The sequence below is a fragment of the Larimichthys crocea genome, chromosome IV, assembly GCF_000972845.2.
Source record: "Larimichthys crocea isolate SSNF chromosome IV, L_crocea_2.0, whole genome shotgun sequence".
NCBI classification, from domain to species: domain Eukaryota; kingdom Metazoa; phylum Chordata; class Actinopteri; family Sciaenidae; genus Larimichthys; species Larimichthys crocea.
The window spans coordinates 430,397-537,924 of NC_040014.1; the positions used below are offsets into that span (position 1 = coordinate 430,397).

Below are 107,528 nucleotides of genomic sequence, written 5' to 3' on the forward strand. Positions count from 1 at the left end.
AAAGGATGTCCATCATAGAATTTGGAGACTATCAAAGAGCACTGAAGTTGTTCTTGTATTACTAAGCACCTTATTATTTTGGTTTGTCCTATATCACCCACCTTTGAATGCTCAAATTTGTAACAAACAGTCTCTGATATTAGTTAACAAATTTTAGTGTCTGAAAATACGTTTGAATTCAGTTAAAGAGTACTCCACTTATTTATAACCGATTTTAATGTAGGGAAATGTAGGATTTTGGATTTTGATCCATACTATTCTGAAAGTCAGGATATCGCTGTCTTTGTGCATTCAGTTTTGACCATTCTTCATAAACTGTACCCCAACTTTATGGAAGTGTAATACTAAATTACCGGAGCAACTTTCAAACTGCACATACTGAATGTGAATGTGTTGGAACAACGTATTCCATGGCCAACAAAAATCTAAACAAAAATGAAAAATGTACATCATACAAAAAGTAACAGCTCCAGTGTTCATTAAAACAACCTACAAATGTGTCTTCACAACCATGAGCTGGCTGCCACATTTCCTATTTTGAGGTTTGGCTTTTGCTTACAAAATTTCCCATGAGTTCCAGCTGGTTGGAAACAGACAGTGATGCTGATTGTCTACTTACAAGTGCCATATCAACATTACTGTCAGATCATACTTGAATTACATGGTTACATCTTGGGAGTATTCATTAAAAATAAAACCAGCCTGTGAATAAAAGCCTAACAAACACAGATTCATATGCTTGTGAATTCCCTACCCCATGAGCTCAAACACACACATTTTCACATAAATCCATTCATAATAAATCTATCTGAAAATGATATGGCTTAAAACGATCTTGCTCTTTATGCAGTCTGTTTATCTGTCTGTCTCTTTCAGCTGGAGTGCCTGTTTCGCAGGCAGCCTGTTTTTGTAGGGTGTCTGCATTTTCCTCCTCTCATCTGCTGCCGTGCTGCTCTCTTTCCTCTCGTAACCATGGAAATGAGATCAACATGCAAATACCTGAGCACGCTCGCTAAGGCTGTGTGATAGAAGATGCAAATTGCGTTTCCGCTTGTAGAATTCACACCCACACACATAGTCGCACACTAAGACTTATATGCACACACAACGTTCGTGTGAGCACATACGTAAGCACACCTACCTGCCGTCCAGCACTATCTTAGACACATTACAGCACATCCAGACAATACTATTTTATAGGTTAAGTACTGGGACTGGCCTTAATTATAATAAATGAAATACAGTTAAGTTTAAGTCATTATATTTTCATTAAAATGCTAATATTTTAAGAAAATAAAAATATTCCCATTAAAACTTAAACTAATATAGTAAAAGTGATATGACCTTAAAGCTGCATTAAAAAAAAAAACATCAAAGCAAGCTGACGATGTGTTGCTAATGTTATTTTATAAAGTTTGTAAAAATGTTTTCACAGCAAAACAAAACCAACATTAGGATTCATTTGAGTTGTACTTCTGGCGAGTGGCAAATCTCCAATAAATCCAATAATCCCTGCTGTTTTAGCTAGAATCATATCTAGCAATTTGTGTTAATTCAGCTGCTATATGCTTGCTTGTTTTTCAGAAATGTGTGTGTGCCTTTTTGTCCTGGCAGGCAGTAAGCCATTGGGTTTTAAGGTGTCTATCCTGGAAATGTTTAGGTGGTGAGGCGAAATATCGTATTATTCTGACTTAATTGCAAATCGCAAACAAATTCATTCTCTCCCACGCCTCACCCTCTCCTTCCAAGCTGTTAGAAAATTTTCATAATAAATGAAATCAAGGGACCTCTAGTAGTCTCTAGAGTTTATTTTAAAGGTCCAGTGTGTAATTTTTAGGGCTTTTTTAGGAGTATTTATTGACAGGAATGAGAGCGGGTCCTCTTCCATGGAGTCTGCCATGCTGAACTGGCATTTTTGTACAGTATCCCCGAACGGACAAACTAAAGTCTAGATATGGCCTTTTGCTTTCTATGTGAATTTGCCAACCAGAGTTTTTCTAACATGCTTGGAAGGAGAGGGTGAGGCGTGGGAGAGAATAAATTTGTTTGCGATTTGCAACTTTAAGTCAGAATAATACTGTATATTTCGCCTCACCACTCTAAACATTTCCGGGATAGTACACCTTATAAACCCAATGGCTTACTGCCTGTCCAGGACAAAAATGATTCTAGCTAAAACAGCAGGGATTATTGGATTTATTGTAGATTTGCAACTTCGCCAGAAGTACAACTTCAAATGAATCCTAATGTTGGTTTGTTTTGTTGTGAAAGGAAGCAGCTGCTAACATTTTCACAACTTTATAAAATTAACATTAGCAACACATCTGTCAGCTTGCTTTGATGTTTTTTTCTAATGCAGCTTTAAGGTCATATCACTTTTACTATATTAGTTTAAGTTTTAATGGGAATATTTTTCATTTTCTTAAAATATTAGCATTTTAATGAAAATATAATGACTTAAACTTAACTGTATTTCATTTTATTATAATTTAAGGTCCCAGTCCCAGTACTTAACCTATAAAATAGTATTTGTCTGGATGTGCTGTAATGTGCTAAGATATGTGCTGGACTGCAGGTAGGTGTGCTTACGTACATGCTCACACGAACGTTTGTGTGCATATAAGTCTTAGTGTGCGACTATGTGTGTGGGTGTGTAATTCTACAAGCGGAAACGCAATTTGCATCTTCTATCACACAGCCTTAGCGAGCGTGCTCAGGTATTTGCATGTTGATCTCATTTCCATGGTTACGAGAGGAAAGAGAGCAGCACGGCAGCAGATGAGAGGAGGAAAATGCAGACACCCTGACACAAACAGGCTGCCTGCGAAACAGGCACTCCAGCTGAAAGAGACAGACAGATAAACAGACTGCATAAAGAGCAGATCGTTTTAATGCCATATCATTTTCAGATAGATTTATTATGAATGGATTTATGTGGGAAAATGTGTGTGTTTGAGCTCATGGGTAGGGAATTCACAAGCATATGAATCTGTGTTTGTTAGGCTTTTATTCACAGGCTTGGTTTATTTTTAATGAATACTCCCAAGATGTAACTCATGTAATTCAATATGATCTGACAGTAATGTTGATATGGCACTTGTAAGTAGACAATCAGCATCATCTGTCTGTTTCCAACCAGCTGGAACACATGGGAAATTTTTGTAAGCAAAAGCCAAACCTCAAAATAGGAAATGTGGCAGCCAGCTCATGGTTGTGAAGACACATTTGTAGGTTGTTTTTAATGAACACTGGAGCTATTACTTTTTGTATGTCATGTACATTTTTCATTTTTGTTTAGATTTTTGTTGGCCATGGGAATACGTTGTTCCAACACATTCACATTCAGTATGTGCAGTTTGAAAGTTGCTCCGGTAATTTAGTATTACACTTCCATAAAGTTGGGGTACAGTTTATGAAGAATGGTCAAAACTGATGCAGCAAAGACAGCGATATCCTGACTTTTTTAAGAATAGTATGGATCAAAATCCAAAATCCTACATTTCCCTACATTAAAATCGGTTTTAAATAAGTGGAGTACTCCTTTAACTGAATTCAAACGTATTTTCAGACACTAAAATTTGTTAACTAAATGATCAGGATACTGTTGTTACAAATTTGAGCATTCAAAGGTGGGTGATAAAGGACAAACCAAAACAATAAGGTGCTTAGTAATACAAGAACAACTTCAGTGCTCTTTGATAGTCTCCAAATTTCTATGATGGACATCCTTTCATCCATAATATATAAAGTACCTCCATCCAGTGTTTTTTACAATGATGGTCAAAATTCAAAAGGTGTTTTGAGCTAAAAATCCGATGACCACTCAAGGCCAATTCCTTATTTGGATTTTCCTTTTATTTGCCAATTGTCTGTAGATTCACATCCCTCTGGATAAGACTGTGTACAATACATCCATGTCAGCCGAATCATACATGGAACAAAAGTATAAAAAAATCCCAATTGCAACGCTATGAACTGTAATGTGCATGCATATATTGTTTGCTGCATGTGAACATTAAGTGCAAATAATTGACAAAAGCACTGCAGCAAAATCACGAATGAGAGGACCTTGAATGTTAAGACTGAGAGGTGAGATCGAAGATGGACGATGAGACAGTGACAGGCGCAAATGGGTAAGAGGTGCAGGGAGAGATGAAGGATGATAAAGAAGGATGGATGATTGGGTAAGAAAAAAAAGGTGATTATTTGTGCTGGATTGCAGCCTCTAGCATCCCATATTAATACACACACACACACATACACACACACCACGCCGCATTACTACCAACCCTAAACAATACCTCGCACAGGCGGGATGGTGCTGCTGCCGTAGCAACAAGGGAGAGGTGTGAGGGGGCGGAGACAGCAGGCAGGGGGCTGCGAGGGGATTGGCCGGAAACAGACTCTGCACTGATGTCACTACTCCCTCCCTCTGCTCTCCCCTGTCCATCCATTCATCTCCTCACATCCCTTGCCTGCATGCCGTCATCCGTCAATACAGTGAACGAGAGAGAGATTTTGTATATGAGCTTTGCACACGTCAGTGTTGGTAAATATCTCTCATACTCCTGATTTTCTTGTCTCTAATTCCTCACTCTGTCTCTTTTGTTGACCTCCTTCATCCTCATAATCTCTATAAATTTAATTTATTTCTTTTTTACTGGCACTGTGCATACTGCAGCAATACAACATTTATGTAGTGTATGTGCTTTAATCTTTTATGCAGTATTATAAGCATACATTAAGTACAAATAAAGTCCACAAGGCAGGATAATTAAAGCACCAACATACTAGGAAAAAAAATAACACATACATAGACTTGTATGAGTGTGCTTGATTCATGTCCCCGCTCTCTAATCCCATAATCCAGTGGTTAAGCCTTGACTGAGTGCCGCAACATTTTCATGAATGAGTTTGTGTCATTTGTCATGTGTCTGCGTGAGTGTGTTGAAGGAAGCAGAGAGAGGGGGGCTGAAGGAGAGACAGAGTCATGTGTGTGAAATAGAAAAAGAAGAATGGATATGTGAATCAATGACAGAGAGAGATGCAAGGACACAGAGGAGAGAAAAATAAATAGAAAAAGGCTGAGCAGTGAAAACAAAGCAAGTGATGGGGGGTGGGGGTTGTTACCCTGTTTGGAGCAGATCCATATTTTCTCTCTGTACAAACGTGGGGATGAGTTTGTGTTGCTGACAAGCAATTTAACCTTTCCACTGGAAAGACCAAATAATAGGGATGATATTTTTCCACTCTTCTGGTGAAATAAAATCGGTAATAAACCACATTTTGCCAGTGATATTTTGCCGAGCAGACTCCTGGGACTACACAATTATTGTATTATCTGTTTTTACTCTTCAGAAAATTACAAACAATGGAAAAAACAAAACAAAACATGTAACACATGTCTCGCATATTAAAAAGCTGGTTCATCGAAATGACAAAAAAAAAAAATGCCGCCCTCTCAGTATTGTGTTGGCTAGTAAAGTTTTGTTTTCACTACTCTGTGCACTAAAAAAAGAAAAAAAAAGAATAGCAATGTGTATCTTTTAGAAACAATGTCCAGTTACTCAGGATGATAACTGTCTACATGTCTTGTGACCCCTTAAAACATAATGTGTACTTGTGTCCTCTTTTCACTGGTTGGCCAGTATCTATGTATATCTGAAGACTTGAAGAGGTAAAAATTACTCAAATTATCTACTAAGAAAAAAGAAAACGCACTATGAGCAAAGTCATAAAAAACATATTTCTTTCCGCTCTTATATTTCCTATAATAGATTTGTCCAAACCCTACTCCATAGAACCAGTGTTATTTTGAATATTTACAAATTATACATTAAACGGAGTTAAAATATTCGATATTCCTACTCGTACGAATGAATGTATTGGCTAAATGCAGGTGGTGGTAAATGTGATGTCAAAGTATATTATACCTTTGAGTTCTGCTTTATGAATGTTTTTAGTCAGTAAGTATATTTAATTTAATGTTTTGATTTCTGGTGTCTCTAAGCTATTTTGATTTTAATTATTACATTCATGTCAATAGATTTCTGCTGTCTATTTAGGTTATTTTAAAATGTAGGTTTAGGTTGTAGGTGTTGCTTAGATTTCTGCCACCTTACGATGGAGTTTAGTGCTAAAACTGGAGTTTTTGGGTTGATGTCATGTTTGTCCAGAGCTGTTTGTGGAGACTCTGTGGGTTAATGAGTAATAAAACAGGTCACCAGATGCTTATCCCCATTTCGCAGGATCAACTTACTGAGCACACACACACATGCACACAGATGCAAGTTCATTGCACTGAATCCCTTCTTGTCTGGCCCTCACATGCTGACCTACTGAACTGGACGCTGTAGATACTCTGTTGGCATAAAAAGGAAAAGAAAAAAAAACGGGATCACTCAGAAGTGATAAACCTTTAATAAGGGCTCCCCCTGTTTCCAGTCTTTATGCGAACCTAAGCAAACCATCACCTGACTGAGGCTTCATATTTTTTCATTGCAAGAAAACAAATAAATGTGTTTCGCAAAACTTCAAACTATTAACCAAACCGTAACCGTAACCCTATTAATATAGATGTTGACCTCTGTTAGCACTAGTTCCTAGCGCTGTAAGAAACACACATCAACACTTCTCATGTCCATAGAAAACTAATGAAAAAAGAATAAGAAAATAATAATGGCTTCCAACAGAACAATGAAGTCTTCTCAGGCCTTTGCTTGTTATAGAGGATTGTTTTTACAGTGGCATTGCATTTTCAATTCAAATTGTGGCAACCAAAAATGAAAGCCATCACAGAGTAAGAACTCGTTTTTCCCTTCTGTGTCTCTGTCTCTTACACACACTCACGTTAAAAAAAACAAAAAACACATGTACTTCATTCAAATCTCACTGTGTGTTTTGAATAGTCAAAGCAGCACAGGATGAAACGGTGAGATCATATTCAAACGTATTCATATTTTACTCAAACATCTGTAACTCAGGGGCGTGTGTACAGCCAGACTTTTCTGTTCCTGCGTTGTTCAAACTATTTATTCAAACTACTCAGGTAACGCAAATATTGTTGCAGAAAATATTGTTTATTGCAGAGTGTTCTATCATTTATAATGTTCAAGCAACACAAATATCTATATGTATAGCTTGATGGGTAACACATTAGTTGGGTCCACCTGTTTCTAGAGTAAGTTAACATTTGAACAAGTTATTAATGAAAATGGAAGTCTTCTCCGTACATATGTGTCCTGACATCATTTCATTTAATAAAATGTCATTGAACAAGCTTGCTAACTGTCAGTTAGCACTAACAACTGCATGCATTAAAAGACATATTTGTGCCACTGACTCTTGTCTCATTACTGTCTACAAATCATCCCTCACATTATTTGTATCAGTGGCTGAGCTCTTTGTGAATAAATGAAACTGAAAGAAGGATTATCTGCAGGTCAAAAGCAGGCAAGACTACAGCACAACTTGTGCGTTTGTCTAATGTGTGAGCAGAACAGACAGGGGGATTAAAGACAGGAAACATTATTTGGGCGTTGAAACCACGATTGCACACAAACACGTTATTTGCCTTTCTCCTGCAGTCTGTTAATGAACCGTACATTCAATCTGTCAATCTGGGTGCAAAAATGTAATATTTTGCTGTTGCTGACACACACACACACACACACACACACACACACACAGACATGCGGTTGAATTGACACACATGTTGACGTCATCAATCTGTCATGTTTTTGTTTGAGAAAGTGTGACAGAGCCAGGAACTGTGGTTACTAAGGCAACTAGTGGGGCAAATATGACTGGTGACGACAGGTAGGGACACACAAGTGCATGTGTGCACACACACACGTATACACAAATATACATGCACATACAGTACTCTCAAAGTGCACAAGCAAAAGAAAAAAACAAATCATGGTGAACTTACGTTGACATGTGTCTCATGACTATTTTCTGCTCATTTCTCCAGAAGACAACATGAAGGGCAGCTGATCAGTGATGGTGGGTGCAAGGGGGGGAGGAGAGGAAGAAAACAGGAGATGAATGGGGGAGGAACAGGAGGAAGCGGCATGTCCTTGTTAATGTGACACGGTCACATTTAAGTGATTGAATTTCCTCTGTGTGAGTGTGTGTGTGTTTGTGTATGAGTGTACAGCCATGAGTCAATTGCCCAATTGCTTGACAGTCAACATGACTACAGTTACACAGCACACAACTAAAACATTTCCCTCCTTGCCCCCCTCTGTGCCTGCTGGAGGCTTAAAATGAAACTCAGGGCTCGAGGTGTTTTCACAGTGTGCCACAGCACAACGCAACTGAATCATATTATGTGTTTGACGAGCTCTCTCTTCCTGCTAACTTTCTGCTCTCATGCTGTAAGAATATGCAGCAGAGTCAGGTCAAGGTGAAATGTACATGGTTAAATAGCATCTCATCTCTTTTCATCAACATTTTGCCAATTGACTTCTGTCTGTATCTTAAATTACCCTCACATATATGCTTATCTTACGTCACTTTAAAAACAAAACTGCAATTTTGGGACTGCACTGAAATGTCTCACATGTATTTCATTATCATATTACTATTATCAGGAAATATAGCCTGAAAAGCAAACACAGATTGTTATGTAATGTTGCCCGAAGGAAAACCAACTCAGTCGTGTGTGAACCTACTAACAATAGCCTGCTAACAGAACTAACCTAACCAGATGCTGCCCACAGACACAGTGTGGGTGGACATGGTGGATCAAACAATGTTTTGTTAACATTAGTTGCTCATCAGCAAATGTAGGTTCATACAGCATGTGGAAAACATTGAGCTAATGTCAAACAGAAGCTGTGCATTTAGCCGTATTTTATAAAAAATATTTTCGGGTACTGGTGCAGCAGATGCCTTTAGAGGCATTTATTGACTTTGAATTGTGTTTATTTTAGTAACCCACTGTAACTTGTTAAAATGACTTCAGCTGCACTCTGTGAAAGAGTAATAATAACATTTCAAGCCCACAGGCATTTGAATTGAGTATTTCTTTAAAATAACTTCTTCTCCTTCTTCTTCATGTACTTCAAACATACGATCAAATCGTCAAACGTATTGGCGACAAAAGCAATATGCTGACAGTCAGCATAGACTAGGTATTTTTGAAAGAGAGCGAGATAGGAGGGGCAATGTGTGTTTCAAACTTACGTTTTGCATCAGCGCTGGTTCATACAGGAACACAGGTTGTTACTTTTTCCAAGGAAAGCCTTTGTTTGACTTATTTGGAAATCTGACTGGGAAATGATATGAATATTAAAGAAGCATCTATAAACAACACACCCTATCCAAACAGAGAAGTTTAGTTTCATTTGTGTGATTAAATATCTCCATCTGTTTTGGGCTGCTCCCTAAAACAGGTGTATGATATCCTGTTATCCTATACTGTTCAAAGAGTTTCTCACGGATCTTTCTTTATGTAAATATTGTGTTTGTAGTTTGTATTTCAACGTCCTGCCATGTCTGTTTCTGTCACATGTCTAATGTGCAAATACATATTGTATGGTTGTTCATAAAATGTGAATGGATGAATAACTACGACTTTTTCTGTGATCATGCTGATTACGCTATAAGCTCACTGATTTGAATCACCTCATCTGTTCACTCTATCGCACTTTATATTGTTATTATTTATATGATGAAAGTGATATGTGCTAAAGCACTGATTCATAGAATTACATGTACATGCCAGTTCATCAGGTAAACTGGAAACACTTTATTGGAAAAATGTTCAACTTTTGCTTATGGTTGTATATGGTTGAGTATATTTTGTGCCTAAACCTAACCAGGGATGCAATATCTGAAAATGGTTAGGATCTCAACTAATAAGTTAAGTATAAGCTTAAATGTTATAATACTAGATTTTCTTTGTCTGTAGGTGGAGTATCTAAATAAACTGTTACTTGTTAAACAGCCCTTTATAAAGTTACTAATGTTCAGTTTTGATTACTACATGTTTATTATTGAGGTTGTAGATTGTAGTGGTGTTGAACTAGACTGGATCATTCATTGAGAGGTCACCAGAGATACATACATACAGAGGGGCATAACATCTTTTAATATGATTTGTAAGAGAAGAATTTATGGCTGAGCTGTTGTGTTGGATCACATTATATTGTACAGATGTGCCTAATGAAGGGCCAGTGAGTATAAATGTGCAGCTCTCTTCTCTGCACATTATACTCTAGTAGTTTTTGTAAATATGTACATTTGTGTTTCCCTCCTTGGTTTCTACTTTTCGTTTCTATTTTTCGCTGCTGTAATAAGTGAATTTCCCCGTTGTGGGATCAATAAAGTATTATCTTATCTTATCTTATCTTATCTTATCTTATCTTATCTTATCTTATCTTATCTTATCTTATCTTATCTGCCTTGGATGTCTACCTGCAAACCAGCACCTCACTGGAGGTAAACTATAGTTTACCCACCTCTGTATTTACCACTACACCACTGGTTACAGCAATGTCACACTGTCTGAAAGTGACATTCTTAAAGATGTGAGAAGTCACGTTTACTGGACCTCTCAGCTAATCTCATTGTGTTGTGCCTGATATGACCTGATATTTTTCTCTTTTAAAACACACTGCATTATCCACATTAACTTTGCCATGGATACCCAATGTGTGTTTATGCTCTAAGCAATACTGTCCATGCCTTTTGCTTCAACATCCTGTATATAAATAGCCAGCTCTTGGTAAAGAGCAGTTTGGGGCAATATTTACAGGAAAGTTGTGCTGTTAGAGGAACTTACGTAATTTTGAGGGCAGGCTCAATTCCGGGAACCAAAGATAGTTTAATTGATTTTGTTTTCATAAATAAGAACTTTATTATCCATATCAGATACAGTATGTCCCACTAACCAGCTTCCTTTTAAGCTGCAGGGGAAATGCCTCTTTTAAAGGATTAAAATGTTTCCCATATATATAAATATGCCTAAAGCCTGTCATGCATTCGCCTCAGCATTGTGCTTTTATAACACTGAAGCTGGTTGCCAGGAAACACTTGATAATATTTTGAGCCATGCGCATCATTTGTTTTCTACTGTTGGGAATAATACCCATCATCACTGCACTTGAAGATCACCTTTGTTTATCACATCTAGGAAGACACTTGTGGGCAGGCTTTTTATACTTTATTTCATCTTCAAAACCATCAAACCCCAAAGAGGAGGACTAACAACAATGGAAAGTTCACTGGAACTCCTACTCAAGCCAAACACCAAGGCCATTCATCATTTTCTAAGAAAATGTGTTTCGTTATTATTTATTCTTTGTATCAGTGTTATGCTGCAACTTCCCCATGTTCAAACTGCTGCTATCATCTCGAGTTTTAAAAAAAAATTATTTAGTGGAGAACCAATTTGGTTATATCTGAATCCACATTAAGCCAGCAACTATTAAGTAGAATCAACAACAAAAAAAATACCATTGTGTTTCAAGAAAATGTGTTGCATTGTATGGTGTTCCCCACTTGCATAATTATCAAAGAAAAAAAACATGAATTGTGAAATACTGTACTGCATCTATATTTAAATGTATTATTTCATATATATATATTCCTTTCCAAATGGAATGACAGTATGTTATTATTGGCTTGGTGCTTTGCAAGTAATATTTTCAGGTAGTTAAGAGTTTCCCCTACAGTGTAAGGGTTAAGTGTGTCCACTTGCACTATACTGCTCTGGTTACAATTACAGTGTGGTGACATAATCAAATGTCTCCATATTACAGCCCATTCATCCATACAATTCAGCCATATATTCACTCGTCTTTGCTGAGTGGTTCGATAATAAATATGCACCTTAATGGGAGTATTTAAATAAAGTTAAGTATTTATGGGATTATAAACATTATACAATCTACTTGCTGTGACCAGCCTGGCCTTATAGGAAATAGGGCAATGTATTTATCTATGCTCTGCCATGTTGTCTCCAAAGATAGAAGTATCCATACCATGACTCGAGTCTGATAGATAACATTATATCTCAAATATGTATGACTGTATATAACCCAAAAATACTCTGCTTGAATAGCACTTTGCTTGTTTACTTCCTTGAATGAACAGCTAAGTTTACTGTGTGTAATTCATGGTCAGGAGTGAAAAGGGGACTATTAGAAAAATGGCCTGACCTCTTAATTCAAACTGTGTGAGCATGGATAACGCTGTAGGAGAAAACAGGCCTGCTATTGTTGTCTCCATATCAGAGCGTGTTGGGAAGCCAGCTTTCCTAACAGCTGAGGATAAACATACTGAGCTCTGTAACAGCAAGCAAACGGCACACATTGGGGGTAAGAATGCAGTGTGTCTGGATGGCGCCCTTGTCTGCTTGTTTACTGTGTGTCTGATGAAGCCTGACCAAGTTTTATGATATTTTTTCATTTAATGCAGTCAGTTTGTCTAATGGGGTTTTGTGACATCTTCTCTCAAAAAGCTACTTGTAGAAGTAAAAATGCTTTAAAAGAAGTTAAAACTGTTCCTGCTAACGTTATTTTCAACTAATTTGGGTAAGTGCAAATTTGGTGCAATTAGGGACTTTGAATATAAAGGCATGACAGCTGCATGTGAAGTCAGAAAAACATAAAGCAGCTGTAAAAAGCCACCAGGAAATATCTGCCATCATCATTATGAGCATCACCAATGTCCGGCCCCTACACAAGTTCTTAAAAAGTCTTGCGCTGATTAATATGATTAATATAGTGGACTACTGAGTATTTACAACACCAGGACAGTTTAAGTTTAAAGTCTGAAACTAATTCTTAAATATGAATACACCTTTTGTTTGTATTTTTGAAAGAAAGATAAGATGGGCAGTGTGTGTTTCAAACTTGTTGTTGTTACTTTTTCCAAGGAAAGCATTTGTTTGACTTATTTGGAAATCCGACTGTGGAATGATATGAATATTAAAGAAGCATCTATAAAAAACACACCCTATCCAAACAGAGAATGTTATTTAGTTTAATGTGTGTGATTAGTATCTCCATCTCCATCAGTTTGCAAGTGCCCAAGGTCATGGTTATGTGTACAGTATGTGTTTTTAATCGTTTTTTATTTGGCACAATGGAGATCTATGGCAAACAAAGAATAAGATATATCAGACTTTGGATCACTGTGGTGTTTTTATGGGCTTTGTTAACAGTTACAAACAAACAACAGAGATACTGAAACTGATTAGCCATTCAGATTAACTCTCTGGGGTCTATCATTTACTTTTGCAATTGTGATTGCTGGTACTCCAGAGGGATAATAGAAATTAGTCAGTTAAACACAGTTGTTTAATGTTCAGAATCTGTCTGAACTTCCTTTCCCCTACACACAGTCTTCCTTCGCTTCCCCTCTGACCTATCCACTCATCTCATTCCTTCCATCCCTCTCCCCTCTTCCGTTCCACCTCCTCTTCTTCCTTCCCAAAAGTACATCATCGGAGACAGAGCCATTACCCCGGGAGCTAGAAACAGGTCAAGTGTTGTTCCATGATGTTGAAATGAATGACTACAGTCCCAAAGAGAGTCGAGGGGGATAGATGTAGAGAAGCGACGTGAGAGACAGAAGAGGAGGACGAGTGGTTGAAAGCGTTTAAAAGACAGAGTGAGAGTGTGTCAATGACAGAGGGAGGGATGCTTTTACGCAACAGTACTCCCAACCACTCATCTGGTGCAGACATGTCACGTTCTTCGATGTTCGACACCATTCCAAGCAAATGCCGACATGGGGTCAAAATTAAAATTTGTAGATGGTAAATGGACTGTACTTATACAACGCCTTACTAGTCTACTACATATCCCATCACTAACCCATTCACACACATTCAGACACTGCTGACATTGGCTGCCATGCAAGGTGCCAGCTGCTCATTCATTTTAGGAGCTACTACGCATTCACACACCGATGGCACAGCCTTCAGGAGCAATTTGGGGTTCAGTATCTTGCTCATGGACACTTCGGCATGCAGACTGGATGAGCTGGTGATCGAACCTTCTCTACCCCCTTGTCCAACATTTATGAGTAAATAGAATCAATGACATGCCCATCAGCCAACGTTAACATGCCTAAATAAGATGAAGAATGGCTACACACACATAACACGCATGTTAACGTAATTGTGAACATGTTTACATGCTGATGTTAGCATTTCGCTGACCCTAACACATCACAATGCCTTAATACACCTTGACAGTCACTAACATGGTGTACACTTTCAGTCTTGTTAATAAGATTAAGATTTATAAATGGTTTCTCCATAAAAAATAAACATGAATAAATTCAGATTTAAAAAAAAGAACAAAAATGTGTGAGCCCTTCTTATTTCGCACTACATACTTCTTCATCCTCTCATGTCTGAGCGGTTGTCTCAGGACATATAGATTTTAAACTGTCAGCACATCCGCAACTTCCTCAGTGAGTCACAGGAAATTCATTAATATTCCATGGAAGTAAGTGACCTGAAACTCAACTGATTTTACAGTATATCCGGAAACGAGCTGACCACTTCTCAAATTCTATCAGACGCACTTATATCAGAAGATAAAGGATCGTTTTCTGCAACAAATGATTATATACTTATATTTGGCCGAGTGCTCTGCTCCTGAGTGCTCCCAGCTGAATCTGAGCAGCGGCGCGGAGTTCAGCAGCACAGGGAAGATAAATGAGACAATTAAACAGTTCTTGATGGCACCTCAGTGACTAATGGCTTTTCTTTCCTGCTTGTCTGAGCATAGACAAACACAGTAGTAAGCAGCAAGGAGTGTGTGCGCTGTACTCACGGACACATGCTTGTGTGTTTAAGTGAATGTGAGTATTTGTGTGTGTGGGCTTCAGGATTGTCGCAGATATTGCCAAACAGACAAACGCTTGTAGTTGTCAAAACAATGAGACTGCCAGACTGCCAGATGATATGGAAGGCTGCACAGTTTTGGGAATGATTTCAACAGTAACAACAATAATTCTTCATTACAACTGTTTAGATTTTATTACTGTGCTGAATGTTTCACAAATTGTCTGGTGAAAAATCAGATCTCATTATAAAAAATAGGTTACGAGAAGGGCTACATTTTTTTTGGTCCCTCGTGGTATGGTATTGCAGTTAAACATTCCCCTGTGGGTCAAAAATCATTTTCGCCCTAGACCACCATTATAAATGAGATATCTGTTGACAGGATGCCTAAAAGTACAAACAAGGTCAATTATGACGCTTTCTTTTATGAACTGTTGATCCATGGAGGCTTTATATTTGTAAAACCTATACCAGAATCTACAATGTCCGTATTGCCGAGTGGGAACTTGCAGCTTGTAGCGCTGTGTATGTGGCCTCAATACACTCCACGATCACAGTCCACTGTGTCTGCAAAAATCTGTACCGGGTCCATGTGACACACACACTGTTTACAGTGACTACTATTTGTCTGTGTTCATGCATGTGTGTACGTGGCAAGGGTTTATGGGATGGGGTTTTCCTGTCTTTACTTCCTGTTGTATACCCTATTAAAGGCCAACAGGCCACTGGGAGTGGACAGATAAGACAGTCATGTGGTAATTAGCTCTGCTCATTAAAACTGACCTCAGGCTTTGTTCTGCCATCTGGATACACTGTCCTACCTCCTGTTAGACAAGTGAGTGTGAGTGAGTGTGTGGAAAACAACCCCACCTGTAGCATATAGTTATGTAGCATATATTTCTAATTTCTTTGTCTTTGCAAAACAATAAAGCCATAAAAGTTTCTAAACTCTCAACCCATTTGTGAATGTGATGAACGAATGATCCTGTGAACATAATGAACTTACTTCTAAATGAACTGCATGTTCTTGTAATCTGCACGTAGGAACGCGAAAAGACGCCACCTCAGCTCATCGCATTCTTGGAAAGCATTAACAACACATTCACAAGAGCGTATTCACTCGGTAATTGTCTGTGGGTACGTGGTCGGCTGATTTTTAAATTATGTTTTACAAAGTGAAGTGTGGCGGACCACAAGGAGGCACACAGACAGTCGGTTCAGCCTGGAATGCAACAAATATGCCACATGAAATGTTGACTTGTTAATGTGGAAACCCTGCAACAGGCAGCGAGTGCAAACCAATCCATTTCTTAACTGCTAAATGTGCAGTGACAAGACATCAGTAGTCAAAGGACCATATTCTTCATGTTCATAATCTGTGCAAAGACTAAAGTTTAAAAACAGATAGAAACAAAAAGTGGTTTTATGGGAAGTTATATGCAGGACTTTTTTGCAACCAAGTGACCAGAAAGTTACTACACACTGCTGATTTACACTTTTTTTTTGTATAATCAAACAACAAGATATAATTAGTGAGCATTAAAGTGTTAGTATGCAGATTTAGTTCCATTTGGAGAGAGCCAGGCTACTTTTCCCCCTGTTCCCCCTGTTTTTTAAAAAAAATATGCTATTGATTGTCACATCTTGGAAAGAATACACATAAATGTCTTTCCCAAACCTATTAATTCCCAAAATAAATACTCTGCAAGTGCTCCATACACCATACAGACATAAATTCAAACCAACAGCTGCCAGGAAAGAAGAAACACAATCTATAAACTTATGCAGGAAAATAACATGCATGTGATTTGTAGCTAAAACAGGGAAGCCATGGTACTTCAACTGTTTAGTCTGCCAGTGTTCCCTCCGTATTTTAAAGTAGATCAGAGGGGTACATGACATGAAACAAGCTAAAATAAATAAAATAGAGCTATGTGTCCTTCTGCATAAGAAGATTCATTGCAAGTCGCTTTCGCATGTCGTAAATTGTTGTGAGTAGGAGCAGCAGCTAATGGACAAGTGCAAGGAGAGCAGTGAGTCATACCAATCTGTTCACAAGAACCCCATTTTCTGCCAGATCCTGTGTGATCTATGTCTGCAAGTGTGTGTGTGTGTGTGTGTGTCAGAGAGAAAAGAGAGACAACGACTGAGACAAGAAGGAAATATGCATGTCTGCAGCATAATTCAGTGTGTATAGGAGGGAGTATAGTTGTGTGTGTGTGAGAGAGCAGTAAAGAGAACACAGCAGGTTTGTTGAGCAGATATCTGCAGGACAAAAGCATCTTTCTGAAACACATGCCTATAGCTGATTATGCAGACTGCAGACAGCATTAACAGCATAGCTCACATTTCATACGTGTTATAGTCTGCAGGCTTTATTCACACTGTAGCTGCTGGGCATGTTTCAACATATTCTTGCTGTTGTTAAAGACTATAGAATGTATTATTAATGCTGATGCAGGTTTATTTTGTAAATTTGTCAAAACATAAGACAACTTAACTGTCCTGAAACTGTATTTCTTATTTATATTTATGCTATTTTATTGTGCTTATTGGGTTTTACTGTCGAGCAGTTATAGAATGGTTTATTTTAGATGGCTCCTCATTCCTTGTTATTCATGTAAGTTGTGAGCAGTTCAACCAGAGATGGATTTTTCTGTCTTAGGTAGTGTAATTTCAGGGACTTTTATAGCCTTGAAGAGGTAAACATGTCCAATATTTCAAAGAAAAAAACACAAATGAAAAAAAAAATGTATTTCATTTCCTTTAGATATAACACACAGACACACAAAACAACAATAACATTACAGGAATTACTTGCACACATCAAACCATGAGAAAACGTTAAAAAAGACAAGTATATGTTAATAAAATAAATAAATCACAGCTATTTTTATCAGTGCAACAGACACAGAATAAGTCTACTTTATGATTCATCTACTGAAAATCGTTCAGGTTACTACGGTTATTTAAAAAGAAGCTGTGCGCCCTGAAACACCTCCTAGCATTTACATGTGATTCAGATAGCCTGGGTATCACTGCCAACTGCTTTCAAAAAATAAGTGTGTAGGTGTGTGTGTGTAGGTGTGTGTGTGCTTGTGTGTGTGTGAGACTTGAATACTAAAAGGAAGCAAGTCAGTGTCGGTATGATGAACTGTTGCTAAGCAGAGGTGGTTGCTAGGTGGTGGACGGGGGAGGGGAGACAAGTTTGCAGTCAGTGATGGAATCTGAGGGCTGTGTGCACGTTTGTGTGTGTTCCCTTATATTTGTTTGGTGTTACTGATACTGCAATGTAGGAAATAAATGCAGTTTGTACCACCTGGACAACAAGCACCGCTATAAAATCTGAAAAAATGGAAGGCGTATATTGTTTGACCTTAAAGGAGTTCCTTTCGTGAATCATTATTAAAATAGAGGACAGACCAAAAAAAGTTGTGTGGCAGTGTCATTTTCAACAATGAAAGAATGATTCATTTCTTTTATCTCGGGTTGTAGATTCATCACGGAAAGCTGCAGAATATCTGGCAGAGGAACACACAGAGTGAAGCCAGCGCACTCCTCGGCTTTCCCCCAGGACAATTACTGTATTATACGCAGCGGGGGAAAACCATCATTTGCCGGCTTCCCTGTGTGTGTGTGTGCGCGTTCACATATTTTCCAGCTTTTTCTACACACTCCTGACTGCCATAGTTTGGCCTCTCACTACAGTTTTAAGTGCTTATTGCGCCCCTCTAAAACTTATCAGCAGGTACATCACTAAAACATACTGTGCATCTCTATCCGACGTTGCTCCTGTGAGATCTGGTCTGATCCAGTCGGGTGAAGGAGATGATAGGGGTTTTGGCGGGGCGAGACACAGGCAGCCATTTGTAATCAAGATCCTGCACTGGAGGGTCCAAACACCAGTTGTAGTGCTTTAACAGGTACATACACGCTTCCTGGTAGAAAAACACAAGAAATTAATTAATTTTAGTATCTTTGCTGCACCGACTTAAACAGAATTTTCTTTCTACCTGACAGATGATATTTAAAGTTAAAAGCAGTACGAGTGTGACAGTTTCCTGATTATTATTTTTTTTTTACTGCAGTGCAAAAACAAAATGTTCAACTAGAAGGCATTTGGCAGAGCGAGCCTCCGCCAACGCTGAATAAGGTCTTCAACTTGTAAAGCAGCAGCCTCCATCACACAGTATGCCTGTTTGTATGTTGTTTTTCCAGGTTGGAAAATAGCAATGCAACGCAACACCTTTTAGCAGCCAAGCTGAAACAGAACATTAGATCCTTGGGAGGTGGTTGACGGCAGAAATGACTCAGATCATAAACACTTTCTTTATATAAACACAATCATTTGACCATTAATTTCGAGCTTCCGAACTGTGTACATTCTCATTTCTTACCAAAATGTCACTAGTTATTATTACGCTGCGACCATCTCTACTCTATTTTGTATAAAGGTTAAAGCATGGTACCTGAGCTATGCACTCAGAGCCCCATGGATGGTGATATCACAGCCAGCATTCCCCATTGGCTCATACACAGCCAAAGAGTCGACCAATTGCATCCACAAATTCTACTTGACCCTCCTCCCACTACTTTATGAATGAAGATTATCCTGATAGAGGGGGGAGGAGCAGGATGAATGAACGGGGATGAAGAAAGTGTGGAGAGAAGTGCGGTAAAAGAGGAAGGATGGTGGGGGTGGGAGGGAAAGAGGGGAGGATGAAGCCAGGAGGCGATGAGTCACATCTCTGACCTAGATCCCTGTGGTCTACTTTTTACTCTGGTCACGCCTTCATGTGTGTGTGTGTGTGTGTGTGTGTGTGTGTGTGTGTGTGTGTATGTGTGTGTGTGTGTGTGTGTGTGTGGTGTGTGTGCAAGTGGCCACTCTGCTGAGAGTCAATCAGCCAGATGCTCTGGTCTTTTAGTAACAACAAAGCAGGTTACAGTGAGAGATGAGGCCCAGTGTGTGCATCGTTAGTGCAAAATAAGCCTTAACAGGGTGATGGATAGTGTGTATATTTCTTGTACATCATCACATAACAGTTTTGGGTCATGCTGCCCATTGCTGCAGAGAGCAACTTTTACTAAGAGACTCAGGGAACTCCTAAGAGAAGGATCAAGGTTGACCTTGTTGCCTTGGATGGGATCATGTTTCTTGAGTATGAATTCATTTAGTCTACAGTGATTAGACTGTGTTGGCCTGTGTCAGTGAATGTCAAAGAAAATTTTCATCAATACACAGAAGTGTGAAAGGGAATTAGAGTGGAATTATATTAAAACAGATCATTTTAAATGACTGTAGATAATCTAAAAAAAGAAAAATTAAATTAAATTAAATGTGTTTTTTATTTAAAAATGTAATGCAATGGAAAATGAAAAGTAATTGCATTTTCCATTACATCAAATGAAATTATAAATCAGATCAGAACATTAACACTGAAACACACTTAAATCAAAAAATACATTAAACCACATAAAATGTTAAATTAAAGGCTAAATAGGTAAAATTGGAAAAATAAATTCCAATATTTAATTAATCTGCTGATGGTCATGCAGTCAGCTTATATTTTTTTGTTTATTTAATTTGGTGATTTTTAAAATATATACTTAAATGATGAATAAACTTACATTTTTGGTTTGAAGAATAATTCTCACAGGCTTGATGGACTTTAATAATGTGCTTTGGTGGATTCGTTCCATTTTTGTATTTGTGGTTCATTTTATAGGGGTACTTGCATTGCCTCTCCCTTAAAGACTTGAATCAGTGGGAAATGCTGTAAATGTATGTGTCTGTGTCTAATGTATGCCCACTATTGACTAGAGTTGCTATTATAGTACAATATGGGTTAATACAGTTTAACCTCAATTATAGCTTTCCTATACTTATATATGCAAACGGGAGATGATTACCCATTGCCATTACCCAATTTGGAGAGCAAGAGCAAGGGTCCTGCCTACATTATCCCATTCATGCCACATGCCCAAACAATAAAAAACAAGCTGCCTCTGCTTATCTAGAATAAGTAATCCAATTCTAAATAATGAGATATGATTGTCCTGCTGAACAATGACGAGAGCTGACTGTGGAGCGAGCAGATCATTAAACCACTTTGGACATTTCACCTGAGCTTCATTCAGTCAGGCCCAACATTAACAATGACTTGTGTGCGTGTGTGTGTGTGTGTGTGTGTGTGTTTGTGTGTGGATGTGAGTCATCCCTCACTGTCGCAATAAAAGCCCATCCATATTGTGTTTGTATGCATGTGTTGCTGCTTAGATGCTGTCTTAGTGACTGAGATCTACCAGCGTAGGTTAAATAATGAAGTGCATTAGTTAACAGTCTGACTCAACGGATGTCAACTGCTGAGATAAGCCTCTTATTGGCTGACTGGTGCAATCAGCTTCCTTCCCTCTGCTCCCTCATCCGGTCTTTCTTGCAACGTTCATTGAGAAACAGCAATGATAAGCAGTTGACCCGACAATGAATGAACAACACTATGTAGCCCACTGGCTTAGAATAAAACAGAACTTCTTTTGTATATCTCAAGCGTTAGACAGTGAAGACAGACTTCATGGCTGAATCAGTTAGGTAAGCATTACAACTTAAAGCCCATTCTCTTTAAAACTGACCTCTGATAAATAGCAACTGTGCAATCATGACTTAGCAACCGTAACTAGGCACTGCAGACCTCTAAAACTTTGTTTTTTTTGTAACCCTTTCACTTTATTGTTTGTAACAAAAAACTTTCATCAGTTATTTTTAACCTACACAAGTTGTGATTAGCTAAAATCAGAGGGGATCCTCCCAACCCAGAGGGGATCGTTCCCACCCAGTTTCCAATTAAAAACCTGAGAATCGGCTGGCTCACAATGGTTGTTTTCAAACTGGTGTCACCCACCAGTCCCCAGAGTAGAGGCTCAAAACACATGACTGTTCCCAGTGGGGAAATCCTCACAAGGGAAATAAATGTCTCTCGCTTTCCTGTTGACACACCTGTAATGCACCTGTCTTGTTTTGGTGCCTTTCTTATGCCATGTTTGTGTCTTTGGAGTATATATGCAAAGGTGGCTATGGTGACTGCTGTCATGGGGACTAACAGGTGGTTTAAACAGGACAGTGTGTACCTGGGCTCTCTCTCCATCTGATATCTCTAATAAGCACACACACAGAAACAAAACACACAGCCATGCATTTCTTCATTCCCACGAGCAGTGCTTTTTTTTCTTTGCTGAATGGTTGTTGGATAGGTCACCTCCTTTTCTTGGTTATTGCTGGTTTCTCTCTTATTTCAGTAAGTGGGTGTTAAGCTTCAAAACTCTTTGTTTATATGCAATAATATATCCATCAACAAGAGCCACAGTAGTGTCATCTACAATGATGAATAAGTGCTTTCCCTGAAGCTTCATAATTTCCATTTCCCTCTGCCAATGTCCTCTTGGTTGCAAACTCCTATTTTGTAGTGAACAACAAGTGCAGTGTATATCTCCTTCTAGCAATATTGTTAGTGCTACCATAGCACCCTCTCCTCCCTTCTTGAAAGGGATAAACACAATGAAAGTAAACTTTTCATTGACCTTCCTCTCAGTCTGGTAGACTTCCCTCCAAATGTGACCCAGCAGTTCAAAATGAAAATTACAGACCTGAAGCTGTTAAACCACAAACGCCTCAGCATTTCAGCATTTTAACTTCTTCTTTGTGTCAGCTTCTGTGGCTAAAGAACATTCATTCAATGCAAGTCAGGAAGGAAGTGAAAAAGACAACCTTCAGTCTATCTTTTATCTCTCTCGCACAAAAGGACTGCAATTTTATGAACTGCATGACAAATGGAAATGAAATGGAGTGTGTGTGCATACATGTATGTGCGAAGCAGTGTTAAAATTTAGTCACCTTAAGGAAGACATCGGTAAGTTTAACTCCAATGCAGTTTCGGGGTCCACTGCCAAAGGAACACAGGAAGTGCTCCTGGCCTGCATTCCTGCACATATAGAAACATCTACATGGTTACGTACAAATGCAAAATGTGTGCAAAGAAATCAAAGATGCAGAGATTGATATTCTAACAAGGTTTCAAGAGTTTGATGAACACTTGCTTTTCTACATGTCAGAGCACTCAGTCAGTATTTTTCAAGAGGACAGGATTTGAATTCCATTCATAGCCTCAGCAGAATAATGACCACTTATTCACGTAGACACGTCTAACAAAACTGTCAAAGAAGGCGTTGTTGTCCACGCGATGATCATCAGATGTGACATCATATGACGATGGGCAGACGACACGCCTTTCAACCAATGATGAGACTCCAATGGTAGCCAGTTGTCACTGATCATACAAGAAAACCTTGTTCATGTAGAGGAGAGAGATTGACTTTGACAGACAAACAACAGTGTCTATTTCACTTACACACAATATTGTCTGTTCATTTCTTCACTGATTTACTTGACTTTTTTTTTTAAGATATTTTTTTGGCCTTTTCAAGTTTTATTTTTGATAGAGACAGCTTGAAGAGTGACAGGAATGTGGGGAGAGAGAGAGATGGGGAATGACATGCGGGAAAGAGCCACAGGTCAGATTCAAACCCTGGGGCAGTTGCTCTACCAACTGAGCTAAAACGACACCCCGATTTACTTGACTTTTAAAGACTTCTAATAATTTCAGCCATGTTAGTGTCGTGGCTCTAGGCAGTGTCAGTCTGTTGGTCACACCACGACTTTGGTTCAGACTGAAGAATCTCTGAAATGACGGTCAGACAGATTGCCATGGAATTTAGTACAAACCTGAATTGTAAATGCCTCCCTGACTTTTCATTAGGCACCACCATCAGGTCAAAATTCAAATTTCCAACAATACCCTTCAGCCTACTTAAAACCACTATACCTGTTAAATATCAGCAACATTGTCATTGTGAGCATTGTGGCTGTAGTCTTATTTTTCTACATTTAGTTTTTCTTCTAAAATTACAAATCTCCTGAATTCCTTCTTTTAAAGTTTTTACAGACAACCATTTTAAAATAGGTTTTGTGTTTTATTGCGGACCCATCAAATGTGTGACGCATATGAACACACCTGAACACCAAAACAACTGAGACTATCAAATCCATTTGGAATCTTACATGTTTGTTAGTTTGCAGTCTCCTCTCCCTTAGTAATCACATTGCCACACCTCTTTATGTGTCACCTTCACAAACTGTCAGAATGTGTAGGAATGTTCGCCGTCCCACAAAATGTGGATTGAAGTTTGCTCCATGGAGGTAAAAATTACAACCTTTGAAGATGAAAGGTCAAGGACACAAAAATAGTGCCCATCTGAAGTGGAAATGCATCATTGAACAGGACACCTCTCTGTGGCAATTAAATGATTCAGATCTCTTTTGGGGACCAAGAAAAAAAATCATCTGGACTCTGGACAGAATGAATGAATAATGTCTGAAGCTTCATGGCAACACAACATGGGCCTGAATCATTGTTACAACTTGACATATGACTTTCTCTGCCACAGCTGCTGTAACTCCTCTAAAAATATACTTTAAAAGAGATGCTGGTTGTTTCCAGCCAACAGGTTTGTCAACAGCTTGCTAATGCAGACCATCTCTCCCCTCTCACCACTAATGCATCCTGTCTTCCTGAAACCTGAGCTCTGATTAAAGGCAAACAGGAAGCATTAGTGGTGTGTATAGTCTGGGTCCAGTGTGTGTGTGAGAGGGCTTTGTGTGTGTGTGAGAGAGTTAGAGAAGGGAGAATATTACTGCTCTCTGCAGCATCTGTCTAATGGTTTAATGTTCTATTAGAGTCATCCTGAAACAGTAAGATGTGTAGAGTACAATGCAGTGCTGTAATACTGAGACACAGAGAGAAAGGAAGTATTACCAAGCAGATAAGTAGACGGCTATATCAAATATGCTGAATGTATGTAAAGTAAAGTATTATCTATTGTACAATATAATTAATTTTTCTACTGTGACGCATGACAGAGCAGTCTGAAACATCAAAACTGAGCTGCTAAAGACCTCACTTGCATTTGACATGTGTTTATTGACAAGGTTTGTGTTCCTGAGTCCATGTAGTAATATCCTTTGAACGAACATGTTGGTTTTTAATGCACTGCTGCCTGAGGGATTGGAAGTCACAAGCATTCAATGTTGGTTTTGGGATTTTCCCTTGTGCCTATCCCAACTTTTTTGGGACATGGTGCAGGCAACAAATTAATGATTTTTTTTATATAACAATAATGTTTATTAGTTTGAACATTAAATATGTTCTCTTTTTACTGTATTTAATATTGCATTCTGGCCAAATTTTGCAGGGAATCAGGGTTACAAAAGGATTACAGCTGCGGCAAAGTAAAATGTAAAATGCAGTAAAATACTTTTTAGAGGTGCATGCTGCTGTTTAGTGGTGTTACCTTTTGGCCTTTATTTTCTCGTGGATAACTTGCTGAACCTGGATGCATCATTGATGGTCATCAAGTTTTTTCTAGTGGTCTAGCTTCAAGGCAAATGTTTTGAACACTTACCAAAGCCAAGTCTGACATTGTGCCTTTGTAGAATAAGCTCATAGCTTCCATGTAAACTCTGACCTTGACCTTGACTGTTACGGATATATTGTTATTGGTTAGAGCAACACAAAAACAGCAATATAAAGCAATATAAAAACAAAATACAAAAAAAATCTAACTAACATGCTAACATGAATGCAATGTTGGTCTAAATGAATGAATGAAAAAAGAGACGTACAGTCTGATTAGGGCGCTACCTTTGAGCATCGCATGCAGTTGATACAAAATACTGAAGGGAGACTTTAAGGACGGACACAAACAGACAAAGTAACATATAGTTTTGTTTGTTTTTATGACAATAAACCAATTATGTTTCTTGATACCTTCATTAATCAATTTCCAAGTAACAATTTTGGACAGTTTTGTGTCCCTTTTGCTTTTTAGTGGCTGCAATTGTGCAAATATAATATAAAAATATATATAAATATGTACTAGCTAAATTAACTTTTGCAAAATGCTATTTCTCCTATAAATAGTACTGAGATAGATTGACGATTCAAATGAAAACTGATCTATGTGAATATTTTTGTAGACAGGAAGGAAACTTCTATTTAAATGTATCTAAAACTAGAACCAGAACACGCTGCAGTAGCTCGGAGTTTTATCTGCATTTAGTAGCGTTTCCGATTCATTTATCTATGGCCAGAGCCTGTGTGGGCGTTTGGATGATAGGATGTTAACTTGCCAGCTCTGCTATTTGCTTCCAACTGGAAAAGCACACATACACTGCACACACACACACAGGCTGACAATATATATGCTGGGACACACTGTGGACAATCTACACAACTACCACACGGAAACACACAAACACAAACAGACGTTGTGGTTAAACTGTAGTTATTGTAGCTGGGCTCGTTATGTAATAAACAACCAGGTGGCAAGGGAAGGAGCCAGGCGACTATCAAAGCAGACAGGAAGACCGACAGATGGAGAAGCCGAGAAAGAAGCAGGTAGAAGGAAAGAGAAACAGATGAGCGAGCGAGCGCAGACAGACAGAAAGACGGCTAATTTATTCATCCTGTGGGAAATTCACTCATTTGAGCAGCAGGGAAGACACATGGTATTCACATTCATAAATCAATACAGTAAATGGTGCATTTGTTGGGGATGGTGTATGTCACCCAGTGCAACGATGTGGCTCATTCTTAATATTTTCTGACAACAATAGAGATCTACTGCATGGCACTGCATGAATAAGCGATATCAGGACTGGCTACACAGACAATACTTCATACGTCAGTCGGAGCAATTCAATGTTGGTTTTAGTCTTGAATGGGATTTGTTGGCTGTAAGAAAATAAATCACCTTATCTGACTTAAAGGCACAGAATGCTGATAGGTTTTATGTGTGGGTGTCTCTAACCTTGGCTGGGCTATGGCCAAAATCTTTGGCATGTACACACTTTTACATCATATTGTCTGAAAGAAAATCTCCTCTGACTCATCCCTTAACCTCATCCTATCCTGTGGAGCACACAATCACACACACACATACAGAGTGGACAGGGAATCCCCATTGGTAAAAAAACGGGTGTGAGGTGGCCAGTTACCATGGCAGCTACCTGTCTATTCATTCACAGATTTCTTCCATCATTGTGTTCTGTTGCTTTTACACACACACACACACACACACACACACACACACACACACACACACACACACACACACACACACACACACAGGTAACCTAACACTAAGTTGTATGAGCAGATTATCAAAAAAAATTAAGAAATATTACATTTAATGTAATTCATTATTTTAATGTATATATTATATTACAACATATACTGAGACACTGAGAGTTTGTCTATATAATTGAATAATTTATTGACCCTGAAACGACTTTGTCACAGAGTTGTGCAGGATAATCAGCTGCTGCTTCATGATCACGTTTGCTTAAACACATGCTGTTAAATGTTTCTGCTTGTGTGTATTAAATTAATTCATTTGTCAGTTCCACTAAAAGGGCTTTTAGAATGGTGGTTATATTTAATTGATAGAGGAAAGCCCAAACCAAAGAGGACTCTCCCTCGTTTTGTTCACAGACACACACACACAGATGCGCATGCGCTCACGCAGACATACACAAGAACGGAAGAAGCAAGATAGGATCTTCTCTGACTCATTTTTTGAATCCTATCCCACTCCACAGGGCATTTTTCTCCCCCATCCAGCACACACATGCACAGGGGGAATCCCTATTGGTAAAGATGGTGTCAGGTGACCGGTTTCCATGGCAGCAGCTACCTACATACATACATACATTCATAGATTTTTTTTCCCCCCTCTGCTCTGTCGCCTGAATGAACAAGCATGAATGAGAATAAACAGGTGAATGGAGGAAGTGGATGAACAGAAAAACAGTTGCCAGGCTGACTGAATGAGTGAAGGTGTCAGTTCAGGTTTCATTTTTCCAGGTAACCGACAGAGAGCGAGGGATGTCTCTGTGTTTCTCTACTGTGCTGAGAAGCCGAGCAAATCCTTGTTTTGATTTTTTTCTATCTGTCTGTTGTAGCTATGAGAAAATGATCAGGTCGATTTGTGTGCTTAGGCGTTGTTAATCTATCTGCATTAGTTGTTATGGTAACAACGTAGGCGTATATGTATGCAGAGCTAACCAGTGTGATTTTCCAATGCAGAATGATAAAGCAAACTGCAGTCTAGACCCCCAGACTAAGTGGATTACTAGTCTGTTCTGTAAGGAAGGACTGATGTGAAAAGATGAATATAAATTCTATGTCATTTTTATTTATTTATTTTGGAAAAACACAATGCTGGTAGGCAAAACAGCAGTCATGCAGTTCAGAATGAGAAATATCCAACAGAGCTGACATGACATGATGTTTTCACATAAAGTTAAAATGTATTGTGTTGTATTTTTTTTTATATTTTCCACTAAATCAGCTTTTTGATCAAGTGGCAGATCAAATATACAGCATATGTGCTAACACATCTGTCCATTTCTTGTATTTTGATACATCTCTATGTATCAATCTTCTTTTTAAAATCTCTATCTCCTGTTATGGACATTAATAATGATCTTTTTCCCCCTTTTTTTGGGTTTTTTTATGAAAATGGCTTCATGTGACGCATTTCCTCGACCCTAATGTGTCTGGGCACTGAAAGCTTCCTCCCTTTTACTCCTTCTAATGGTCAGTGTGTGTGTGTGTGTGTGTGTGTGTGTGTGTGCGTGCGTGACACTACAGTTAGCCACAGTGAGTGGCAGGTAGGGTGTTTGAATAAAGCTGCACACACTGCAGGTGTTTCTACCTCAACCTTTAAGGATAAGCTATTTATAATGAGGTAACGGAAATGTCACAGGTTCTGTTCATTGAGACAGCAAATGAGAGGATCCCTCAGAAAAAGAGCACCATGATGAAATAACACATCACAGTTGGATACTCAGATTAATGAAATTAAATTATTTCCTTGAAAAGCTATTTCACCAGGCTGGAAAGTTCAGTGCTTACCAGGACATATTCTGTTGTATTTCAAAATCTGTAGTGATGAGTGATGAATTAAGATTGCTGTAATGATGACAGATTTGATATGAGTCCATGAATGACCAGAACATTTAAACCCCTCTAAAACATGTAACTGTAAACTACAAGGTCTTATCAAGAGCCAGTGTTTAGTTTGTTGGGCTACTGTAGAAACATGATGGACACACAGTGGCTGTAGATATAAAAGGCTCATTCTAAGGTAACTTATTATAGTAGTAGGTAGAACATTCTAGGTAGGTAGTCTTAGTAGTGCATATTATATTTCATTTCCATTTTTTACTGGGTCTTTAATTATTGCTGTTTTTTCTGCTCTGGTAATGCTAATAAATCACAATAGCTTTCAGGATAGCTCTCGGCTTATTTTTTTTCCCTGCCTGGTATTTTGATCTCAGGATTGTACAGCTATAATGACTTCCTTCATTTAGGACGCTCCGGCTCTCAGTTCTTGCAAAGGTCAGCACTGACAAGACAGTTTGCAGTAAAAGAGTACAAAATTGTGCATCCAAGTACACCAATTTTGTACTCAAAGGAACAAACAAAAAAAAACTTGTATAGATTTACCGTCACTGGCGAATCGGCTAAAAGTGTTGATTCCACTCAAAAAACAGATTAGTGTTATTAAGACATACTGACTACTGACAGACTAAAGATGAATACAACACCTGTAGTGTATTTCTACAATAAGATCTAAACTTAATTAACAGAAAGACTTGAAGACAAATCAAATATCCTCACCTTCCGCTCCATCTCTCCGGCAGGAAGTCGTCTGGCTGATGAAACACCTCTGGATCTCGGTGGATAGCATGGCTGATATAGACTGCACCATAACCCTTTGGTACATGAAACCCTGCGAGGGTGGAGTCCTAAACACACACGCACAGAAAAAAACATTACATTATTATATATTATCTAGATTAATTAATACTCAATATATCTGGATTTTGTCATTAACTGAATAGTAGAACATGTAAGTGAAGAACGTAGGCTCCATCCATATAATAGTCACCTGACTGGATTGGCTTCATGCAAATGCTAAAGTCTGCTTTACATGTACAACACCTGCAGTATGTATTTTAAAAAATGCTGTTATAGGATTTTAAAGCACATGTGTAAGTAGTGTCATTGCACACAAAGAGAACAAAAACTGAACTGGGAACATTAAAATGACTTGCTTTAAGAACATGCTATTAATGCCCCTTTGAACCGAAATGAATGGGAGACCTCTTTAACCCCGATGTTTGCTTTGAATGTTTTTAAAAAGATTTTTAACAAACATTTCCTGAGTTGTTTTTTCACTAAGCTCTGGTAAAAGGGAGACACCTTGGGGCAAAATAACCACTTACCCAATTGTTACCCTTTTAATTCATCTTTTCACTACATCCATTAGTAGCTGCACTAATGGACTGCCAGAGAACATGATCACTGTTTCTCTTTCCTCGACCCTGTTTCTCATTTTTCTCTCTGCTTCTCTCTGCTGGAGTGGAAAATCTTTTACAAATCTCTTTATTTCTTCCATTTCTCACTGAGAAATGTCTATGCCCACGCCGACCTCATTCTCTCTCCCTCAGTCACACACTCACACAAACACACTGAAGTTGTTAAAACTATTGCATATCTTAGTTCCACCTGGATGGAGCTTCTACTTTTTCCACCTGATTGTGAATACTAATAGTCTCTCTCTTTCTTACATGCTTACCTGTACACATAAACATCTCAACAGCTCTTTTCAGTCCAGATCCAGCACTACCCTCTAGCTTTTCTTTTGATTAGCAGAGTGAGTTACAAAGGTATTGCCAGGGGATAGAGCCACTTAATTATTCAATATTAAAACTTCACTGTGGAACAATTTTCAACAAAGCAAAAGACAAAGGACTGCATGAAAACATACTTTTTTACACTGAATTATATCATATATAATTCTGAAACGTCTGTAAGGTATTTATTTTGATATTGACTTTTGTGGACTTGATGGCTTCAAGACAGAAATACACCCATTCTTTGAGTTCCTCTCTAAAACTACTCACACGTCATGAACCCCACTGAGGCCGTCAGAAATCAAAAAGTACTGGTGCGTTTCCAAGAAGTGACAAATGACTTTCCACTCGGCTTCACAGTGTCACAAGCACACATCACACCACTGCCAAACACTGTAAACCCCCGCCCCCCTTCCTCTCCCCCAATTCCCTTCCTTCCGGGGAAAGCGGAGCGGATCAATCACAGGGACGGATCAATGCCACTGATTGGGCTGTTGCATAAGGCTGTTTGATAAGGTCATGATGATCAAAGACAACCGGTGCGGGAGAGGCGGAGACGCTGCCCTCGGAGTAAGCAGCTGGCCATTCAAGAGACGGGACTTCAAGTAAAGGTGGCATTGTACTGGGGGATGTCAAACCAGAAAGTAATCATTTTAATCATAAAACTCGATTGGAATACACTGGGACTACAGGATATGATGCTTACCATACAGATTTACACACCACAGGTTATAGACTAGACTCACTAGTAAACAAATCATATTGAAATTATTGCTGCATGTAAGAATTTATAATAAAAAAGGGGTGTACAACATAACATAACACGCAATAAAACAGTCTTGCAGTAAAGACCAGTTCACGCAAGAGTGATGACCCGATTTTAATCCACAGTAATATGTCACCATCTAGAGGCAAAAGAACAGAGAGCAACACAGACAATATCTAACAAAATCCTGGTCTGTGTCACTTTTTGAAGACAACAGGAGAGTAAAGAAATGAGGCATTTTTGTCCAACAGTCTAGATTAGTATAGGGCTAATTAAAATGATTAGTTTTTCTATTTAATAGACTTATTAAAACACAAAAATGAAAAGTTTTGCATAAACTAAACCAAATAAACTAAATAAGTCTACGTTTTTCTCCACATTTCTTATTGTAAATTGTACTATAAACAGAAAAAAACAAAACAAAAAAAATAACATACTTTATTAGATAATCTGTTTTTACTTTAGCCTGCTCTTATCTTGCTCTGTTCATAATCCAGGGATTGTTAGTTTATTAAACTTCTCCATAGCTTATTAAGATGTTCTACTATGTGCCAAAAATGTAAAGCATGAAATGGTTGGAGTCCCATTTAATTTCCATCTACCCAACAGCTCTGTGTTCTCCACCTACTGAAATCACTTTAGAGGACATTGTAATCCTGAACAAATCAACATCACACATATAATGGTTTTTTGATTAGATTAGTAACCAGTGTGTCCAGAATGGAGTCGTACAAATCTGAAGTGTCTAATCTGAATGCAAATATTTGATTTCCCCACACTTCAAAATAAGGTTTGCTGATAGTGGTCAGCAGACTCTGGGGCCCCCATTTCTATTATAGACCAGTGCAGACTCACCATGCTTATGGGAGTCAGTCATCACAACCAAATCTGAGTTACAGTGGCTTTAGAGAAAGTGACACTTGATTTCTGAAATTCCTGAATTACATACATGATAATCAATATATGCAAATCAGTCCCCTGGTGAACAGTCCTACCTGATCAGCTATTCTCCGTCCACCAATGAAAGGTGGCCAAAGTCTCTGAACCTCCAGTAATACTCCACGCAGGTAATCAGGGTCTTCCATTGCTCGCTGACGGGTCTTCTCCTGAACATGGAGGAAGATTTTTTTGTTAATTTCATTTAAAGAAGAAAGAACTGAGCAAGAAGAGAAAGCCTAAAGAGCTATATTTGTGTACCTGTTTGTTTCCACCGAGTGCCAGCGTGAAGGAGGTGAGCAACGACGCAAGAGCTTTGGGGATCAGAGCTGAGATGAACAGCAGGAGATGTTGAGAGGCAGAGTTGGAGTTTGGAAGCGGCAAAGAGCCAAGAGACCCGACAAAACTAAAGAGACAAATTCAGATTACGATGCCACGTTCAACAAATCCCTACTAATCTAATAGCATGGTTACTACTGTATATACAGATAAACACATAAGAAAAATCAACAGCCTATAACAGGCTCTGATTCCATGTGCTTCCTGTATATTTAGCACACTTTCAATTGTATACAAATCTTCTAGTAGAGACGAATGGTTTGGGCCACTTACTGTTACATGCCTCCACAAAATGTGCAAGTTAATGGAAACATAACTACTAGTAATCATCAGCAAGCAGCGACAAGAAGGAGAAGCCAAATTTTTGTCTGTGCTGGATGTTTAAGAACCCAGATGTGTTCCCACCTCTAATGTATTTCTATAAGGAATGTCTTTGAGAACAAATATAAATAAGTGTTATTTGTAATCTGTTGACTGGTTGATTCCTTCTAAACCATTTAGGAGATGGTGTCCCAGAAAAGTTTGCACATGTGTCCGCAGTATGCCTATACACGCACGTGTGTGTGTGTGGTTACCTGTATTTGTGTGTATGAAACAAAGGTACAGAGAAACATGCTGTCTCACCCCTGTTTGTCATTCTCCAGTTTATCTTTGATGATTTCCATCAGTTTTTCTCTGGCGTCCAGAGCTGTGGAGAAACCTGATGACCACAGAGGAACTTTCACATTCACCGGAGCAGAGATCAGACCTGCGGGGGGCAGAGGGGAAGGTGTTCAGCAAACATACAAAGATGGTCAAAAACCACCACAAAGTAATGTTTACTGAACAGAAATGAAAAGGGGAAGTGGGAGATTTTGCAACACTGTATTGCAGAACAACAAAACCGACTTACTAAATACTGTACATCTGTAAGAGAGAGAGAAAGGTTTTTTTTTAACACAGAATGAGTGTGTTACAATACCAGTGTTGCATTACACATTAGGCCTTTTTTTGGAGCAGTGTATTGGAATTAATAGTTGCAGAAAGAAAGGGAGCTGCTTTCGAAAGTCAGGGGCAGTCATGTATCCATACTTAGCTGTCAATTTGTAAATGGGAAGGAGTTGTGTTGCGTGTGTGCGTGTCCCTACCATGCCAGTGCTGGGTGCACAGCTGCACAATGTCCTGGTAAAGTTCAGGCTGCTCCTCTGCTCGTACATTGAGAAACAGGCCCAACACCAACTCTGTTCCAAGACGCTTAAAGGCGGAGTACGCACACTCTGGCTGGCCACTTTAAACGCATACAGATCACACATTGATTAGTTGTATACATTACCTTAAGTGCTGCTAACAATTAAACAATCCCTTAATGGATATATATCGAATCACACATGAAACTGTACATTAAATAAAAAAGGGAAACCAATGCTATTATTGCCAACATATACAGTACATAAGGTAATATGGTGATTGTGTGTGGCTGCTGTGTACTTTTGACATTATGTGCACATCCTCTCCACCTCTCCAGACGTGCTTTTATGTCACTGATGTTATTGTTTATCCAATTGTCTCTCGTCTAGAATTGTCTAAAACATTTTTTTTTGTTTTACTTGTGTAACAACTTATAATCCAACTTCTTACGTAACTTAAACACAAAAAGAATAGATGTAAATGCTTTAACTGTGGAGGTTTAGGTTAGGTATTACCTGAGAGAGAGGTCCTTCAGACAGCGCTCGCATACACTTTAGAGAGAAACAGGTAAAAATAAACAAAACACACACACACACACACTATTAGTCTCAGACAAGATGAAGTCCATACAGTATGCCCTGGCAGTATATTTTGCATTACATAAGCGCCATTCAAATTTTATTCCAGCATTAAATACACAACAAGAGTAAAACAATCAATGAGCTCCATTTGCTTCCCATTTTAACTTTAAGTCTGTCTGTGAGGAACAAAGTGAGTCTCCATGTCAGAAAATATGAATCAACAGAAACTTTGGTCATAGGCATCCACAACGTCAACATATAATATAAAATAATATTGAAGAATCTCTAACTTCACTACCCCTACCTGGTGATGTAATCATTTGATGATTTCAAACAACTTCCTGTGAACAGGCTGGTGAGAGACAGACGTAGAAGACAGGCCTCCTCACCTAAAACAAACACACAAACAGTTAATCAGCACATTTTTACAGTTACAAATGCATTACACAATTGTAGGTGTGTACATATTGTTGGCTTTTTTTATTTTTTGGATATATTTTTGTATTATTGTAAAAGATAAAGATTTAAACCAATTGTTTCAACTTTATTGATCCTCAGAAGTATAACACAAAGGACTATTATTATATATACTACAAAACACAAGTTAAGATGATAAGTTAATAAAAAAGAAGATTATACATGACAATAATATAGATTAGATGAATTATATATTGAAATTATATTATTATATTATATTATTATAGATTATATGTGAAAATATTTTATCTTACTAAACCAAGTGGGTGGTCACATGACATGATATGTACATAATATAATATATGTGTAAAAATGTAATTCATTTAATGAACTTTTTAAACTAATTTTGTAATCTCATTGTTGAGGTGGTTTCTTGACCTACTGACCTTGGTTACTTAGTCCTATTTACTCTACTCTAAACAAGACTGTGTATAAAATCGTATTAGAGAGCGTGTCCACGAAATCCTGGAAATCCTGGTGTTTACCTGTTTACCTGGCAACAATGAGGGGTTTATAATATGAAAATCCAAAAATTGTGGTAAAGGCACAGGTAAATTTTTACCACTTTTGGTTAAAAAGTAACTCAAACAATAAATCGATTGTCAGGATTGTTGCAGATGAATCTTCTATCACCTAATCATAGCAACTGTAATGCTTTAATATTTGAGTATCTCCCTAGATGTTCTCTTTTGTGTTATTTCTGGACGTTTTGTGTGTGTTTGTGTTTACCATTAGTAGTGACAACAGTATCCCCATACATGTTAGTCATCAAGTCAGTCGGATCTTTCAGAAACAAATTGGACTTCTCTGAAAAACAAAACATAAGCTTTATTACAAGCACACACATACACTATACACAAACTGTTCATACACTGAGTACACAACCTAACAAGTGATGCCAATGCCAGGGGTTTGACAGTGGGCAAGAGATGGGGTACATGTTGGACAGTTCAGTTATGAAATAAAACAAAACATATTATGCACTGAGGGATAAAACTTACTAATATTCCTCCGAATATATCACAGGCATTAAAAAAACAAATATTGTTTTGGTTTTGGTCCTTTAAGTCAGTATTTGTACTGATCGTGGTCTAATGAATAATCAGTATAATACTGCTACGACTTATAATAAGTTACATTGTACAGCTAGGTAAATAGTTAGTGCATGTCATAAACGTTAATAGTACAACTATTACAATACATAACAGACTATGATAAGACTACAATAAAAGTTCAAGTGAGTAATGTTCTCATTAACCCCCTCCACTGAAAAATCACGAGTCTCTCCCGTGACGGATCAGACTAATCTCGGGCAGAATTTCACAAACTGAGGAATTTTCTCATTTGTTTCTTTGCTTAAGAGGAAAATGTGACTCATTATCCCGAGGCAGATGAGACACAGTCACTCGGAGGTCACTGGAAACCTGCAGACACATATCATGCCCATATCATGGCCAATAATATATACATTATATATTATTACTATTTATAGTAATAATATATAATAATACATAATATATAGTTACCCACTAGAATATATCCGTGTAGTGACACAGATGTGATTAAAGAATCACATCTAATAAAGTTGTCAATAATTCTTTTAACTATAAAACACGCGTCAGCACCATTCACTTTTTATTTCTCGTTAGACACAAACATACACACACCTGTGGCGTGCACACATAAACACACATGCATGCACAGTAACACACAGTCTTCATACCGCACAGCAGCTCTCTCATCCCCTGCACGGAGCAGATAAAGGCGGTCGGTCTGTTCAGCAGCCGACATTGAAACACTCTGCTCCGGTGTTTCTCGATCCTCTGCCGGCAGAAGTCCAACGGGTCCCGGTAAAACTCCAGTGACTTGTCCCCGATCACCGACACACCTGCATTTCCTGGTAGTTTTGCCATTCAGGGTGGGCCGTCGTATGCGTACGAGAAGATATATTAATGGTTTTGTTGAAGTTGAAAGGTGGATTCAGTCATGATGTTCACGACTCTTTAGGCTCAAACAGCAGTGATCTAAACTTTATTCAGATTTAATCCATTTTCAGAGTAAATCCCGCTGTCAGCGCCTGGTAATCGGTTTAATCCTGCAGACCTGCGTGTCAAATTACTGCTATCTCATTGTTGGCACTGTTTTTTCTGTCGTTACTCAAAGTACCCAGCTGCACAGGGGAGTGACGCGTTCAGGTGCAGTCTGTAACTTTGTCATTCTAACTGCAGTGTGACCTCTGCTGGCACTGTACCACACAACTGTATGCTACTATAATAACCATAGCTGCAGGTTGATTTACGTGCTCTTCAGCAAAAGATGTTATGTTCAGAAAGTCAAGATTGTTTTGAGTAGATTAAAGAGAAAAAGATTTCTTTACTAATGTTTGATTTTGAAGTCATTTCAAAAGTCATTAACTCAATTCATTTCTATTTTATTTATATAGCATCTTATCATAACATCTTATCTTATGACACTTTCCAAATAGAGCAGGGGTAGACTGTACTCTTTATTATATTATCTACAGAGACCCAACAATTCCACCAGGAGCCACGATGGTGGCGAGGGAAAACTTCCAGAAACCTCGAGCAGAACATAGCCCATTGGTGGATGGTCATCAGCCGCGACCGACATGTTTTACACAAATTGCCATGTCATTTGTATTCAGTTACAACATTTATGAAGTAATCTTACCCAACCCTGGAGGCCACCCATGTTGAAAGCGATGTTAGGAAGGTCACATAAGTCAATTGAGATCCAGTTCTCACAAGGAGGCAAGTCAGTAAGAGACATTAAAATATATAAGTCTACAGCTTGTACAAAATTAAATTACAAATTAAAACTTCATAATATATACAGTGGAGAACTATATACTGTTATCCAGTGGAGCAGATTTAAAAAGCAGGTGCAGTGATCAGAAACTATTGCTTATAATATGTTCTCATCATAACAGAATAAAGATTCACCATCTTTTGCAAATTGTTCCACTTACTAGCAGCAACAAACTGTGATGATTAATGGCCAAAGGAGGTGCGAACTTCAGAAACGACCAGACTAATGAATTTGATAGAAAGTAAATTCTGGTTATTGCTGGCAACACCGAGGAGGGAGCAGAGATATGGTAGGGTTTTGCCAATGAAAGTTTGTACATGTACTGATACCAGTGGAACTGTCGCCTTGTATACAATGATGGCCAGTTGACTAAAGAGTTGTAGGTTACAGCGATGAGCATTTGAAGGAGCACCGGGGACAACGAAAACAGCAGTATGGTAGATGATGTCTCGGTTATTGAGAAGATTTTTGGAAGCACAATAATCCAAGATTGAAAGAATTGTCATCTTAACCAAGATGTTCTTTGCAGAGTATGTAAAGGATAGGAAATTACAGTAAAGGGAATCAATTTCTGTTCGGACCCTTGAGAGCAGTGTGTTTGAATCTGTCGAGCTTGATGCACTAACTAAAGACCAACATCAACAACTGATATCTTAAACCCTGCAATACATCTTTTGACCACTTAGGGGCAGCAGGAATACACTGTAAGCCATGTCATGTCACAATCCAATGTCAATATAAAGCTATTGGCTGTGGCTGTTTTAAACTGGTTCTTGAGTCATTATTTTCTACACATTTCCTGGAGAGTGGCCCTGTGTCAAAAAGTACACAGTGCACATCCCTGTGACAATTTGTGCAGTTAAGACTGCTCATATCCTGTATCACATTTATATTGCATTAGTCTGTCTCTCAATACTTTCTGACTTCCCTGTCCTGTGGTTTTCACCCCATTGGTTGGTCTCATTATTGGTTTTGCTCTTTATGGGATTTATTGATGCTATGAAAAGTATAGAAGATCCACTTTCCCTTTAAACACATTACTACAAAGAGAGACTCAAGTGGTGTCATTAGTCTAGTTTTGCATCCAAGTGCTGTTGATACCAGTTCCAGTCTCTTTTTTTCTCTTTTCCTAGTTTCCTCTGTCAATGTCACCTTTGGTCTTTTTTGCCTCAGTAAAGACATTAAGTCCATAGAGGCTGTTGAGCAAGGTTACAGTGTCTGCTTGGCCAGCTCCAGTTCTGGCATGACAGTGACTCAGGTTCCTTTTGGCATTTTCCCACACCCCAGACCTGAAAACCTCCACCTAACACAGTGTTAGTGTTTGTATCACAGGCAAGTGTTAGTAACACTCCTACATTGCCCTGAACTCTAACATTTGCTAACACCAACTATAGTTAGAAGACATTTACTGTGCATCAGGAATAAATGACCCAGTTTCACCAAAATAAGTTAAACATCTTAGTGTCATTAATTGTTGCATACTTCTTGCAGGTTCTGCTTCTTGACCATAACCACAGCACAAAATGCAACGATTCAAAATGTGTAATTTTATGATAGAGAAGTCACACAATGTTAGTTTAACCAATGAACACTCTGGACTAGGCCCCTGGATGTATCCACCTGTCTCATTGCACTATAAGGTCACTAGATGGCAGCATCGATCACCTCTCTCCGTCTCCCTCTCTTCTCTTTTCCTCCATCTAAATGGCACACGTCCAGTGTCACTCATCTGCAACTCGACTCTGCTAGCACGCGGTGTTTTTTTTTTTTTTCCTTTTCTTCATTTCAACCGGAGAGTGAGAGCCACGAGCACGGTTTGGTGCGCCTGGGTTGGAGGAAAGGAGGCGAGGAAGCCGGCACAGGTGAGCGTGTTACATGGACTTCATTTTTGAAAAGTTTAACAGACAGGAGAAGGAAAGAAGTAATAGGAAAAATGTTAAGAGGGATTACACTTAACAGAGGCATGTTTTGATGTGTCGAGTTCAACTTGAACACAACTTGAATTAGTCAGTTCTCTGCTCATTTGCCAGTTCACTAAGTAATTGTATTTTTTTTAAATTATTATTATTATTATTATTATTATTATTGTTATTATTATTATTATTTGTCACATAAATTTATTGACAGTAATACAGCAGCAGGTTATATGAGTGGTGGATTCATCCTTTCCCTATGCACACATCAAATGCAACACACTGTTTTGGCTATTTAAAATGATCCTTCATTTCTTGACTCTTGTCTCAGATTTATAATACAGTTTACCCATTTGTAAAGAATAAGGATGACCTTTGAACTACATGTGATGGTCATTACATATAGTAAGATGTTCTGTCAAAGAGGACACTGAACATCCGTTTGGTACTATTAAACTGTTAACAATTTACCTGATTTAATTGAATTGGTCGATGTCCCTGATTTCGCCACTTGTAATGGCATTATTTGTTATTATCTGATTAATTCCTTCTATCAAAACATCTAAATGTGCCGGTTCTGAGACTTTTATGCAGACATAAATATAATGTGCAGGTGTATTGTAGAAATATTATACTGGGAAATAGTTTAGCTTTTATTTTTGAGATAGGTGCACAGAAGCAGAAGTTAATAAGCTATAGTTGGACAATATCCCATTAAGACATATTGGGTTTTGCTTCATAACTAGTACAAATTCTTAGAAATAAGTGCTTAAACTTGAGTTGAACTTCAGGTCTTATCACTTGTGGGTGATAAGGTCTTATGACAGGTGTGTGCATGGATGGGTAAATATACTGTAGATGTGCATAGAAGGTGGAAAAAATAGAGAGTTGAGGGGCATCTGCTTAGTCACTCCTGGGTATGGTCCATGGAAATATTAGTAGGTGTTTGTTTCATGTCATCGTCTCAAAAAAATATTTGTTGTGCTGTCAGGACACATGAAAAGGTCTGCTGTTGTTCAATTATCCTGAACACCGTGAACTGATTGCTGACATTTCATTGCAGACGTGCTGCAATTTCTCCGTCCTTGTTACTTTATTATAGTACAGTTTGTCGGAAACATGAACCCCTCACCCTCACCCCCCACACACCTATTATTCTATCCACCCAAAACACACATAAGCTCATATACGCACGTGTCATCCAATAAGGCAAATGCACTTCAGCAGTGGTAGGCAGTTACTACTGCTGCTGTTGTATATTTAGCCGCTTTACAATTGATTAAGCTTGTAATTGATGGTAAACATTGTAATAGTTCTGTACAACAGTAACTGCCTTGATATACTGTACTGTTTACACTGTGTGAGCATGTGTGTGTGTTTGTGTGTCAGAGGAGATAAAAAGACGGATCAAAACAGAGAGAGAGAGACAAGTTGTGAAAGAACTTCTGAGAAAAGTTGTGAGCATGTATACATTAATTTATTGAAAGTAAAAGTTTTCCAGGGTCACTGAGGCACATCACTCCAACTTCCCTTTTTTTTATTTTATTGAGAACACAGCTAACATTGAATTATCCATTAGCCGTTCCCTCTGACGATAAAAACATCTCATTACGTTGTAATGAATACACAATGACTGATTTTTTGGTAATTACACGCTAATGAAAACCTACTCATTATATTAATTTCTGCCAATAGATTCCCCTAAATGTTCCACACTGGACCATTCAGTGCTACAAAATGACATCAGCATGAATTGATGGAACATTTTTATGTCAAAACAGTGGATGACTACTGTAACCACATAAAGTCAAAGACAAAGACACCCTTACTATGTATTTTCCTGTTGATTTACAATTTTCTCCATTACTGTTTTGAAAATATACATAAAATTGTCTTTTTCCTTCTGGAAGAATTTGCATATATTATATGATATTGCATATCAGTTTGTTGATATTTCATCCAGCCCTTTGTTGTTGTTTTCATTAAGGTTAAGGCATTTTTGCATAAAACAGGTATTTTGCTAGTAAAATGGCAAATATGGACATCAGATTTAGGGTCTCATTCACTCATCTCACTAAACCATTTCCCATTTTAGTGATAAATAAAACATAATCAAAATTACATGGCAGCTTAACAAGACTACCATTTTGACCCATAGTCCATAGCCCGAGGCCTTAAAGCATAAAGCATTACAGATATTAAGAAGGGATGACTTATGTTTGGTTAGACTGGAATATGTCCAAACTATCACAAAGGATGTAGCATTTTCAAACAAGCCTGATGGTGATGTGATCCAATAGCAATTCTCTAGGTCATTGTTTAAATCCCCTCCTTGATAATAAATCACTTTCATTGCTTTCTCTTCACATGGATCCTATTCTCAGTTAATGTTATCCAAACCAGAATTAGATTGCCAACTTTTTTTTGGCTTGTCCACATATACAAAACATATTACATGGGAGTCCACATCATATAATCCTTTAAACACATAGCATTGGTCCAGCATTGACAATAAGAACCAATAGATCCCCATCACTCATCTTCCCTTAAGTTGTTTCCCATGAATAAAAAGGCCTAACTGTCTAACCTCTGGCAGTATCTGGGGAGAAGTAAAAGGCAATTCTTTGAATACAAGAAGTCATACTGATTCACTATTATTAGACACTTTATTGTTATTTATTTATGAATCTGGATCAAATTAAAATTAGATTTCGATTATCTAAGAAAATAAACATTCCTGCCTCATCCAAAAATTGAAACCCTAAGCAAGGCACAACTCCAACACTGGCTAGCAGCCATAAACAGACTAATAGCCCTGGACACTTTCCAGGTATGAACACCGGTAAATGAATCATGCAGGTGAAACAAACTGGTGTTGAGAGACAGTGAATGTGCTCAAATAACCTGCCCATAGCAAATGAGGGTAAAACAATATTAGTCACAGAAAAAGTGATTTTGGCCCTGGTCTCTGCCTCTACCAGAAACAGTTAACTTCTTGTCCCTGCTATCGCCCACTGTGCTGTCCTTATTAGCCACTCCCTGTAGACATTTAGGAAAGAGACGCCGCCTTCAGGCTAATTTTAGGCTGCCTGTATCGATGCCAACTCATTAGACTGATTCCCAGGGCTACCCAGGCCTTATTCATTATCAATGTCACCTCACCTAAAGCAACATATCCGTCTATACTAAGTTCTTGCCTCTTGGTTATCAATGGAGATACGTTATCTTAGATTATGGGCTGTAGTAAATTCAACACAGTGCTGTCAACATTGACATAAGCTCTATCTGCCCTGTTGCAGATACAGAATGAAAATACATAGCCAGCTTTTCTTTACTCCGTGGTTTGCCTAAACACAGTCAGCATCATTGAACATAATAGGGCTCATTAGGAAGCCATTTGCAGCTGTTTATTTTTATCCAGTGTGAAAAAGCAACTAATGACCGACTGTAACCCCACCCACTGACATACACACAACTACCTATACCTGAACATGTGTTAGTGCTCAACAGGTGTACAGAGGAGAAATGTGGAATTGTTGTAGCAAGGTAATAGGTTCAAATTTATTTTGACTAGCATATGAGAGATACATATTTTATATAAGTTTTACACAAAAAGTAATACGAGGTAGTCCTGAAAGTTTGAACCCTCGACAATTTTTATTATTATTATTATTTTTGGCCTTTTCAAGCTTTATTTTGATAGAGACAGCTGAAGAGTGACAGGAATGTGGTGAGAGAGACGGGGAATGACATGCAGGAAAGAGCCACACGTCGGATTCAAACCCTGGGCTTCCGCAGCAAGGACTGAACCTTCGCACATGGAGCAGCTGCTCTACCAACTGAGCTAAACGCCGCCCTGAACCATCAACAATTTGAATAATCTGTTAATCATTTAAGTCATGTATCAAGCAAAAATGCGAAACTTTCACTGGTTACCACTTCTCAAAAACAAGGATTTGCTGTTTTTGTCAAACTCATTTGCTTTTGGACTGTTGGACTGGTCGAACAAGAAATATATTAAAATAGGAATTTCTTTTGCACAATCCCTCTTCACATTGTACCAGCTTGGTGAACAGGTTTTTTTTTACTTAAATAAAGTTGCAGTTGCACTATCACGAAATGAGAAACAGTGTTTCTGTGATTGGCATTGCAGGCAGCCAACGTGGCTTAATGGTGAATTATCATCAGATGTTCTGCAGATCCGCTGAAGCTAAAACTGTTACTATAACTGTTCTATCATTTACCCTTACAGTCGGAAAATATTCAAGCCACTCCCTTGTGTGTTAATTTAATGCGTTTTAGGCTTCTCTGCGTGGCATAGTGGTGCCAAAGTTCGTAATTCCTGGTCTTTCTGGTCCTTCTACAGTCCAAATACATGCAGGTTAATTGATGACTCTAAAATTGCCCATAGGTGTGGATGCAAGCATTTGTCCGGTTTGTCTCTATGTGTCTGCCCTGTGATGAACTGGCTACTTGTTCAGGGTGCACACTGCCTCTTGCCCAATGTCAACTGGGATTGGCTCCAGCCCCCTGATAATGAGCACATGGAACGTGGCATCCAAGCATGGAAAATTGATGGATGGGGTGGAAAGACATTCACTGGCTACCTTGTGTATGAGGGTTAATACCCCACATACTGATGAACAAACACAAACCCTAAGTTCCTCCTGTATTTCCAACACAGATAATAATCAGCTGTTGTGTTCAGAAATTCTTTGGCTGCCAGCCCAACACATCATGTGTAGGTGAAGTTTTTTTTTTTTTAATAATTGGACTTTGGTATGTCTAGGTGTTATGTTTACGTCCTAATGCAGCTCGAATCATTGTGTGCCAAATATCTCTGCTACAAGTTACTTAATGAAAGAAGCAGGTAAAAGAATGACAGGGTTTTCCTTTTCCAAGAACAAATATCTTTTTTACTGAGTTTGTTGCATGTTCATCTTTTCACTGGTGCTGGACAAAACTAGATAAGTTCAGTTAAATATTATCACATGGAAATGTTCCTTGGAGTTTTTCTTTAATAATTGCACATAGGTATGTTGATGCAAAACATCAAGTTAACCATTAAATCTGAGTGAATTGATGAAGGACAACATTTTAAATATAGCAGTTGGTTATGTTGCTTGCTTGGTGCTTTGTTGTTTTCTTTTCTATTGGTTGTCATATAATTGTTTCCTTGAATGTATTTTAAACATGATTTCCTGGCAGAGCATGTGCAGAAGGAGATAATGATGTGGAGCGTGGTGCTATGAGAAAGCGGAAAACTGATCAGTCCTAACTAAATCCTCTGGGAGGCAAACAGTTGGTGATGGCCACGGGTAGACACTTTATTTCCACAGCCTTCCTGTCTTTCACATACATGTAGCTTTATTGTGTGTGTGTGTTTGCTTCCATGCATATGTTTATGTGTTATTCACATTATTCTGTAGTCATTCTCCATTTAACCCCACTTGCTCACAACCTATTACTGTCACCCACACAGCTTTATTCAGAAGACATGCCCCATCCACTCAGAGTTACATGTGACTCATGCGTGCAGCAGACTAGTGTGAGTTGTGAGCATATGGAAAAGTCAGCGCCTCTTCACCGAGGGAGAAAATTAGGAAAAATGATGGGGTTTTGAATATTCAGTAATTGTAGGTGACACTATTGATTTGAGGATAAATTGGAGGCTTTGTTCAACTCTGTTGGAGCAGGAAATTTATTGGGTGCACTGCTGGTCGGACAATTTCTGGATATAAAATGCTGTGACTTGTGGCTTTTTTTAAATATTGTTTATTCCGACCCCCTCTAGCTGTTACCATGGCAACAACTATTCTTTCTGGGGGTTATTATTAAGAAAATACTGTATAATCACATGCAATCATCTTCACAGACAGGAAAAGATTGTAGATGATAGAAAATCATTTCTGTTTTTCACACTTCAGAATTGTTTTTTTACTCCTGTGCTTAAAATGGTAAACATGTTATGATGATTTTATTTATTTAGTTAAAGAAAAGACAAATGAAATTAAATTAAAGGAAGCACTAATCAAGGGCTTCCTCTTTTTTTAGCTGTCAGCTATCTTCAGCCTGGAAAATGGACTGTGTCACATAGACTAGTAGTTCCTACCAGATTACCTGTCCTGTTTACACTTCACATGCCACTTCTACAGAGCCTGTGTTGACTCAAGAAGACAGCAAGCTGAGCAGAAGATGGCATGTATTTGATCTAATCTTAACATTAGACCCTGGTTCGAGATAATGAGTTAATGAGCAGACCTTGCCCAACAGGATCTGTCATTACAGCAACTATTTTAGGCTGATGGACCAGAGGGTTTTGAGTTCAAGGTGCATCGCTGTCACTGCAGAAACATCCACATGTCCTACACCTATAGATGAATTATTCCCCTCAGGGGTGCAGTAAGGGTATTCTGTCTTTTTCTCGACCGACAAGTGCCCATTTTGACTTATATAAAAGTTTTTTTAACATTTTGTTCTGGTAGCGCATCCTCTGAAAAACAACTCTTCTTTATGTTGAGAGAATACTAGGAAAGTTGCTTTTTCAATACCAAGTAGGCTGAGGGATTGCAGTTTGAAATTCAGTAGTTACAGTTAATTACAGTTACTACTTCACAACAGTTTGGGAGTTGACTTGTTGCTTACCAGTTTCATTAAGGGATTGTAACAGTTTGGTCTCTGTGTTCAGTGGAGAGACTTGTCAAGGACATGTGGTGCAGGGTCTGCAGGTGGAAGGAAACAGCTACCCTCTACTAAAAGAGGAGAAATGCAACTCTTGATAACTACAAGTAGTATGTATATGTTGTATGTTCTAAGCCATCTTGCTATAATAAATATAATATAAGCCAGCAGTCAAGAATTAGCTGGGATTTGTTCAAATTTCTCCACAATGTCACTGTGAGGATGAGACTTCTGCGGAAAGACTTGGCGAGATCAATAATACTGAATTGTACCACTAGGCAAAACCCGAAACTGACCCAGCTCTATTCTGTCTGGATGTACACCACCTGGTTTGATGTTGCCAAAGAGAGAAAGGAGAATCATCTATACAAAACACTATATCAACAGAGGCAGAGGCAGAAAACATTTGTTTGATTGACAGCTGATCCCCCACAGTGAAAAAGAAAACAACACATCAGAAACACAGCATTAACAAGTGCTGAGCAACAAGAATGGAGACATGAGAACGAGGATCTGAGAGTACCACTTAAGTTGTTTTTCCACTGAAGGTTTTCACTGACTTTGAGCACACTCTAAATGCTCTTTCCTCTGCAGATTTAAGAATTTAATGTGTATTGGTTGCAGTCAAGGGTTTAGTGTTACATAGTTTGTTCACATTGTGTGTTGGTGTGCCGGCTGCTGCTGCTGGTGGGGAGTTATATTATGGTTTTGATTGCCGTCCCAAACCATTTGGTTGTTGAGCAAACTTTACACTTTTGTCATTTTTCCACTTTCTCTGTTTCCTGTGTGTGTGTGTATGTGTGTGTGTGTGTGTGTGTGTGTGTGTGTTAGAGAGAGAGACAGAGTGAAAGACCGGATGGTGTTTTGCTCTTGTCTGATCATTCCTGAGTTAAACTGACAGGGGGTTCTGCTTTCTGTCTGATCATTCCTGAGTTAAACTGACAGGGGGTTCTGCTTTCTGTTTTTTGCTCTTTAAGTTCTGCAGACATAAAAAATAGTGGCAAAATATATTTGTCATCTTTCCAAAGGCACAAGGTCCAAGTCAATTGAAGTGAAGAGCCTCTGAACTTGTGACGGTGTGATGCCTCTGTCTTCATGTATAATGCATTATGACTTAAATATTACTTAAAAAACAGCAACAAACATTTCAAAAGTTTCACAAGACATGAAATAAAAGAAAAAAAAGTGTAAAAGCGGTGATGTTTTGATCCCAGTGAGCACCCACAGTAAGATGGGAGGAAATATTTGGTTTTGTGGACACTATCCAAAACTCTACTTGTTTTGAAAGTTAGGAAATTGATGGCAGCATCTGTGGTAAAGTTAGAATCCTGATAGATTTGGTGACGCCAGTGGTTACTCTTTTGACTTTCCTCATAGTTGGGGACCAGTGACCAGTTAGGACAAACCTAGTGAGCTAAATTTGAAATTGTGTAGGGTTTGCGGGTGGCTCTTTAACGAATAAAAACACAGTGCTATTATATGAGGTTCTAAGTGCATTTGGAAAAAGAAGTAATGCTTCCAGATCTTAAAATATGAGTAAACAACTTCAACAGTGAGTCTTGATCATACCACCCAATAAAAACTGGCAAAGGTTTAAAGACACACTCCAAAATGTATTGACAGACCTGAAAGAAAGAGCTGTTTGCAGTGCCATTATTTGGGCGAGCTTCTTTGTAGCTCTACACAACAGCTTGAAGAAAGCTATTTTGCTTGACTATCTTGCTCTTATTGTATCATCACTATCACTCTACTGTATGCACTACACAAACTGCATGCTTACAATAGTAGGACGTCTAGGAATTACCAAACAAAGCAAATGATCCCAAGAAAAGACCTAAACCAACGGTTTCTCAGTCTACCCTGTCTGTAGCACACAGAAAGTCCTTTAGTCCCTATTGAGGACATACATCTTTACAAAAGTGTCATAAATATATACTTTTACTATTTTCAGTGGTGAATTAATACACATTTGGTGTTCCAGTGAGCTTTTGCACACACCAGGCCACTACATTTGGGACTAAAACTACATGTTTGTTGTTGGTAATAGAGGAACATGTGGGTGCTTGTTGATATGCTTTTTGACAACAGTGGTCTAATAAGAGTAAGCTATGTAAGGATCTGGCTACACAGGCAGGTGGAATCAGTTCAGTTTTGGTCTTTTGTTGATAATAATAAAAATGTAAAATATGACCAAGGCTTCTTCTTTTCATCTTCCCCTCTTATGTACATCTACGCTGATCAACAGCTACTTCACAGACTCTACACACACTTCACAGCACATCTTCAGGTGAGAGCACTTGCCCTGGCAGTAGTTTGTTTAAGAGGCAGCCTCTCTTACTCAAACATTTAAAATTACAGGAAAACAGTCTGTGGAGCATGATACCTCTCAGTCTCCTTGGCAACAGCACCAAAGACTCCTCCTCCACATACAAACAAACAAATGTGCATATGAGCACACACACACACACACACACACACACACACACGCTCACACAGAGTTCAGCCCTCTCACAATCTGAGGTGTGAGATTATGTGAGAATTATTTACTTCCCACCTGACTAGAAAAACAAGTGAGTGGAGAGTTAAAGAGCTTTTTATTTGATACAATAGTCACTCTACTGTTTAATTGAATTAAGGAGAGGAGTGTCCTCTATACACAGGTGGATGAAATCCCTTGATATAAAAGTAAAAATAGCTTTATACAATGAGTGAAGTATCAAGCCAAAGGATCAAAGTCGTGGCAAAGAAAGAAATGTGTCTTCTCACTGATTTCATAACACATGTTGAAAGACATTTAGTGCATTAGGTTGACCGTTTGTGCTGCCCTGTAGATCAGGAAGTTTCCCAGATGGTGAGTGAGCTTCTGATTACAGCTCACATCAAATGACTCAGTCAGTCAGTCCTCCTACCTTGTCTATCTATCTATCTATCTATCTATCTATCTATCTATCTATCTATCTATCTATCTATCTATCTATCTATCTATCTATCTATCTATCTATCTAAACCAGTGGTTCTTAACCTTGTTGGAGGTACCGAACCCCAACTGAGAGACCAGTTCAGATATGCTTGGCAAGTGCCAATGTCATGTCATTTTCACAGCAAAGTCTGTTCCTTTTCTTAGTTTTTATGTCCAGCATCCTTGAAAACGATTGCTCACAAAGATATGTTGGATTGCTCACAAAGATATGTTGTAACAAATGGTATAAAAAATTCCAGGGCGGAGGCTCCACCGAACCCCTGAGACCGACTCACCGAACCCCTAGGGTTCGATCAAACCCAGGTTAAGAACCACTGATCTAAACCAACACATGTAGTAGATATGTTAATATGTTAAACATCACGCGCTAAATATCACCATTATCATTGTGAACACCATGAACTGTGGTATTTGGGGGATGAAGGGGCTGCTGTGGGTGTGCTTACTTGTGCTGAACGTAACCGCTATCAAACAATCAGAAAATAACTTTTTATTCCGCTGATTAACCGACTTTATCGATACCGGTGCTCCCTCACTCTCATTCACTGTATGTCACTCAACAGATGCTTGCTCTGTCCCTCTCTTTCTTTCTCTTTCTCAAACCATTGGACACAGCCATGGATACATTTCTGTGTCAGTATTTTTTTTTAGCATATACTGCAAGCAAGACACAAACATGAAGAAGAAGCTGGTACATTAAATAAATCATGCCAGAACGCAACAGGTAGAGTATCAGAGTTTAGTCCATGAATCCACCTGGATAGCGCTCAGTTTCCGTGATATTTCATGCTGACCGTAGAGGAGACCGGTCATATTGTCTGATAGGCCGTGCTCAACATCTCCACCACAGGGAACTCTGCCACATGCAAAACACACTACCCCAACTCAAATGAATGGGAAAATCGTTGGATTTTATTTGAATCTTTACTAGGGCTGTAGTCAGTAGATGATAATCTCAGTTGACTAAAAGTCCACCCTACCTGTGAGCTACACTAATCAAAGTTACACAACATTAAATTAATTCCTGCAGTTTTTCAGCTGTCAACTCTTACGTTAGTACTAAAAGTCTTTATTAGGTTTGGTGAGTTTAAAGTTGTGAAAATGGGCAAGGGGTGACCATATCTGAATATTTTTTTAATTCATAATCAGGACAGCCTAAACATAAGTCATAAAGCATCCTAGTCTTTTCCTGCTCACTGCTGTCTAGAGTTCATTCTGTTCAGTTCAGCTTCGTATCAGTCAGATGTGAAATGGACACGGTGAGCTGTGAAAACACGCCTCCCTGGACACACATCACACAGCAGAACCACAGCAATCTGTCAGAAACATAGCTCCTCTCCCTTCTCACTCTTTTCTCTTTCTCTTTTTTTTTTCCTATCGTTGAAATTCAGATTGAGCAAATATTTTCTCATTCCTTAGATTCTGATGTGTGAGTAACTGAGTGAGCAGTGAGTTTGATAGTGGGTAGTGTTAGTTTTGTTGTCCAGTGATGATTTCTGTGTGTGAGAGAGAGCAAGAGGATAATGATTATTACAGTTTTCTCTACGGACAATTTAAGATGCAAACAGCAATCAGTCATTTTTCAGCGTGCTGTTGAAAACTGGGTGTTGTAATGAAAATACAAAGCTGAACAACATCCAATCTGTGCACCATTGTTGAGCTGAATTATTCCTTCAGCAACTTGACATTTAATTATATTTACTGTGTGTATAATCAGTGTTTTTGTGTCCTAATCATGGATGCACGTACAGGCCCAAGTGCCTAAGGGTTCTGGGGCCCCTAAAAGCCTCAGTGCGCTTCAGATTAGGTACTTGTTAGGGTTTTTTTTTTGGCATTTGCTTATTGGCCAGGAGTAAAAGTAAGGAGGATTTGACAGGCTCTATCAAGCTATTTTTGTTCATTCACAAACTGAATCATCAAGTACACCGCCATTGAATACCTTCATGTAGAGACTGATTTGGATTTTAAGATGGAGGTTAGTGGAGAGCTGAAGCTGGATGTTTCAACTATTTACCAACCACTTTTAAACCTTCTATTTTAACTTCTCTGCTTGCAAATAAACTCAACACCTTTTGGTGTTCAGATGTTACAGCTGACTCAGGTTGGTGCATTAAGCCTGTTGTAGGTGGTAGTTTTCTGGTTATCAGTGTTGTAGAACTTGAGGTTGTTCTTGAGACTGGGACCGGTTTTAGAAGGTCTTGGCCTCATCTCTAAATCAACTGCATTTCCACTCTTGTCATGTCTCAGACAAAAAAGATTTAACACTGCTCAAGACCAACTGCAGTTATATCAATAAATAGCCTGTCCATTGTTGGATTTGTTTAGTCTTTCATGTTTTATACTTCAAATTCAACTAATAACTCATATGATAACTCTTTTCTAATGTTGTTATTCTTAACCGTTGTCACACTTCCTAGCCCCCTCCCACCCCCACCCCTTCACAAACACACCACAGAAGTGAATGTGGGAGACAGCAGGAGAAGCTGTGGCTGTGTGGTAGGAGATGTCAGCCAAATCTTCTGTAATAAAGTGTAATACAGTGTCCAAAAGAAAATACTCAACAGTACATAAATTCTGGACTCAATGCTTTCTGGGCTTGGTCATGACTTACTCTGAGTTAAGGTGATCTTGAGTACTTGAGGTTATTATGACAATAAATATATTAAATGATCAGTGCCGCACCAATTTGCAATCAAATGTCTTTCTTTTCTTCTTCTGAACACATTGTCTTTTTTAATCAAAGCACAATTAAAATGTTAAGCTAAGTATTAGGCTTAAGTACTTCCATAATCTTTCCATGTACCCTCTGAAAAACAGAATGCAGTAATGCCAAAAAATGCAGTTCCTCAAACAGCCACTTGAAACTGGCTGCAAAATGAGTAAAAATAAACCCCCATATTAAAATGCCTAACTTCACAGCAGGAATAAACATGTTACAGTCTGGTACAAAACTGTACTGCCATTACAGGCGTCATTCAGCCTGCCTCAGGTCCACCAACAACCCACGTCTTTACCAATTTTTAGATTACACGGGAGGCAGCAAAGGGAGGACTACCAAGGTGCCGGCAGCCATAGCCAACATATTCTGAGCATCACAACTGCTCTTCGTGACCTCATGGATACGATGTCCAGTGTCTATCCTGTCTATGGTTTGAAATCACAGGATTAAGAAATCATAAAACATCTGTGTGTGTACTTAACCACCAAAGATGATGAAGGTATTTTATAATCTGTCCATGATCCTGAAAAAGAACATAGTGTCGAGTAGCCCTTGTAAGAACAGATATTATATATGCACCTTCGCCAAGTATAGTGAGGCTTTGGTGTAATGTATCTGGGCTGTGTTATTTCTGTGCTTTCCTCAAATTCAAGCCGAGAATACACCCTCAACTCTTCTTGTCACCTCTGTTTTGAACATAATTTCAGCTCAAATTTCAGGACATTTGAAAAAAAAAAAAAAAGCAGGCATATATTTTCATAACTTTGTGAATGTTATGTATATGTCTAAAGAGTCTAGACAAGTCAGAACTGGAAAAGCTGACTGTTGACTGTAACAGAGGTTCTCAGTCTTTTTGTCTCTAGGGACTAGAAAAGCAAATCAAGACCAGTCTTACAGACTCATAATATAACTGTCTTTAATCTGATATGAGACAAGTCAAATACTTCTGTGCCAAGATTCAGTCCAGTAAATGGTGGATTTTTAGAAAAGTGTCAAAATGAAATAAAGCGATAAATGAAACTTACATCAAAGCCTTACAGCCAAAACCAGGCCAGATAGCTGAGAGTTACTGGAATACGTGCTACGCAGATGTGACAAACTGTAAATGGTGATCTGCCTGCAGGAAGTAAGTGCTGTTGACAGCATCTCCGGCTGTCACAGTCTGTCAGTTGATGATATTGACCCTAGAGTGCAATAAGATCGCACAGGCGTCATAAAGAGGCAGATACGCAGCAGATGTTGTAATAGGTGCTTAAAGCCGATAAAGCGTCAGATACTTACTGTAAAATTTCAACCTTTTCTGTCATATCCTGTTACATTGGTTGATTTTGACATAATCTTCTCAATTATTGTAAAAATAGATGGAAAGAGTATGTACCTGTGTCTTACCGGGGTGCAATAAAACTCTATATATATTTTATAGAAAAAAATCTATCTTTAGCCATGGCTCTAGAGATGCCAGTGTTCATTCTGTAGGTTACTATGTATGTTGATCGATAACTCTGGGGATCCTATTCTTATGCCACCATTAGGCTGACATTTTTTTTAAATCTTATTGAAATATTGCAACAACTACTGGATGGCTTGTACATACATTTATGGTTTGATTGTATTAACATGTAAATTGCATTAACTTTGATCTCTTAACTTTTAATTCAGCACTGTCATCGGGTCAAAACTTTAATTTGCTTAAAACTTAGCAAATTAGTCTAATTCATGAGTCCTGAGTCTAATTAGTCTTTAAACACAACATTCTCATTTGTTTCTAAAAATAGGTGTAAACAATTAAATTGCAGAGCTCAGGACTTCCATTTTCAGTGCTTTAAAAAGCTCTCTAAGTGTTACAAAGTAATTCGCTACATATCTGGTTTATGTCACTTCCAAGGTGAATGTTGGGAGAGCATTGTTTCACCAGCTGTGTGGTTGAAATAATGGGGCCTACGTTGATTAGTGGAGAAATCCCCAGACAGTTGACACTAAGATCTCCATGTGCTAACTAGTAAATGTTAGTATGCTTACATTCATCATAGAAAGATAAATATGGTTAATATAACTTCTGCCAACTATCAAAATGGCCTACTTATATTGTCATTGTGACATTATCATGTATCCCAACGTGCCACTTAGTCTAACACAGCTGCTTCATGGGCTGTAGACGCTAGTTTTGTTTTATTGCCAAATCAAGCCAAGAAAGAAGACAAAATACATATATTTAACATAACATTATAATCATAAAACACAATATTCAAGGCCCTACAAGGTACATGATCTGGGATTAAGCTCCACATATAATTTTAGGATTGGCTGGTGTACAAAAGTGCTTCAATTTAACCTGTATCTCTGTTTTGGCGGTAACAATTTGTATTCACTGTTCAGGACATTGTTGGGTCAGAGGTGCGGGTAAAGCATGGTACTATGACACCAAGAAAGGAAGACGTAAATTAAAGTCACAAATTTCATGCCCACATGTCACATTAGAGAAAAGCAAAGATGGTCCCAAAGATATGGCTTTGTTCTTTTAGGGATGATCCACTGATGTCCTTGGACTTAATTAGAAAGCTGTAATAAGTCAAGGAAAAACATAAGAAACAGTACAGGGATATAAATCGGTAGTTATTGATTTGATGGAAAAAAGACGAATGGACAGGTGGACAATGGCTTTAACCTTCCTCATCTGTTTTTAAAGTAATTGTTCTCTAGTTACCTCAGGCTGTTGTTGGTAATGTCTGTTTGGCTTTTTTTTTTTACCAGGTTAAATAAAGGCTGCAGGGTCATGCAGACTGTCCTTCAACAGGGAGAACCAGTATCTGTTGAATCAATACCTGCCCCAGAGGTGCTGTTTAGGTGCTGATATCTGACCTTTGACCTCTTTTCACAGGGGAATAAGAATAAGGATTTCCATTGTGGTACTGACTAAAGCATGGTATTATTGCATTACAAAGACTAACATGCAAAATGGAATCTGGCAGAAACAGCTGCTGCCTGTTGCAGCCTGTTTGTCTTATAAATATCACAAGCTTTTACAACGTGATCTAGTTACTTGTCTGAGGTACAAATACCACATTTTTGGCACATTAATGTTGCCACAAGATGGACAAACAAGAAGAAATCCTGTCCGTTTGTACACGCAAGCTGGCTAACATTTTTCGGAAAAATGCATACTTACTGCAAGAGCTAACACAATTACACAGTTACATAAATGCATGTGTGTGTGTATGTGTGTGTGTGTGTGTGTGTGTGTGTGTGTGTGTGTGTGTGCCTGTATGTGTGTGAACAGGGCCAGAGCATGGGGTGATGAGGACTATCCTCGGCTGACCTCAATGCAGATGACCAGTGATGGCCACAGCATCACCTCAACAGTAAGTCAGAAAATTCAAGTTCTGTTAAATAAAAAAAATATATATAAAAGTGTAAGAAATCTAAATTAATTAATAATTAATAAAATAACGAACCACTTTTGCTCCCTATTTAATCTCTGTCTAAACATGCAATACATACATTTTGTAACTACATTGTTTCATTTAAAGTTCTGTTACTAACTGCTAACTAAACATGGCTAAGTGTGTGTTTCCTCTCTATGTATACCGTGTACTATCAGTACTATCAATATTATCTACTCCTGATATATAAGGAGTTTCAAAATGGTGGTGTTGTTTTTTGTTTTGCAGTTTGTTGGATGACGTAATTAACACTGGACAGCAAGAAAAACAGCAGGAGGAAGAATTCCTGAGCTTGGTGGAGACAGTTGTTCTCACCATCTTTCTCTCCATCATCATCATTATGACAGTGTTTGGAAACCTGCTGGTCATGGTGGCACTCTGCAGGGACAGACATCTACGGTGAGACTGTTGTCTTTTTCAATTCTGGAAGCAGTAACAGTGGTCCAGTCTGGCTTTAATGTCCCAGTGAAATGAGAAGAATCAATCTGCAGCCAAGCAGAATCCCTACAAAACACACCCAGCCTTAGGGTTCCCCTTGTAACATGAACAAGTTTAGGTCATTTTAATAGCTGCCTGTGTGATTAGAAATTGATCTAAAAAGTTGTGGTATATGTTGGAAAATTGTTGACAATGAAGTTAGATGTGGCTTGAATGCAACAAGTGAAGCGAAAAAAGACAGGACATTTGTTTCCTGCTATTTGTATTAAAAACACACGTTCCTGTAAGGCATTCTGGGAAACAGTGTCCAAAACGCCACATGCAACAATAACAAAGCGAGCATTGTCTCTGCCATAACACTATCATAGTGCTTCACATGTGTTGCGCTGGCAAATCGTGTTAAGGGTTATACTGAGTTTCATTTTTTTGTCTTTCCACATTAAATAGAACCTGTTATGTGGTGTGCATGTTTTGTTTTTTTCCGGGGTTTTTGTGTGTGTGTGTGTGTGTGTGTGTGTGAGAATATGTGGCTCAACCCCATCAAATGTCAAAGCACTCACATTACAGAAAGGCTGTCCTCAAACACCCTCTCTGACTGGACTGTTAAGGTATTTGGTACCTGGGTCATTTCATGGCATTTTGACGGCTTCCCTAAAATCTTAAAAGTCAACCTACAATTTTCTGATATTTAAGTGAAAATTTTATACATGAAAAGTTTTTAAAAACTAAACTTCCCTTAAATCTTACAGACAAACAGACATCAGACAATCTTTATTTTGAAGTCATGCTGACAGTTGGAAGATTGAGCAGGTTAGAGATCCCTGCGTGTTATCGCCATGTGAGACATGATCGTACAGTTCAACATACAGTACACCAACTTTTACTGCCTTGTATGTTCTCGCCTCCTCCTAGAAAGAAGAAGACCAACTACTTCATTGTGTCGCTGGCGTTTGCCGACTTACTGGTTGCGCTGGTGGTGATGCCCTTCGCTGCAATCGAGCTGACCACCGGCCATTGGCGGTATGGAGAGATCTTCTGCCTGGTCCGAACGTCTCTGGATGTCTTATTGACTACAGCATCCATCCTGCACCTCTGCTGCATTGCACTGGACAGGTTTGTGTGGTTGTACTTTAAAGATAGACTTCCACAAATAAGCCCAATTAAGATAAATCAAAATAATAATGATACATTTATAAAAATAAATAATACATTTCCTTGTGTTTCCCTGCTGAATTTCTAAAGGAAGAAATAATACAAAAGTGTAATAATGTTTTGAAAAACATTACACTGTATACAGTATGTGTGTGTATTATTCCAGGTATTACGCTATCTGCTGCCAGCCGCTAGTCTACCGACACAAGATGACCCCGGTCAGAGTGGCGGTGATGCTCAGCGGCTGCTGGCTCATCCCCACATTCATCTCCTTCCTACCCATCATGCAAAGCTGGAATGCCATCGGCATTGAGGACATTGTGAGTCCTCACTATCTAAGATCCGAAAATTAAGCAGGGAGAAAGAGGCGACACAGTAATAAGCTAAAAAACAACTGCTTTTTACACTTGTATTAATATTTTAAAATGTATTACAATCCTGCATCAACAAAATATACTATATATATCAGTATCACACTGAAGAGTTCATATACCTGCCCCAAAAGCCTTAAGACAGAGATGTTCTTTCTGAGGGAAAATGCAGCATAAACCTTTCCAACCTAATATTCTCTGTTTCTAATAATGTTTCCAATCCCTTGAACAATGACAAGGTAATGCAGTGATCACAAAACAATTCCAGTCCCTGTGGAGGCTCTCTTGCTGCGAGCAAAGACAGCACTTCAACAAGCATTTTTTTTCAGCCAGAGTTAATGAAATACATGGCTCTTTTCTCTGTCTTTCAGTCAGGCACCATCCAAACAAGAATCTTCTGTTTAAAGCTGGCTGGATGTCTTAAAGTCATATATCACAGACATAATTGCAAATAACTTTAAGTGAATTATGTCTGCAAATTTGTCTGCAAATTTATGCCAGTTTTAATTTATTATTTTATATGTTTTGTGTCGGTCTCTCTCTTTTTTTTTTTTTAATTCACAGTGCCAAAAAGGAATTGTTTGAAACTGAAACTTATTTTCACTCAGCAGTCACAAAACCACAAGAACCGATTAAATAATTTATTGAAGTGGTGTATTTCTGTTTAGTTTAAATAATGTGTGTACCATTTTCACAAAGTAAAAAATTAAGCTATATCAAGCAGCAACCTCTGTGCCTGTGAAATGAGGCCAATGCGTCAAGTGTCGAAAACTGCAGTTCCTTTAACGACCACTTGAGGCTGGCTGCAAAACAAGTCAACCATATTAAAATTTACTTTAAAGCAAAAATAAACATGTCGGTTCAATAAATAGTTTTGGTCTTTTTAGCTAATTTCCTTGTTCATGACAACTGTACTGATAAGTTTCTATGTAAGTCACCCATTCAAATTATATTAAGGCTTAAATTTACACATACAGCATGACTGGTTTGATTGACAGGTAAGTACAGATGCTTCTTAGAGCACCCAGACATCACTCGGCCCATCTTATTTCTGCTGATGATCCACATCTTTGCCGATATTTAGATTAGCCGGGAGGTGGAAGAAGCAGCCAACATGCCAGCACTGCATATTTTCGGCTTTGAAACAGCGCTTCGGAAACCTGTGGGTGACGTCACTCAGGCTCTGTCTATTCTTTATATGGGCATTGTTTTCTGCAACCGGGCTTCATTCAGTCCACCTCAGCTCCGATCTACGTCTTTGCCCATTTTTAGATCAGCCGGGAGCTGGCAGAAGCAGGACTGCCAAGATGGCAAATGTTTGTAGGTTAGTTTTTACTGGCCCATTACACAAATGACCAATCTATGACCATACAGAGAGCAAAGGGTAGTTCATCACTACTACACAAGGGGTAATATTAAAATTTACCTTTCATTTTAAGGCACCTGCAGGGTTTTCAATTTACTCTGACCTCCTTATATTTTCAATTGAGGACAAAGATATGGACTGCTAGCATTTTTGTTTATAAGTATACAGCTGTATACCAGTTGTAAATGGGGTCTTAGAGATAGGCCATGCAGACATGACTCAAACAGTAATTTCCGAAACTGTTGAACTATTTATTCCCATTAACCTAAAAGTTGCATTCAGAAGCTTAATGTCTAAATTATTAATTGGTTCATTTTTGGATACCTCATCACTGCAGGTCAATTGAAGTCATAGATTATGACTGCGTGTAAATCTTCATTATTTTTCTGTCTGCCTTCTCTCCTTTCCAGATTGAAGAGAGAAGAGCCTTGGCAGGAGGCTCCAACGACACAAGTTGTGTGTTTCTGGTCAACCGGCCATATGCCCTGATCTGCTCGGCGGTGGCCTTCTACGTCCCGTTGGCCCTCATGGTCCTGGCCTACCAACGTATCTACGTCACTGCCATGACACATGTGAGGCAGATTGAGACATTACAGCGGGCCGGCTCTGCTCCAGTCACCAGTACGGCTCCGATGATCACTGTAAGGTCCTCTACTTCTTCAGATCCACTAGAACACTACCGCCTCAGGACAACAATAGGCTCCTCCTCTAAAGAGCAGGCTCCCATAGCGAATAGCCGCATGCGAGTTGAGACTAAGGCGGCAAAGACGCTGGCAGTTATAATGGGCTGTTTCTGCCTATGCTGGGCACCATTCTTCATCACCAACGTGGTGGACCCCTTCATCCATTACTCAGTGCCCTGGCAGCTATGGACAGCCTGGCTGTGGCTTGGGTACATTAACTCAGGGTTGAACCCCTTTCTGTATGCCTTTCTGAACCGGGCGTTTCGGAGGGCATTTCTGGTGATTCTCTGCTGTGGAGATGAGCGGTATGCACGGCAGGGGAGCTACTCTTATGGACACACCCCCAGAGCGTGCTCGGCTGCGTCGGTCAACGGGACGTCTATGGCATTAAGGTAAACACATCAGTTTCCAAATCTTTTGGCAAATACGATCGTACCAGTGTTGCTGAAAAACCACAACATTTGTATCCTGTCGTGGCAGACTCACATATCAAATTAATCTTTTTTTGAAACTTTGATCAGGGACTTTGGCTGTCGAAACAGCATTATTACACTTCAACTACAAAATATTTATTACCTATAGCAGATATTCAATCATCTGAGTGCATTGCATATTTGTTGGACTTGATGACAGCTGTGACTACCTCAACTCTCTTGTGAGTAAGAGGGTATAAATTGATAAGGAGAGTGTGTATGTGTGTGTGTTGATCTGCTATCCTATCTATTAAAAGTCCATCAAAGAAGAAATCAAGGCTTCAGGCAGGAAACCAGGCTCATTTGTCTCTTTCTGCATAGAGAGACGGGGATGCATCAGCCTTCTTAACAGTGTTGATTGAGTGCCAGTGGGCTATTGGAAAGTTTTCTTCTTTCATCTTTGGTGCACTTCACTGTAGAACTAAGAAGAGGATGATAGATTGTATTCTTATTTATTCTTTTGTTTGTTTGTTTTACACCACAAAGCAGATATTAATTTTTTATGTTGTCACAGCCATTTTAAAGGTAAGCCCACAGAGCTGTTGATGGTACCGTTGCTCTGTTGAACTGTGAACGTCTTATGGATGTTACGACGACACTGCATTTAGGGATTAGTACAAGGTGACATCCTGTTCTTAAATTAGACATTTGAAATGATAAAAATAATTTACTTAGTTTCAGTCATCCTGTACAGTAGATCATCAACACTTAGCAGCGAGATACAATGTCATGGTGCAACCATTTAAATTAAGTTATTTTTAGGCAATGTGTCACATGCTCCTGTGTAAGTAATACATGTGATCATCACACTGTGCCTTCTTTAGAAATGTTTATGGTCAAAGCAGCTGTTGTGTTCTGCAGAACATTTACCAGAACAAAAAAAAAAAAAACTTGAACTTATGAACTTAAAATGCATCAAATCAGTCGTTTTTGGAGCATAGCATGTACTCTTATTGTGGATATGACAGCTGTTCATGAGCTGTGTGTTATTTTCTATCTTTATCTATGTACATAGTTTTCGAACTTCCTTTAACTTATGTGGAACAGTTGAAGCTGGAAAGGTGGGTGAAGAAATATGCCAACACAGACAGTAACGCAGTCACAATGTTATGATCAGAGGGGCTGAGAGTGAAAACCGGTGAGATTATAAAGATTGTCTTGTTTGAATGAGAGTTTAGTAAGCAGTTTATTGGCTTTTAGTTACCAGTGTCCCTTCTCTCAATAAACTAAAGTTAAAAAAAAAGTACTGACTTGATTGTACCATATCTTTGATTGGATTGATAAATATACAAATATTAAAAAAAAAAAAATTCCAGCTGTTTTCTAGCCAGTGTGGCTCTGGCAAAACTACCATTTTGTTGGTCCGCAACTTTGATTCCAAATTTTGATGATGAATACCTTTGCTGGTCCCTTGACCTTTAGCACCATCATCAGATTAAAATTTCTATTTGTTCAATACTTCATCACTTGCTGGATAACTCTCTATCTATCTCTATCTCTTTTTACCATATTTTTTTAGGGAAACAAATCAGTAAAAGCTTCGGACACATCTTTCACGTCATGCTTTTCTTATTTTCTACATTACATGAGAACACATGTATTGACAGTAAACAGTGTGATGCAGCTCAGTTAGCTACATTGCAACTTTTTTTGGCATAGATACAAAAGCACCTTAAGTAACACTATATATTTTTTAATAACCTTTTTACAATTGTGTTCAGTTTTCGTGACCATTTATACACAGAGCTATAGATAGATATGTGGGAGAAATACTAACATCTAGAAACAGCAAAGAAATGCAACATATACATATAAAGTGTTAATGAGTAATTAACATTTCTACATATGGTTTGTCATATGATGTTAAGTTACGTGTCACACTGACTGTGAGGAAAATACTTAGCATTTAGCGCAAAGCACTCACAAAGTCTGGTGTAGACTTGTTTCTTGGACAGTCAAGTTGTTTTTGACTAAAATATTTGTTTAAAATAATAATAATTATTTGAAAATAGAACACTACATTTAATATAGGAGAGACTGACCTCGTCCAGATTAGCCTTTTTCTACAGATCGGATTCTTTGATTTAACGATAATGGATGATATCACGATAATAGTCCAATAAACTTTTTTTTTTTCTTACAGCAGGATTTCTGTTGATGTTAATGTTGATGATTTAGTCGACGTCTGTGTTTGTGCCCTCAGCTTCTTCAAGTGGGGATGATGGAAGAGGTGACCTATTTGTGTCTGCACTGTTTAACTAACACAAGTACTTCACCACCGCAGAGAAACAGAGGCGTACACACAGGCACACACACAGCTGACAAGTAAATCTGTACAAAATATGTATGTGAATGAGACACTTTGATAACCTCCACATACTGTGGAGCATGTGAAATACACATTCAAATACACACTTGAATTCTTAATGTGCTTCTTTCCTGACTTGATGTCTTTGTACAGACGTGTAGGCTATAATGTGTGTAAGGTCTGTGAGTTTGAGTGTGTGTTTCTGTGGTCTATTTCTTGGACTTTCTGTCTATGTGTGTAGGAAACAGAAAGACAAACAGTGTTAACTCCAATCTGATGTCCTCTTAAAAACTGTCTTGGATAGAAAACAGACTCAGACAATCAGATTATAGCCGGCAGGATACTGGAAAGTGAAATTACTGGAGGAATCCTGTCGTATTATTTTGTCTCGCTGTTAAGGTGCAGTCTGTGGGTAGACGGTGTATGTAGGGGTGTTTCTCTGTAGTTTCTTAAAATCACAAAAGGAGTGCCTTCTATCTTTTCTTTTGTTTTTGTGTGTTCACATGCCAAACATAACCAATAACTTTTGCATTAAGAAAAGATAATATTGGAGCAGTAGTTGCATTTTTTCTTATTGTACAAGCTATTTTTTGCAAGTTTCATGTCTTTGCAAGTTGATTTTGCTGAAAACATCCCAAACAGTTCCTGCCTACAGGGAAGGGAAACGACATTAAACCTCAGAATACTTTGGAAAACACTCACACAAACAGTAATGTTGAATAGACAATATTTGAATCAATCAGAAAAAAACATTTAAATGAAAATGAATACAGCGGCACAGCAGATTTTCCTCTAGCCCATCCAGTTTTAACTTGTAGCTGCAAAATGAATGATTCTTTAAATCAATCTTATTTATTCTGGGGTCTTGACATTAATGAATAAGTACATTTGTCGAAGGTCATCCTTTAAAAAAATATATGTGTTGTGAGTTTTGGCTTATGATCCACTGCACATTCCTGCTCTGCTGACAAAATGTCTTCATGGAAGAAACAACATCAGTGTGATCTTTTTCCACTATGAAAATCCTGAGGCCGTTTGCCTGAGTGGTCCTAACAACAAACAGACAAACACACACAGTCACACACACACTGTAGACACTCACAGCTCCAGCAGTGGATAGTAGACACTTGTTTGTGATTAGAGTCATAACAAAGACCTTGTGTTGTGCCCACTAGTAGAGAAAGTAGGAAAGACATCTAGAGCATCTGAAACAGGTTAAAGCTGTTGAGTAAATAGAGTCACACTGTCCCTTGGGTCTCTGTGTGGCTCCAGTCAGAAGATACTGTACAACTTTGTTTTACAGTATTTCAGTCTGGGCACTCGCTCCTATTGTTCATATCACACTGGGAGAAACCTTGGATAATGTTATGTGCAGGCTGTAGACCAAATAATTGGTTAGGTATTAATAATATTTAGCTTTAGTTGACTGAACTAGTTTAGCACTGTTGCCTCACACCAAGAAGGTTCTTGGTTCAAACCTCTTCTGTGTGGAGTTTGTATGTCCTCCCCATTTTCTGTATAGATTTTCTCTAGGTACTCCAAAGACGTGCAGTTAATAGGTTAATTGGTGACTCTAAATTGCCCATAGGTGTGAACAGGAGCGGTTGTTTGTCTCTGTGTTAGCCTTGTGACAAACTGGCAACTCATCAATGCTGTAACCCGCCTCTCCAATGCCAGCAACCCTGATAAAGAAAAGCATGTTACAGAAAATAGATGGATGGATGATTGAACTAGATGAAACACTGCAGACTATACAGATGTGATACCCCTGTAATTGCACCTTGAATGAACTAATTAAGGACTGGTGTATTGCATATTTACCACAAATTGCATTTGACAGACAGGTTAAAAATAGCTAAATTGAGTTATAGTCGCAATGTTTTGTATTATCTGTTATATTTGCTGCAAAATGTATCATTTGGAGCTGATATGCATTTTCTGTCATTAATCATGTAAAAAACACTGAGCAGGAAAGATTGCACAAGATGTGGATCACCTTTTCTCTCCTTTAGAGTTGTTACATCTCAGATCACAAATGGCTCTTATTTATGTGAACCCAGCATTACAGCAGATACCACACCTTCAATCTACCTCTGTTGTAATTAAAAATGAGGCGAAAAGGTGAGGATTGAAAGTCGGGACTGTAAATATAGAGTGTTTGCTTTTTCTATAATAGAAACAAAATGATCTGAAACAATGAAGTTTAATCTCATTATTCCTCAGGGTAGTTTCTCTGTAATACTCTCAGCTGTGTTATCTTATTTTATCTTCAGGGCAGCTAACAGTACCTTATACAGTGTGGGCTGAATGTGGAAGCTTGAACTCAAAAATAAAAGTCCTGGAGTGAATGAACTATGAAGCATAGTGGCCAACAAGGGCAAACCCGCCGCAAACGGCCAAGGCTGCCACCAGAAGTGCCACTACTAGCTGCCGCTGCCACGAATTGAGCCAGCCCTTTCTCCAGAAGGTAGCCAACTTTCTTCTGGGCATCCCGCTATGTTTTAAAGAGGATCTAGGCCCCACCGGACTGGTCCATCTCTCAGGTCAGGTCCCCCTAGTGGCCTGGCGCGCTTCTGTTTTGTGGAGTGAATTTGTAGCGTTTCTTTCTTGCAGTAGTTTTAAAGAAAAAGAAGAAGATATACTTTATTAATTTTTCACTCTATTTTTACATGCATTTTAACCCAGAGACTCATGCAGTACAAGGGCTCATAGACATGCAAATGTGGAGAGAGATGGTGGGGTGATGGGCCCCCCTGAGAGGCACCCAGCAAGCAGTTGTGGGGGATCGGTGCCTTGCTCAAAGGCACCTCGGCAGTGCCCAGGAGGTGAACTGGCACCTCTGCAGCTACCAGTCCACCTTACATATTTTTGGCCCATGTGGGACTTGAACCGGCCACCCTCCGGTTCCCAAGCCAAGTCCCTATGGACTGAGCTACTGCCACCCCCTTAGCATTTTGTTTTTTTGTATTTGCAACATTTTTTTTTTCACATTTGTTTTTGTGGGTTTGCATGTTTTTTGCTTCTGCTTCGTTTCTGTGATCGCAGCATTTTTCTCTTGCAGCGTTTTTCCATGTTTGCCCTTGACGGCCACCGTAAACAAGAGTTAAAGGTGTCATATTTTTACAGGCAAACCTGTGCAGGTAAACAGGTACATTCTGTGCTTATTAAGAAAAACATCTATATAATAAAGCAGCCTGTAGTTAAACATTTTAGGGAAGCCAGGAAGCGCTATCATGAAAAATTGTTTCTCCAAAGTGTCAGATGTCTGGTGAGAAGAATAACAAGCTACAACATAAAATGTCCAACTCTTCCTGTAACAGTTAATCAGATTCACTGTGATCTGTCCTGAGTTCACCTTAAGCTCAGCATGAACATCACAAGTCCTGTTGAAAATAAATACAGCCGCGGCCACTGTCATCGTACAAGCACTGCGACTGTTACAATATGTGTAACTATCTGGCGGTCGATGCCAAAGAAAAAGCACAGATGTTTAGTGATTCCAAAACAGCAGAATATGAAATCTCTGGAATTACGGTCATGTGGTAGACGAGTGAGATGACTCTTTGGCCCAAAGCCCTGCCGCTGTAATCAATGATCCTTTTCTTCATCCTGAATCTGTCTGTGTTTTGATTGCTGAGATAAGATATAACATTCAGCTCCATATAGGGAAATAAGGCCTATGCAGAGGGTTTCGGCAAGGAAATGGACAAATGAGCTGTGAGTGCAAAAATGCAATGTAGAATAGTTGTTGAAACGCAATGTAAATGCTTGTTGGGTTTTATTAAAGGGGCACTTCACCGATTTTTACACACACTTGATTTGTATGGCCCTTAAGGAGCGCTGTCAAGTTGGGGAACACAACCCCAGGTGTTGGTCTCTGTTATAAACCGGAAGTTTGCTATATGGAAGACACTGGCGTTTCTCAGGCATGAGGGGTCTAACGAAGAGATTTAATCACTTTGTATCATGTAGGATCCAGGATAGTAGATTAATATCCAGGGTCTTTTGGCCTTTGGTACTTTGATTTAGACATTTTTTTGCCTCTCACGTGTCTCAAAATTTTGTTGTCAATACTAAATCAGTGGAATATTCCAAATAACAATTATGTATAATTCATGTTAGTAATTGGGAGTCTTTTGTAAAGTCAAAGTCAAATCACAAGTCTTTCAAGTCCAAGGCCCTAGTTCAAGCTGTATGGTTGTGCAAAGCCCAGCTGTTATTGTCGTATTTTATTTGTTTGTTTATTTTTTATTCAATGATTTTCAAAATTTGAGAAATTAAAAGTCTGTCTCAAGTAAATCAGGTCGCAGGGCAGATTTCTTTTGGTCTTAACTTTAGTCTTACAAGAGAGCCAGAACTTAAGACCTTTAGACTAAGCTGCTTCTCACTTTGGGAATTTCTTATGCCAAAATGAATCTGTCTATCTTGGTTGAAGATGCATGGTTTCATCTGTCAGGACTGTGTGAAAATGGTGAAAGTGTGATTATGGATGTTTAGCTGTCACTCTCACATGGTTTATCTTTAAAATCATCATCACAGTACGACCTTGTTGTCCCAAAAGGCCGGAGCCAGGCAATGTCAAGATTATAAAAAAACTCCATTGTGTTCAGATTGTGGTTGCACAGGCTGCAAGACTTTCTGTAGATGTGAAGGTGTGTAACTGTATGAACGGGAAGCACGGAACATGTTTTGTTGAGCACAGACACTTCGTTTGGACAGACAGGCCAGAGAAGTGTAAACACTCCAGTCTGTGATTTATTATGAGACTTGTATGATTTATTATTGTTTGATTGAAGCATAAAATCCTCCAGCTGCTCCTCTCTCCGCTTGTTTCTCACCCAGAAGATTTTTATCTTCTGTTTCCATTTCATTTTTGTTGAACATTGGTGTGAAATGTTTGTCTTCTATAATCACCTTTCTTCTCTCTCCATTTTTAGCCTGCTACTTGCCATCTTGCTTTTTCTTGTCGCTCTCATCACCGAGTTGATTTTGATGACTGTCTTAAAGAAAAATTGTAATATTTTTTGAAAAGAAACATTTTATGGCATCTATGCTTTAATTTGAAAATAGAATGAGAGAAAACATGGCAAGATAAAAGGAAGAGATTATGTACAATTAAGATCTCCACTGGCTCTCCAGGGCATCCCTGCTTTCCTCTCTAGCTACAAAAACACAGGATAATGTCAATTACTACTATATTTTTTTTAACTAGAATGAAGGGATAAAGAAAGGACATAGAGCGGAAAACATGAAAAATCACATCTAAAAAAAAAAAAAATACAATAAAAATACCGAAACCCATTTCACTGTTGTCCTGATTGTTGCTCTTGGACCTCAGCTGTAGATATCCTCAGTTTTAGACTCTGTTTAGACGTTCTGAACTCATCTGTGATTCTAAATGAAACTCATCTCTCCCTCAGTCTCTCCATCCATCTCTGGCTCTCTCCTCAGTAATTGAAATGAAGTTTCCTTGGTGACAAATTGCAGGGTAGAATGGACCCACCTGGGCAAATCAGCTATTTGAAATTCAGTTAGAGCGATGTGGGACAAAAGGTTCACTTTGTTTTTTTTCATGATGACCTTCTGGGTATTATTCCACTGACCTAAAACTCAGATTACCTAAACATTCAGAAGTTAGTTTGTGGTCACCGAAAGGTAACGTCTTTTTGCTTTGGTTTCGTTCTCCACCAACTCTTAAGGGAAATATGTGGTTCCTTAGCTGCTAAATTCTCCACTATGTATAGCAGCTCGCAAATGTCTGTCTGCCATTTGGTTCTGGACAGTACAGTGGATTTATTAGAGCTTTTCTGCATAACAAAAAGGCTGCCTGCTGCAGATGAAAACACTGCTATGAGAACTGTCAGAGTGAACCAAAACAGTCCATTTCCAGGCCTGAAAACCAAAACAATGAGCTAAAAGATGCTAAAATGCTTTGTAGTGCTGAGGGGACTGATAGATGATGAATGATGTGCTATGTTTGACTGTAGTCATAAGAATTCATTGTGCTTCCTAAATTCTCATTTAGATTCATGGAGATGTGTTGAGTCTTACACTCTTCATTATTATATTTGCATGCTAAAATTATTCATGAGAAAATTGTTGTCCGTTTGTTGGTCATTAGGCCATCAACTCATTTTCATTCGTACACAACAAATTTGAAACATCTAATAAGCCGAATGGCAAGAAATTTGTTGCACACATTCACGCATTAACGAAAAACAATTAAGAAATATATCAGAGGAAGCAAACAGGAAGATGTGCAACACCCTGTCGTGAGCACATTACTTAATTGATTTCACAGAAGTGTCAAAAGAAAGTGATCCTCAGCCCAAAACTCCTCCAGGACTATCTCAGCTGACTTCAGCCTGACAGAGACAAAAAAGCTAAAAACAGCACTGAGCAGGAAAATAAATCCTAACTTCATTTCAGCTCATTGAAAAACACTGTGATTGAACTTTGCAACAGATCTCTTGCCAGGTTTCTGGTGAGGCTTCTAAGGACTTACACTATCACAGTTGACCATCTGTGAGCATGCTCGGTCCCTCAATATCACCTCTACAAATGCATGGCTACTCGACATTTTTCGAGCTGGTGTCACCGACAACACAAGGTGGATAAATATTTTATGTGATGATGAGAAAAGGTGTGATCACACCCGCAAACTATCCAAAAGATTCTGGAACGTCCTAGTTTGTTGTTTATGGTTCTTATAGCTTCATTTTAAGCAGAACAGGACTTGTAAGAGTCGCATGTCTCAGAAGTAGTTCATCCAAGTTTTGATAACCTCTCATCCTGCCAGATTCAACATTTAGGAAACAAATCTGATTTTAATTCTGCATAACTTTCCAACCATAAGCACCTGCTGCTGATCACATGTTAGCATTGACCTTTTGTTACCCATAATGACCTGTGTTTTGGAGTTACTTTCTGTAGTTGTTGTGAATCACATGTTCATTCCTGTTGCTTTTGTTGCTTTTGTGAACCTCGGGGGCACAAAGCTGCTGAAAACAGAATAACAGATGTTCAGAGAGTGGCAGAGATAGACTGTCAGACTGTGTATTTGTGTGTGTGTGTGTGTGTGTGTGTGTGTGTGTGTGTTTGTGCATATATAGAGAGCAAAACAGTTTGGTCTTGCCAGGCTCCCATATGTTATTATACAGCATATGTTCAACTTTACAACAGAACAATTGAGTTTTGTGGGTGTTGTAATGTCAGAAGCCTCTGTCAATCTGTAACTGACCTTACTTTAGCTTCAGGTGAACCACATGCTTTATATTTCTCCCTCTGATCAAAAGACAGAAAAATAACAGACTCATGTCTGATACAGACAATATAACGGCTCAGTTTAAATCTGACATAAACACTGGCAGTCGGCATGAGCATTGTGCAGAGCTGATATTAAATTTGGGGATGAGGTTCAGACATTCTTAGGATTTGTTAGTTCATTTGTTTTCATCGTTCTGATCATGTGTTTTTACTTTAAACTGTCTGCAGACAAAATTTACCCCAAAGGAGCAATGAAGGTATAATTCACTTCAATTCAGTCCATTTCAGTTCAGATCCAGATCATTCAATTGTATTTCTAGGAAACTGTTTGACGTTGTGTTCTCTGTTAGAGCTTCAGTAGCCTCTCCCTGCATGTCAAACATATGTGACTTTACTGCCCCTTGTTGATTGATGAACTATAAACTGTCTTTGTGTGTGTGTGTGTGTGTGTGTGTGTGTGTGTCTGTGTGTGTGTGTTGGAGATATATGGTAGCTCTTTGCTGCAAGTGTTTTATGGGTTGTTACACGCACAGTTAGGTAAATGGCAGGGAAGTAGCAGTAAGAAAGACTACACATAAGGACACATAGTAAGAAGAAAAAGTATGGAGGCTTAAATGATCCTCTGTCAAACAAACACAGATGGATCTGTAACTGCTGCCTACATTACATGTATAGTTGCCATCTGTGTGTGGAATAGAATACTGTAGCGTATGTACAACAATATTCACAGGATCATGAACCGTGGAACGCATCTGAAACTATAGCAAACAACAAAGTACCTCCAGTCCAGTTCACAACCAAAACTCATCTTGCTGCCTTGAATCCAAATCAACATCATAGTCATTATCATCACATCATCATCTTTATTTTTCACAGCTAATGCAGCCAATGCATGTGCCGCCGTTGGCTCGCAACGACGCCCCCACATGACACATGCACACTTATTTCAAATGAAAATGCAGCAGTTAGTGGGAGTTTTTTATCAGCAGCAGTTGGTAAGAGTGAGTGAAGGTGTGTGGTGACTAGTATTGTTTGGCTCGTAAAAAACACAGATGCAACTTAGGCTTTTATTCATATAAAATAGTTTGCCCCCCCCCCAAGGTTCTGTGGTCTATGCACAGGATCCCTCTGGCAAAGCAGAGTCTGTTGCGTGCAGCCACTTGAACTTGAAGCTCCACCTGTTGCTCCTCTGCATTGTAATTTGGTTTGAGGCCTTGAATATGTCTTTGTTGACTGTTATATTCACACTTACTCTAACCAATATTTTTGTGGCACAGGTGGAAGTTACACACCCATTCCAGCTTGAAAAATAATAACTGTAGCAGAAAAGCTGACCCTTCTCCTTTAATAGTGGCATTTGATGGTTGGACTTAAAGTCTGTGTGAAGGCAATTCCGAGAGTTCTTTCAAAATACATCAAATGTTGGAAAATAGTTGCTGAAAACATGTGAAAAGACTTTGAACGATACTGAAATGTGGAGTTAGAGGTTAAAACAGTTTTTCACCAGTTTCCACCAGTCTAGGCGGTCTCGGCTCGATGACACCCTGAGGCCACCCTGAGCATACCCCTGCACCCCGAGCAGAGAGATAGAGATTAATTAATCTGGCTCAGATTGTTTCAGAAAGTAAGTCAAAGTTAGTCATGTAATTTTCTGAACTCATCTGACACGTTTCAGTTTTTATTAAAATTTCTACTTGACTGCTCCCATGAGTGGGTGTGGCTTCAACACATTCAGTGGACACGCCCCCACAGTGCTGGAGCTGAAAATTGATTTTTACCTGATTTTGACACCTAATTTCACAAACTTGTTGATATTTTTAATCATAAAAAATTGACTGTCTTCTTCTGTGTTTTCTCTGTGTTGTATTTAGCGGCATTTAACAATGTATTTGTTAATTGCAGACCATTTGCCTCACCCAGTCCTTCTTAGCATGAAGGAGTAACTACAGGGAAATAGTACAAACAAAAGAAAGTCTTCAGTATCAAAATACAGGATGCTGGATTGACCACATGAAACTTTATCAGGCACCTGAGAAACTGCATGAGCTATCTAATGTTATCTTGCTGCTGGCTTTGTAGGTTAACTTGATTAGATTGGTTAAATATTTTGAATATCTGTGTTTGTTTGCTTGACACACCTGTTTGCATGCTGGCTTTGCCATGCCTTTAAAAAACAGTCTGGTAATTTATCATTTATGTTTCACTGCCACCGTTTGCTGATTTTATGTGGGTAATTACCTCTTTAGATCTGGTTCCTCCAGATGCAGAGCTCTCATCCTGTTCCTTGGTTGTTGAAGATATCGATCCATATGACGGGGGTGGGGGAGGTGGTGGTGCTCGGAAGGCATACGATGCATCATCGTGCTTGTGCTGGAGGGCCATCATTTCACTTTTTGCCTTGGCATACGCAGATGGAGCAGAGGGAGAAGGTTTACATGTGTCAGTAGCAAAGCATTCTTTCCCTAACTTTGCTTCTGAACATTTAGGCATTTCTTTGCTGCCAGTTGTCATTCCTTATGTTCTGCTTCCTTCATCCACAGTTTCCAGCTTTCTTTGTGACCATGCATCTCATCTAAATCCTATTTCATAATTTTGTTCTTCATTCTTACCTAATTTTTTGCAGCATCTATTTTCGCCTTTAACCAGTTTTGCCTAGGTAACTGACTGACCTATTTTGATAAATTGTGTTTTAATCTCCCAGAGATTAGCTTTGTAGTATACTTACTACTTAATACAAACACTATCAGTTAATCCCTTAGAGATTTTAAGTGTAGAGTACCTTACTACACTTATCTTCTTCATATTCAAGGACTGATTGACTCAATCCAAGATTGATCCTTGGATTCATTAAACAATTGAAAATTTGCTTACCCTGAATTTAGGATGTTTTCTGTTAATCTGAGTTCGTTGGACTTTGAGGTGACAACTTCTAGGTCCACGGAGAGGGTCCTCCCGTCTCGAATGAACTGAGGTGGAGGTGAGACAAATTTGATCAGTCTCAGATGGTCAGTCACCTTCTCCGGGTCCTGAGCGATCAGCCTGAGATCCTGCCGACAATGCCAAGTTTGTTGCTGAAATTTTCTGGAAAGCACTCACTAACACAAAATAAGGATCTTGAGTCAGTCAATTGGTCCTTAAAGGTTTTGTCATTTTATTCTTGCAAGAAGAACAGTTCTACAAATGCACAAAACAGTCTGCAGAAAATGTTCAGGGTGGGGCAGTCCCACGCTGATTCTTATTTGTATTTGGAGTATTTGTCATTATTATGATTTACTTATCTAACTGTAGCTGGTGGCTACAATGGAATGTGCTCATCACTATCAAACCTCACTAACAAGCTCTGCTGGACCGTGTGAACCAACTACTGCTACAAACAACTTGCATAAATGAGAGAAAGATTTCACAGTTTTATACTTAAAACCTTTTTTTGAATATTACTGAGATTAAACATGGCTATATATGGTTATAGAACACACAATCATGTAATATAAATGTTCCATTACACTAGGTTACAGTTATTTTTGCATGCCATGTTAGCAACATTTTCCTAAAACCAAATAACTAACCAACTAATCATGCAATCTTCGTGCTCATCGCTCATTACAACACTAAGACTTGAGACTTGACTTGTAAACATCTCTATAGTGTACTATATATTAGTATACACACTAATGAAAACATTGTTATGCTTTTTAAATTGTATAAATTAAGATTCCTAAATCTTATGCTCTGGACCTTTAAGTAACTGTTGCATGGTAACCTAATGAGGTTTCTAACAAGATTGCACTTCTTTCAGTGCATAGGTGTACAAGCACACACATGGGATAATAACAAGTGCGTCTAACTTTTGGCTCTAGGAATGGCAACATTGATTAGTGGTCAGTGTGTCCACCATCAGCTGTATGCCACGTTCACATTATAACATTCAGTTGTAAATTCTGATGCGGACATTGGCAAAAACGTAAATAACATAATTACCATTACAATGTATTCTCTGCCAGCCTCACCTAATTGTACCATCCTGCTCTCGTCCACTAAACTGATATCTGGTTTGCCGTCCAAGATTATTCAGCTCATCATGTTTCTGTGCTAGCAATCAGCTTTTGGAAAAGAAAGAGGTCCAGGTGGTACATGGACTATTACCATTGTACCGGTTGTGTCTTCAAGCAATAATGTGCAGTATGGTTCTTCTTACCTTAAATCTTAAATGAAAGGTTCTGTTTAATTATGTGGTTTGCCTAGTCACACCCATGCTTTGGCCATATTTTATTTGGCACATGCACAGTACACATTAGAAATCATGTGAACCCTTCCCCTAGATTTTAAAATAGTTTTATATAAACATAATTCCTGGGAGATTGCTGAGAAATGTCTTTGATTTGTTATTTAGATGACCTGCCACATTCCATGTTAACTTTCATTTTAATTGAAAACACTGCTTATTACTGTGCTTTAAATGTGAGCATCAGGGCCTTGTTGGACAGGGTCACTTCTCCTGACAAATCTTATTAGCATGTGTCATAAGTCCTTCATTAACCCACACCCTCATCATGTAGCGAATATTCTCTAATTTTCTGTGTGTGATGTATTTATCCAGGGAAATGTGACTGTGTTTTATCAGCAGCCATATTTTCACACACATATCCGCACAGCTCAGTTTAGCCTCAGCTTTCTGCTGTTGTTGCTGAGCTGCTCCACTTTGTGGTCACTTTGCTAAAATAGCCATTGAGAAGAGAAAGTTTTTATTTACCTCCCCCACCCCGATTTTCTCCTTCCTTTCTCTGATTGCTTGTGTGCTGTAAGCCTTCCAGTGACCTGGACATTTAAAGAGTTTGGGTAAAAACTGTTTTGCCATGAGTGTTTTTCGACTATTTGTTTCCTTAGCAACAACAGGCAAGTAGGAGAAAATGATGAATGGTATTTCGTAACTCGTGGGTTAGTCATCGAAATTGGTCACAGACTGATTTTACTCATGTACTTGAAAGATAAGATAGAATAACAACAAAAGCCTTTAATTCTAAGGAGATGCAATCGGGGAAAAGTGTCCACTCATTTAAAGCAAAAATGAACATTGCAACATCTAAAATTTAAGAGCTATTGTTATAATGATATAGATTTTAGGGTGGAGGGTGGGGATTTCAGATAATAGCTAACTAACAGTAAAATCTCTTTGTTAAAGGCTGATTTACAATATCTGTTTTCATGTTCTACTCAGGCCTAGTGGAAAAAATTAAAATTGATTGTTTTAGATTTTTTTCCTTTAGGGACATTGCTTTCCATTGGCATTTCATTTTGAACAATTAGAACAGTATTTGACTGCAGCATTCAGAAGCAGATGCTTCAAGAAAATACTAGAACACAGAATGAAGTAAAAAGTTAAAAAAACAAAACCTTTGGAAAGGAGGCCTGTAGGATGAGGCAGAAACAAACTGATGGGGCGGTCGGTAGCGTAGTGGGTTATGTGGCCGCCCCATGTGTGTAGAGGCTACAGTCCCCGCTGCAGCTGGCCCCGGTTCGAATCCCGCATCGGACAGCCATTTACTGCTTCCTGTCTATCTTCAGCTGTACTATCATTGAAAACAAAATTGATGTGACAAACTCATAGTTGTGGTCACAAGGATTTTGCAGAAACACTGATGTGCAGAAAGCTGGATAGATTTGGATGCCACCTGAATTGGAAGGCAAACTGTCTGTAAAGAGTGTGGATTAATCCTAAGACGGGACAACGGAAGATGACGGGCATCTCGTAACGAGACATCTCTTCTGCAGTCAGATCTGCCATAATCCATCAGCGCTGATGTTCTTCCTCTGCTGCCTTGCTTTGGATTTTGGCTGCAGACAGCTTCTAACTGTTTCAGCTTTTGCCAAAAGATTGAATCTGGATAGTTGTGTTTTTCATACTTAAGTTATAGTGACTGACAAGGCCGTGTGTGCGTGTGTGTGATCGTATCCTAATTGAGTTTTATTAAATATAAGCAGCCATGACTCTTGGATATTGATATTAGTGACTGGATATCTGATTCAATGGGAAACTTGGTTTCACCAGTAGGGGCCTGCCACTGTCATACAGGAAGTGATGAGTAACAGGAGTAGCTAAATGTATCAAATTTACAGTAGCTCACCACAGCCAATGAATAAAGCAGAACAGACAGTAGCCAACTCTGAAACATTTGGTAGAGATCTGAGCATCCTTTGAATGCACTAGTAGTCCTGGTAAACAAATAAAGCCCACACAGGTAGTTCAATCAAGACAATCAAGTCAAGTTGAACGCCAGACAAGTTTAAGGATTTGCTACTGTTTAATGTTCACTGCGTCTCATTCATTAATGATTTTCTGTGAGTCACAGGCTAAAGTTAGGTTTGATGATTTGGCAAGATTTTTACCCAACAAAAATGATATAATGTTCAAAATTAAGTACAGCTTCTAAAATAGAAGCAGATTGTGATATTCTAATTGGTATATTCTTTTGATCTAGAAATTGAACTTTTTAACTATCCATGACATGTAAAGATTAGCTATAGACATCCATACATGGATTTCTAGCACTTTACTGAGTTTACTCAATCACTGAGATCCAGATTCAAAGGAAACAACTCTTTATTAAGTGAGCGATCAAATCAGAACATCTGCATAAAACACTTCTTAGTGTGATACTTTATTTCTTATAAGATCTGTTGGGAGATGGTGTCAGGTCATTGCATTAAAAGACTTGCTACTGCTGTATCACACATAATAGCAAAAAACAGGGAGGGTTTTCTGTCCTAGAAACCTAGATCACGCTCAGAAAGGGACTGCATGGTATGAGTGGGGATTGAGGCTAAAGTATACCATTTGTGGTTCAGTCGGTCAGTGTCAAATTTTGTAGTACATTTGTCACTGTGTCATCACTGTTTTTCATTTTCTGAGAAGTTGAGACACTTTAGTCTCAGGTTTCTCAGAGCATGTTTTGATATTGGAAGATGACAGGGGTCCTGAGCCAAATCCATTCCTCCTCCATCACTTTCTGTCCTCAATTTAATGAGCCTCTGGCATGAGAGATTAACACATAACAATCCCAAAGCGATTGAAGCATCACTTCGTAGAAATTGGGTTTTCCTGTTTCACACTGCAATACCAGCAATACCTAGCTTTATTCTTGTCCAGCAACTTCTTCCTCTCTTCTTTTATCTTCTGGGCAGCACCAAAATAATTTTAAAAACGTTATTTTATGGGAGAAAAGTTATACAAAGTCACTTTAACTATCAACATAAGATGAGGTTTTTTTTTGTTGTGTGTATATTTCTATAGTGTGCTACTTTTATACATAGTGTTTGACTGATGTTCTGACGTGCCCCTTGATGTTTTCATTCGTTTGGATTCAGGAAGACAACTGAGAAATCTTCAGAATGAATTCACTTGAGGTTTTGGAAAGAAACTTTTGACGAAATTTGATAGGCCTGGATGAGAGCAGCAGATATAACTTAACATTTACCACAAGGAGCAAAACAAATTGCAGCGAGATGGGAGGATTTCACATTGCTTTTAGCAAGTTTTTAGAAATTCAGGATCTCTAAAAGCTGTTATGTGTTATTAATATGTCCCAATCTGACGTGTCAAAACAAAAGCTGGTGTGTGCTGATAACCCTGCCATATACTGATATATTATCTTTTTGTTTACAGGACTAACTTATATATCATAGCAGAGTGGTTACACTTTTTTATATTTCTGTGTTTTGATAGGTGTTCTTAGCGTGTCAGCTCTGTCACACCAGTTGCCAGGTGTTCCTAAATTATAAGAACTAGATCCAAGTTTACTTGGATTTCGGGTCCAAAGATGCATCCTTTTGACTCCTAGTTAATCCATCCAACATATTTGTTGTACTGGAAACTCTGAAAGTCTTACTGGCCCAGATTCCAGGGTATCAGAATGAGTTCATACTGCCAATTAGCAAATGAATTTCCCTCGAGTGCTTCAGCTGCAAGAAAGGCTTCAGTATGTACTTGTTGTTCTATTCGTGAGCATATGTTTGGAGTGTGTGTAAAAGTAAAAGCCTCTATTGTATAAATACAACAGGCCTTTTTACTGTACTTTGGTAAAAGTCATGATGATGTTAAGTATACACAGTAAATAATATGCTAAAACATGAAACTAAGTTTACTTAGAAAAAGAAAAACTAGCTCTCTCTGTAAAGTCTGGCCAATAGGCCGAGGGAGGCTAATACCGCCACTACATCCACAGCACCCTGCTCCTTGGTGTTCCTGTGGGAAAACACACGGTATTTTCCTTTCACATCAGCACTCCCTTCTCACTACTTCGGTTCCAGAAGCGCGGCGATAAGAGCGACATTTGATTATTTATTGTCCCTGAAAGATATTAGCACAAAATTAAAGGAATATAAACCTTTCCTCTATCTTGCAACGATCTCTCTTAAGGTCACGTTACTGATCAGATGATGTTTTCATACAAGTCACTTGGTGTCTCTTGTACAGGGCAAAGAGAGATAGGGAGGAATTTTGCATTTGGACTGGATTGAAGAGGAAATATGAAAGGGTGCATGGAGGATGACTTTTCATGGGTGACCAAGTGGCAACCTCTGTGTCTGTGAAGTAAAGCCCATGCTAAAGTGCCAGAGTGTAGTTTCTTTAAACAGCCACTTGAGGCTGGCTACAAAACAATCAATACAATGGTTTTGACAGCAACAACAGGACTGTACGTGAGATATTTACTCTCACAAAAAACATGCAAACACACTGTACATATGTAGGACAGACATGGAATATGATACAATTAAAAATATACGGATTAGTCATGATTGCAGTGTCTACCTTATAATGGTCCTAAAAAGACAATTTACGGTCAGGATTTCATGAGGCCTTGAAGGGAAATGCATCCTTTATTAATGTCCTGTAAAACTGAAAGGGATGGATTTAGCTTTTAATTAATAAAGTCTTGTATATTTTTTCTTTTTTTATTGAAACATACAGAAATAGTTTCAAAAACCTCATCTAAAAATGCCTGCTGTGAGGTAAAATCCTCTCTTTCCTGAAAAGAACAAAGAACCCTTTAAAATCCACCTCCTTTCCTGCTTTCTCACGATTTTTCCCTGAGCATGTAGCTTTTTGATGTGTGCTTTGATCTACTGTTTTGTCAGACTGGAATTCAGCCACAGATCAAACTAACTGATGGATAACAGCAAATCTGGCAGCATACAGGAGCCAGGTGAGGTTATGAACAGAACGTCGAATACATGACTCACAAGAACTCACACAGACTTCAACAGTTTGTTGACTGAAGAACCCATAATAAATTATTAAGTCATTGAATGGCATTGATGTTTATTTGAATGGCTCACTTCTCTGTTTTTGGATGTTTTACTTCCTGATGATAAAGATTTGTGTTCAATGCTTTTAAAGTGAAGCTGCAACAGTAGGAAATGTTGGGTTAGCATCCTCGACACTATAAAGAATGGACGTTGTATCTGTGATGTCACCCATAGGGTCCCAAAGAACTTTAGCTCAGTACAGTTGTCATGAATGTTGAAATTAGCAATGGAGACCAACACCATTTTTTGTACCAGGCTGCAAACATGTTTATTTCTGCTGTGAGGTTGGGGCATTTTAATATGGGGGCTTATGTTTTATAGCCAGCCTCAAGTGGCCTGCAGTTTTCAGGCAATTACGTATTGGCTTCACTCCACAGCCACAGAGGGTGCTGCTTGGTTATAGCATAATTTGTAATCTGACAGGACCATGGGAGAGTGAAGCCGATGTCAATGAGAGTAAGGTTGTATCATATACTGTATCATTTCCACTGAATCCCACATGAGTAAAAGCAATTTGAATCTAGCATGGAAGTGGCAGAATCCACCACTGAGTGAAAACCCAAATAAAAAGAGGTAATGAAAAAAAAAAGACCTTAAATAGTGTCAAAAATGTTGTCTCATCTCATGAAAATCCTACACAAACAGAGACTTTAAACTTGCATTCATCATCTGAGCTGTCGTCGCCCTCAGTTCAGTTCAGGTTCAGTTACTTATAGAATCAGAAAAAAAACGAAACATAATTTAACTCCCATGAGAGAAATTAGTAAAATACCACAAGTCATTTCTCATTTCTCTTCTTCTGACCATGCAAGAGGCTCCACTGTTGTATATACGTTTTTATTTTTATCATAATTGACAGCTGAAAACGTTTTACTGCCATTAAACTAAACAGATGATGGAAAATGTGCATATATATTGTAAGAGAAATCCCTCTCACCTTTTTCTTTTTTTTTCTCCCCGTTCAGTTGGACAGTAAAAAAGCAGAAATCGAGACAGATTAGAGGAGACACAGGGAGGGAAAGCTCTGGTGGGAGTTAACCACTAAATTATCTCTGGACAAAGCATTAGTCCTGTGGTTTCTTGATGAAACTGATGTTATAAGATTTGATTTAACTTGAGGGAAACACTCTTTTTTTCCTGACAAATTTAAGCTGGACTCCTAGACTGAACTTCTGACGGACGATATGTCAGTGCATTGGACTAATATGTTTAATGTGTATGTGCTTGAAGTGTCATATATCATCTGATATATGTAGTCAAAACATCTGCTTCGCTCTTACGGACAAGATTTAACGATAACATGGTTGTGTTTTCTCATGAACAATACCATATATGTATGTCCAGCAAAGTGACCTGTATCTCAACTGAGTCTGAATTAATTTCACTCTTATCAGCTCTATTTGAGCGAGTGTTTTGGTAGTGTTTTGATCCAAGTGTAAGCTGCAGGATGAAACTGAATCCAAAAAGCCCCCAGATGTTGAAGAAAGCATTCATTTAATGATGCTAAATGTTAGCAATGATTGAATTAATGTGCTTTTGATCTTCGTACCCACAACATGTAGTTTTCACATAATGCCATCCAGGGTTAGACCTCCGGGATAAGCAGGATTTTGTTTTGGCTCATGGAGAGCAATAAATGGGATTAAAAAAAATAGTTTTTGCAGAAGGGTCTATTTCAGGATTTCTTCATGACAGTGAAATAAACTCAATAAACGTCTAATCTCCCTCAAGGCAGTAGGGACAGCTGTTGCTGGCAGAGGTTTGTTGTTGGTGCTCGTGGTTCCAAAGAGAAGCTGCCAAATATCATTTTTCATACTACTTAGTCTATCAAGTTGAAGTGTGTTTGTGCAGAGAGTATGCAGTACAAACCTAGGACACTATAGATGGTAGGGGTGCAAACAAATATGAATACATTAAGAATATGCCAATGGTGTAGTGGTGCCTGTAAAAATGGTATACTCTTAATATATCCCCCCATTTTAACACCCCATAATATAAACAAAGACATGTAAGACTAAATTTGCATATCGTTCATTGTAAAACTGTCTGTGAAGGTTATTTCCAGTCACCCAGGTCATCTTTCTTCAAAGAGGGTTAAACACGGTGCAACTGGACTTCGTTGAAGATCTGTGAAGATGTTTCACCTCTCACCCAAGAGGCTTCTTCAGTTCTGACTGACTGGTGGGGAGACCCAGGTATTTAGCCTTGGTTTGAAAGAGGAGTGAAGAAGGCTATGTAAAAGTTGTTATCCTTCACCCCTCAACAGAGGAGAAGGCCTCAGACACCACTTATCCCATACCTACAATGCTGTCCGTTCAACCCTTCTCAGGAGACTGAACAGCATTTCACACAAGGCCTCATGGGACCCCAGACTAACGAACCAAGTTGAAACAAAGGCCTGGTTAACAATCCCATCAAGACTATATTATCTGGGTCTCCCCACCAGTCAATCAGAACTGAAGATGCATCTTGGACTAGAGGTGAAACATCTTCATGGATCCAGTTGCCCCAAATTTAACCCTTGCTAAACAGAGAAGAGCCACAGAGAAAGTGCAGATTTTGCGAGACGAGTGAGACAACTGCATAATTATGCATTTTGCGTAAACAATTCCTTATTTCATTAAAAAATTGGACAACTATGTAATGCCTTCACTGTCCTAGGAAAAAAAAAACAGTCACCTCAGAAAACGCCACTGAATGATGACCATTAGAAGGGACTCAGAAAGGAGTATACCCAATGTGGACTGAAAAATAAGTAGGTATATATATAGGCATATATACCCTGCACCCTGTTTCTCTGAATTTCCTCCTCAGTATTTCAGGACAGTGCTGTCTAATATTCGTCCATCCCCTGGTGGCTGTCCACGACTGTGTGACAGACGGACAGAGAGACAGAGCTGTGTTTGGACAGTAAACAGTCTTGCTGTACAGAAAACACACAAAACAGAGGAGCAGAAGTTAGAGAACATTTCTGTTTATATTTCCTCCCGTCGTCTCCTCATCCTGGAAATATCGCCACATGGGAATGTGTGTGTGTGTGGCGGGGGTGGGGGTGTTTAATCATTGTAGTAAATGGTCTGATAACAGCTAATCACAGGGACTTACCAGAAGGAATCCACCCGGACCTCCGTTCAGGTGTGTGTTTGCTCATGAGGTCACAGTCTCAACCATACACAGTGTAAAACATCTTATCCGTAAAGTCACGCATAGATTTCTGGAGAAGTGTTGTGGCTCTGCTAATCTAAAAATGGGTATACATGGACTGTCGGTGCAGCTGAGGCGGGCTGAATAATGCCTGGGTGGTCAAACAAGCTACCTGTAATGGCACCCACCTGTCAATCAAAGCTGCCACACTCTTAATTAAGCATATATTTAAGGCTTCATATAATTTTAATTTCATTCAGACTCACTACAGTTGTCATGAACAAGCAAATGAGCTATAGAGACCAAAACAGTTTTTTTGTTCCAGGCTATAAAAATTTTGCTGTGAAGTTGGGCATTTCAATACCCATGGGACCTTATGAAACCTTTATTCCACTTCACGCTAGTTTGTACTGGGAACGAACATAAATTTGAGAGTTGAAACGATCTGTTCTCTCAGTAGAATGCTCAACTTGTCAACACTGAAAACCATGTTGGAGTGAATAGAGTACTTAAACTGCAGTGTTCGTGGGAGGGGGGCACCTCCAAATGTCAACTTTTCAAAAGCTAAAAAAAAGCAGCCCTATTTTCAGCTTTGTGACAATGTACTGTATTTTTTCAGATAGTCCATCTGGTTGTTATTATTTCATTTAGCTTAAGAAGCAGGGGAATTTTCTCAACCCATAAAGGAACACTTAATACTTGAGTGTTACTTAAGTTACTTCCTAACAGGAATTGCAAAATTAAGTTCAGATCTGATTCAGCTTTGGTCCAAAAAGGGTTTAAGAGAGGCAACAACAGGAAGCTTTTATGCTGCCTGCAGAGGGCAGAAAAGTCACCCCAGAAAACCATTGCATCTTATGTGATAAGGGATCGTCCTCAAAGAGAATAGTGCAGCATTGTATGGTGTTTATTTATAAGGCCCCCCTGCCTATAGAATACTTACCATGTCAGTTTGCAGGACATTTTAACATCAGCTGTAATGCTCATTAGAAAAACTAGGTTCAAGTACTATGGAGGATACAAATGGAATACATTCTTAGATTTCACTTGAACATTATAAAAAGTTGTACCTACTTATGTATTTGCAACCACACTCATGAATGTTTGTCTTAATTGTAATTTCTTAATTGTGTCTCAGTTAACTGTGTCTCTGTCTATTCTTAAACTATAAAAGAGATCCTGATCTACCAGTTTAAATAAAGGCGTCAAGAAATGTACGTACATCAGGCTAATACTTAGTTTCTAAAGGACAAAGATGTATGTTGGAACTACATTTTTTCTCATAATATCTAGTACCTGTGTGTTTGCAGTACTTGGAAGCACTAAAACTTCATGGCTGTAAATCTGTCAGAACGTTCAGATTTTAAACTGATAAATTCTGCTGCTGTTTTCTTGGGCTCAGTCTAAGTTTGTTGTCAACAGACCAGTGAAAACACACAGAGCACAATAAACCACTGGATATTTTCCTTTTTGCTATGTTAAGTATTTTTATATTTAAAACGTGCACTTAACAAATAAACTGTCACAGCAAAAATAAATGTTAAAATGTTATTTTGCCATTTTAAACTATAATTATCTGCTTGTATGCTTCAGAAACTGTCGTCTTTTTTTCCCAGTCTCGCTCCTCTTCCTCCCACTTTGCTGCCAACTTTGAGAAGAATGTGGACAGTGCTTCCCACTCGCTTTGTATTCATTTCCCATCCCTCCTTCCTCATGTATTCCCACTGACTGTGCCACAGAATCTCAATTTTGTCAGCTTTGACCTCGACCTTTCCTCTCAGTCTTTCTTACAATACCAAACAAGTCATTTTTTTTATTTATTTCTTTATTTGTTTGTTTGAGGCAGACTTTAGGTGAGTTTGAGGCAGTTGCTATATTTATTGATATCAGCTACATTAGTGAGTTTAAGGTCAGTTATTATCATTTGGACATTTTGGACATTTTGGCACTTTCACTGACTGAACGGAACATTGAAAAATAGAAATACTACACAATACTACTGAAAAAAAAAATGCTATAAAAAATGGTCTTGATTTCATGAAAGTCTTAGGATTAAGTTTTATTTAAAGTTCACTTAAGAATGTCTCTTTTACAGATTGTCCTTCCTGCCAAACCGGAGCTACAGTGACAACGGACGAATGATGCTGGCCAACGAGCAGGAATCCCAGGACTCTCTTGGACCACTATGAGGATGACTTGACAGAGCAGTCACATCATCAGCTGATGCGGGGGATCTTTGAGTTGATTTAAAGATATAGACAACATGGCCTCTGCGTATTGACCTGATCTGTTTATGAGGATGTCGTCTTATCTAGATATCCAGCATCATCATTGACTTTTTTTTACAAGTATATTGATGCTGTCCACGGTAATCTAAGGTTTAGAGGCACTATTACTGGTTATCAGTGAAGTCCAGAATGTCTCTTTTTGAAACAAAATAATCATATTGGTGCAGAAGTACTTGTGTCTGTGGACTGAAACACACTGCCAATATGTCTCATTGTAAAACCCAAAGAATTTCTTCTCAGTCAAACATCTGGATTGCAGGATGTGAAGATCAAGTCAGTGTTCCCATGCCACAAGTCTCAGAAAACTACAGCTGACTACAGGCCAAACTCTGGCTAACATGATGAGAGAAGGAAGAGACCTCTTCTGCTTTTTAACCTATGTGATGACATTTCATCATAGCTTGAAGCTGGCATCTTATGTGCCATGTTGTGAAAGAGAAACAAGTTTAACAATGTTAATGTTCAGTTTATTGTACAGGAGTTTATATTATTATATTACAAGCATCGACGGCACTCTGAAACTGCTGGATGCAATGGCAAAAATAGACAATGTTATCCCTGTTCTTGAATTCATATTCAGTTTTGAAATACAGCATCATAAAAACTCCATTGCACCATTGTGACGAAACACTTGTCTAAAGCTGTCATGGCACATAAAATATAATTGCACTTACTTCTCTTTGTTGAAAGTTTCAGATCTGTTGCGTCTCTGACCACACCTAACAGTGATGTTATGTTGCTTTTGTAGTGCAGCACTGCATAACTGCAGAAAGGTGAGACATTATGTGTTAAAATCAATCCTGACCATCTTGCAAGGAGTTTATGAAATTTAGTTAATAAGACATGGTTTCAAAGCATGGAAAGTACAAGCATGCAACATTCAGACACTGCAGATTTGTCCCTTTCTCAATGCATTTGGCAGCATTTGATCCAAATGTAGATTCAAGAATACCTCTGTAGCACAGGTTTAATTCGGCTCTTATGTGTGATGCTTATTTTACATATCTGAACTCTGTCTGTCTCATTCAGTCTGTCGCAGCATGTTTAGGAGATTGACACACTGAAGTGTGAAACCAACTCAGCCGCCTACAGTCATCACTGATATCTACATTTTCCATTTTCTTTCTGCACCTCTGCCTCAGAAAACTACAGTTAACTCATCATCCTTCCTTTGTGTTTCAGTGTACAACCTTGAAATCCAAGAGGATGAGCTAAATTATTGTCTTGTTACAATGTGACAACTTTTAATAGTCCACTGTGTCCTATATATTTCATCTTTATTGTGTGTGATGGAGATGATAAATAAACAGAATCTGACAATGATTTGGTGTAAACAGATTAAATTCTGGGCCGGAGATTTTAGGTTCTAACCTAAACAGAGTCTTTGGCCCTATACAAAGTTCTCCAAGATCCTTTATCAGATCTGATCAGTGGCATTTTTTTGTTTTGTTTTTTTGGACCAAACAGTTGTTTATTGACATTTATAGACATTACGGAGCAGCGTTATCATTCATTTGGAGTCGTCTGATGAATGTAAGCCCAATGTTCACTCTGTATTTAACTGGTTTGGGTCTTCACCAACACCTGGGGAAAATATCTGTCTCTAGTTGCTAAATGCTCCACTATGTTCACTTGCTACTCTAATTTTGTCTTTCATGCAGTGGGTTTAGGGGTTTTGTAAGTTTTTTCAATGATCAGAGTCAACAGTAAAGGTGTTCAACAATCTAAACAATAATTCTCTGCAAGTCCATCACAAAAAAAACTGCTCCTCTTATGTTACACATATCAATTGATCAATTATTGATTTATTTTTATTTTAAAGAGACAGATCTTCACACCAAAGTGAAGACAAGATGACAGGTGAGAACTAATCAGAGACAGATGAAACTAATTAGGCTGGAACAGACAGTCAAAAGTGGCAGGAAACGCAACAAAGGCAGGAAGTAAAGCCACTGACATGAAGATGATTACAAAATAAAACAGGAAACACTAAATAAGACACTTGAAACAATACCACAAGGTCTACATACTTTGTTTCATAGAGCCTTTAGCCACATCTCCAGGCCTTGATCAGGGGATGAATGCCAAATATAACCACATTAAAATCAACTTAAGAATATGGTAAGTATACTTTGCAGACCGTGGGACATTATTTAATTTGTGTTTAATGTTTAAAGCCCCCCAACTAAATTAAAACGAATGCATCTTTTTCAGCTGTAACTCTGAATGATGGTTACAGTCCTTTTAAATAATTCTTCCCTCTGCAGGAGAAGGTCAGTAGACATGCTTTGTCTGAAAGAATCAGTAGTTGTAAAATGATGGAAAATAAGTGTTTATTATTATCATCATGACTTTAGACATCCACAGGTTACAAAAACATTACATGAAACAAATATACAAGAAATATAAATTTTGATATTTGCACAGGTCACGTCACTAAAGATTCATCACCTGGAAGAGCCCAATCTCTATTTCAAGAACCTCTGTCCAGCACCTGTCAAATATGGTGACATATTCACATCTCTTCAACTGTTGTTTTTTTTTAACAAATACAATGTTTGCCATTTTCAACAGGTGTACAAATATTTTAGTCTTTCCACGTCTGTTGATTTACGCATCATCACTTGAGCTCTGTGATGCACTCCTATCTTCAGTAAAACAACATCAAGCACAGACTAATATTATTTTATGTGGGCCTGAAACACATTTTAACAAGCCTTTATTACTGTTGGCGGTGGCAGGCGGCATCAGGAAGCCTATTTGGTAACAGCAAACATGATTATCACCAATAATTTCCTCCACCGCTATCTTTGAGCTGATTTGCTGGATCAATTTGTGCTGACCCGCAGAGTCTGCTAGCCATTAACCAATCAGGAATACTCCAGAGGTGGAATTCATTATCCTGTGAGCCCTCTCAAAACTCACCAATTCCAACGCAATCTCTTTGGGTTTATGTACTCTCTAAAGCATGAAGATCACAAGGCTTTTGTCACATAGCACAGCAGTACCACAGCTGGACCTGGGTTTTCTAAAGCATCTTGGCGTTAAGGTTAGTCTGAAGTTAACACAGGAAGACAAAATTATTTTTATCCCCTTGAGACAGACCCAGCATTTTATCCTTCTATAGGCTTCCATAAATTAGCCATGTGTGTGTGTTTTGTTCTTGTGTGAATCCAACCTAATCTGCTTTTTTTTTAAACAGAAAAGTCCATTGAAAAACAATTTGCTCTTGGATTTAAAATGTGATTTTTTACATAAAGCCTCCCAGGGGATTTATCATAAAAAATTTTCCATGTGTAGGCAAGAGGTCAGCCTCAACATGAAAGCAGTAACCCTGGGCCTAGTTATATTTGAGATGGTTCCCATAAACAAAATCAGTGAGCTGCTCTTTATGGTGGGGTAGAGCAAACCAACTGGTTGGTCTTCATGGTCTTCTGTGACTAACAACCTAACCATGAGATTAATGCTCAGTTAGAAGTGTCAAACTGTATTCTTTGATTTAAAAGAAAACAACTTAAAGGATGAAGATTAAGCTGGTTTGTTTTGCAAATGTACATGTGGTTAACTTTCACATCACAGCTGCTTCTCTGAACTTTTCTATAGGAACTATCCATGACTGATTTTCACACAGTTGATGAGATAGTCCAAAATGTGGCATCCCTGAATGTCTTGCTTAGGAACAATTCAGAACCTTTTTTTCAAAATGTAAAAAACAAACAAACATTGTTGTACCCAAAACGTAAACATGCTACAATGCATGGAAACATAGCAACTAGAAGATACTGAAAGTTGCTTCTGCTAATTTAGTAAATATCACCAGGTAAACAGCTGGACACAACTAAGTCAACATAACTGAGACCCGGTTACTTACTGTGTAATCACCTTGACCACCATAAACTTTATGTACTCAAGCAATTTTTTATGAAAAGAAATAAGTCCTGACCCTGCGTGTGTATATACTGTATGTGCGTGTTCAAGTACCATCCTTGTTTCACACCTTACAACCACTAGATGCTGCTACAACACAAGCTCACTTGGCCTTGACAGCTGAACTCTGCTGACGTGTTCAAACATTGATTTCATATTGTGCAGATGAAGTTTCAGCAGAGGGCCCATTTTACCACATTTTAATATATCAGTAGGAAAAACTGTCATGCCTTACTGGGACATTTGAATATGACAGAGCCATTGTTAATTAGTTAGCACCTGTGCTTTATCTAGTATGACAAGACAAAATGTTTGGCATGAATAAAGTCCTTTTAAACAACTATTGACATGTTACAAAATAAAAAATGTACTAGTTCAAAATCAAAATTATCTTTATCACATTTCTGATTTTATGCAGGTTATACTGCTGATTTTATACCTGCAGTTTACCCCACTGAATTGTTTCATTGTTGAAAACATAAAAGGTTATCCATTCCAAAAATAGAAGGCAAAGAGCCTTTAGAAAAGAGTCAAATAAGTGTTTTTAATGCACCTATAGGTATATATGTCAACAGTAAAACATTATACATTAACATAACTCATTAAAACGGTTTATAATGTTTTCATTTGTCTTTTAAATGAATTCAGATTTTCTTTTCCTGCACCCTTCTCTGCAGCTGTCTGTAACTAATCATTGCTAATAAACAATTTAAAAAAATGTTAAATGCATGCCATATACTGACAAAAACATCTTGAGTCCCATTTTGATTATTCTCGTCTATGATACTAAATTATCTTGTACTTGGTTAAACATTCTTGATCAGCAAAATTAGCATTTTTTTCCCATGCTGCTAGTAACTTTTTAACTAAAACATATAATTATTACTCTGTGTCAGGAAGATGTTGCATAACTGTACGACATCTTCCCATAACACCACTCAGAAGTAGGCTACATAGATATTAATCAAGCTTGTGCACACTAAATTCAAACTTTGGTTTACAGCACCACATGGGCCATGTTTAGAAAAAGGCGAACAAGCTTGTGAATATCAAGATAAGAAACACTGGCTCTTCCACTTCACTGATTTGTCCTGCTGAGTCAGCAGGATTCCTCATTTATACCTAACTAAACTCAAACATGTAGACCAAGACCTCGACTTTCTTATAGGTGTTCAAGTGAGGAACGACTTGACAACAAGCATTTATTGCGCGTGACTTGTTCTCTGTTGCAGTAAATCTTCCTTAAACATTTACGTTCCTAACAGGCTCATTGTTGCTCAACTCAAGCAGTTAATAATAAGTAGAGTGAACAAACTTTTGTGTTAGCCTCCTAACCTGTGGGATCTCTTGGAACCTCTTGAAATGGAATGGAATAGAATACAGTGTTTGACAAAATGTGGCAAAGTTCTTGTCTAACTACTAATCCTACTTTTGGGAACCCTTTTAAATTAAAATCTAATTAAATTTGATAAAAATATCAAATTTAATCATTCGGAATTAATTTGAATGCATAATCCATCCATCCAAGTTTTTGTGCAACAATTACATTTTAAATCTAAAGATCCCAAAGAGCTTCATATGTTACAGTGGAACCCATGCAGAGAATAGTTCAGTATAGAGTTCAGATGAAAACACGTGCTTGATCATAATGTTCAGTGTTTGTCAAGTTTGACTAGAAGTTTTCTGCAGATTATTCTTTGAATGCACTTTTTTCCTCTGTGGTACAAGTTGTGTCAGTGGTGCAGACATCTATAATGGTAAGGCTAAACAATAACAATGGAATGACGATGTTAATAATTGGTATTTTTGTTAATAAGCGCCCTACTGCATTACCACAGCCACAGTCAATAGCTGGACAAAACTAGAGTGTTGACAAGTTTGCTCACAGCTAAACATCAAGCAAGTGCAACAACACAAGACATAGCAGACAGTCTGTATTTCAGCCTTTTATTTCACAAAGCTCTTACCAATGACTAAAAGTCAGTACCAGATCTAGTAAAAGTGTTATAGTTGTGTTATGTAGTCCGTGAAGGGTTTAAAATGTAAAACATTCCTTGTTTTACAATCAAACTATGAAGCCTAATATAGGAGTTTTATTACACTTGCATTCATTGAGGTTTTTTTCTTTTGAAGGTACAAAATGTGAAACCAATGACATGTTATCACCTCATAAAGATGTTATGTGATCGTAAACAGATACTTAATCTCAGTCTAATATTAACTCTCCTCCTAGTTATGCTCCTATGGGAAATATCTGTGTCTTTTGCTGTTCAACACTTCACTATCTAGCTTGGTGCTAATAAGGTGTACAGTGTGTTTTGTTGACAACAGCTGCCTGCCGTGTGTGGAAACTGATAAGAGCAGCAAGAGTGACCCAAAACAGTAAAGTTATAGGGCAGAAAATGAAAACAATGAACTAAAAGGTAATCCATACCTCATAACACTGAGGGGAAATGAAAAGTTGATTGTTACTTATTTTTGGGTTTGGTTGATTTTGACGCAATGTTGCTTTAATATAAAAAAAAAAATTGCTTTTGATTACATGTCCAAATATACAATAAAACATAGTACCTGTTCAGTGATTTAAATGTAGATTTTTTTTTCATTATTCTAACAGTCTTGACCAAGAAGAAGAATGAAGGAGAGTGATAAAGTGCATCAGATGATCTAGCATCCATAATCACCCAACCTAAACCCAACTGAGATGGTCTGGGATGAGTTGGACCGCAGAAGGAAGGAAAAGCAGCCAACAAGCGCTCGGCATATATGGGAACTCCTTCATGACAGCATTCCAGGGGGCTTCCTCATGAAGCTGATTAAGATGCCAATGCCAAGAGTGTGCAAAGCTGCATCAAAGCAGAAGATGGCTACTGAAATGTAAAATATGAATCATATTTTGCTTTGCTTTGCCACATTATTTCATATGTTTTACTTCATACTCTTGATGTCTTAAGTGTTAATCTACAATGTAGAAAGTAATTTTAAGTTCTTTGACTGGTACTGCTTATACATGTAGTATTATTGTAGAATCTGTTGTTACTGTAGCCTGTAATATCATAGGTTAATGGATTACCAACAGGCAGGATCTGATGTAACCTCCATGTTTATAGAGTGACAAAAAACAGACATGGGTGAGTGGAAAGTTGGTGAAAGTCAGCACTGTATATCACAAGTATTAACCAATTCTCAACTCCATCTGCAGCTGGTCTGAGAAACCTTGGCTGCCTACAATAGCTCCTACAACTGTCATTATCCTTTACTTAAAGCAAAATCTAGTCACTTAACCTCTCTTTTTGGCTGAATTATGATCAACACCTACAGTACCAAGTGGACTTAATGTCTGTTATAATTGCTTAAATCCTCCTTGCCTGTCCGGTTCTCAATGACAGAAGGGGAGAAGGTTCATCCAAGACGGTCAGGGTATGAAATGGTTGCCAACAACATGCTCACACACAGATTTTGCTCTGCCAAACAAACTTCACCATGATGGCTTTGGTTACCGCCTGGTGGCAGCAGCCACTTTTGGGGGACCTACCTTTTTGGGGAAACACTCTTGAAGGTTGGTGGTTATCAGGGTGGCTACAGTTTGAGTTCTGACTTAACAAAAATAAACCATGAATTGCCACAACTTCTACATTTATATACTACTGATAAAGATTTGTTCATTTTAAAAGCATTTTGATCACCTGCCCACATAAAACACAGTGAGGCCTTTGAGGCTGCATCTAAAATTGCTTTGGTGAAGCCAACATTTAAGAACATCATATACACGACTGGGAGTGAGGAAATCACAGAAGTCACACTCAAAGTAACCCCAGCTAGAGAGCGTGAACATTAGGTTTTTTAAGGTTCATGAGAAGAGAGAAGAAATTTAAAAGAAATGTGAGATTATGAGGTTTGTTCATACTGGGCTTCTCTGTTCTCTGCGTATATAAACTGAAAACTTTGTAGTAAGTAGTAAGTGTCATTTCCTGTGTGCTGTTTTAAAGTGACATTAAAGTAATCATTAGTCACCTGCAACCTGAGTTACTGGTTAACGTTTCTCAGTAGCAGAGAAAGCATGTCTAAATATAGTCAATGCACTGCTTTTTGTGGTAGTAACACTTAATGCACAGTTTTAACAGTATTCTACGTACAATATATCACAGATACGAATGAAATGTGTGCAGGAGTGGATTTCCAAGGAAAAGATCTAAACACACCAAATTTTTATAAACTAAATAAAGAAATGCAGTTTCGTACATTAATCATTACGTTATGAAACGTCTTTGCTGTGATAGCTTGAAGTCATTTTTGAGAGGATGTATGCACGCACATATTCACACACACAGGCAGGACTTTGGTCACCATGGTAACCACCATGCACTGCCAACAGTCCCTTCTCCCTCCCTCCCTCCCTCCCTCCAGCTCCTCTCCTCCCTCCCTCCATCTCCTCTCCTTCCTCCCTTCCCCCTCTGCTCGGCTCCAATCTGCAGGAACGAGAAGAGGGGGGGCTGCTGCTCCCATCATGCTTTGCAGGATGAAGCAGGAAGAAGCCAGAGGCAGTCAGTGAGCAGCATAGTGGACAACGGTATATAGAAAAACAGAGTGATGGTGGATGCAGTGGCATCAGTCAGGGAGGTATGGCTGATGTCGCCTCCTGTTTGTATTCAAGCTGCTCCTTCTCTTTGGGTGAGTTCTCCCTCATTTTAATTTAAAATGAAACAAACTATATCCAGAACTCATGATGTGATAAAACCAACGTGCTGACAGATGGACACTGCTGGTGGATTTAAAGGGGCGGTACACTAATCCTCTCAGGTTGAATGGTGATTTATTTTATGATGAAGAATCGAGACAGGCGCGATCTTTTGATTGTTGGTTTTGTCTACTGGAAATGACATTCCAGTCTTACCGTGCACGAATATTGTCATGTTAACCACACTAGGACAAAGAAAATACACATACCAAATAGCAGCCCCCTCTCTCTTGATGTTTCTGTGGTGTGTCACAAATGAGAACATGATGAGAACTGTGACTAAATAAATTAGACTGACACAAAGAATTAAACTGCCATGTCTTTACTCTGACAATGATGTCATTCAGTCAAGCATATAATGCATACAGGGACACACCCACACACTCGTACATGCACAGACCCACTTTTGTCTCAAACAGTGAATTAAAAGAAAAACATCTCTTTGCAGCCTCTAACCCTGAGCTGTAACGACCAAAGCGCCTTTTTTATGCTTCAAATGTACTTCAGTGATGCATCAGCCATTTACCGCTGCATTACACTGTCATTACTTCAGTAGTTACTAAAACAGCAAATTTATGGTGATTGTTGATCGGGCTTTAAGTGTTTCAGTCTTTTAACTAGGAAGTAATCACTACTGAGGTGACAACAGTGCTCTCAGTCTCCGAAGTGTAGTCAGTTGAGCTTGAAAATTCAGTAGTAGACTGATTATTAAATGTACTGAACATCTGAGGCCTGAAAACAAAGACGAATGTCCTTGCACCCAAAATGCTAAGACTTTGTACTGAAAGAGACAGACAGACTGAACCAGTGTTTAATAGATTGTTAAAAAGGTGTGTTTCTATCATTTAAAGTAATGGACGTTGTATCTGTAACGTCGCCCGGAGGTTTCTGAGGAATCAAATCAAATCAAATCAAATCAATTTTATTTGTATAGCCCAAAGTCACAAAGTACATTTGCCTCAGAGGGCTTTACAATCTGTACAGGGAGTGACACCCTCTGTCCTTAGACCCTCGGTTCGAGTGAGGAAAAACTTGCCCACAAAAACCCTTTTAACAGGGAAAAATGGATGTCACGTGTACAGGACAAATCAACACAAACATATTGTACAATGAGGAGCTGTTCTGAAGCTCAGTGTGTGGTGACTCTGGCCACCACCATCTTGGCCTACCTGTGCCACTAATCTAAAAATCTGCAAAGTTGTGGATCATTGGTGGACCCGAGGAGGCATCTGAATGATCCCCGGGTGCTCAAGCAAACCATCTGGAATGGCATATGTCAATAAAAGCACCCACGCTGTTAATTGTGCATGTGTGTGTAAACTTTAAGTCTTCATATAAAAAGGAAATTCAACCTCAGTACAGTTGTAATTAACAAGGAAATTAGCTATAGAGACCAAAACTGTTTTGTACTTTTGTACCAGGCTGTAAAAATGTTTATTTCTGCTGTGAGGTTGGACATTTTAATATGGGGGCTTATGGAGATAGACTTGTTTTTTTTGTGTAATCATCTGCATTGTCTCACGAAAATAAGAGAACTTTTGCCACTAGTTACAGACAAGATATTTACTTACCTTTAATCAGCAAGATGAAAGTCTGTGCCAGGAGATACAAATTTCTAAGTGTATTTACCACAGGTTGTTATTAGTACACTTCACACGGATAACAATAGCACATCTTTGCTTGTTGCACCTCTGTCAAAGCTTATCTTCTGTTTGCTATGTGCTCTACTCTCTTTGCTCAGTTTCACTTTACACAGTTGCAGGCCCCAGCCTCCAGCAGGGCACATAAACAATGTGATCCAGTAAAAATTGACTGCATTTAACCTCTTGCCCAGAATTGCCTCTTCTACACAAGTCATAAGAAAGAAACCCACACACAAGTCTTTCAGTTGGTGCAAGGGATGACAAGCACCACCCACTCTTGGTGATCAAGCCAATAGGAAAGAGTATGAGGGTGAGCAAAGGGCTGCTCTTATCTTCCTATTTATTTAGCAGAGATCACACTCACATCTACTGCTGTCTGACTACTCAGATGACAGAGAGAGAGAGACAGACAGACAGAGTGTCAGAAAATGAGAAGAAGTTAAGGCAGTCAATACAGCTGATTTAATTCAACACGTGGTCCTGTTTGATCCTGTGGCAGTGACACTGCAGGTGAGTATAGACATTACTGACTGGATGTGCATGTTCTTATCATTTAAATTTAGACGACCAAGAAATGAACACTGATGCTTTCAAATTGGGTTATTATTCCACCTGGAAAGAACGTTAAAACTGGTTTTAATGTGTTTTATTATGAAACCTGCCATCACATTAACGTTTTATTATGTACTATTTTAAGTGTATTTCCAGTCATTAAAAAACCCATATTATGCTGATTTGCTGGTTCGTAGTGGGTATCCTACAGCTCTGTTAGACACTTTTCACCTTTCTCTATGGAACAAACTAATTGTTCTGAGAAAGTCATTATCATTACTACTAAAATGTCCTAAACTATGGTTATGACTTAATTGACCTTAATTAAACATTTATGGTGATCATTTAAACTTTATAACCTTTATCTATTATTATTATTATTGTTATTATTATTGTTATTATTATTATTATTATTATGGAAATTATTTTATTGAATGTTTGATTTGCAAGTTCAGATAAACATGGAGGTTTGGATAATGATGATCTTTTTAAAACTAACTGTTTTAACAAGCATCATGTTGTATCTTTATTGTTGTGTTTTACAATTGAAAGTCCACAAGGGACAATAGTCCAGGCGCCGTAGTTAAGCATTGCTTTTAGAGAGTAAGCACATAGGTTGACTCTAAAGATTCTTAGAGCTCACAATATTTCTTGATCTTGATTAGGTATGTTTAGAAAATGTATTCTAATCTGTGAAACAACTGAAATGTTACAAACCTTTTGCCTACGTAAAATATATGTAGACAGACTATCTGAAAAAAATGTCACCAACATTTCAACTACAGTATATATGAAAGGGAAGCTCCCACATCAAAGGAAGCTTTCAGGTCATTTCTAAGCAGTCGTGGAGTGCTTTTATACTACACGATTAAAGGCGAGGAACATTGATCAGATATGGTTTACAGGAACAACTTTAATCAATTGTTTCCACTGCTGTTCAGGCTTGACACTGAAGTAAATTAAATGTTTTGGTTCCAAAAGGTCCACAGTGTGACTCCTGTTGTGTTCAGCATTTAATCAGGTGTCTGTGTGAAAGAAAACCTTATTTAGGTTGACAGTTTTAATCTGTTAGTGAGAATCACAAATGTGAAGTAGTTCTTGTGTTCTTGTTCTCTTTTTTGGAAGATGTTCTTTTTACTTTATGTGTTGTACCTCAAAGCTACATAGGCTCATTGTCAGTTTGACCCAAATAGACACAAACTGGCCTCTGTATGAGTTTATGTCCACGCATAAATAAACAAACCTGTGAAGGAGAACTGTCTAGAAACAATTATTCTTTTCTATTTTTTACCTCCTGCCATATTAGTAGGTGAGAGTTGCCAGCGCACCACAAGAAGTCTAAATTATAGTGCATACTAGTGTTGCTGTGATCTGATAACATGTTGCTTATAGTGTTTTATGGCTTCTTCAATGTGGTTATCTCAGCTGAGACGCAGCTGCTACTGAAAACAAGTAACCTAATGAGAAAGGCCTTCTGTGACTTCTGTGCTGTTCACAAGCTAGAAACTGCCTGAATACAGAATGAGACTTTGTACATGGGGTGCACACTCTACCTACTGAGCAAACCTGTGCTCCATGAGTGGTACATTTACTTTATCTTTAACTCTACTTAACACTCCTTATACACATGTGCTACACACATATGTGGCCTTATCACCCCTCCATGCCAACTGAAAATGTTCTCTAGACTGTCGATCACCTTGTCTGTATTACTTGACTCATATTTATAATATTGGCTGTAATAGTCTATAACTACCAATATAGAATGTCCTGTTGGTAGTGGGCCCAATAAGTCAATAGCAACTTCTTGCCACAGCCCATCTGGTAGTGCTGTGGGTCATAGTGGCTTGGGTAACCATGGTATCTGGTAACCATGACACATGTCTCTCTGCAACACTGTCCATGCCTGGCCATCATACTCTTACTCCTGTGGTGCTTTGTGCCCACGATGCCCAAATGTCCCTCATGAGCCAATGCTAAGGCCTTGGTTCTTACTATGTGAGGTAATACAATACATTTCCCCCTTAAAACTAATTAGTGTGTCCAAACACACACAGTTCCATTGTCCTGACACCTGTCATAGCAGTCCCTCTGTACTGCATTTCTCAGTTCTTCATCTGCTTGCTGAAGCCTCCTCCACTTCCCTTGCTCTCGGAGCTGCACTTGTAACAACAAACCTCATGTATTTCTCTGCTCCATGTTCATGAGTCTCCACTGTTGCACTCTTTCCCAGCAGTCATTATGGGGGGTCTGCAATGTTGTCTCTCTGTAGGACATAAATCATTCTAAAGTCATATGGTTGGAGTCTCAGGACCCACCATTTAAAATCTCTTAACCAGGCCATAATCCATTGTGTTTGGAGTTGATGTCTGGTGACTGGTTTTTACATCATTCTGAATTCTTGATCCAAATTGCACTCCAGCTCTCAGAAGAGGGCAAAGATTACAAACAGCACTGCAGCTACGAAGTAAAATAAATGTGTGAATACCCCACAACATGTTTAGTTTGGAAGTGACTTATCTATTGACTAAAGTCATCTCTGCTTTTTTCCCCCTTGTCTGTCCTGTATACTCCCTTCTACTTTCTCCCTCCCTCATTCTTCCGTGAATTTGATTTCCCAGGAGCACAGCTGACCACATTATCCCCTCCCTCTACCTCTGTTCGTGCTACCTCCTCTTCCATCCTGAGACCATGGAGGAGGTCACCAAGATCACAGAGACCACGCTGGCCCCACCCCTTCTCCTGGAACGGCGGGTACGCCAGAGACAGCCTAAAGCTACAGTCCTCAAATCCAAGCTGAAGCAGAGTATGACTTGCTCGGTGCCCAGAGTCCGATCCACCCTGACCGGGTTCTTCCCTGTGGTGCGCTGGCTGCCTAAATACAAACTCAGGGAGTACGTCTGGGGCGATGTGATGTCGGGCTTGATCATTGGAATTATCTTGGTACCACAGGCCATCGCCTACTGCCTGCTGGCCGGTGTGGAGCCCATTTATGGTTTATACACCTCATTTTACGCCAACATCATCTACTTCCTCATGGGGACGTCCAGACATGTCTCTGTGGGAATCTTTAGCCTTATGAGCCTCATGGTGGGACAGGTAATGGACTACAGTTTCTGTATTTAATAAAATAATGGACATATCATCGTTAGGATCATGATTATCTTGGGGTATACAACACACACTCATCAGGAAAGCTTAAAATTGTGCTTTGACATAACTCCCTCATTATTCCGTGAATCACCAATTATATGAAAAACAGCACGGTCTGCCCTACGGCGTTTAAATGTATCAGTTTCTGACACTGGGAAAGTAGGAAAAACAGTAAAATTTTGTCTGTGAACTATCTTTTTAACCGAATTGCAGACATTGAGGCTGTTCAAAGTGATCTCCTTTTAATAACCTCTGTATTTTTTTTTTTACCACTTACATTCACTGAGCCACAATGGAAACTGTTTAGAGACTCCCTTGGGGTGAAAATCTTTGGTTTAGTATAGTCTCTCATACTTCATTAGTACAACATTAACATTTTCTTGGATAAAGGATAAAAGCATAAACAGATATTTCAATATTCACATATTTAAATGGGTAATAATTTATGTTAGGTGTATAATTTAACTAATTAATTAAGATTTGTTGTTGGTTGTCTTTACTTTGCTGCAGGTAGTGGATAAGGAGATGTTCCTTGCAGGTTTCGATCTCAATGAGGACTCCACAGCATCCAGTTCTGATTTGTTTAATGTCACACTGGGCACTAACCTCACAGCTGGGAAACTTCACAGTGTGGAGCTCATGGGTGTGCAGTGCGGGAAGGATTGTTACTCCATCAGCATCGCCTCTGCCCTTACATTCCTAGCTGGCATCTATCAGGTAAGGGAACAGTTGTATTATGACCTTAAAGTCACTGCATATCTGAATTAGAGGCATCCAACCAGATTTTGACCACTGGTAGTGCTATAGAGCAATGTTTAATCACAATAGTGTAGTAGTGACCAGGTTTATGCATTCAATATTAATAAAGCCAATTTGTTTGCCGTCATTTTGAGTTTATTAGTACCATTACTCCACCTTACTCCTCTCCCTCTTCCTCTCCTTCTCCTGATCCTCTCACCAGGTCATGATGGCCGTGTTTCGGCTAGGCTTTGTCTCTGTATACCTTTCAACTCCTATGTTGGATGGTTTTGCCACTGGAGCTTCTTTCACCATCCTGACCGTGCAGGCGAAATACCTGCTGGGTCTTAAGATTGCCCGTCACCAGGGCTACGGCACAGTTGCTGTCACCTGGATCAACATATTCATCAACATTCATAAGACGAACCTGTGTGACCTTATCACTAGTGCCATCTGTATCTCTGTATTAGGTAAAGACCTTTGTTTCCCATCAGATTCTCAGTCACCATTACAATCTGCCCAGCAACACCATGAGTTTTTCATCATGTCCAGTATTCTTTATAAAATTCTTCAGGTACTGAATATTTGATTTAATGCCACTTAGTAGTAGTAGTACGGTCTTGAATATTGACTGAACTACATTTTTAACATAAATTGACATTATGATTTTTTTTATATATTAGTGGCAGGGAAAGAGATCCAGGAACGCTACAAGAATCGTCTAAAGATCCCTCTTCCAACTGAGCTGATAGTAGTGGCAGGAGCAACACTGGCCAGCCATTTTGGGGAGCTGAACAGCCGTTACAGCTCCAGTGTTTCTGGTCACATCCCAACAGGGTTCATTCCTCCTCAGGTGCCAAACTTTGGTCTCGTGTCACGATTGGCATTGGATGCCATTCCGCTGGCTGTCATTAGGTAATGTACAACAAAAGTAAACATGTTTGTTTGGCATCAACATGTGTATCTTATCTGGACGGCTGCAATTTATATTACCATCTGGCAGGGATATGTGTCCTCATTGTCCAGATTGAGGTCTATTTGCACTGTCTCTTAAAAATACATAGAGAGCGGTTCATTTAAATGACGGTAACTCATCAAGTAGGATTTGTAGCATTGCAACACAACAATTAAGTTTTAACTACTTATTTACTACTTACTATTGTAACTTAAGAAAAACAAAGCTAAACGTATGTTTGCAGGTCATAAGGGTCTTCACATTCTTTTATGAGCCTCATTGGTAATCAAAATGTAATTTTGTCTTGTAGTTTTGCCTTCACTGTGTCGCTGTCCGAGATGTTTGCGAAGAAAAATGGCTACACCGTTCGTCCTAACCAGGAGATGTTGGCCATTGGCTTCTGTAACATCATCCCCTCCTTCTTCCACTGTTTCACTACCAGTGCAGCGCTGGCAAAAACCATGGTGAAGGACTCAACAGGCTGTCAGACACAGGTGAAGTTCATACTTTTTGAAAATGTTCAAACATTTTCCAATGTCCAATCATTTTCTTTATTTTGAGGAGTCAGACAGATAACATACTTTCTTTAAAGGATCAATATTGATTGATCTGTATTGATTTAATGCAAATGGTTTCACTGGCTATATGTAGAACATATGTACAATAACTTTGTGGAAGGTGTTCAAGGCTTCTTTTTTCTCTGTCTGTGTCTCTCCATTTCTCTGTTAATCATCAGGTGTCCAGTTTGATCAGCGCACTGGTTGTTCTTCTCGTCCTTCTCTTCTTCGCACCTTTCTTCTACGATCTCCAGAAGTGTGTTCTTGCCTGTATTATCATTGTCAGTCTTCGGGGGGCACTCAGAAAGTTCAAGGATGTCCCAGCTAAGTGGCGTGCCAGTCGTAATGATGCCATCGTGTGGCTGGTCACCATGTCAGCTACAGCCCTCATCAGTGTAGAGATGGGCCTCCTGGTCGGAATAGTTTTTTCGATGATCTGTGTTATCTTCAAGACCCAGAAACCTAAGGTGAGTAATGGACTTAAAGCTGATAATGGTTGTTGAAATGACAAAAATTCCTGAACATGAAAATGTTTGAAAATTGATTTTGGATTTTGTTGACCAGAAGCAGATTTCAAATATCTATTGGAAGACAAATATTGATCTTTGGTAGTCCCGTAACCTCATTAAACCTGATTTGATTTCAGGTTTCTCTCCTGGGCCGGGCCAATGACACTGATCTTTATGAGGACATGGACGAGTACAAAAATCTCATCCCGCCACCTCGAGTTCAGGTCTTCCGCTTCCAGGCTCCTTTGTATTATGCCAACAAGGACTCATTCCTCAAATCCCTCTACAAAGCTGTCGGAGTTGAACCTTTCTTGGAGATGACCATTAGGAGAAAGGCAGAAAAGAAGGCCAAAGATATGTCCTTGAAACAGGCCAAGGCAAATGGGGATAGGAACAACGGTGAGGTCGTTATTGGCCTCGTCCAAAGAGAACTGGATTTTCACACAATAGTTTTAGACTGCTCTGCCATACCCTTCATAGACTCGACAGGCATGGCCGCATTTGAAGGGCTGGTTAAGGAATATAAAGAGATCGGGGTGAGCGTACTCCTCGCCAACTGCAACACCTCAGTTATTGATACTCTGCAGAAGGGACAGTTCTTTGGGAAGAATGACAAAGATATGAGCAGCCTGCTGTTTCATACAGTTCATGCTGCGGTTCTTCATGCAAACAGTACATTTGCAGCAGCAGAAACCAAGTTAGAAGTGGTGTAGAGCAGCTATAAGAAGAAGGGAACAGAGAAAATGTTCTGGTGTCATCCATTTCTCCTCCTTTCTTTAGTAAACCAAAATGTGAATTTAGTTGTGGAATGAATTGCAGTTGCCTTTTAGGAAGCTTTGTCCAAGAAGACATTGGGGTACCAGGAATATCCAATTAGGAAGATTATTTACATAAACCTCTGGGGCCACAACCACCTAACAAGCACACTTTAAAGCAGTTTTAACATTTCTGGTGCAGACATTGATTACCTTGTCAGCCAAGGTATAGGAGGCACATAGGCTAACCAGACAAACAACAGAGCTGGCGAGGATCAGAAACAGGCAGTCAGGAAGGGTGACATGCAGCCATGCCACCCGTTGCTTGCTCCTGCAAGCCTTCTAACGGCGCTTAACAGGGATAAAACTCTGCATCATCAGCAAAAGAGACTATGGCTGTGCTATCATTAACAGGGTTACATCAAGTCTGTGGCTTAAGCCATCTGTAGTAGACAGAGTAGACAGTAGTTGTCGATCTCACAGAAATCACAATGTGCGTCATGAGAAGCAGCATCACATACATATGTACTTACTCCCCACATTAGTATAATTGGAATGAAGTTGAAAGTCAGCTAAATTGGCCTTTAGATAAACATAAAAGGAAGGTAAAGTAAAGATAAAGTCAATAAATTAATTAACTGATAAGTAAATTGTATCGCAACTGGAAAATGGCATCAAATTTTAGAATTTCCCACTTGAAGTGTGAAAGGGAAGTAGAAAATTTTAATTTAATCTATTTTGAATCACTGAATGTGTGTTTGAAGACTTTTCAAGGACCACCCATGATCCATAGCAGTGATGGCATAAGTGAAGAATTAGTTCTAATAAACATAAACACAGCAAACACTTATATTACATTTAATCTGCACATGCTTGCTTCTTTAGTCCTTTATTTTTCACTTGTTGTTGTAATACTGTTAGTTAGGGTTATTCATACACAGGTGTCACTGCAAAGCTGCTTTAACTTCTTATATTGCTTAAAGCTTTTGGTCAAAGTCCATGATGGCTCTAATCCAGGAGTCCAGAGTTCAGATAAGGAGAGTTAGCCACTATCAGCAGTATTTCTTGAGGTGCCTGTTGCACTGTTACTGTGGACCTCAAAATAATTTTTAGAAGCCCATTGGATCTATTCCTGACTTTAAGATGAAGCATTCATTCTTGGTGAAAACTAGCTTTTCATGTCTCACAAGTACTGAGTGCTTTTTTAGGCTCGGTATCATACAGAGAGAGCCTTGCCTTCAAACCATTATAAAATCATCATTATAACATATTCATCCTGTTCCCTGGTCAGTCAACAGGAAGTTATATAATCTGTTCTTGAAAAAAATGGATCCTCCTCTCAGGCGCTAAAAGCTAGTCATCATATGGTGCCTCTGAAATTTATATTTTTCTCAGAAAACTGATGGCAGCAGGTGATGCCACATTATTTGTCAAACTCCTTCACTGCCACTGGTGGTTAAATCAAATGTTCTATGTCGTAAAATAAGAGCAGTAGTATCTGTAAAATCACCACTTTAACTTTTTAATTTTGATGTTTGTACCTTCATGTTTCTGTCAAAAAGACAAGTGAAGTGGCATTGTGTTAAGATATAGACATTCTTGTTTGTAAATTGAGAAATCATTTTGTATTTTCATACACTTATTTTGTCATCAGATTTTCACCATGTATTAATTTAACTCAAATCATGACATCTTGTCTTAGGGGGACTCTTGTTTTGACTTTCAGTTTAATTTTTTTTGTGTTGACATTCAACACTCATATATAAACACTGCCTTAATGTTCAATACTTGAATTAAATTGACATATTTTTAATGAACAGCTTGTGTGTGAAGTTATTGCCATTAGTAACAGATGTCAAGGGCATATCTATTAATGACAAATGATGTACTTATTTTGCCAAAAGAAAAAGCCACTAATCAACATTTTTATATTTGCAGGAGGAGCCAAACTGTTTCAGTGTCTTTTAGCTCATTGTTTTGGTTTTAAGGTTCGCAACTTTAATTTAGTAATTCCAAAAAACACCTGAAGCGTGGTTACAGCAGACCCCAATGTAAACAGTGACATTAAGTGGACTGACCCTTTAAAAAAAGTATGACAACAAAAAGTACAAGTAATTTGACATTTATTTTCAAGTTAACTAAAATCTTTAAAAAAAATTAAAAGTCTATCAAATTAAAGTTTGATAAACATTGATAGAACCAGGAGAAACCAGTTTGATGTTTTCCAAAATGAGTAGTGTAGACAACCTGAGCAGCTTTAAAATGCAACACTTTGCTGCTGTGTCAGGCCCCACACAACTATCCATTAGCCCATGAGGTAATATACTCATGGCTATAATTTGTTAACATAATTATCATACTTGTAACACTTACAGTATGTCTTCTTATGCTGAATGACAGCGCTGCTACAGCATCTTATGTAATTGCCCCTCCCTAAAACAGAAAGACAGATACACACTTATGTATAGTCCATGTAATTACCAAGACAACCATATTATTCAGGTATATTTAATCTTTTACTCATTACCTGTAAACATGCTAAGAACATGCTGTCTGTCTGCACCAGGACTGTCAATGATTAAATAAGTAATACATTAAATAAATGTATGAAAAGTCATGCATGCATCACAACCATGTAATCTGTGGGTCATTTCATTACTGCAAGGGAACTGAAAGAAACGGCGTGAAACTGCGGTGTTTACTGAAACTGTTCACATGACAAAACCTTTAGTTTACACGTCATTTTAATCCATTTGAAGCATGGCACTTCCAGACACTTAACTGGAAATCAAATCTCACCAGGCTTAAAATGTTTCATACAAGCAGAAACTCTCAAAGACACAGTCCCTGTGTCAAGTTAATATCAACAATAATCCTGTTGATTAAAAATAAAAGATCCTTAAGAAATAGTTTTTGGTTTGAGACCAAGATTGATACCACTGTGTGCCCACTGAATATCACTTAGCTTAGCACAAAGACTGAAAATGGGGAAACAGCTAGTCCAACTCTGTCCGAATTCAACAAAATCTGCCCACAGTACCAGTAGAAAAGCTTATTCTAATGTCTAAAGCTTATTAATTAATGAACATGTTATATCTTATCCAGTCAATCCATGCAAAAACTAACCTTCATGGTGGAGTTCTGGGACCTTGTGTCAGTTCTGTTTTTTTCTTTGTTCTGAATTTTTTTTAAACCCAGTGAAAAACAGCGAACTGCAAGCTCAGGATGGTTTTCTGTCATTACTGCATCAGACACCTTTTGCATAAATCTTCATTACTGGATGTAGTGATTTAGTGATATATCTTTTTTTCCCTCATTTTCCTCAGAGGAGGGTTTACAGTGTAGCTGAGACTGATGCCTAGACCATGTGATTTGACCACATGCTGAATTATTGTCTCTGTGTTTACCAAGCATGTCAAATTGCTAACTGAAGTCAATCACTTGATGCTGCGTGAACAGAAAAACCGTCCACTGTGAAATATTTTACAAGACTCACCTCTATAGAAGACAATGGATGAATGGATGAATTTGTCACAGGGGGCAAAACATCTGGTTCCTGTTCTGTGGAGACAAAACAGAGAAACAAGTGAATAGTTTGGTATGGCAAAAATCAGAAAACGTTTATCTACATTTTTACTGAAGTCTTTACTTTCAATAGTCAACTTGCATCAATGCTGCCCTCTGTCGTTCAATAATATGAACAGCAAAAACAGTTTTTTCTTCACAAAAACAGAAATTCTATAATTATTCACTGACTTTATTTTACAATATGCATATAAATTGTAATATAAACAATCTATGTTTGTAATTTTACTCATATTTTTATTAATTAAAAAATACAGTAAAACTCTATTTAAAAAGAATAACTGGGAAAATTCCATAAAATTTAGTTTTTACGTTTAAAGTTCAACATTCAACAGAAAGTGGTCAATTTTTATTTGAATGTGAAATTATTCTGTATTTTTTTTCCATTTTCTAGGATCAAACTTTAAAACTTTAAATTGTAAATTGAGTGTACATGGTCTAATCTGCCCCAAACTTCACATTTGATAAGAGTCCCTGCAGTCACAATAAACCACAGTGCTTACTGTGAACAGGAAATTACTTTTGTTGACCTTTGTAGTCTTTCAGTCAGTAAAATAACCTATTATTTACACAACACCGTTATTGTTACACTACATACTGCTGATAGTGCTGATACTTTTGTAGGTGAAGCTTTTTTCTTCTTTGTTAGAAAGCTTCAATCTGAAAAGTCAAACTTTATTGTCAACCTCTCCAGCAGCAAAAGATGATGTACCAACAACAGAGTTGGTGTGGAAACTTGAAGCCTACAATATGTATGTGGTGGCGAGTGATATTCTAGATTTTTCTGGCAATAAACCCACTAAAAAGATAAATACTAGTGATGAATGAGTCCATTCTTATAAACATTGTTTCAATAATAGAACATTTACCACTATATGTACAGATATCTACTTACCATTTTCAAGATGTAAGTCCAGAAAACTGAAACCTGCAGCTTGTCAATTTTATATTAACAAGTACGTTTTTTAATTGATTTTTAATTGGCACATGCCCAACTCCCCTGGTTAAGAGGTAATTTAGAAACTCATGATAAATAACAAACGATCTAACAGACATTAGATGTAATACACACCAGTTATTTGTGTGTCATTTGATAAACACACTTAACTCGTGTCTGATATGAGCACAAGATGCCTCACCCACTGTTGGTGATCAAGCCAATAGGAAGGAGTATGACGGTGGGCATATTGTTCAAGTTGCAACATTAAGACTTCAGAACTGGTTTAGGACTACTGTTGCATTATTCTGTCTGTTTCTTTGAGTTAACACTAATGAACCAGTGAATAAGGTCAGAAGCCAGACAGCTTGTAGTTTCAGGAACAAGAGCTCAGCAGACCATTCACACTAAAGACTGCTGTTGAAAACTTTTGCTAGTTTAGCCTCTGACTCAGAATCCAGATTAGATCCTTCACTACTAATTGCTATCTTAAATAATGAATAATGATATTTTGAAATGCTATCAATAATGCATCTCAGTAAACAAACACATCAGCATAAACAATATGGACAAAAAAAAACAAATAGTCATTATATGGACATATGAACTGTAGGCATGGAATTCCAATTAAATTCAAATTTATTTATAAAGTGCAAAATCATAAATCATCATCATCATTTTTCATATTGAGAAGGTCTAGACCATACTCCTTAATAATTTACAGAGACCCAACAATTTCCACCATGAGCAAGCACTTGACAGGGCGAGGAAAAACTCCCTTTTAACAGGAAGAAAAAACCTCGAGCAGAACCGGGCCCAGGGTGGACGGCCATCTGCCACGACCGGTTGGGGGATACCTGCAGGGGGAAGACACAAAAGAGTTAAAACTTACCACAAACTAAAACTTTACTAAAGAGTTCAAACTTACCACAAACTAAAACTTTACTAAAGAGTTCAAACTTACCACAAACTAAAACTTTACTAAAGAGTTCAAACTTATCACAAACTAAGAAGTTACTAAATAATTAAAACTTATCACAACTTATCACAAACTAAGAAGTTACTAAATAATTAAAACTTATCACAACTTATCACAAACTAAGAAGTCACTAAATAATTAAAACTTATCACAAACTAAGAAGTGACTAAATAATTAAAACTTATCACAACTTATCACAAACTAAGAAGTTACTAAATAATTAAAACTTATCACAACTTATCACAAACTAAGAA

At 38.5% G+C, this 107,528-nt stretch overlaps 3 protein-coding genes across 5 annotated transcripts; 2 read left to right on the top strand and 1 right to left on the bottom strand.

Moving 5' to 3' along the window:
• Positions 1 to 17,551: 17,551 nt before the first annotated feature.
• Positions 17,552 to 37,089, bottom strand: LOC104921078 (cytochrome P450 26A1). Its single transcript, XM_010733519.3, has 11 exons — positions 36,616 to 37,089; positions 35,622 to 35,699; positions 34,720 to 34,804; positions 34,350 to 34,385; positions 33,795 to 33,934; positions 33,292 to 33,415; positions 32,590 to 32,734; positions 32,388 to 32,498; positions 29,608 to 29,735; positions 22,701 to 22,788; positions 17,552 to 18,750 (listed from the first exon to the last, which is right to left on the bottom strand). The coding sequence occupies exons 1-11, from the start codon at positions 36,803 to 36,805 to the stop codon at positions 18,589 to 18,591; spliced, it is 1,287 nt and encodes a 428-aa protein (XP_010731821.2). The 5' UTR covers positions 36,806 to 37,089; the 3' UTR covers positions 17,552 to 18,588.
• Positions 37,090 to 39,373: 2,284 nt separating this feature from the next.
• On the top strand, positions 39,374 to 85,558 carry si:dkey-247m21.3 (5-hydroxytryptamine receptor 4). Of its 2 annotated transcripts, XM_027278560.1 has the most exons (8): positions 39,374 to 39,583; positions 48,561 to 48,602; positions 55,292 to 55,373; positions 55,683 to 55,853; positions 56,805 to 57,005; positions 57,211 to 57,364; positions 59,192 to 59,856; positions 84,054 to 85,558. In XM_027278560.1, the coding sequence occupies exons 3-8, from the start codon at positions 55,351 to 55,353 to the stop codon at positions 84,145 to 84,147; spliced, it is 1,308 nt and encodes a 435-aa protein (XP_027134361.1). In that variant the 5' UTR covers positions 39,374 to 39,583; positions 48,561 to 48,602; positions 55,292 to 55,350; the 3' UTR covers positions 84,148 to 85,558. The 2 variants fall into 2 exon arrangements, with proteins under 2 accessions (XP_027134361.1, XP_019115634.1); XM_019260089.2 differs by lacking the exon at positions 48,561 to 48,602.
• Positions 85,559 to 92,713: 7,155 nt separating this feature from the next.
• slc26a1 (solute carrier family 26 member 1) lies at positions 92,714 to 103,577 on the top strand. 2 transcript variants are annotated; one of them, XM_019259540.2, is made up of 8 exons: positions 92,714 to 92,844; positions 97,728 to 98,205; positions 98,770 to 98,976; positions 99,221 to 99,467; positions 99,681 to 99,912; positions 100,263 to 100,446; positions 100,689 to 100,976; positions 101,156 to 103,577. In XM_019259540.2, the coding sequence occupies exons 2-8, from the start codon at positions 97,798 to 97,800 to the stop codon at positions 101,729 to 101,731; spliced, it is 2,142 nt and encodes a 713-aa protein (XP_019115085.2). In that variant the 5' UTR covers positions 92,714 to 92,844; positions 97,728 to 97,797; the 3' UTR covers positions 101,732 to 103,577. The 2 variants fall into 2 exon arrangements, with proteins under 2 accessions (XP_019115085.2, XP_019115086.2); XM_019259541.2 differs by lacking the exon at positions 92,714 to 92,844 and adding an exon at positions 95,010 to 95,064.
• The last annotated feature ends 3,951 nt before the right edge of the window (positions 103,578 to 107,528 follow it).

Coding starts and splice junctions, on each gene's coding strand:
- LOC104921078 (XM_010733519.3), bottom strand. CDS start 36,805: ATGGCAAAACTACCAGGAAATGCAGGTGTGTCGGTGATCGGGGACAAG. Junction 32,735..33,291: donor CTGGAGAATGACAAACAGGG/GTGAGACAGCAT, acceptor TTGTCTCTTTAG/TTTTGTCGGGTCTCTTGGCT. Junction 29,736..32,387: donor GACGGAGAATAGCTGATCAG/GTAGGACTGTTC, acceptor GTGTGTGTTTAG/GACTCCACCCTCGCAGGGTT.
- si:dkey-247m21.3 (XM_027278560.1), top strand. CDS start 55,351: ATGGCCACAGCATCACCTCAACA. Junction 55,374..55,682: donor GCCACAGCATCACCTCAACA/GTAAGTCAGAAA, acceptor TTTGTTTTGCAG/TTTGTTGGATGACGTAATTA. Junction 57,006..57,210: donor TGCTGCATTGCACTGGACAG/GTTTGTGTGGTT, acceptor GTATTATTCCAG/GTATTACGCTATCTGCTGCC.
- slc26a1 (XM_019259540.2), top strand. CDS start 97,798: ATGGAGGAGGTCACCAAGATCACAGAGACCACGCTGGCCCCACCCCTT. Junction 100,447..100,688: donor CAACAGGCTGTCAGACACAG/GTGAAGTTCATA, acceptor GTTAATCATCAG/GTGTCCAGTTTGATCAGCGC. Junction 100,977..101,155: donor TCAAGACCCAGAAACCTAAG/GTGAGTAATGGA, acceptor ATTTGATTTCAG/GTTTCTCTCCTGGGCCGGGC.